A 140,000-nucleotide genomic window follows, 5' to 3' on the forward strand; every position below is an offset into this window, starting at 1 on the left:
ACTAGACTATAGATTAGACTATAGACTAGACTATAGACTAGACTATAGACTAGACTATAGACTAGACTAAGGACTAGACTATGGACTAGACTATGGACTAGACTATAGACTAGACTATAGACTAGACTATAGACTAGACTATAGACTAGACTATAGACTAGACTATAGACTAGACTATAGACTAGACTATAGACTAGACTATAGACTAGACTAGACTATAGACTAGACTATAGACTAGACTATAGACTAGACTATAGACTAGACTATAGACGACTAGAGACTATAGACTAGACTATAGACTAGACTATAGACTAGACTATAGACTAGACTATAGACTAGACTATAGACTAGACTATAGACTAGACTATAGACTAGACTATAGACTAGACTATAGACTAGACTATAGACTAGACTATAGACTAGACTATAGACTAGACTATAGACTAGACTATAGACTAGACTATAGACTAGACTATAGACTAGACTATAGACTAGACTATAGACTAGACTATAGACTAGACTATAGACTAGACTATAGACTAGACTATAGACTAGACTATAGACTAGACTATAGACTAGACTATAGACTAGACTATAGACTAGACTATAGAGACTAGACTATAGACTAGACTATAGACTAGACGATAGACTAGACTATAGACTAGACTATAGACTAGACTATAGACTAGACTATAGACTAGACTATAGACTAGACTATAGACTAGACTATAGACTAGACTATAGACTAGACTATAGACTAGACTATAGACTAGACTATAGACTAGACTATAGACTAGACTATAGACTAGACTATAGACTAACTATAGACTAGACTATAGACTAGACTATAGACTAGACTATAGACTAGACTATAGACTAGACTATAGACTAGACTATAGACTAGACTATAGACTAGACTATAGACTAGACTATAGACTAGACTATAGACTAGACTATAGACTAGACTATAGACTAGACTATAGACTAGACTATAGACTAGACTATAGACTAGACTATAGACTAGACTATAGAACTAGACTATAGACTAGACTATAGACTAGACTATAGACTAGACTATAGACTAGACTATAGACTAGACTATAGACTAACTATAGAGCTAGACTATAGACTAGACTATAGACTAGACTATAGACTAGACTATAGACTAGACTATAGACTAGACTATAGACTAGACTATAGACTAGACTATAGACTAGACTATAGACTAGACTATAGACTAGACTATAGACTAGAACTAGACTAGACTATAGACTAGACTAGACTAGACTATAGACTAGACTATAGACTAGACTATAGACTAGACTATAGACTAGACTATAGACTAGACTATAGACTAGACTAACTGAATTCTTCCAAAACTTCCTACATTATCAAAAAACTACTTTAAGTGAAGGAGCACCTATTAGGCAATCTTTTCAGTTTTTAAAATGTCATATTCCTCCGTTTTCATAATTTGACTTAATTTGTTTACAATAGTAATTTATACAAATATATGAAATAATTCTCATAATTATGTTCATATTTTGAGATTTTTTCTTAACATCACTTTTGTTTTTATACATAAAATTGAATTAATTTTTGAAAAATGGTAATGTTATAACATCAACCTCTCCCTCTCTTTCGCTCTTACCCATTTAATCAAAATTAATAAACATAATTACAATAACAAACAATGATAATTACATTAATGACGATAATAATTATGATGATATTATGAGTTTGTCTATGATTATGAGTGGTTGTTGCTGAGCATGCAACGTCAACATTAAATTTATGAATTTATGTCAACGTCACTTGTTTTAACTGAAGACAACAGCGGCTCAAACAAACAGCAACTATGTATGTGCTACTGCTGCTGCGACATTTACTATTGCTGCTTGCTGTCACATTTACACGCATAGAATATTATTATACAGTGAGAGAAATTTAATTTTTCTTGAATTCGATGTACAGCTTAATTAAATAGTTATAGTTTTACTCCATAGTTCTTTTCATATGTGGAATAAACTTTTTGTAGAAGTCTTTCCTATCACCTACAATGTGATTATGTTTAAATCGAATGTCTATAAACCCTTCGTCCTTTCTCCCATAACCTATTTTCCTAGTCCCAACAGAATGTAGGACCACCACTAAGGAGTCCATTTTACATTTCAATAAAATCGGATGAAATTTTGCACTTCACTGTAAGCAGACATACAAACATAGGCTGTAAAAGGTATATATGTATATATTTTATAAGTGGTTTAAAATTGTACTTGATGGTTAGGATGATGTTGTCGCTGATGACGATGATGATAACTATATAATGTCATATCAAATCATATTAGTAAATACACTATATAGTATTATGCTGTAGTAAGAGACAACAATGACATGATGTTAATAATGTTGACATTAATGACAAGAAAATGAATACACAAGAATCTCAAACTCTACATATTTCTGTCATATTGTGGTTTAATACTTTTTTCAATTCCTCATTAAATACACACTTTAGATTTCATTTAGTTGCGATTTAAGGCTTAAAATGTGGTTTAATTGTTTCTTATTTTTGTTGTTTGTTTTTTTTTTTTTTTTTCTTATTGGCATCAGCAAATGAGTTGTGTTAATACTACTTAAACGTTTTTGTATTTATTTTACAATATTCCTACAAATATACATATATATCTGGCTGAATGTTTGTTTATTTTGTCATTTCTGCCTATTTTGCATTTTTTTTTTACTTTAATAATCACATGAGTATGTGCCATTTTTGGCTCAAATGATGTCATTTTCCATATATTTTATGCAAGACATTTTTATTGTTTTAATTATTCGTTTTTTTACTTTCTGTTAGAATATGTATTATATACCGGGAGCTAATAGAAAGCTAAACTCATGAAGAAATTTTTAAAGAGCATATTAATTGAAAATTAACATTTTAACAAACAACTCATAGTGGTTTAGAAACGTTTTATTTAGGACATAATTCGGTATATCGTTAACTATTTGAGATAGAGTCTAGTCTTTAGTCTAGTCTATAGTCTAATCTATAGTCTAATCTATAGTCTAGTCTATAGTCTAGTCTATAGTCTAGTCTATAGTCTAGTCTATAGTCTAGTCTATAGTCTAGTCTAAAGTCTAGTCTAAAGTCTAGTCTATAGTCTAGTCTATAGTCTAGTCTATAGTCTAGTCTATAGTCTAGTCTATAGTCTAGTCTATAGTCTAGTCTATAGTCTAGTCTAAAGTCTAGTCTGTAGTCTAGTCTATAGTCTAGTCTAAAGTCTAGTCTAAAGTCTAGTCTATAGTCTAGTCTATAGTCTAGTTATAGTCTAGTCTATAGTCTAGTCTATAGTCTAGTCTATAGTCTAGTCTATAGTCTAGTCTATAGTCTAGTCTATAGTCTAGTCTATAGTCTAGTCTATAGTCTAGTCTATAGTCTAGTCTATAGTCTAGTCTATAGTCTAGTCTATAGTCTAGTCTATAGTCTAGTCTATAGTCTAGTCTATAGTCTAGTCTATAGTCTAGTCTATAGTCTAGTCTATAGTCTAGTCTATAGTCTAGTCTATAGTCTAGTCTATAGTCTAGTCTATAGTCTAGTCTATAGTCTAGTCTATAGTCTAGTCTATAGTCTAGTCTATAGTCTAGTCTATAGTCTAGTCTATAGTCTAGTCTATAGTCTAGTCTATAGTCTAGTCTATAGTCTAGTCTATAGTCTAGTCTATAGTCTAGTCTATAGTCTAGTCTATAGTCCTAGTCTATAGTCTAGTCTATTAGTCTAGTCTAGCTATAGTCTAGTCTATAGTCTAGTCTATAGTCTAGTCTATAGTCTAGTCTATAGTCTAGTCCTATAGTCTAGTCTAAAGTCTAGTCTATAGTCTAGTCTATAGTCTAGTCTAAGTCTAGTCTAAAGTCTAGTCTATACTCTAGTCTATAGTCTAGTTATAGTCTAGTCTATAGTCTAGTCTATAGTCTAGTCTATAGTCTAGTCTAAAGTCTAGTCTATAGTCTAGTCTATAGTCTAGTCTATAGTCTAGTCTATAGTCTAGTCTATAGTCTAGTCTATAGTCTAGTCTAAAGTCTAGTATATAGTCTAGTCTATAGTCTAGTCTAAAGTCTAGTCTATAGTCTAGTCTAAAGTCCAGTCTAAAGTCTAGTCTATAGTCTAGTCTATAGTCTAATCTAAAGTCTAGTCTATAGTCTAGTCTAAAGTCTAGTCTAAAGTCTAGTCTATAGTCTAGTCTATAGTCTAGTCTATAGTCTAGTCTATAGTCTAGTCTATAGTCTAGTCTAAAGTCTAGTCTATAGTCTAGTCTAAAGTCTAGTCTATAGTCTAGTCTAAAGTCTAGTCTAAAGTCTAGTCTATAGTCTAGTCTATAGTCTAGTCTATAGTCTAGTCTATAGTCTAGTCTAAAGTCTAGTCTATAGTCTAGTCTATAGTCCGAGTCTAAAGTCTAGTCTAAAGTCTAGTCTATAGTCTAGTCTATAGTCTAGTCTATAGTCTGTCTATAGTCTAGTCCTATAGTCTAGTCTATAGTCTAGTCTATAGTCTAGTCTATAGTCTAGTCTATAGTCTAGTCTATAGTCTAGTCTATAGTCTAGTCTATAGTCTAGTCTATAGTCTAGTCTATAGTCTAGTCTATAGTCTAGTCTATAGTCTAGTCTATAGTCTAGTCTAGTCTAGTCTAGTTCTATAGTCTAGTCTATAGTCTAGTCTATAGTCTAGTCTATAGTCTAGTCTATAGTCTAGTCTATAGTCTAGTCTATAGTCTAGTCTATAGTCTAGTCTATAGTCTGTCCGGGGTCGGCAAACTTTGAGTCGGAAAGAGCCAAATTTACAGTTTACAAAACATATGTTTTAAAAGAGCCACAAAATTGTTGTTTTATTAAAACTTTACAAATACTTTATGAATTCACTTCAAAAACATAAATTTTGGTTTAATTATCTACAGGACCATTCTGCAAGAAATCTTTCTTATAGATTTTTGACTACAAATACTTTTGAATTTTATGGGTCATTCGAATGCTTTTTTAAACACTCGTTATATAAAAATATAGAAGTTTATTAGAGTAGGGCGACAGTGTTATCATTTAAAGGCATTTGGAAACATATCAGGAAATGTAAAAATCACGAAAATTGATGACGCAGCTAATACAATATAAAGTAATATATTAATTTGGCGGCAATCGAGATAAATATTTTATCAACCCCAATATTAGGTCCTTATCACAAAATGACTAACGATCATAATTGACTTAACAGTAGCAATATAGCGGCGAAATTCAAAATATACAACTTTTATAAGAACAAAAATCTATCTTCCAAATTTGATTTTAACGTTCATAACTGTCTTAATAATAACAGTATTATGACAAAATTCAACACAAATATAACATAAACATAATTGACCAATCCCCTTTTAAAATGTCTACTTCGGAAAATAACTTTAACGTTCATAACTGATTTAATAATACATATTAGTATAGCGACGCAATTCGACACAAACAAGTATTATAAGAACGAAAATCTCTTTCCAAAATTTTTTAAGGATCAGTTCATTGTTGACCTTACCCCCATATAAATTTCTCTTCAGGAAATGACTTTAACGATCATTACATGCTTAATAATACCAGCATAGTGGTGAAATTCGTCCTAAACAAGTTTATAGGAACAAAAATATCTGTACCAAATTTAATAAGGATGGATTCAGAATTGACCCTACCCACCCATATAGTGTCCACTTTCGAAAACGACTAAAAATACAAGTATAGTGATGAAAATCAACACAAACAAGTAGGATCCAAAATCTCATTACCAAATTTTGTAAGGATGGGTCGGTCCATAATACACTGTAAAACGTTTCTAAAACGAGCAAAATATAAAAAATTAAGTTTTTATATTTTACAAGTTTTTAGTATTTACTCAGCAAAAACTCGGTAATGGATTGTACTTCCATAACCACTTACTTTTCAATGACTACTACTTACCGTCTGCATTACTTAGAAGTACTCTAGTAATGACTTTCTTATAATCTGATATAGAAGTACTTTATTTTCGACTTTGTCATTTTGTTTGCACATTTTATTTAATTGCGTTTTAAGAATTGTGTTTTACAAAAAATAAAACAAAATTAATTTTGATTGTGAAAACCATTATTTGATGCGCAATAAAATAGCTAAGCAGTGGTGCAGTGTGTAGAACATTTGACTAAAAAATCGAAGTCCCTGGTTCGTATTCTAGCTGGCTCTTTTTGTTATTAAAAAACAAAACAACTTACTCAACAACTGTTTTGTAAGAGAAATTGCAAGTACTTCTTTAACTTCCTATTAGTAAGCGTGCGTAGAAGTACTTGCCTCTAATGACAACACCGTGTTAAAATAATGACTTAAAATGCTAATGAAGAAGTAGTGAAAAGAGGTTTTATTAGCTTTTTAACTCACTACTTTTCAATGTAAGTTTTTCCTGGGTAACTGTGTCCAAACACTCTACATTATTTTTGTAATTATTTAATTACTATATTTTCAATTTCCAAAAAATATTTTTTAATTCGAAAAACACGAAAATTTCGGAATGTATGATCTTGTTTTACATTTTATATAATAGCACTTCGTAGGAGCGCTCATGACACCCCATCGTTTATAGGGAACTTTTCAACTAAAAATTTAAAGAATTAAACATTTTCTTACAATACTAACTTGTACATGGAACAAATTCAATAGGAGAGATAGCTTTGTATAGTTTTAGAAAATTTGGATCATAACTTGTTGTTTAAAGTTTCACAAACGACTCTAAACATTCATTTGTTAGTTGTCTCACATACAAAAGAATTAAACAAAGTTGAAATGTTGTGTATATTGTAGAAACGTTTGCGAATTGTCTTGTTAGTTTTAACAAACACTGCTCGTTAATCTATTCAGAAATATTTTAATATATGTATATATATTTTTTTATAAAATAAAAAAATTGCATATGAAACTAAAGAGCCGTAGCTCCACATCCAAAGAGCCGCATTTGGCTCGCGAGCCGTAGTTTGCCGACCCCTGGTCTAGTCTAGTAGTCTAGTCTAGTCTAGTCTATAGTCTAGTCTCTAGTCCTATAGTCCTAGTCTATAGTCCTAGTCTATAGTCTAGTCTATAAGTCTAGTCTATAGTCTAGTCTATAGTCTAGTCTATAGTCTAGTCTATAGTCTTAAGTCCTAGTCATAGTCTAGTCTATAGTCTAGTCTAATAGTCTAGTCTATAGTCCTAGTCTATAGTCTAGTTCTATAGTCTAGTCTATAGTCTAGTCTATAGTCTAGTCTAATAGTCTAGTCTATAGTCTAGTCTATAGGTCTAGTCTATAGTCCTAGTCTATAGTCTAGTCTAGAGTCTAGTCTATAGTCTAGTCTATAGTCTAGTCTAATAGTCTAGTCTATAGTCCTAGTCCTATAGTCTAGTCTATAGTCTAGTCTATAGTCTAGTCTATAGTCTAGTCTATAGTCTAGTCTATAGTCTAGTCTATAGTCTAGTCTATAGTCTAGTCTATAGTCTAGTCTATAGTCTAGTCTATAGTCTAGTCTATAGTCTAGTCTATAGTCTAGTCTATAGTCTAGTCTATAGTCTAGTCTATAGTCTAGTCTATAGTCTAGTCTATAGTCTAGTCTATAGTCTAGTCTATAGTCTAGTCTATAGTCTAGTCTATAGTCTAGTCTATAGTCTAGTCTATAGTCTAGTCTATAGTCTAGTCTATAGTCTAGTCTATAGTCTAGTCTATAGTCTAGTCTATAGTCTAGTCTATAGTCTAGTCTATAGTCTAGTCTATAGTCTAGTCTATAGTCTAGTCTATAGTCTAGTCTAAAGTCTAGTCTATAGTCTAGTCTATAGTCTAGTCTAAGTCTAGTCTAAAGTCTAGTCTAAAGTCTAGTCTATACTCTAGTCTATAGTCTAGTTATAGTCTAGTCTATAGTCTAGACTATAGTCTAGTCTATAGTCTAGTCTATAGTCTAGTCTATAGTCTAGTCTATAGTCTAGTCTAAAGTCTAGTCTATAGTCTAGTCTATAGTCTAGTCTATAGTCCTAGTCTATAGTCTAGTCTAAAGTCTAGTATATAGTCTAGTCTATAGTCTAGTCTAAAGTCTAGTCTATAGTCTAGTCTAAAGTCCAGTCTAAAGTCTACTCTATAGTCTAGTCTATAGTCTAATCTAAAGTCTAGTCTATAGTCTAGTCTAAAGTCTAGTCTATAGTCTAGTCTATAGTCTAGTCTATAGTCTAGTCTATAGTCTAGTCTATAGTCTAGTCTAAAGTCTAGTCTATAGTCTAGTCTAAAGTCTAGTCTATAGTCTAGTCTATAGTCTAGTCTATATTAGTCTAAGTCTAGTCTATAGTCTAGTCTATAGTCTAGTCTATAGTCTAGTCTAAGTCTAGTCTATAGTCTAGTCTATAGTCTAGTCTAAGTCTAGTCTATAGTCTAGTCTATAGTCTAGTCTATAGTCTAGTCTATAGTCTCAGTACTGTAGTCTAGTCTATAAGTCTAGTTAGTAAGTCTAGTCTCTAGTCTAGTCTTCGTATAGTCTCTAGTCTAGTCTATAGCTCTAGTCTATAGTCTAGTCTATAGTCTAGTCTATAGTCTAGTCTATAGTTCTAGTCTATAGTCTAGTCTATGTCTAGTCTATAGTCTAGTCTATAGTCTCGTCTATAGTCTAGTCTATAGTCTAGTCTATAGTCTAGTCTATAGTCTAGGTCTATAGTCTAGTCTCTAGTCTAGTCTATAGTCTAGTCTATAGTCTAGTCTATAGTCTAGTCTATAGCTAGTCTATAGTCTAGTCTATAGTCTAGTCTATAGTCTAGTCTATAGTCTAGTCTATAGTCTAGTCTATAGTCTAGTCTATAGTCTAGTCTATAGTCTAGTCTATAGTCTAGTCTATAGTCTAGTCTATAGTCTAGTCTATAGTCTAGTCTATAGTCTAGTCTATAGTCTAGTCTATAGTCTAGTCTATAGTCTAGTCTATTAGTCTAGTCTATAGTCTAGTCTATAGTCTAGTCTATAGTCTAGTCTATAGTCTAGTCTATAGTCTAGTCTATAGTCTGTCTATAGTCTAGTCTATAGTCTAGTCTATAGTCTAGTCTATAGTCTAGTCTATAGTCTAGTCTATAGTCTAGTCTATAGTCTAGTCTATAGTCTAGTCTATAGTCTAGTCTATAGTCTAGTCTATAGTCTAGTCTATAGTCTAGTCTATAGTCTAGTCTATAGTCTAGTCTGTAGTCTAGTCTATAGTCTAGTCTATAGTCTAGTCTATAGTCTAGTCTATAGTCTAGTCTATAGTCTAGTCTATAGTCTAGTCTATAGTCTAGTCTATAGTCTAGTCTATAGTCTAGTCTATAGTCTAGTCTATAGTCTAGTCTATAGTCTAGTCTATAGTCTAGTCTATAGTCTAGTCTATAGTCTAGTCTATAGTCTAGTCTAGTCTAGTCTATAGTCTAGTCTATAGTCTAGTCTATAGTCTAGTCTATAGTCTAGTCTATAGTCTAGTCTATAGTCTAGTCTATAGTCTAGTCTATAGTCTAGTCTATAGTCTAGTCTATAGTCTAGTCTATAGTCTAGTCTATAGTCTAGTCTATAGTCTAGTCTATAGTCTAGTCTATAGTCTAGTCTATAGTCTAGTCTATAGTCTAGTCTATAGTCTAGTCTATAGTCTAGTCTATAGTCTAGTCTATAGTCTAGTCTATAGTCTAGTCTATAGTCTAGTCTATAGTCTAGTCTATAGTCTAGTCGATAGTCTAGTCTATAGTCTAGTCTATAGTCTAGTCTATAGTCTAGTCTATAGTCTAGTCTATAGTCTAGTCTATAGTCTAGTCTATAGTCTAGTCTATAGTCTAGTCTATAGTCTAGTCTATAGTCTAGTCTGTAGTCTAGTCTATAGTCTAGTCTATGGTCTAGTCTATAGTCTAGTCTATAGTCTAGTCTATAGTCTAGTCTATAGTCTAGCCTATAGTCTAGTCTATAGTCTAGTCTATAGTCTAGTCTATAGTCTAGTCTATAGTCTAGTCTATAGTCTAGTCTGTAGTCTAGTCTATAGTCTAGTCTATACTAGTCTATAGTCCTAAGTCTATAGTCCTAGTCTATAGTCTAGTCTATAGTCTAGTCTATCTAGTCTATAGTCTAGTCTATAGTCTAGTTCTATAGTCTAGTCTATAGTCTAGTCTATAGTCTAGTCTAAGCTAGTCTATAGTCTAGTTATAGTCTAGTCTATAGTGTCTATAGTCTAGTCTAGTCTATAGTCTAGTCTATAGTCTAGTCTATAGTCTAGTCTAGTAGTCCTAGTCTATAGTCTAGTCTATAGTCTAGTCTATAGTCTAGTCTATAGTTCGTAGTCCTATAGTCTAGTCTATAGTCTAGTCTATAGTCCTAGTCTATAGTCTAGTCTATAGTCTAGTCTATAGTCTAGTCTATAGTCTAGTCTATAGTCTAGTATATGTCTAGTCTATAGTACTATAGTCTAGTCTATAGTCTAGTCTTAGTCTAGTCTAGTTCTAGTCTATAGTCTAGTCTATAGTCTAGTCTATAGTCTAGTCTATTCTATAGTCTAGTCTATAGTCTAGTCTATAGTCTAGTCTATAGTCTAGTCTATAGTCTAGTCTATAGTCTAGTCTATAGTCTAGTCTAGTCTAGTCTAGTCTAGTCTATAGTCTAGTCTAGGCTATAGTCCTAGTCTATAGTCTAGTCTATAGCCTAGTCTATAGTCTAGTCTATAGCCTAGTCTATAGTTTAGTCTATAGTCTAGTCTATAGTCTAGTCTACAGTCTAATCTAAAAAGTACTCTCTCTATTATAAGTTAGTGCTATTTCAAAATTTCAATTTCCCATGCCTGATTGAAAATGTTGATTCTACCCCACTGCGCAGTAGTGTTGATTTATATCAATAACTAATCCGTCTGATAAAGAAACTTAAACTCGCTACAGAAAAACCAGTTTTATCTAAATTTCTATTTATGATAATCCATTAAACTATCACTTTTCCAACTGGGTTAAAGTTTTAGTTTCATTCGTTTTAGTTGCTTATTTTTCCATTTTCTTTCTACTTGCATTAAATATTTTATTGATTTGTTTTTGTTCTATTGTTGCAAAGTTCTTCGTAGTTGTTTGTAAGATTTAAACAATAGATTTTTTTTTATTATATTCATAACGAATTTCCGTTTGTGAATAAATTGAAAATATGTATTAAATTTTTTGTTGTTTTTTCTATATTTTTCCCTCGTAAATGCACTACTTTGTGCAACAACAGCAAGTTGCAATTCTGTTTTTTTTTTTTTTGTTGCTTACGGTCTTTGTATTTGAAAATGGGTTTTAATTAAAAACTGTGAATAAATCTTTGTTGCACAAAAAAATGCAAGAGGGTTGTGAGAGAAGTTTTTTTTTTAAGATATTAAGTTAAATAACTTTTGCTCAACAGCCTCGTGTTTTAATATCATTTTGTGGTTAACATTACTTTTTTTCTATATTTTAAGGAGCTTTTAGCAAAATTGAAATATAACATGTTTTTTTTTATTGCCCATGTCTTGCATGTGGTTGTTGTATGCTGCACATAAAACCGAATATTATATGAATGAACTTTTCTTCTTTTTTTATGTATTTTGCAATATTTTCAATGTCTTGCGTTTTGGTTTCTTGTTTGTTGCAGGTTTGAAGAAATTTTTGGCTCAATATCCTTCCATTTTTCTTGTGGACGGCGATTACGTGCAAGTGAATTGTTATCAACATTCCAATTCGGATGATGGCAGCTACGGTGGCAGACGTGATTACATTAAAGAGGCTAAAGACTATTTTAAAAATAAATTATTGCAATATGGCGTTGGTGTCGAGGTACCAGTGCGCAGTCTATTGGGTCATAGATCACAAGCATCACCACAAGTGAGACATATATCAGGTAATGTAATATAGTTTTCAAGTAACAACTAGAATTAGTAAATAATGTTGTTTTGTTTTTGCATTTATCAACAGGCCAACACATTAAAGAGTTTACGGAATTCTTGTCGAAACATACCGATACCTTTACGGTGGTAGACGATCATGTGACCTTAGTTGGATGCGAAGATATGGAAGAATTGCCGGCTCGAGAACGTTTGCATTTGCCGCAAACCAATATCGATACTCGAGGTACACAGCAAATGTTGGATTTCTTTGCTCAGTGCATAGAGCTGAAGGGACCCATGACAGTGGATCAACTTTTCCACTTGGTCACCACCAAATTCCCCCAGGAACAATGGTTGAGAATGTTTAAGACTCCCAGCGATTTGATGACATTTTTGCGTTTGTTTTCCGATTGCTTTCACATACAAGCCAATCTAGTCACTCTTCTACAGAAACCCAAACTTAGTGATTCACACATACAACAGTCTCAAGCTAAATCCCGAGAGCAATACAATGCTATGAATAATAATCGCAATAATCAGCAAAACAATCAAGCCAACGATAAACAGGCGCAACAACAGCAGTCGCAGACAACACCCCAGCAAGTGAGTGCTGTGCAGCAGCGTTTACTCTCGCCTGCTTTGCGCAACAATAGTTCTCAACAAAATGCCAATACGAATAATAACAACAATAATATTGCTTCACCCAATTTCAAATTGAATGCTCCCGTTTCTTCGCATGTCTCGGGAAACGGTGATTTGTCACAAAATCGTTCGGAACCCAATTCGGGTTTCGACAGCTATATACCCATATCCGAAATGAAATTGGAAAATCTATGTGAACGCAACTATCCCACACCCAATCAATGCTCCTCCTATGGAGGCGGGCACAACAATCAACAACAACAGCAGCCAGCAGGTGCCAATCATACACAAAATCCACCTGCTATTACTTTGCCGCCCCAACCGCCCACAGAGCGTTTAAATAGTGCCAATCAAACTTTAAAGCAGCGTATCAACAACTTAGTCATACGCACTTTAGCCGAAAACTACGAGAAAGACAAACAATCTTTAGCCAATCAACAGGCTGGTTCTGTTGGCTACAATCCCCAAAACTCACCCCACAACAGTCCAAGTCACAATGCCAATTCTGTCGGCCATAATTCAACTAATAATTCTCCTTACACAAATACTCCTAGTCATAATTACTTCGTTGGTGATACCTGGAAAATTAAGGTTCTACAGAATACCAGTGTCATTGCCAACATTAAGCAGTCGCTGTTTGTTACGGAAGCCATGTTGAAGTTTGCCCAACAAAACCCAAATCAATCGATTGTCATTTCGCTGGATTGCGAGGGCATTAATTTGGGTGTCAAGGGTGAGATTACCTTAATAGAGATTGGCACTACACGAGGCGAAGCATTTATTTTCGATGTGCGCACTTGTCCCGAAATGATTAATGATGGCGGTCTGAAGGCCTTGCTGGAGCATGACAATGTCATTAAGGTGGTGCATGATTGTCGCAATGATGCCGTCAATTTGTATTTACAGTTTGGTATTCTATTGCGTAATGTTTTCGATACACAGGTGAGTAGTGGTTTAATATTTCTTGTAGGTTTCTGTTTAAATCTATTAATGTATGATTTTTTCTGCTTCCAGGCTGCCCATGCTATTGTTCAATATCAGGAAAATGGCAAGCAAGTGTACAAGGCCAAATACATTTCATTGAATTCATTGTGTGAACAATACAATGCTCCCATTAATCCCATCAAGGAGCAGCTAAAACAAATCTATCGTCGTGATCAAAAGTATTGGGCTAAACGTCCTTTAACTCGTGAAATGTTACTCTATGCTGCCGGAGATGTATTAGTCTTAATCAATGATCAATTATATGGCAACTTAACAAGGTTTGTTAGTTCTTCAAATACATATAAAGTGGGGTCTAGAGATTTCCAACTGGAAATTAATGTACAAATTTCTTTTTTTTCCCAATTACAGACAAATCAAACCAGAAAATTTGCAATTATTTTCTGAACTTTGTACCGAACAAATATTAATGCATATCAAACCAAATGAAGTTAAAATACGCAAAAAGCAACGTAAAATAAGTACTGAAGTATCGGATCTCAAAAATAAATTGGCCCAAACAAATAAGAGTATTGTATTGTCCAATAGGGAAATACGTTTATTAAGGTAAGTATCAAAAACCTTAAATAAAACCAAGCAGAATCCTATGCTTAGTTATAAAAACTCTTCACTTTTCTTTTATAAAGATATATGGACTTGACGGAAGATGAAAAGGAACGTTTGAAGGGCTACTATAAGGTAGCTAAGAAACTGGAGAAAATGGAATCTTCAGGACAGCAAAATAAGTAATTTTTTTTTTTGAGTTCCTCAACAATAAGAAAATTTTATAAATTTTTTGTTTTTCGTTTCTTAAATAGAGATCAAAGTGACTCTGAGGATGAGCAGGAGGTCAATGAAAATGACAATTTCCCTAGTTTGGATTCAGTGCCATCCGATAACTCTTTGACTGGCACATTTTCGCCACGTTTTAGCTCGGAACCACCCAGTTTAACTGAATCCATGCAAATGATGGATGAAATCTTATCAAATCAATCTATGGATCGTGTGGCTAAAATTGATAAATTGGAAGCAATTCTATCGGCTGTGACTTTATTGCCCAGTGATCAAGTAGGTGTATTTTATTTTTTGGATTGTTTCTTTAAATATTAATGCAATTGATTTTGTTGTTTCTAGATTATTACATCTAACTCTATGCAGGATCAATTGGGTACAACAATTGCTACCACGGATAATCTACAAATCGTTAGAGAGAAAACGAAAAAGTAAGTGAATAGTTAAGATTTGAGTAAATCCCCAAAACTGATATTTTGAACCATAATTTTGGATGTATCCCAAACATATAGTTCTTTACCTGTTAGTCCATCAAGTAAATGTATGAAATTATATTCATAGACTAGTCTATAGACTAGTTCCTAGAATAGTCTATCGACTATTCCATTGGGTTGTCAATAGAGTAGACAATATGACCTAGACTATCCCAAAGTCTGAGTAATATAATCCATAGTCTAGCATATAAAATAGTCCGTAGACTATTCAATAGACTTGCCAATATACCAGGCAATATGGAGAAGTTTATCGACTAGTCAATGAACTAATGGTCCGCAGACTAGATAAAATACTAGTCCATAGGCCAGTACATAAACTAATCAATAGACTGGTCCTTAGGCAAGTCCATAGACTGGCGCATAAACTAGTCTATAGACTAGTCTATTAACCAGTCTATTGACTAGTCTCTGAATCAGTCTTTTGAATTGTTTATTTACTAGTCTATGGATCAGTCTATTGATTAGTTTATGTACTAGTCGATGGACTAATTTACTAACTACTAGTTTATGGGCTATTCTATTCTATTATCTATGGACTAGTCTATTGAATAGTCTTTTGATTAGTCTATGAACTAGTTTATTGACTAGGTTCGCAGACAAGACAATATACTAGTTCATAGACTGGTTCACAGATCAGTCCATAAACTAGTCCACAGGCTAGTCCATAAACCAGTGCACATATTAGTCAATAAAGTAGTGCACAGACTAGTCAATAAACTAGCGCACATATTAGTCAATAAACTAATCCATAGACTAGTCAAGCTGGTCCATAGACTAGTACATAGATTAGTCAAAAGACTAGTCCATAGATTAGTCAAAAGACTAGTCAAAAGACTAGTTCATAGACTAGTCAATAGACTAGTCCATAGACTAGTCAAAAGACGGGTCCTGAGACTAGTCAATAGAATAGTACATAAACTAGTAAATAGACGAAACCATAGACTAGTCTATTGACTACTAGTGGAGTAGACAATAAACTGGTCAATAGACTAGTTACTATTTCCATGACTGGTCCATAGACTAGTCAAAAGGCTGATCTATAGACTAGTTAATGTACTGTTCAAAAGACAATAGACTAGTTCATAGACTGTTCCACAGACTAGTCCACAAATTAGTCCACAGACTAGTCCATAAACAAGTCCATAGGGTAGTCAATAAACTAAACCATATACCAGTCTATTGACCACCAGTGGTCTGTTCAATATAATAGTCAATAGACTTGTCCATAGACTAGTCAATAGTCTAGTACATGGATAAGTACATTGACTAGTAAATAGATTTGTCAATACTCTAGTACATAGACTAGTAAATATATTAATCCATAAAATAGCCCATATAATATATTGTGGCCTAACCTATAGAATAGTTTATACTAGTCAATGCACTGGTCAATAGTTGATAACATCGGTTAGTTCCATTTTAATAATTTTTTCTTAATTTCTCTCTTTAACTAAAATCGTAGCATGAAAAATTGTAACTGCCATGGTGAGGCAAGAAGTACTACTCCCACCACCAATACACGATCGGTGAATTCGGATAAGGGACAGGTGAAAATGATCGATGCAGCATCACAAACTTTAAGTACTGGAGATATTGTTATAACGAAAATCATATTTGAAGATGAACATGAAAAGGCCAAAGAAAAAGTTATGACTTCATCGCCAAAACGTAATAATTCATAAAATAATAACAGCAACAAAAAAATGGAAAAAGAGAAACTTAAATTAAAAAAAAAAATTGTAAAAAACAAGAAATTAAAAAAAAAAACTTGAACACACACACATACATTAATGATTCCTAAATATTAAAAAACAACAAAGAAAAAAATGTTTTATTTAATATTTTTATTTAAACTTTAATTTTGATATCCCTTATATTTTTTTTTCTCCCAATTTATATAATTGTATTATTTTTCCACAAGAAATTAAAAATTTATTCAAAATAATTATTCAAACAATTCTTTAACAAGCAATATATAAAAAAATATAAATTATGTGCCTAAATGTTGAACATTTATTGCTAAAATGAAAACATATTAACAACAACTTAATTAAAACAATTCCTAATATATATTTTTTTTTCTCAATAAAACAAAATTTATAAAATTATTAAACAAAAATTCCTTGATTTTATGTTAAATGTTATTTTTATTTAAAAAAAATATTAAAATTATTATTACTAATTTTTTTGGCTTTAAAAAAATAAAATTTTTATATTTTTATTGTAATTGTTTTAAAGTTTTTTTATAAACATTTCTAATAAAAAAAAGAAAATTAATTATTGTAAAGAATTATTATTATAAAAATTATTAAACAAAAAAAAGTAACTAAAATTAAAAAAAAAACTTATTATTATTCAATTATTCAGTTAATTATTATTAAATATAAAAAACTAAAAAAAAATATATAATAAAAAACTTAAATAAAAACAAACAATATTGATATTTTGGATTTCATATTTTAAGAGCAACGAACGATTATTAAAATCATTTTAATTATGATTTAATTTATATGACTAACGAGTTTCTGTTTGCAAGTGTTAAAAATTCTGCAAGAATTTTAAGTTTTATACATTTAAACAAAGAAAAATGAAAAAATTATTTTCCTAGAAATACTACGATATAAGTGAATGTTCGGGCGATTACAGTTGAACCTTATAGGCTTTTATGCTTAATCCATCAGCAGCTAATTGCTCTGACTACAAATACCAATTTATTGTTGTATTTTACAGTACTCAGTTATAAAATATTCTGGTCCCCATCCGGTACAACCAAATCTCTCACCATCATTACCTTCAAACAGATAAACACAGACAAGATTTGAATAAACATTTAATGAAAAGTGTCTCTGGTCACTATTGTCACTTACATCCAAAAGCTTAAATTAGAAATAATATTTGCCGAAAATTTAATTTACCAAAATATTTTAATTCAGAGACAGAAATTGGAAATGGGAACTTTCAGTATTTAGGACTTAAAGCTCAAACTGCTAGTTCAGTTCTAGTTTAGTTCTAGTTCAATTTAGTTCAGTTCTAGTTCAATTTAGTTGAGTTCAAGTTCAGTTCAAGTTCAGTTCTAGTTCAGTTCAAGTTCAGTTTAAGTTCAGTTCAAGTTCAGTTCAAGTTCAGTTCAAGTTCAGTTCAAGTTCAGTTCAAGTTCAGTTCAGTTCAAGTTCAGTTCAAGTTCAGTTCTAGTTCTAGTTCAGTTCTAGTTCAGTTCTAGTTCAGTTCTAGTTCAGTTCTAGTTCAGTTCTAGTTCAGTTCTAGTTCAGTTCTAGTTCAGTTCAAGTCAGTTCTAGTTCAGTTCTAGTTCAGTTCTAGTTCAGTTCTAGTTCAGTTCTAGTTCAGTTCTAGTACAGTTCTAGTTCAGTTCTAGTTCAGTTCTAGTTCAGTTCTAGTTCAGTTCTAGTTCAGTTCTAGCTCAGTTCTAGTTCAGTTCTAGTTCAGTTCTAGTTCAGTTCTAGTTCTAGTTCAGTTCTAGTTCAGTTCTAGTTCAGTTCTAGTTCAGTTCTAGTTCAGTTCTAGTTCAGTTCTAGTTCAGTTCTAGTTCAGTTCTAGTTCAGTTCTAGTTCAGTTCTAGTTCAGTTCTAGTTTAGTTCTAGTTCTGTTCTAGTTCTGTTCTAGTTCTGTTCTAGTTCTGTTCTAGTTCTGTTCTAGTTCTGTTCTAGTTTTGTTCTAGGTCTGTTCTAGTTCTGTGCTAGCTCTGTTCTAGTTCAGTTCAAGTTCTGTTCTAGTTCTGTTCTAGTTCTGTTCTAGTTCTGTTCTAGTTCTGTTCTAGTTCTGTTCTAGTTCTGTTCTAGTTCTGTTCTAGTTCTGTTCTAGTTCTGTTCTAGTTCTGTTCTAGTTCTGTTCTAGTTCTGTTCTAGTTCTGTTCTAGTTCTGTTCTAGTTCTGTTCTAGTTCTGTTCTAGTTCTGTTCTAGTTCTGTTCTAGTTCTGTTCTAGTTCTGTTCTAGTTCTGTTCTAGTTCTGTTCTAGTTCTGTTCTAGTTCTGTTCTAGTTCTGTTCTAGTTCTGTTCTAGTTCTGTTCTAGTTCTGTTCTAGTTCTGTTCTAGTTCCGTTCTAGTTCTGTTCTAGTTCTGTTCTAGTTCTGTTCTAGTTCTAGTTCTGTTCTAGTTCTGTTCTAGTTCTGTTCTAGTTCTGTTCTAGTTCTGTTCTAGTTCTGTTCTAGTTCTGTTCTAGTTCTGTTCTAGTTCTGTTCTAGTTCTGTTCTAGTTCTGTTCTAGTTCTGTTCTAGTTCTGTTCTAGTTCTAGTTCTAGTTCTAGTTCTAGTTCTGTTCTAGTTCTGTTCTAGTTCTGTTCTAGTTCTGTTCTAGTTCTGTTCTAGTTCTGTTCTAGTTCTGTTCTAGTTCTGTTCTAGTTCTGTTCTAGTTCTGTTCTAGTTCTGTTCTAGTTCTGTTCTAGTTCTGTTCTAGTTCTGTTCTAGTTCTGTTCTAGTTCTGTTCTAGTTCTAGTTCTAGTTCTAGTTCTAGTTCTGTTCTAGTTCTGTTCTAGTTCTGTTCTAGTTCTGTTCTAGTTCAGTTCTAGTTCTGTTCTAGTTCTGTTCTAGTTCTGTTCTAGTTCTGTTCTAGTTCTGTTCTAGTTCTGTTCTAGTTCTGTTCTAGTTCTGTTCTAGTTCTGTTCTAGTTCTGTTCTAGTTCTGTTCTAGTTCTGTTCTAGTTCTGTTCTAGTTCTGTTCTAGTTCTGTTCTAGTTCTGTTCTAGTTCTGTTCTAGTTCTGTTCTAGTTCTGTTCTAGTTCTGTTCTAGTTTCTAGTTCTGTTCTAGTTCTAGTTCTGTTCTAGTTCTAGTTCTGTTCTAGTTCAGTTCTAGTTCAGTTCTAGTTCAGTTCTAGTTCAGTTCTAGTTCAGTTCTAGTTCAGTTCTAGTTCAGTTCTAGTTCTAGTTCAGTTCTAGTTCAGTTCTAGTTCAGTTCTAGTTCTGTTCTAGTTCTGTTCTAGTTCTGTTCTAGTTCAGTTCTAGTTTAGTTCTAGTTCAGTTCTAGTTCAGTTCTAGTTCAGTTCTAGTTCAGTTCTAGTTCAGTTCTAGTTCAGTTCTAGTTCAGTTCTAGTTCAGTTCTAGTTCTGTTCTAGTTCAGTTCTAGTTCTGTTCTAGTTCAGTTCTAGTTTAGTTCTAGTTCAGTTCTAGTTCTGTTCTAGTTCTGTTCTAGTTCTGTTCTAGTTGAATTCTAGTTAATTTCTTGTTTATCTCTTTTAGTTATTTATCATTTCTGCCCCTGTACCTATAAGTGATATAAATTTAAAAAAAATGTCGCTCATACGCACATATTTTTTGGAGTTTTTGTCATGAAACTTTAAATAGTATTAAAAGGGACCAAATCTTGTTAGCGATCCAAATCGATACTATAGCAAAAATTTAAATATAAAATTAATTTAAAAAAAGAATAAAGTAAAAAATGTAAACACATTAAAAAGTACTATTTGAAGAAAGTACCTTTACGACACCATAAAAACTCAACATTTTTGCCATTGTGTTAAATGTACCATTAGATCTTATTAGATAATGTTATTTTCCTGTTTTTATTAACAATTCTAATAGAAAGAACGAATAAAACATATCAATGTCGGGCGAAATAATGTTCCTAGATTAACAACAAATTGTTGCGCAGACCTGCAACTTTACTTACCAAAACTTAAGTTAAATTAACAAAAACATTTTTTTTATTTATTTAAAATTTTCTCTTTATTTTCATTTTTGATAATAAATTTTTTAAAAAATATATATGTATGTATGTAATTAATAAATTTTAGCCAATGTTTAACATTGAATCGAGGAGGAAGCACAATTATAAAAAAATTGAAATTAAAAAAAATATAATAACATATATAATAATTATAAAAAAGAAGATCTATGAAAGAAATTTAAATAATTATATACAACTCAATAACAAATTTTAATAAAAAAAAAAACAAACAAAAAGTGTTAAAAAATTATTACACATTAAAAGCAAAAATTTTAATTTTAAACTTTCTTCTAATTAAAAAAATAATAGAATTTTAGATGATTTTTTCTAACATTAACAATTACAACAGTTTAAAATAAAAATTATTTAAAAAATATGTATATTTTTTGCTTTTAAAGTTATTGGCTATTTAGTTTAATGTTTTTGTTTTTATAATAATTTTGAAAATTTTTAAAAAAAGTTTAAGAAGTGTTCAGATTAGATTAATTTTAAATTTGTGATTTCAATTATTGTTTATGTAAATTTAAATTATTTTTTAAACAGCAAGTGAAAATATTTAAAAAACTTTTAAGCAATTCAAAATTGCTTGAGTTTTAAACGATACGGTGAAAAAAATAAGGGTCGGATTTCTTTGGTCGTTTAGGCAACAATTTTCCAAGAAACAAATCAACTGGTTTCAGAACTTTTAAAACTTTTAAAGACTTTCAAATTAGTAATATTTTGTTTTGAAAAATATTCCCCATTTTATATACTTGATCTCAAATATGCAAATAAAGGTAATAATATTTGGCAGTGGCAAAATTTTTGGTGGGATGCTGCTTTTTTGAGATTGTATATAAAACTCGGGATAACTTTAAATTCCAAATTCTGTGCACAATTGGTTAAGATATGAGTAAACACAATATTTTAACCATATTTTCGGTTATATCTCGAATATATATTTATTTCCTTAGACGTAATGTATACCAAATGAAAGGTCTTTCCGATATCTGACTTTTCATATACATTTTGCCAAAGTATATCTTTCCGATATCTTACTTTTCATAAACATTTTGCCAAAGTATATCTAAATATAGATCATAGCATCAGAATTAGATTCAAAATTTTAAAACAATCATGGGTTTTCTCAGAATTTTGATTATAACTTTGTTATTTATGAACCGATTTTGCTGATTTTAAATAGCAAACTACTCGACAACATGTCTGATAGAATTATATAAGATTTGGAAACCGAAGATATCTACAGCCTTCAGAAAATTTATTTCAATATGTACACAGACAGACGGACGGACGGACATGCAGATGGTCATCGCTAAGTCGACTTCGCTTCTATAAGGATTCAGAATATATATACTTTATAGAATCGCAGGATTAAATTATAAACGGAATAACAAACTTATATTTATATTGTTGGCACGAAGGAAGGCTATAGAAATAAAGAAAATGGGAACTTATTATCTCGAGAATTTTGAAAACAATTGAAAAATTTCAGAAATTTTCGTTTTCATATTTTACTCGATATTAAATCAAATTCCCAGGAAAAATTATATAAGTTCCATAACAAATTATAGAATGCATGATAGTATAGCCTGTATTCGTTCCAGTTTGGCGCTGAGACCAATGATTTTTATTTGAAATTAACACCTTAAGAACTGGTTCTAAAAAGACGGAGACGACACTTCTTCCATGAAAGGGTTTTGGAACTAGTTCTTTATGACTTTTGTTTGAATTTGTTGCCCTTAGCTACTACTTTTAGGGAAGCTTTAGAAAACTTATACAACTTCTTTAGTGCTGTTCTATAACTAGTTCTTTTTCTCGCGATTTTTGTTTCATATTGTTAAGGTTAATAGTTCCAATGAATGTATGTATATCTAGTGAAAAAAGAACTGATTCTTTGAGAACTTTTTAGATGTACTTTAGAAATACAATAATTTTACAGAGTTGTAGTTCTAGTAATGGCGTTCTCACTAATTCCATGGATGCTAGTGATGAATCTAAACTGGTTCTGCTTGCACTCGTTCGAAAACTAGTTCTAATATTACTAGTGGCAAACATTTGCTTCCTTGAAAACTCTTTAGAATCTCAAACAATCTTCCAGAGATCTAGTTTTAGAAGTAATGGCGTAAGCAGTAGTTACACGAATGCTATTAAAGAATCTAAAGAATCTGTTTGCACTCATTCTAGAACTAGTTGTTTTAGAACAAATGCCGATATGAACTAGTCCACGAATGCTATTAAAGAATCTGAAGTAGTTAAATAAATTCTAATATAAACAAGTGTAGTTGTAATGTGTGACTAGTGCCTAAGGGCTGGTTACTTGAAAACTCCTTAGAAGTACTTTAGAATCACAACAATTATCCAGAGAACGAGTTCTAGTCCCATGGATGCTATTAAAGAATCCGAAGTGGTGCACTTGTTCAAGAACAACTTTTTTTAGAACAAATTCTTATATGAGCTAGAACACCACCAGTGATTAATTAGTGCTAAAGAGCTGATTTCTTGAGAACTCCTTAGAAGTACTTTAGAATCACAACAGTCTTTCAGAGAACGAGTTCTAGAAGTCATGGTGATATAACTATGTTGTTCTATGAAAGCTATTCAAGAATCTGAAGTATGTAGTTCTGTTTGCACTCATTTTAGAACTAGTTGTTTTAAAACAAATGCCAATATGAACTAGTGTTTATTAGCGTAATCACTAGTTCCACGAATGCTATTAAAGAATCTGAAGTGGTTCTGTTTGCACACGCACTAGAACTCGTTTTGTAGAATAAATTCTAATATAAACAAGTGTAGTACTAATGTATAACTAGTGCAAAAGGGCTTGTTACTTAAAAACTCCTTAAAAGTACTTTAGAATCACAACAATTCCCAAAGAACGAGTTCTAGAAGTAATGGTGATATCATCAAAAATCTGAAGTAATTCTGTTTGCACTCATTCTAGAATTAGTCACGATATAAAAGAGAATTTGATCAAGAATGTTCCTGAATCGAAAATATTTGCTCTAAAATCGTTTGATATAAAACTTTTTGTAAATTAGAGTTTTCCATTTTCTTTATAAAATATTTTTCTACAGAAAATTTTGTTTATAATTTTTTTTCTTTTGAAAATTGCCTGCAAAAAGGTTTTCTTTATACAGATATTCTGTTCAACAGTGTGCATAATAATTATGTCCATAAGAAATTTCTGTTTCACAGGTGTTTTCTATAAACAATAGAAGTTTTTCAATAGAAAACATTATGTATAAGAGTTTTTCCTATAGTAAAGTTTTTCTATACCATTTTGTATAAATCTTTTTCTATTGAAAATTCGTCTATATAACAGTTCAACTGTAGAAAAATGTTCTATATAATTTGAAATATTTCCATATAGAAACAGTTTTTATATAGAAAAATTTGTGTATAACAGCTTTTTCTATAGTAAATTCTTTATAAACCATGTGTATAACACTTTTTATTTAAAGAATTTCAATTTTATGTAGAACAGTTTTTCCTATAGTAAATTTTTGTATACCACTTTGTATAACAGAGAAATTATAGAAGTTTATAGAAATGATTGTGTATAACACTTTTTTTATAGAAAATTTTTGTGTATAACAGTTTTACTAAAGAAAATGTTTATGTATAACAGTTTTCTCTATAATCATTTTTGTAAAACACTTTGTATTACAATTTTTCTATGAAAATTATTGTGTATAACACTTTTTCTATAAAACATATATCTGTATAACAGTTAGAATATAGAACATTTTATGTATAACAGTTTTTTTATGGTAAAATTTTGTTAATCAATTTACATAACAGCTCTTCTTTACAAATTATTGTGTATAACACTATTTCTATATTAAAAATTGCTGTATAACAGTTTCATATGAACATTTTTAAAACACATTTTCTGCGTAACAGTTATTTCTATAAAAATTGGTATAAAAGTATTTTCTATCGAACATTATTTGAAAGTATTAAAAGTTGCAAGTTAAATTCATTATGATTTAGAATCGTTTTACAGAATAAGAAGCTCTCTTGATTCGAAATTATTACAAATATAGTTTTTTGCAAAGTTTTTTTTTATATTATCACTAACTATTTAATCTATTTCTAAAAATTTTAATATTTTCTTTAAATATTAAATATGCTTTAGCAAAAAATATTTATTTTTTAATAAAAACTATCTATGTTTTGTTTTTGTATTTTTTTTTTTTATAAAAAGTTTTGATAAAAGGAGCTTTCACTAAAACTGTTTTGGTTTCTTCCTCATTTTCTTTTGTTTCTTTCTGTACTTTAACATTTGGTATTTGTTGTTATTCTTTTTCTTAATTTCTTGATAATTTAGTTCTTTTTTTTAACATTTAAAATTTCATAAAATTTTTTGATAACATTTTATAACAAAATTTTCATTACTTTTTTTTTCATTTTAATTTATATATAGTATATGTATGTATGCATTATGTATAAAGAATATATAGTATGTAAATATAAATGTTTATTACATATAATTTTTTAGTATATATATATATTTTTTTTAAATTTTATATTTATAAAAAAATTATATTATTATTTAGTTTTCCTTTAAATATTAGTTAACAATATTGTTAAAATATTATTTATTATTTTTTATAAATTGGTTGTATCTTATAAAGTTTTTTTTTTTATTTCTTGTTTTTAAAAGTTTTACAAAAAATTATTTGAAATTTATTTTTCTTCTTTTTTTTGTATTTAATGAGATCATGTCCTATAACGCATAATTTCGCGTAAAGCATATAATAATTCAGCTTGATTTCGAGCTTCCATTACCATTAAATTGACGTGTACCTGTTACAAAAAAATACAAATCATATGTTAGTTTTATTATTAAAATTATTGGAAGTGTTTAAAACTTCCTACCTTTTCACTGTCCTGCAGTTCAACCATATGTTGTCATAATCTTTAGTGGTAATTCTTTCCGGAAAACAACAGGCAGTTTTTATGAACATCTTTAAAGAGCGATCCAATAACTAGAAAATAAACGGATGTAAAGAAGAGAATTATATTTTTACTTATACATTCATATATATATGTATCGTCTAACTAACTACTACTAATAACTAACTAACTAACTAACTAACTAACTACTAACTACTAACTAACTAACTAACTAACTAACTACTACTAACTAACTACTAACTAACTACTAACTAACTAACTACCTAACTAACTAACTAACTAACTAACTAACTAACTACTACTAACTAACTACTAACTAACTAACTAACTAACTAACTAACTAACTAACTTAACTAACTAACTAACTACTACTAACTAACTACTAACTACTACTAACTAACTAACTAACTAACTACAACTACCTAACTAACTAACTACTAACTAACTAACTAACTAACTAACTACTAACTAACTAACTACTACTAACTAACTAACTAACTAACTACTAACTAACTAACTAACTAACTAACTAACTAACTAACTAAAAAAAAAAACAAAAAATAACTAACTACTAACTAACTAACTAACTACTAACTAACTAACTAACTAACTAACTAACTAACTAACTAACTAACTAACTAACTACTAACTAACTAACTAACTAACTAACTAACTAACTAACTAACTAACGAACTAACTAACTACTAACTAACTAACTAACTAACTAACTAACTACTAACTAACTAACTAACTAACTAACTAACTAACTAACTAACTACTAACTAACTAACTAACTAACTAACTAACTAACTACTAACTAACTAAACTAACTAACTAACTAACTACTAACTATACTACTAACTAACTAACTAACTAACTAACGACTAACTAACTAACTAACTAACTAACTAACTAACTAACTAACTAACTAACTACTAACTAATAACTAACTAACTAACTAACTAACTAACTAACTAACTAACTAAACTAACTAACTAACTAACTAACTAACTAACTACTAACTAACGAACTAACTAACTACACTAACTACTAACTAACTACTAACTAACTAACTAACTAACTAACAACTAACTAACTAACTAACTAAAACTAACTAACTATACTAACTAACTAACTAACTAACTAACTACTAACTAACACTAACTAACTAACTAACTAACTCAGTTTTTTTTCTATAAACAGTATTCTCCATCGATCAAATTCCGTATAATAGTTTATTTTCTATATGTAACTTTCAGTATAACAGTTTTTGTTAATAAAATATTTCTTTACAACAGTTACATTACTTTTTTATGTATAACAGTTTTTTCTACATTACTTTCTATGACCATAGAACATATAATGTATAACAGTTATTTTCTACATGCCTTTCTATACAACAGTTTTTTCTAAAGATATCTTTCTTTTTTATGAATAATATCTCATCGAGTAAATTCCGAATAAAATCTGAATAACGATTTTTTATATTTTATGTATAACAGATTTGTTCAATAAAACATTTCTATATAACAGTTTTACTATAGAAAATTATCTGTATAAAAGTTTTTTTTTATAGATAATATTTTGTATAATTGTTTTTTCTATTTTGTGTATAAAATTTTTTTAATAAAAACTTTCTGCATAATTGTTTTTTTTGATTTGTCAAAAATATTATTTTTTTCTAAATTCTGTATAACAGATTAGAAAAAACTTAATAACGGTTTTTTTGTATAACACTTTTCTTTGTTAAAAGCTTTAAGCATAACAAATATAAAAAGTTTTCTGTATAAAAGTTGTCATCTATAAAAATACATTCTGTATAACAGTTTTTTATAGAAAGTTCTCAGTTTATCTTTAGCAAATTTTGTTTATGACAGTTTTCTATTCATACATTTTCATTAGAAACGTTATTTCTATTGAAAAAGTTTGTCTATAACACTTGCACCTGATCATCCTCTATCTTCTCTTTCGCTCCCACTCACCTGATTAACTTCACCATAATCGTAATCATCATGACGTATACCATAAATACATTGAATATAATTCCAAATGGCACGACGAAACTTAGATGTATCAACATTTTTAACACCAGCCATCGTGAAATATGTCAAATTATAAGCACAACGGAATTTCTGATCCAATAAAGTGCCAACATCTTCATATAAACTAAATCACAAAACAAACGTAAACAATTTTCCGATTAATCCTCTAATTCACTTCAACCCTGAAAAAATGAAACTTACCCATTAACTAAAGAATAACCATGATCATCCCACGAATAGTCTTGTATACGAAATGTATTTGGTATATTTTCAGCACCACGTCGAGCGAAGTCTTGATACGTAAAATTGGGATCTTCTATATAGTGAGAAATAACTGGTGGTATTTCCGCGGGTGCAACAGTGGATGCGGCAGGCAATTCAGCTGTTTGCATTTCAACATTTTTAAAACGATTACTAAGTTCGGCTTCACTGCATTCGTCTTGTTTTGGGAAAGAACTTTCATGCGTTCCATTAAAGCTTCAACGGTAACACTGGGTTGAGCTGGAAATAGGGAACAAAAAAATAATTCAATTCGTTATTGATAAGAAGTAATTGAATTGCCTCAGTACTTCGTCTACAAGTTTTAAGTTAATTTATTGTTTTTCTTATTTATTCTGAATATTTCTGCCAATCTGACTATAGTACTTAAGAAACATAATCACATTCTTTCTATTTTAAGAATTTACCATTTAATTTATTTACACCATTGACAGCATTTGCTGCTGCTGCATCACCTGTAAGAGGCATGCCAACAGCACCACCTCCACTACTGTGCGATACAGTAGCTGCAGCGGCAGCTACTGCAGCATTATTATTGCAATACACTTGATGATTATGATGATCCGTTGAATTATTGTTGTTGTTATTGTTTAATGTTATTTCACTTAATACAGTCTTTTGTGGTTGTTGTTGTTGCTGTTGCAGTGGCTGCTGTGCTGATAAATTTTCCACAGCCACAAATGGCTGCTGTTGTTGCATTGCTGCTGTGCCAGTGGGTGTTTGTGGGGCTGTTAATGTTGCGGGTGGTGTTTTCAATTTGGGACTAGATAAACCATCAAGTTTTTGTGTCAAACCGCAGGAGAACACAAATGATGATAAAGAATGAAAATGCGATAAAAGTACCATGGCATGTACAACTTCCGATAGAGACCAACTGTTTTTGCCTCTCGTAAGACTCTAGAATAAAAAGATAAAAATAGTTTTTAATGAAATGAATTTAATGAATTGGCTTTTTGGCGAATAATGAATTAAAAATCCTAAATTTAAAAATATTTACCAGAGAAATTTTTATGTATAATCGTTTTATATAGGAAAATTTTTGTTAACCAGACTATAGACTAGACAAGTCTATAATCTATAGTCTAGTCTGTAATCTAGTCTATAGTTTAGTCTATAGTCTAGTCTATAGTCTAGTCTATAGTCTAGTCTATAGTCTAGTCTATAGTCTAGTCTATAGTCTAGTCTATAGTCTAGTCTATAGTCTAGTCTATAGTCTAGTCTATAGTCTAGTCTATAGTCTAGTCTATAGTCTAGTCTATAGTCTAGTCTATAGTCTAGTCTATAGTCTAGTCTATAGTCTAGTCTATAGTCTAGTCTATAGTCTAGTCTATAGTCTAGTCTATAGTCTAGTCTATAGTCTAGTCTATAGTCTAGTCTATAGTCTAGTCTATAGTCTAGTCTATAGTCTAGTCTATAGTCTAGTCTATAGTCTAGTCTAGTCTAGTCTATAGTCTAGTCTATAGTCTAGTCTATAGTCTAGTCTATAGTCTAGTCTATAGTCTAGTCTATAGTCTAGTCTATAGTCTAGTCTATAGTCTAGTCTATAGTCTAGTCTATAGTCCAGTCTATAGTCTAGTCTATAGTCTAGTCTATAGTCTAGTCTATAGTCTAGTCTATAGTCTAGTCTATAGTCTAGTCTATAGTCTAGTCTATAGTCTAGTCTATAGTCTAGTCTATAGTCTAGTCTATAGTCTAGTCTATAGTCTAGTCTATAGTCTAGTCTATAGTCTAGTCTATAGTCTAGTCTATAGTCTAGTCTATAGTCTAGTCTATAGTCTAGTCTATAGTCTAGTCTATAGTCTAGTCTATAGTCTAGTCTATAGTCTAGTCTAAAGTCTAGTCTATAGTCTAGTCTATAGTCTAGTCTATAGTCTAGTCTATAGTCTAGTCTATAGTCTAGTCTATAGTCTAGTCTATAGTCTATTCTATAGTCTATTCTATAGTCTAGTCTATAGTCTAGTCTATAGTCTAGTCTATAGTCTAGTCTATAGTCTAGTCTATAGTCTAGTCTATAGTCTAGTCTATAGTCTAGTCTATAGTCTAGTCTATAGTCTAGTCTATAGTCTAGTCTATAGTCTAGTCTATAGTCTAGTCTATAGTCTAGTCTATAGTCTAGTCTATAGTCTAGTCTATAGTCTAGTCTATAGTCTAGTCTATAGTCTAGTCTATAGTCTAGTCTATAGTCTAGTCATAGTCAGTCTATAGTCTAGTCTATAGTCTAGTCTATAGTCTAGTCTATAGTCTAGTCTATAGTCTAGTCTATAGTCTAGTCTATAGTCTAGTCTATAGTCTAGTCTATAGTCTAGTCTATAGTCTAGTCTATAGTCTAGTCTATAGTCTAGTCTATAGTCTAGTCTATAGTCTAGTCTAGTCTATAGTCTAGTCTATAGTCTAGTCTATAGTCTAGTCTATAGTCTAGTCTATAGTCTAGTCTATAGTCTAGTCTATAGTCTAGTCTATAGTCTAGTCTATAGTCTAGTCTATAGTCTAGTCTAGTCTAGTCTATAGTCTAGTCTATAGTCTAGTCTATAGTCTAGTCTATAGTCTAGTCTATAGTCTAGTTCTATAGTCTAGTCTATAGTCTAGTCTATAGTCTAGTCTATAGTTCGTTATAGTCTAGTCTAAGTCTAGTCTATAGTCTAGTCTAGTCTATAGTCTAGTCTAGTCTATAGTCTAGTCTAGTCTATAGTCTAGTCTAGTCTATAGTCTAGTCTATAGTCTAGTCTATAGTCTAGTCTATAGTCTAGTCTATAGTCTAGTCTATAGTCTAGTCTATAGTCTAGTCTATAGTCTAGTCTATAGTCTAGTCTATAGTCTAGTCTATAGTCTAGTCTATAGTCTAGTCTATAGTCTAGTCTATAGTCTAGTCTAGTTCTATGTCTAGTCTATAGTCTAGCTATAGTTCTCGTTCTAGTCCTATTCATTAGTCTTAGTCTATAGTCTAAGTCTCTAGTTCATAGTCTATCGTCTAGTCATAGTTAGTCTATAGTTATTCTATAGTCTAGTTCTAGTCTAGTCTAGTTTAGTCTTAGTCTAGTCTAGTCCTAGTCTTAAGTCTTAGTAATAGTCTATCGTCTGTTATAGGTCTAGTCTATAGTCTTAGTCTATAGACTCTTTCTATAGTCTAGTCTATAGTTTCCGTCTATCGTCCTAGTCTATAGTCTAGTCTATAAGTCTAGTCTATAGTCTAGTCTATAGTTCTAGTCTATAGTCTTAGTCTATAGTCTAGTCTCTAGTCTAGTCTATCAGTCTAGTCCTATAAGTCTAGTCTATATTCTCGTCTATAGGTCTAGTCTATAGTTCTCGTCTATAGTCTAGCTTCTAGTTAGTTATCGTCTCGTCTATAGTCTCGTCTATAGTCTAGTCTATAGTCTAGTCTATAGTCTCGTCTATAGTCTAGTCTATAGTTTTCTTAGTCTATATAGTCTATGTCTATAGTCTAGTCTATAGTCCTAGTCTATAGTCTAGTCTATAGTCTAGTCTATAGTCTAGTCTATAGTCTAGTCTATAGTCTAGTCTATAGTCTAGTCTATAGTCTAGTCTATAGTCTAGTCTATAGTCTAGTCTATAGTCTAGTCTATAGTCTAGTCTATAGTCTAGTCTATAGTCTAGTCTATAGTCAAGTCTATAGTCTAGTCTATAGTCTAGTCTAGTCTAGTCTATAGTCTAGTCTATAGTCTAGTCTATAGTCTAGTCTATAGTCTAGTCTATAGTCTAGTCTATAGTCTAGTCTATAGTCTAGTCTATAGTCGAGTCTATAGTCTAGTCTATAGTCTAGTCTATAGTCTAGTCTATAGTCTAGTCTATAGTCTAGTCTATAGTCTAGTCTATAGTCTAGTCTATAGTCTAGTCTATAGTCTAGTCTATAGTCTAGTCTATAGTCTAGTCTATAGTCTAGTCTATAGTCTAGTCTATAGTCTAGTCTATAGTCTAGTCTATAGTCTAGTCTATAGTCTAGTCTATAGTCTAGTCTATAGTCTAGTCTATAGTCTAGTCTATAGTCTAGTCTATAGTCTAGTCTATAGTCTAGTCTATAGTCTAGTCTATAGTCTAGTCTATAGTCTAGTCTATAGTCTAGTCTATAGTCTAGTCTATAGTCTAGTCTATAGTCTAGTCTATAGTCTAGTCTATAGTCTAGTCTATAGTCTAGTCTATAGTCTAGTCTATAGTCTAGTCTATAGTCTAGTCTATAGTCTAGTCTATAGTCTAGTCTATAGTCTAGTCTATAGTCTAGTCTATAGTCTAGTCTATAGTCTAGTCTATAGTCTAGTCTATAGTCTAGTCTATAGTCTAGTCTATAGTCTAGTCTATAGTCTAGTCTATAGTCTAGTTATAGTCTAGTCTATAGTCTAGTCTATAGTCTAGTCTATAGTCTAGTCTATAGTCTAGTCTATAGTCTAGTCTATAGTCTAGTCTATAGTCTAGTCTATAGTCTAGTCTATAGTCTAGTCTATAGTCTAGTCTATAGTCTAGTCTATATAGTAGTCTATAGCCTAGTCTATAGTCTAGTCTATAGTCTAGTCTATAGTCTATTCTATAGTCTTATCTATAGTCTAGTCAATATTCTAGTCTTTAGTATAGTTTATAGTCTATATTCTAGTCTATAGTCTAGAGTCACTGCATTATAAACTAATGCAGGAAATTTATATAAAAAATTTTCTCAGTAAAATTATTTTATCATTTTACTCACCTCTATATGTTCCTTACGCAACAGCCACGGACGATGGGCTAAAATTTTATTGATTTCATATATGGCACGTAATTTGGGCGGTATAAAATCGAGACCATTTAACCATTCTGGATTACCACCTTGATTTATAAATTCTTTTTCATACATTTTCACCAAATAGGGACATTGATGGCGGGCTGCAGCCTATAAAATAAACAAAAAAAATAAAACGACATAAATTAATCTTCTACTCGTGTTATTATAAATTTGATTATAAATACCAAATACAAAAAACCAACAATTTAATGTTAAAAACCTTGAGAAAATAATTGTAATTGTAATAAATGTTGATCAACATAATGCTCATCATCATTTAGGAATGCAAATGACCTAAAGATGCCATGACTGAAGATGATGAAAAAAATATATATAAAAATCGTACAAAACAAGACAACAAATCGTAAACACATAATGATGCCAACTTTTAATTTCTTTGGGTTTTTTTGGTCTTCTGAAATATTTTTTCTTAATTTTTTTTTATTTTTTATTTGTTGCATGTGATAAAGAAAATAATAGAATCTTTGACTCATTTACGCAATTAAATAATGTGTAAATTACATGATAATTTATGAGCATAGAGGCTCATTATTATACGAGAACGAGAACATTGCTCTGATGATTATGATTCTTTTATTTAGCTGGGTCTTTGGTTGGCTGAATAAAATATCAGAAAAATATATTGTAATGTTTTATAGAAAAGTATACCAAATTTATTATTTAGTACAGTGATTCATAGAAATAAATATACATTTTAAAAATCTCTTTCAATTAGACCCAAAGTTTTTCAGAAAAAACAAGGTTTGTTTCCAAAAATTATTGTATATCTGACCTCACCGATTAAACGTTCTCAATCATACAATTTTGAACTTACAATTGTGAAGAATTTAATTATGTGTATAACTGTACTGAATTCATATTATACGATAACATTACTTGAGAAAATTGTATTTTTTTTACTATTTATTGCTACTTCCCAACAAAAATTCAGTATTTTCCGGGAAATGAAATTTCAGATATGAAATGATCGTCAATGGTATGAAGCTGAGATTTTGACAAAATTTAAATTTATTGTAATTCAATCACAGCGTCAGTTACGACGTAGCATTCTCAAGCCAGTTATGAGTGTTAAAGTAGTTTTCTGAAGTGATCCTTATATAGCGGGTAGGATCAATTATGCCCCAATCCTCACATAATTTGGTGGAGACTAAACACTAGGCTATTGACTAAACTTAAGGCTAAACTATAGACTAAACTATAAACTAGACTATAGACTAGACTGTAGATAGGACTATAGACTTAACTATAGACTAGACTATAGACTAGACTATAAACAAGACTATAGACTAGACTATAAACAAGAATATAGACTAGGACTATAGACCAGACTATAGACTAGACTATAGACTAGACTATAGACTAGACTATAGACTAGACTATAGACTAGACTATAGACTAGACTATAGACTAGACTATAGACTAGACTATAGACTAGACTATAGACTATAACTATAGACTAGATACTATAGACTAGACTATAGACTAGACTATAGACTAGACTATAGACTAGACTATAGACTAGACTATAGACTAGACTATAGACTAGACTATAGACTAGACTATAGACTAGACTATAGACTAGACTATAGACTAGACTATAGACTAGACTATAGACTAGACTATAGACTAGACTATAGACTAGACTATAGACTAGACTATAGACTAGACTATAGACTAGACTATAGACTAGACTATAGACTAGACTATAGACTAGACTATAGACTAGACTATAGGACTAGACTATAGACTAGGACTATAGGACTAGACTATAGACTAGACTATAGACTAGACTATAGACTATAGACTAGACTATAGACTAGACTATAGAGCTAGACTATAGACTAGACTATAGACTAGACTATAGACTAGACTATAGGACTAGACTATAGACTAGACTATAGACTAGACTATAGACTAGACTATAGACTAGACTATAGACTAGGACTATAGACTAGACTATAGACTAGACTATAGACTAGACTATAGACAGACTATAGACTAGACTATAGACTAGACTATAGACTAGACTATATGACTAGACTATAGACTAGACTATAGCTACTAGGACTATAGACTAACTATAGACTAGACTATAGACTAGACTATAGACTAGACTATAAGGACTAGACTTTAGACTAGACTATAGACAGACTATAGACTAGACTATAGACTAGACAATAGACTAGACTATAGACTAGACAATAGACTATACTATTGACTCTAGACCTATACATTATGGAAAAATACCAGTGACACTTGCTGCTTACTGCTTGATTTCTTTATTACTTTCAATATTTACAATTTTTCATTAAATAAGGAAATATTACAAATAATAAAGAGTAGATGGTATTTATGTGTGTCTAAAATGGCAACCGTACAGAAATTTAAAAAACTAAAGTAAATAATTTATAAATTTACATAATATAAAAATAAAATTTACATAATGAGAATTTACTACATCTTAGTAGAGAATTAGATTTATTAAATATTAACTATTAATTTACATAATGTCAATTAAAACTAACATTATGTAAATTAATTATTAACATTATGTAAATCTAATTATTTAATTAACAGTTATTGATTTAAAAAATATTCAGAATTTGTTATAATCTCTCCTGAGTTTAGACAATAATTTTGCGGCAATCGTTTAAATCCATATTCTGGCTATTAATTACATTTGGTTCCATGGTTTTGCAAAAAGTCGAACTAAATATTTGCGAAAATTTAGAGGAATTATCTTCATTCGATTTAACTTGCGGCAAAGTAGACAAAAGTATACGATGATAATTTTCTATAATTTTTGCAGCTACATCAGCAGTACCCTGTTCACTATATGTTATGGGTTCTTGTATAAAGTCTTTTATTTGCTTAGGACTCAAAACCCGATTCTTGGGTAAACGTGATAATTTCCAAGCCACATAGGTCACAACATCTGCTTGCTCGGTATCGATTAAAAATATAGTATTTGGACTATATTTCACCAGATTTGGTATAAGATTCTTCATAACATTAGTATATTGTTCTAAAGTATCTTTAATTGTGGTAGCTTTGGCAGTTTCCTTGCGATTTTGTATATCTTTAGTTAAAATGATCAAATCCGAATTACTTGTATCCTGAAAGTGTTTGGTGGCCTTTATGTGAGGACTACAGGAGAGCAACAAATTTGTTTTGGTATTCTCTTTGTTTGCCTGTAAATCCATTATACAAATCTGTTGACAAAGTTCACGATCTAAGCAATTTTTCGCCATTGGTAGACTAGTTTTCTCAGAGCCCACAATGGTGATTTTCTTATTACAGCTGGCTCTTAGCGGCTGTTCGTAGCGAAAAAAGCTTTGAGCTATCGAGCTTTTAAGTTCACCAATGGTATTTTTCAAAGCGGCATTCTTGGTCCTTGTTAAGGTGGTCAGTAATTGTTGGTGGGTCACCTGATATAAAGCCGAGGTCTTACGAAACATTTTTGATAAATTTTCTTTAAAAATATGAATGAAAATAAAAAATGAAAAAAGGGCGAGAAGACAAAGCGCGAAAAAGAGGGAGACGAGGGGTGGGGGAGAAGGGGCAAGAAGGAAAAAAGGGGAGGAGGGGGAGGAGGGAAAGGGGAGGGGCGAAAAAGGGGGGAGAAAGGGGACCCAGCCGAAGGGGCCAGAGGGGAAGGACAAGGGGGGAAGCAACGGAGGGAAGCGAACGAACGAACGAAACGAACGAACGAACGAACGAACGAACGAACGAACGAACGAACGAACGACGAACGAAACGAACGAACGAACGAACGAACGAACGAACGAACGAACGAACGAACGAACGAACGAACGAACGAACGAACTAACGAACGAACGAACGAACGAACGAACGAACGAAACGAACGAACGAACGAACGAACGAAACGAACGAACGAACGAACGAACGAAAACGAACGAACGAAACGAACGAACGAACGAACGAACGAAACGAACGAACGAACGAACGAACGAAAGAACGAACGAACGAACGAACGAACGAACGAACGAACTAACGAACGAACGAACGAAAGAACGAACGAACGAACGAACGAACGAGAACGAACGAACGAACGAAACGAACGAACGAAAACGAACGAACGAACGAACGAACGAACGAACGAACGAACGAACGAACGAAGAACGAACGAACGAACGAACGAAGAACGAACGAACGAACGAACGAAACGAAGAACGAACGAAACGAACGAACGAACGAACGAACGAACGAACGAACGAACGAACGAACGAACGAAACGAACGAACGAAACGAAACGAACGAACGAAGAACGAACGAACGAACGAACGAACGAAACGAAACGAACGAACGAAACGAACGAACGAACGAACGAACGAACGAACGAACGAACGAACGAACGAACGAACGAACGAACGAACGAACGAACGAACGAACGAAACGAACGAAGAACGAACAAACGAACGAACGAACGAACGAACGAACGAACGAACGAACGAACGAACGAACGAACGAACGAACGAACTAACGAACAACGAAACGAACGAACGAACGAAGAACGAACGAACGAACGAACGAAACGAACGAACGAACGAAACGAACGAAATAACTAACTAACGAACGAACTAACGAACTAACAAACTAACTAACTAACTAACGATAACTAACTAACTAACTAACAAACTAACTAACTAACTAACAACTAACTAACTAACTAACTAACTTAATATGGGCCCCTCCCATATAAAGAAAACATTACAATAGTACAGATTTACATAAAACAGTTGGAGTTCCTAAATTTTGTGGGATCCCATTAATTTTCTATTTGAATAATTAAGATATAGGAGGCGTGGCGCCTTCTAAATGAATTAAGCACAAAAGATCATATATGTAGGAAATTATTAAAGCTAAAATCCACTAATTTTGCGCAAACAACACTGAAATCCATTTGCATAATATATTGCCGAGTAAAGAATAAGGGGCGTGGCACCTCCCATATGTATTAAATACAAAAATGCGCTTAACCACTATAGCTGGAATCCTCAAATGTTGTACGAGCATCATGTTAATATGTATGTATATACAATTAAAAATTTCCTAAATACAAATACATTTTGAAATGGTGTAGTATTTGGCTACGATTGGAAAATTCAACTAAATCGCCCCCAATATTAAAACATGAATAATGATGTTTATGTTCCTTCTGTAACGTTTTGATTATAAGACAAATATGTTCTTCGGAAGAAAACTTTTTTTTTACATTTTGCTCATTATTCGAGTGTTAATGATGACGTTGAATTTTAATGTACATAAGTCAGTGATGGGCAACATTTTGCAATAAATTGGGAAAATTTCATTAGAATAAACATTTCTAAAAGAAATCAGTCATCAAGTTCATTTGTAATCGGAACGATTTCTTTTAGCACATGAACTGATAAATTCAGATGGATGTTCAAAGGGCCGGTACAGTTGTATACAAATTATTTTGGAAAATGTTAGCGTTTTTTTCAATCAATCAGACAAAAATAACCAAATTTTTACAGTAGAATTTCGATTACTATAAAATCAAATTCTTTAAAAGATCTGTATTTTAAATAAATTAAATTATTTTAAATTTGCTTTAGAACAAATAAAAAATTTCTAATATATATGTAAATGATGTGTGTGGAATTGTTTTTATTTCAGACTTTTTTCTTTTCAAATTCTGTGACAATTTGTAGCCAAACTGTCTCAGGTTATATTTTCTTTGCGAAAAACAAATTGAACAACATCTCAAGCAACAACCAATCACTCAATTCGCCACAATCGTATCTAATGGGAAATTCAAAGCCAAATTATTTAAATTGAAATGAAATAAAAAAGTCAAATCGAAAAAAAGTACTCTATAGTAAGTGACACAGTTCAAAAGAAAATCGTACAAAAAAAATCGAATAGTAAAACCAGATGCAGATGTTGAAAATTTTCTATGAAATAAAAATAAATTAAAAGAAAGAAAAAAAACTCACACAAAATAAAAATAAAATGTTAAAAATAAAATTTATTTTCAACCACAAACTGCCTTGGACTGCCTGCCAGTCAGGCCAAGAAGCAAACAAACAACAAATAAAAAAAAATAAAACAAAATGTTGCATGCAAACGTACCAAATACTTGCGCTGCCATTCGTTCCTACTTTTAGTCAATCGTCAAGTCCGTCACTTAAATATTCAATGGTCGCTGCCGGTCGCCCGAATACTATATAAATATGTGCATTCTCACATATCGTTTAAACTAGTCAGTCAGTTAGTCAAACTTATAGACCGACAAAATCGTCATTGGTTCAGCCCAGTGGTTAGATCGCTCACTAAGTAGTATTTGGTATTTAAACCTGCACTATAAGGAGTCATTGAACTGCAACATTGTATGAAAAATAATTATTTTTTTAAAGTATAATTCACTTGTAGAATGTAGTTCGAATTTCTGTGTTTGCTTAATTATTGCTAGAGAGGAATTTAAATTTATAACAGTTTAGTTTTTCCGAAGTGTGTGGCCACATTGAGCGTAATCGAATTCTTTATACCCATAACAGGTGTAATTTTTTGGGATTAAAAATGTGGTATTGTAAATTTTATTTAATGCTAGTGGTGCCCGGTCCGCGTTGCGTGCCCTTGATTGGACATGTGGACTCTTTACGTAAATATCTATCTATATATCCCTCAAATTTAAAAAAAGTCGGTTCTAGGGTTAAAACTTAACATGATCAGTCCTTATGACCCCTTTTATATATATTTTCGAAATTTTGTCCCATAGTTTCGTAGTTCTTAAGTTTGTCGAATGAATCAGCAACAACATTCGTCTATATATCTCATACTTTTCGATTTGACCGATTTTGTTTAAAATATATTTCATTTTCCTATGCTCTTTCATCCAGGTCTTATTATGCTTTCAAACAGTGGATGAGTGTCAGATCTGAGATGTCTTCAAATTGATTACAGTTGTTCAGTTAAACTTGGGCATTTCGGTGAAATAATTTTCAATGTAGATCCCCATGACCTACGAGTTAATATTCGTGCGTCTACGATCCTCTAACTCAAATCAATTCCACTTAACTTTTTGACACTTTGTGGAAAGACAGATTTCCGTCATCTATCAGCCTTTTTGGTTTAACTTAGCCGAAAGTCGTATTTTGGGTCCCTACGACTCTTTTATATAAATAATGTGGATCTTTGTAACAGACTTGTTAGTCTAAATCTTTCATCGGTTAATATCTTAAAGAGTCTAGTACTCGTGATTACCCTAAATAATGGCGATAGAACTCCACCCTGATAAATAATTCGGATCATTGTAACAGACTTGTTAGTCTAAATCATTCGTCGGTTAATATCTTAAGGCAACTCCACTATGAAATGGATATGAACGCCAGTTTGTTCGTTATTAAAACCATGTTAAACCATTCTCAAGAATTGATCTACCAGCGAGTCATGTGCCGTCGTCATCCTGCTACCGCGAGTACTAGAGTACACGGAAGTTAGTTTCCTTTTTTTAGCGGAGGAGGAAAGCAAAAGCAGGAGAAAGTTAAAGATGATGCTCCAGAATATCATATGGAGTCATGTACAAGACACTCAAAAGAGTAAATCAGACTTATCGTTAAGCTCTTCTGAGGCAAAGTAAATGCGATCTTTCGATGAGTTGAAGACTGATATCAAGAAAAAAATGCTATCTGTTATCTTTATTAATCTCTTTTAAAGCAGAGAAAATCCGAGAGTCCGATCTCTAGATGAGTTGAACCTTGAAATATACATAAAAAGATATAGAACTCCCTGTCCTCTAAGAATCCTACTCAGAATCCTTTGAGTTAGAAAGCGTCAACTAAACGAACTCGAACTTAAGGGCGCATAAAAAAGAGATCCTACCAATGCGAAAGAGGAAGCCAAGGAGGAAATGTAATGGGGCAATCTGAAGCGCACAACAGTCCCGATAGTGGCCTAGGTGTATTTCTTCGGATTTGATGTAGTATACATCCTCCTATCAACCTAATCTAACGGGGCAATCTATGCAATGCAAAATACGAGAAGATCAGTATGGTCAGGGGGCCAACAATAGCGGATCATGCAATTGCTGCACAACAGCACATGGAGCGTGTGAGATGCGAGTTTAGAGGCGGAAGGGTAATTAACATGAAGCTGACATTATCCCAATTCGCTTCCACCCTTAAGAACTCGGTGGAAAGCATTCCTTCTTCCGGAATCTTTAGGTGTATACTGGTATTTCTAAACAGCCGAAATACTAAACTAACCGTGGAGAAATGGGAACTCTTTTACAGAAAAGAGGACCCTGCAAGCAGACTTCTTGAGATGTATTAAGTTAAAGTTTGAAAAAAAAATCCTTTTTTGCCGCCACATTCGACACGTTATAGCAGCGTACAGTAGAATTTATTCATAGAAGTGTGAAAGTCCAATCAATTGGCCTCAAAATCAAAGGTTCCTTCTTTGAGATATTCCAGTCAAAAGTTTGAAAAACTATGGAGAATTCAATGCAGCTCAAGCGATTCTGAATTAGACATAATTTCAAAATTTTATTGAATTTTAAAGTAGTTTCAGAATGAGAGTTAGGTTATGTTAATAAGGAGAATGTATATTTCAGATATATATCCGAAAAAAAATACATCTAGGGGGCCTGCTGTGCACTCGTCGATCTATGAAAAGAATTTTTGTTCAATGTTCAAAACTCTGTTTCCTTGGAATTTTCCAAAAAGTGCTCTTGAAAGATGTATTATCATGGATCACAAGATATTTGGATCTCTTATTGATGACAATCAAAAGTAAATAATTTCGGAAATTCAGCCATTTTTCTTAACCTTATTTCACCATTAAAAGTATCAAACATTTTCATAACTCCAAAGAATATTTGTGGAAAACTTTTAAAAATGTTATATTAGGATTCCTTCCCTTATTATATGCATATTTAACTAGTTTTATTTATTATTAGGCTTGTAATTCTAGACGGTCTATGCCTCTGTCTACTTACATCTAGAGCTTTTTATTCCATTTTGTTTTTTGTACACATTATAAATATATTATAAATTTTACTGCGGTTGTTGTTGTTAAAGTTTAATTATTTATTGTTGTGTTTGTTCAAAAAATGTTGCTGCAATTATTTGTTAATTAATACGTGTGAGTTGTTAAGTGCAACACTTGTTTAGTATTTTGATTTAATTAATTATCGCCATTTTTTTTTGTTTGTTTGTAGTTTTTATGACTTTTTTTTGCAAATTTAATTCCTAAAAAAGTTGTACAGTAATTGGGACAATATTTACATAGTTATTATTATTGTTTTATTAATAGTATTGTTATTTTTGTTAGAAATAATTTGCATTGTATTTATTCCATTCAACAAAAAACAAACTTTCTTTCAATATTAGATGTTAAAATTTGAGACTATAATACTTTACATTATTCTATGTAAAGGGTCGAGCATATTATGAATCTGTTTAAACATTAGATTAAGTTATGAACTCGGTTTCTAGCACTTGACGTTTAAATGCATCGATATATGGACCATATATTAACTAGCAGTTGACGATATATGGGCAATATTTATTTGTTATTGAAATCCATAATTACGATCAATTTAACTTGATCACGAATTCGTTCTGTATTGTCATAAACATAAACAATTAATTAATTTTTTTAATAAAATATTTTTTTGTAAACATTTTTATTGCAGCTGCTAGATATTTTTATTTGTTTATTTTTCGAAAATCTCATTCATATAAACAAAAAATATATATAGTATTCGCATATTTAATTAATGAATTGCAAATTTTTAAATAATTTTTATTGCTATAAAATTATTTAGTCTAAAACATTTATTGTTGTTGTTGATATAATTATGTAGCAATTTTATTTTTTAAAGTGAATATACTTAGCTAAAATATAAACAATATTTCTATTCATTCTATTTTACTAATAATTTTTTTTAAAACTATAATTTCAGTTTTTGTTCGTGACTTTGCTTTCTGAGAGTTTTGGATGGAATATGAATTGATGCGTTATGTAATTGTTCCCACTTTTAGGAGTTGGGTAGTGATGTAGTGTGCAAGAGATAACTACCCGGAAGGGAATTTGCAAAATGGGACGAGTAGCGAACTAACAACGGAACTAACGGAAACTGAACGAACGAACGAACGAACGAACGAACGAACGAACGAACTAACGAACGAACGAACGAACGAACGAACGAACCAACGAAACGAACGAAACGAACGAACGAACGAACGAACGAACGAACGAACGAACGAAGAACGAACGAACGAAACGAACGAGACGAACGAACGAACGAACGAACGAACGAACGAACGAACGAACGAACGAACGAAGAACGAACGAACGAACGAAACGAAAGAACGAACGAACGAACGAACGAAGAACGAACGAACAACGAACGAAGAACGAACGAACGAACGAACGAACGAAACGAACGAACGAACGAACGAAACGAACGAAACGAACGAACGAACGAACGAACGAAACGAACGAACGAACGAACGAACGAACGAACAACGAAGAACGAACGAACGAACGAACGAACGAACGAAACGAACGAACGAAACGAACGAACGAACGAACGAACGAACGAACGAACGAACGAACTAACAACGAAACGAACGAACAACGAACGACGAACGAACGAAACGAAAGAACGAACGAACGAACGAACGAACGAACGAACGAACGAACGAACGAACGAACGAACGAACGAACGAACGAAAGAACGAACGAACGAACGAACGAACGAACGAACCGAACAACGAACGAAACGACGAACGAACGAACGAACGAACGAACGAACGAAACGAAAGAACGAACGAAAGAACGAACGAAACGAACGAACGAACGAACGAAAGAACGAACGAACGAAACGCCGAACGAACGAACGAACGAACGAACGAAACGAACGAACCGAACAACGAACGAACGAAACGAAACGAACGAACGAAACGAACGAACGAACGAACGAACGTAACAACGAACGAACGAACTAACGAACGAAACGAACGAACGAACGAACGAAGCAACGAACGAACGAACGAACGAACGAACGAACGAACGAACGAACGAACGAACGAGAACGAACGAAACGAACGAACGAACGAACGAACGAACGAACGAACGAACGAACGAACGAACGAAACGAACGAACGAACGAACGAACGAACGAACGAACGAACGAACAACGAACGAACGAACGAACGAACGAACGAACAACGAACGAACGAACGAACAACGAACGAACGAAACGAACGAACGAACGAACGAACGAACGAACGAAGAACGAACGAACGAACGAACGAACGAACGAACGAACGAAACGAACGAACGAACGAACGAACGAAGAAACACGAACGAACTAACGAACGACGAATAACGAACGAAAGAACGAAACGAACAAAACGAACGAAGAACGAACGAACGAACGAACGAAACGAAAACGAACGAACGAACGAACGAACGAACGAACGAACTAACGAACTAACTAACGAACGAACGAAACGAACTAACGAACGAACTAACTAACGAACTAACGAACGAACTAACTAACGAAACTAACTAACTAACTAACAACGAAACTAACTAACTAACTAACTAACTAACTAACTAACTAACTAACTAACTAACTAACTAACTAACTAACTAACTAACTAACTAACTAACTAACTATCTAATCTCTTGTCATAGTAGTTCCGTTGAGAAAGAACAGGTGTCATGAGTAAGCTCAATCTAACCCCCACAAGGAAAAACCTTATATGTCGCTCAACTACACCACTGAGATGGCTCTGTTGATACGACAACAGCACCTAGGGGACGTAATTGGTAGTCCGAAACACGGATCATTTTAATAGATAAGACTTATTTCAGTCGCCACAGAGACCCACTGTGATAAGTTGAGCATGTTTTAGAGTAAACTCTAACACACTCAACCATGAAGGAAATCGTCGATAAATTAAAGAAAGGGCAGTGACGACCTTGCACCACAACTCCTCCTCCGTCTTGCTAAACCATTATTTAGCACATCATAAGTCAGCAATCACTCCATCCGTCAAATCCATCAATTACACCATCCGATCTATAGAATCAGAGTAAATATCAAAAAGCACCAGAAAAACTCCACTTCGTATACCCAATCTTTGCATTATCAGCTCAATTCCAACATTTTGTTAATCCACAGTCATGCTCTGTAGTTTGTATCGCTTCTAGCATCTTTTAACCAAGCACCCCCTTCCCGCGAATTTGGGTTTAAACCACAGCCACTACGTGGATCCCGATTGAACCTTAACCAACTGACCAGCCAGGACAAGTCCTGTGGGCAAAAAAATTTTACTACACTAATGTGTTCCGTTTGAGAGGTAATCCTACTAAGAAGTAGTGGTCCACTAGACACCCTAATGTTCAAAAGTATTTAAAATCCAGATTTCCTAAATTTGGTAAATTTGCACACTTTTTTTTTTTTAAATACATTTTTTTTATTTCTAAAAAAGGGGGACAAATTCTGGCTGGTTTTCGTGGGTGTATACTATTATAGAATTAAAACAAATAACACAGCTTACTTATTGCTAAAAGCGTTTTAAACTTATTCAAAGCACGTACAATTTTTGCTAAAATAAAAAACAATTTGTTTAATTATATGTATTTATTATAGACTATAGACTATAATAAATCAGAATATTCAATGGAAAATAATGATAATTATGAATTAAATCTTAAATTATACAGACTGACAAATTTGAGCCTGAGATCAGAGTACCTATACCTATTTTGAAATCGAACTTTTTTCACTTTTAATGAAGATAATTTTGAGGTTATGTGATCAATGTTGTAAACATTATATTAGTTTTCTTTAAAGGACTTTTTATGGTTCAAATGTGGCTTGATTTTCGTGATATAATAATTTCTGAAGGCATAAGATTACTTTAAGCAAAATTTTATATTGATATGAAACTTTATTCCGGGAAAACTTTCGTGTGGCATTAAGTTAAATCGTAGACAGACCAGTTTCAATATCAATGATTTTGAAATATTTTAACTTAATAGGAAGCAGTCATAAGTTTATTCTCCAATAAATGGAATTCATATTCATTTATTTTAATAATTAATAAATTTTAAACATTATCGCTTGTATTTATAAAAAAATCTTATTTTGCTTTTAATGTAGAGCCCTGCATGAGTAACGCTATTTGCTACACACAATGAGTGACTCATTGCTTTGCACTCAACTCATTGTTTGTTTAGAATAGCATTTACAAAGTTTTGTTATACTCAAACGTTGTGAGTACTATCAAGTGAATGTGCAACTACATTCAAATCGAGCGAGTAAACAATTTGTTTATGTTAAAACAATACAAAATAGATTGTTTGAATCGAATGAATCGATTCAAACTTTTTCTTGAATAAATGGTGAAAATTTTGAATGCTGTTAAAACTAGTTCCTGTGGCCCGAATTCGCTGAAATTTGGTAGTCTTGAGTACAATTGATGACAAGATAATATTATGTTCGAATATTCGAAATTAAGTTCGAAAATTCGAAGTTATGTTCGAAAAATTTTTTATGCTTTTAAATTATTCTTTGAGTCCAAAAAACTAAAAAAAAATTTTGAAAATTCGAACTCATGTTCGAAAAAATTTAAAGCTGATAAAACCAGTTTCCGTGGACCAAATTGGCTGAAATTTGGCAGTGATAAGTACAGTTGATGACGCTACTATATTATCTTCGACTATTCGAAATTAAGTTCGAAAATTCGAAGTAATATTCAAAAATCTGTTAATTTGTCGAACTTAAAAATTGTTTTGCTTTCACTCGATTCACTCACTGTATACTACTTGAATTGAATCACACAAACACTCTCATTACTTGTTTCGTTTGAATTGAGTATTGACTAACATTCCTTATTTTCAAATATACTATTCATTTCATTCATAAAACAATGAGTGAGTCAAACACAGTGTTTGAAAAAAATCAAATGTTTTAATTTATTATTTAAGTCACTCATGCAGGGCTCTATTTTAATGCACTCAATAGTTAAAGCACACTTTAGCCTTAAAAACCATTAATAAAATTGTGATATTCATAAACAAATAATAAACGTATATTAACTATTGTGCTGATTTATGTTTAAGTTGGCAGCACTGTACAATATGGCTGTCATTTTATGTGTTAGTGTTGCGTACAATTAGGATAAAATATTCGTTGATTCGCTTTTCTTAATTTCATATTTTTGTTTATAATAGATTTTTGACAATAAAAACAAACTTTTAAGAAAAATAAATATATATATGGCTTTAATAAATGTCTATTTATTTCTGATGTATAAATATAACATATAATTTCTAATTATTATTAAAAGTATCCGAATAACGGATATTTTGCGACAAAATATACATCACTATGACACATTTTCTTATTTTTACTTATTTTCCTTGTAATTTTTGATAAATTTTTGCAAATATTGATAAATTTCTTTGATATTTGACTAATTTTAATGCCGGCGAATATATTTTGCATTAGTATAACACTAATCAATATAATTTACATGGTTAATTACTTTATGGCATTATATTTAATCAACAAACTTTGAAAAAGCCAAAATAAATGATTTTGTCCATCATTTGGTGGACAGACGGGCACTTCCAAATTGCCTAAAAATAGTGCTGGACAATTGGAATATTGTCAAATATTCATGCATTAATCCAATAATGCCTAGATTTGAGTTTTTTCCTCAAAATATAATCGTTTAAAGATTTTCTGGGATTTTATTTACAAATTTGTAAACGTTAAAATTAGAATTTTTAGATTTTATTTTAAAAGAAACCATAATTAGTTTTCGCAATCAACCTAAAATTACCGGAAAAATCTTTATCTGAGAAAAAAATTGTTAAAAAACAAATTTATGTTGGCTTAAAGAAGGGTCGAGCCTACAATAAAATTCTTCTAATTGTCAATGGTTTATTGAAGGTGTTTTAAGCTATTTCACGTTTATAAATACGATTTTCCTGAATTTTGCCTAAAATTGTTTAATAAACCTAAAATAAGTTTTCATAAATACAGCCGTATTTCTTTAGAATTATTATTCTAAACAGACAATTATTTCTCTAGCTAGCCTATTAAAGTGTTATAAACGTTTATTATTGTATTATTTTGTAAAAAAAATATAAATATTACAATAAACTTAAACAATTTATAATTATTTATTTAATAAGTATGCCAGTAAGCAAGTAATTAATTAATTAAGGCGTCATCAAGTTTAGTCGGTTCAGTTTTTTTTTGTATTTTATTTTATAATGATGTTATTGTCGTCAACAACGTTAGTAATGATGATCATGATGATGGTGGTGATGACCTTAAACAGCCAACGCCTTCAATTAATAGTCCGAGTAGTTGAAAATATATAAATGTGAGTGCAAAATGCAGTGATAATATTTTCACAAGACAAAAAAAATTACATGCATTTAATATGCAAACAAACAAACAAACAAACAAACAAATAAATAAATATTGAACAAACAACTGAAATGTAAACAATTATTTCAAACAAAGACCTCAATTTATTACAACACGTGTAGTATTATTGCTGTTATTGTTGTTGTTGTATTCGAGGCAGGGTACAAGTAGTGAATGTATTATTGTTTACAAATAATTAGTTTTATGTCCATCACATCATCACCAGTAATCATCACCAGTAATCGACCAACCAACCCGACCACACTTTAAAATGGAAAGTGAGGGCGCAAATGATCCGTATGGTGTTTTATTATTTTGATGAAATATTGGGATCTTTTTTATTATTGGCAATACAGAATTAAAAGGCGCAGTTCTATCAGATTTTCTGCTGATCAGAAATTTGGAAAACAAAGGCCGATAAATAGTAATTTCTAAGCTGTTGGTAGGTTAACGAGACAATTGACTCATAGGACATTGGGACCATGAGCTGGTCTCCAAGGTTTCAGTAAACTCCATGGATTCTTCTACGCCCGCATTACGACAACTCCTAGATAAGTCATTAAGTGGGATATTTGGTCTACTAACGTACGTTGGCAGAATGGCTACAAACGATTGATATTACACCCGCAAAAGCATCAAGAATTCTGCGACCTAATGTCTAATTGATTTACATCAAAGAGAGGAACACCAAATATTGTGTTGATTTCCTCTTCGTGTAGGAGAGAGCAAGTTATTATCTTTATTACTCCCAGATACATCTGAATCATCTGATACCAGGGTAGCTCTATGTTCGAATGGTTTGCCATCTCATTAAGAGATACCCGACATTCCAGAACCAGTTTGGATATCGTGTAGACAGCAGATAAATATCAAATAGCAAGTCTACAAATTTGAACATTCGGATATTCTCTGATACCTCATCAAGTTTGACGCCGTTTTAAAGTCGAGCCGATTGAGTCAATTTTGCAGAGTATATATATACTGCAGAGTATATATATATAGTATGACCTCTCACTTCTCATGATCATCAAACCGCTGCTAAAATCTCTGCTCACACACTCATACAATTCTAACTGGAGATTTCTATGGAAAAGATATGACTTGTCTTTTGTCAGTATATCGGAAGACGGAGAGCTTTTTTCTTCTTTAGTTTGTTGTCAAGGTTCAGTTCCTCTTTGTCTCAGAGAATGAGAGACAAATATCTTGTGGGGCTTTGATTTGATTTGGCCGACGTGCTCACCTTCACAATATCGTACTTGCCTTTGTGTTCCTCCTCGTAAATCTATGATTGAAGATTTCTTTGGAAATGCTATGTCTGGGCTGTATTAGTATATTGTATGTCTTTTTTTCTTCAGCTTCAGCTGCTAGCTACTCGAGACATCGCGATCTATTTTTCAATATCTTTATTTAAAGTAACCTAGCCCAGGCCAAAATCGGTTATAAATTTCTTTTTTGTTTTAAGAGGTTAATAGACAATCCGATATATCCTTTGGATTGACCTGGGATTGACCTAATTTGATCTTTTGCAACATCTCCTTCAATTTTCTACTTTGAGTCCTCTGCTTTTCTTGTTGGGATTATCAGAGGATTCAGAGTCGGAACCCTCAGAGGAATTTAAAGGTTTGGAATGCTTAGAGTGTTATCTCCGAGTACATCCATGACATTCAGCTCCGTCCGCCACGGGCAACTGGTTATTTAGATCTTTAATTGTTATTTGATCTTTCCATTGATTGCTTTGTATCCGATATATCCTTCCGATTATACCAATATGATTGCTTGTTAGATCCTATATTGTTATTAGATCTTTCCATTGATTGTTTTGTTTTGTAGAGAAACATTCCCATAGTCATTTATGGTCCGCGTGAACTACATAAATCGCGAAGATGGTGGGCATTCTCTACTCCCTCCCCTTAGGAGAAATCATAAGTGGAGGAGTACAGATTATGGCGACGCACTCGGTAAGTGGTTTAAGAGGAATATTTCGTTTAAGTTTAATTGATCACAGAAAAATTTACTGATAAATCTTTTTATATATATATCACAAAATCGGTGGACCAATTAGACATAATAGTTTCAGTAGTGTTTATATAAGATTTGAATATAATAAACTTATTTTTTAAACAGATATAAATCAATTAAAAAAACAGCAAAAATACTTACAATTATGGCCAAATAATAACGATAATCATATGGCAAAGGACCATCGCCATTCATAATAAAATTTTGAGTTCTTAAAAAATGATCCAAAAAACGTGGATGATAACCGATCACCTGCGTTACTTGATCTAATTCGAGATCATCCATATTGTATTCACGAACCGAACACTGAAAGAAAAGAAAATAATTATAAAAATCTGAATAAACAGTTATATATTATAAGTTATAATTTATAAAGTATAACTCTTTCCTTTACATTACTGTACTTATAACTAAATGTTTTTTTAAGATTTAAAAAAATATAAAAACAAATGGCTGACATTACAAAACCACTAAAATCAACATGTTTTTGTATTTTCTTACATTTAAGGCCAAGTTTGGTTTATAATTTCTTTTGAAAATATATTAAATTACTTGTCATTTGTTATTGTTAATTGTAATAACTACAAAATTATAATAAGTTTAGAATAAATAGAAAAGAAAATTACATTCTAAAGTCACCACAAAGCAAAGTGCAAAAAAAAAAGTATTGTGTGTTTGAAACTTAAAACGTTTAATGGAAAAGTTATAATTTGCAGCTTACAGCTACAATTGCAGCAGCTGGCGGCAAGACACAGTATTTAATATTTCACTACCAAACCCAGCAAGTGAAAATTTTACTCTAAAGTCAGCTTGTTTTACATTATTGGTCTTACCAAAAAAAAAAAAAAAAAACACACACACAATGACAATTTAAATTCCATTTGATTGCTCAAAACAAACAAACAAAATAGCAAATAAACAATTTTAAATAAAAAAATTAAAAAAAAAAAAAACTATTTAAACAAACATACATTTTTAACCAAATAAGAAGAAAACAACTCATTTTATATGGAAGAACTTTGTACTGGTACAATAAACCGCCTGTAAAACACTGAAACGTAACAAACTATGTATGAAAAAAAAAAAAAAAAAAACCGAAACAATTATAGTCGTAACACTGTGCCCCGGGATGGGTTGTGATGTGACACGATGTGTTTGTTCATGTTTATTCAAAAATGGTCTTATGGCACACGTACGTGTTTTGTATTTCAGTTTTTTTGCGCTATTTGTCAGAAAATTAAAAAAAAAATAAACATTAATGTTTATACCACGGCGACTTGTTAAATAAAGAAAAAAATGTGTATTTGTTAATTTGTTACAACAAAATACACTTAATTGTATATAAATGAATAAATACATACTTATATATAATTATATAGATAATATACCTAAACGTATTAAATTGCAAAAACAAAGAAATTTTATCCTATTGAAGACGTGTTGAAATGGGGATATTTATCAATAAGTTAAGATATCATTATTGTCGTACTAGGTGTACGACCTTTGATTAAAATTATTAAATTTTGATTACACCATTTCTAATTGATTCCTTCTTTCAATCAATTTAAAGTTCTCTCACTTTCCATTAAAAAAACCGACCTGACTTTATCTAAGAGTCAGGAACCCTGATCTTTCTCTCCACACACTCATTAGCACAGATGAACAAAGCATAAATATCCCCCTGAAAGTTTGAGAGATATTTTTTTCATAAAAATTGCCTTCCTAATGTTAGGTCCACAAATGTCCGCTCTAGTTTCACCATCAGTTTGTGTGGTACCATTTGTGAATCAAGGTTAAGTTACGTGGGTTGCTCTAACGAGTTCACTCGGAGGCCTTGTGGCGCATTGTGATACCCTTAGATGTGTCACTTTCCATTAAAACAACCGATTTGACTTTATCTAACAGTAAGGTTGATTATTCGACTTTATGTATAAACTTGGAACCCTGATCTTTCTCTCCACACACGCATTAGCACATATGAAGAAAGCATAAATTTCCGCCTGAAAGTTTGAGAGATATTTTCTACGAATCTTAGGTCCACAAATGCCAGCTCATTGGTTTACCATCAGTTTGTGTGGTACCATCTGTGAACCAAGGTTAGGTTACATGGGTTGCTCTCTAGTTAGCGAGTTCCCTCGGAGGTCTTGTGGCGCATTGTGATACCCTTATAATTGCCATTCACTTATGTTGGGAGTTTGTACATAAAAGAGAATGGTTTCCCTCCCTAATTGAGTTAACTACGTGGTTCACGAGGTCTCCGTGAAAACCAGTCGATATCTATCTTCTATCTTCAATATATATATTCAGACTAAACGTCTGAACCGATTTTATTAAAATTTTCACAGCGTATTCCTGTATGTCTGAAATAGGTAATAAATAGGCTTTTTTGAAATTCCAAGTGTGGCCATGCCCATATTAAGAAAATATTAAATCCGCATATTTTAGAAGATAATATAACAGTTGGAGTCCTCAAATTTTGTCGGAGCAACTTTAGTGTCAATATAATTATTTAGGACAAAAAGTAGGCGGACTAGCATTAGGGGGCGTGGCACCTCCCATATAAATTAAATACAAAAAAACGTTTATCTTGGAAACTATTACAGTTAGAATCTTCAAATTTTGCACGAATAACTTTAACATCCATCTAAACATTTTGGGTAATAAATTGGCGGACTACCATGAGGGGAGCGGCACCTCCCATATTAATTAAAGACAAAAATTCGTTTATATGGAAAACTAATGGAACTAAATTCTTCAAATTTTGCACAAAGAACTTAAATATTCATCTGAACATTTAGGAGGAAAAAAAAGCGGACTTTCATCTGGGCGGTCTTGAAGCCCCCATATGAATCAAATAGAAAAATTTGTATATCTGAGAAACTATTAGAGCTAGAATCTTCAAATTTTACATGAAGAACTTTGAAATTCATGTGAACATTTAGAGCATAACGGGCGGACTTTCAATGGGGAACTTGGCACCTCCCATATGCATTAAATATAAAATTTCGTTTATCTGGGAAACTAATAGAACTTGATTTATAAAATTTTGCACAAATTAGTTTAGTATTCATCTGAACATTTTGGACTTTTATGTGGGGGCTTCAAGCTCAAATAGAAAAATTCGTATATCTGAGAAACTATTAGTTCTCATGAAGAACTTTGAAATTCATGTGAACATTTAGAACATAACGGGCGGACTTTCAATGGGTGGCTTGGCACAACATATATGAATTAAATACAAAATTTCGTGCATCTTGGAAACTCTTATATTATTAAAATTTTTTATAAATAGATAGAAACCGGCGAACTTGCAATAATTTGCTTGACATCTCTCATATGTAACATATTATAAATCTGGAAAACTATTGTAGTTATAATCTTCAAAATCGTTAAGTGGTATTTTTATTTATACATATTCCTTTTAGGGTAGCAAAGCACACTGGGTATAGCTAGTTTCTAATAAAACCCATCATATTTACTAGTGATGCATCTCTGTGACAGTCCATATCATGGGAAAGAGCTCTACCAAGATAGAGCAGTATGTGCTCCTGTAAGGTTAGGCAGTCACATAGAAGGTGTTGTACCGATTTCTCTTCTACAGTAGCTATAATGTGGCTAGCCCATACCTTCCGACATATGTGCAATCATACAGTGACCAGTAATTATACCCGTTAGAAGTCTAATCGAGTTCTTACTAAAAGACAAGAGAGTCCTAGTACTATCCTTTGTCAATGTGGCCACAGTTGTCTCGATATTCTACAAGTAGTCATATTTGACCACCTGAGTTCCGTCTCACTAAAAGCTCATTCATCTATCAATTCTGATAGGGTCACCAGGAGAGTGTGAATATCTCTTTACACAATAGTTAAGTCTAGGGACGAGGCTTTGGTTGCGCATTCATCAGATATTTCATTTCACCGGATGCCCTCATGTCCTGGAACCCATATCAATTCAACGTGATGTTGTATCAGTTATGCCAATGATTAAATACAACTGAAAAGACATTTCGACTTAATGTCGAAATGTTCTTTATTGTTCTACGAATAAATAAAGAATAAACCCTTTAAGGTAGAACCGTCTAGAGTCGTTTCAAAAAGTCTCAGAGATCTACGTCTAGTTAATGGCTCATGGAGGGTTTTTGAAGGGTTTTTTGGTTGTCCTTAGGCTCTACGCGATTTAAGCTATTTTTAAACGGCGTGCTGACGAAAACATTCATCCATATCAATCACTGTGAGTTGCAAGATCTTAGCTATGAATGACATGCAATAAATATTCAGGAGGTAATCTCCATACATAGAGATTATAAGGATCACTCCATAATTATTGTCACAAAAAAAAAACATGTTCTACGAAATGTGTACATCAACTTTCGCAACGTTCGATCACTAAATGAATGAAGTTCGCTAAACTTTCTCAAAACTTCAAAACAAAAAAGAAAACTCATTTATCATCAACGATACCGATACCACTGTGACTAACTAATAAACGCTAACATTTCTAGTTTAACAAATACTAATCATTTAATTTGGCACAAAAGAACGTGTGTCAAATTATAAATTTTTATACACAAAACATATTTGGCCAACAAACTAATTGTATGACTTGAAAAATTTTGATTTCTATCAAAAAACAACTTGTCAAGCTAACTGACAGTTTGAACATTAATCAAGCGTCATTAACAGGGTATGAGTAGTTAAAAATACTGGTAATTATGTAGATGATCAGTTGTTCTCAAATATGTAGTATATATTGTATCGGGCGATACTTAATGTCTAACAAAGTTAATAATTTAGACGTTAAAACAAATATATGAATAGATTTAGATTTAAATTTACATTGATAACTAGTAATTATTGAAAAAGGGGATTTAAATAAAATAATAAATATAAGTTAATAATAAATACAAAAAGATATTTAAACACAATTAATAGATATTAATTATATTCAGCCTACAGCATAATAGAGAGGTTTTGAATCAAGTTGTTTATTTCTGATATAAATTTATAGCAGATATTATCCAAACATTCTTTGGCTGGCGAAGTTCCAGCTTAAGTGTTGGGTCAAGGCATGGACAATTTAGACTAGTCTATAGACTAGACCATAGACTAGACTTGACTATAGACTAGACTATATACTAGACTATAGACTAGACTATATACTAGACTATAGACTAGACTATAGACTAGACTATAGACTAGACTATAGACTAGACTATAGACTAGACTATAGACTAGACTATAGACTAGACTATAGACTAGACTATAGACTAGACTATAGACTAGACTATAGACTAGACTATAGACTAGACTATAGACTAGACTATAGACTAGACTATAGACTAGACTATAGACTAGACTATAGACTAGACTATAGACTAGACTATAGACTAGACTATAGACTAGACTATAGACTAGACTATAGACTAGACTATAGACTAGACTATAGACTAGACTATAGACTAGACTATAAACTAGACTATAGACTAGACTATAGACTAGACTATAGACTAGACTATAGACTAGACTATAGACTAGACTATATACTAGACTATAGACTAGACTATAGAATAGACTATAGACTAGACTATAGACTAGACTATAGACTAGACTATAGACTAGACTAGACTATAGACTAGACTATAGACTAGACTATAGACTAGACTATAGACTAGACTATAGACTAGACTATTGACTAGACTATAGACCAGATTATAGACTAGACTAGACTATAGACTAGATTATAGACTAGACTATAGACTAGACTATAGACTAGACTATAGACTAGACTATTGACTAGACTATAGACCAGATTATAGACTAGACTATAGACTAGATTATAGACTAGACTATAGACTAGACTATAGACTAGACTATAGACTAGACTATAGACTAGACTATATACTAGACTATAGACTAGACTATATACTAGACTATAGACTAGACTATAGAATAGACTATAGACTAGACTATAGACTAGACTATAGACTAGACTATAGACTAGACTATAGACTAGACTATAGACTAGACTATAGACTAGACTATAGACTAGTCTATAGTCTAGACTATTGACTAGACTATAGACCAGATTATAGACTAGACTAGACTATAGACTAGATTATAGACTAGACTATAGACTAGACTATAGACTAGACTATAGACTAGACTATTGACTAGACTATAGACCAGATTATAGACTAGACTATAGACTAGATTATAGACTAGACTATAGACTAGACTATAGACTAGACTATAGACTAGACTATAGACTAGACTATAGACTAGACTATAGACTAGACTATAGACTAGACTATATACTAGACTATAGACTAGACTATAGAATAGACTATAGACTAGACTATAGACTAGACTATAGACTAGACTATAGACTAGACTATAGACTAGACTATAGACTAGACTATAGACTAGACTATAGACTAGACTATAGACTAGACTATAGACTAGACTATAGACTAGACTATAGACTAGACTATAGACTAGACTATAGACTAGACTATAGACTAGACTATAGACTAGACTATAGACTAGACTATAGACTAGACTATTGACTAGACTATAGACCAGATTATAGACTAGACTATAGACTAGATTATAGACTAGACTATAGACTAGATTATAGACTAGACTATAGACTAGACTATAGACTAGACTATAGACTAGATTATAGACTAGACTATAGACTAGACTAGACTATAGACTAGACTAGACTATAGACTAGACTATAGACTAGACTATAGACTAGACTATAGACTAGACTATAGACTAGACTATTGACTAGACTATAGACCAGATTATAGACTAGACTATAGACTAGATTATAGACTAGACTATAGACTAGATTATAGACTAGACTATAGACTAGACTATAGACTAGACTATAGACTAGATTATAGACTAGACTATAGACTAGACTATAGACTAGACTATAGACTAGACTATAGACTAGACTATAGACTAGACTATAGACTAGACTATAGACTAGACTATAGACTAGACTATAGACTAGACTATAGACTAGACTATAGACTAGACTATAGACTAGACTATAGACTAGACTATAGACTAGACTATAGACTAGACTATAGACTAGACTATAGACTAGACTATAGACTAGACTATAGACTAGACTATAGACTAGACTATAGACTAGACTATAGACTAGACTATAGACTAGACTATAGACTAGACCTAGACTAGACTATAGACTAGACGACAGACTAGACTGTAGACTAGACTATAGACTAGACGATAGACTAGACTATAGACTAGACGATAGACTAGACTATAGACTAGATGATAGACTAGACTATAGACTAAACTATAGACTAGAATATGGACTAGATTATAGACTAGACTATAGACTAGACTATAGACTATAGACTAGACTATAGACTAGATTATAGACTAGACTATAGACTAGACTATAGACTAGATTATAGACTAGACTATAGACCAGACTATAGACTAGACTATAGACCAGACTATAGACTAGACTATAGACTAGATTTTTGTGTGTAGGGTATTTTAATTTCATTGTAGTCCCCGATGAAACTCTATTTTTTTCTCATTTGTTTTCATTTTCGTTTTTGTCTAAATTGTTCGCGCGTGTGTCAATAAATGCTTTTTGAAACATTAATTTAAAAATAAATTTAGTTTGTTTTTTTTTCAAATGATTTTATTTAAATTTTTTTATTTTTTATTTTTTGAGAGATTTTATTTTTGCTTTTTAATTCCGCTAATTTAGTTTTAAATTTATGAGTATGTATTTAAATATAATGAACAAAAGTAAATAGCAAGTTGATTAATTAGCTTTAACTTTTTTATTTCTTTATTCAAAATTTTAGATAATTCAGTTAGATAATTTTTATAGAGGAATTAATTGTATACAGAGGTGTCAAGAAGACATAACTAATGATTAGTTAATTAAATTGGAGCAAATTAGAATGAAACTTGATTTTTTTTAATAATATTTTACCAGTTTTTTGTGTTTGACTAAATCTCTTAATCTTTATTTTTAAACAATTAAAGTTAAAAAGCTTTTTCTTTTATTCTAGATAATTTCTTTAAAAATAATGAAATGTCTTAAAGTAGTGGTAATCAAATTAGCAACTAATGAGTTTCATTTTGACAAATTCAAACCTGTAAACTGACATTGACAACTGCTGCTGCTTTTAAGTATAATAAAAACTATAAAAATAGTTTAATTAATATCTTGTAAACTAGAAATACAACTTTTTTAACTCCATAATCTATTTTTAGAAATTGTATTAAATAAACATTTATTTTATGATCTTATACTATATAGACAATATCACAGACATTTATCTTTACGCCTTATGATTTAAGTTTTTACCATAAAAACATACTCCAACGCACCACGTGACCACTAATATTGGAACATAAATCTGTATCGTTTCATTCATATAAAAACTCAATAGAGTAGGAAAGTTTGAACAGTTTGAACAAATTGTAACAGATTGAGTGTGAAAAAGATAAGTTTGATAAAAGCTTTCCTTCTTCTCCATTTCTCTGAATAATCACTATTAAGAACTTCCTAAGAACATAACTGATGAAGGACTTAGACCAGAATCCGGCTGTATTCAAGGCTCAACTAACAGAGTTGAATATTAATCCAACTTTATCACCACAAGAAATACTAAAATTCTCGCCTATACTGATTTTTGGACACGACATCAGTCAATATATTCTTGATCGAATACTTAAATGGAAATAATACATGGAAAATAGAACCAATAAAGCATATCGATGTTGAGAGCTATGTAGAAGAACCATAAGCTCAGAGTCATGGGGTCGTAGCGCAACTATAACACACACGGCCTTTATAAGAGCATAATCAGACTGATACTTACTTACGCATCTATAATCTGGAGAACTACTTTGGATAATATAGGGAGTATAAATGAAGCTATCAGTACTACGTCAACTAAAGCTTTAAAAACATTGCAGGATATCCTTCCAATCGAAACATAGTTGTATATCCTACATAGCTGGACTTACAAAAGAGAGACTCTTATCTCAAGGCGAATTGACAAAAGTTGGTTATAATGCACGTCACCAATGTATATTGGACATATTGACCGGTTATACACAAACACCAAACGTGTCCGATCTCATAAAAAAAACAAAAATTGTCAGGAATTGTGAGACATTGGTCGCATATAGAAGATCATGTTCTAGCTGAACATTGAATCAAACTTTTGCGGTTACTGTTGTTGTACTAATGGATCTAACCTGAGATATAAAAAGGTTCTTTGGATCTACATTGAAAATCTGGAACCCGATTTTCTTATCACAACTTTAGCTTTCAGGTGGAAATCTGTTTATCCAGGTCCTTATTGGACTTTAAGAAAATCATAACCGAAATGAAAGGTCTGAATAAAAACATGGTCCATGTCCACTTGTGAGCATTCTGAGCAGAAGAGAAACCTCCTCAGAATTGGACACAATTAGCGCATAAGTCTATTATACAAAGTAATGCAGGTTTGGCTGGCCAGTTGATAATGTACACAGAAGGAAAAGGAAATATACACGTCTGGTACCAAATTGACACCAAAGAGTTTATAATTTTTCAATAACATTCGTTGTCAAACTAAATTCGTCGTCGAAATCTAATTTTTATACACATCCGTTGTCTAAATGTTAACAAACGTGGTAAGCTCACTATTGGCAACGGTTTGTTTGTCAATAGTGAGCTTACCACGTTTGTTAAATGTTAACAACGGATGTGTATAAAATTTAGATTTCGACAACGAATTTTTGCAATGTTGTCAACATTACCTAGTGTTGTCGAACGTATTTGACAACGGATGGTATTAAATTACCATTATAAATTATAAACAGTTTGGTGTCAATTTGGTACCAGGCGTGTATATTTATTTTTCCCTCTGTGTAGAATATATCATGAAAACCCTGACCACAAGCATTGCATTCGTTAGGGAATACACGTTCTATGTGAGACCAGTACTTAGGTATTAAGCCTGTTACTGCATTCTGATCTTAGTTGTGCAGGAACTACTTTGGTTTTACACGGTGGGGTTTCCCAATGACCCTAACCACAAGCAGGGCATTCGTTAGGTAATGCACGTTCTATGCGAGGCCAGTGCTTAAGCATTAAGTCTGTTACTCCATTCCAAGGGAAAGCCAAAGTTGTGCCATATAGACATTGGGTAGGTTTTCCCAATGTCTATTATAGGACTTATTTTCTGTTATTTCTCTCTCATCTAGGATTATGAGAATATATAGTTTAATGTTAAAATCATATTAGGCTCTAGAGAACGGGATCGAGGCACAGAAAATTTTGCACAGATATTCTCTATAGATCAGAACTGTTCGAGAATTAAAATTTCTTTACTTGGGATAAAAATATTTAATAATTTTTGATCATAAAAATTTCATTATTTTGATATCTATAGATCCGCGAACCTATACTATATGAAGTATTGAACTTGTATCCATAATTATAACTTTTTTTATAAATTTGCACAACAATTTTTTTAAATATAAATTATTTTTTTATACTTGTTGATCATATTTTTTTAAGCTTTATTGAATAATTGTTTATGAATTAAATTTACATAATATAACGATTTTAATTTTTTTATTTTTAATTTAAACAAAGCGCCATAATTAAAACAATTTTAACATGTAGCTGTTACACTCAAAAAATTAAGACAGTAATTTTTTACTTTTAATAAAGAATATAGTATAAAATTATAATAGTTTTAATCATCTTGACAAATTGTTTATTTAATTTAACATTAAAAACATATCACGTTTTAATTTGTTTATAGGCTTTTTGTTATTAACAAACAAACAAACAAAAAACGGAAAAATACCTAACCTTTAATTTTTTATTTATTATTATTTTATTATAAACATATAAAACAAAATGCTGCCATAAAATTTTATGATTATTTTTGAAATGTGCATGGCATACGTAAATTTATTGTAAAAATAATGATAAACAAATTACAAAATTTTATATTAAACAAAGTATTACTCTTTATGCCACAGAAAAAAAATAAAAGAAAAAACATTCTCTATGGAGAAAAATAAACAAATGGCTGCAGTTTCGTAAAGTTTATGATAAATAATTTATAAAAAAAAGAAAAAAATCCATTTTACACCCATGGAAAATCATTAAAGGTCTATGACATTTCTATATGTATATAGAAAATGAAAACATATTTATATTTTTATTCAAATTTTGTCTAGTCATTGTTTTGTTGTGAAATTATAGTTGACACTAATTGACATATTTTCCTCTCTATGTTGAATTTGGAATTTAATGAAAACATTTTATACTAAAATTTTTTTAAGAAAATTTTATAAAAAATCTTGAATAGATAAATTATGTTTATAAAGTTATTTTTATTAAAAACATTTGAGGTATACTGTTGGAAAATCTTGCCTGTCATGTTTTTCATTTCGATTTTTTAAAATTAAAAAAAAAATTGGTTTTCATATATAACCGCATGAAATAGCTGCTAATTGCTTCACACGAACTGGTCCACTTATGTGTGAAAAGTGGACAGCCATCGTAACCTATAATATCTAAAGAAAAACCAAAACATACATAAACTTTTATGGGTCTTGCCTAGACTAGCCTATTGACTAGAGCATATATAGACTATACACTAAACTATAAACTAGACTATGGAACAGACTATAGGATAACTATAGACTAACCTATAGTCTAGTCTATAATTATCCTATAGTCTAGTCTACAGTCTAGTCTATAGTCTAGTCTATAGTCTAGTCTATAGTCTAGTCTATAGTCTAGTCTATAGTCTAGTCTATAGTCTAGTCTATAGTCTAGTCTATAGTCTAGTCTATAGTCTAGTCTATAGTCTAGTTTATAGTCTAGTCTATAGTCTAGTCTATAGTCTAGTTTATAGTCTAGTCTATAGTCTAGTCTAAAGTCTAGTCTATAGTCAAGTCTATAGTCTAGTCTATAGTCTAGTCTATAGTCTAGTCTATAGTCTAGTCTATAGTCTAGTCTATAGTCTAGTCTATAGTCTAGTCTATAGTCTAGTCTATAGTCTAGTCTATAGTCTAGTCTATAGTCTAGTCTATAGTCTAGTCTATAGTCTAGTCTATAGTCTAGTCTAAAGTCTAGTCTATAGTCTAGTCTATAGTCTAGTCTATAGTCTAGTCTATAGTCTAGTCCATAGTCTAGTCTATAGTCTAGTCTATAGTCTAGTCTATATTCTAGTCTATAGTCTAGTCTATAGTCTAGTCTATAGTCTAGTCTATAGTCTAGTCTATAGTCTAGTCTATAGTCTAGTCTATAGTCTAGTCTATAGTCTAGTCTATAGTCTAGTCTATAGTCTAGTCTATAGTCTAGTCTATAGTCTAGTCTATAGTCTAGTCTATAGTCTAGTCTATAGTCTAGTCTATAGTCTAGTCTATAGTCTAGTCTATAGTCTAGTCTATAGTCTAGTCTATAGTCTAGTCTATAGTCTAGTCTATAGTCTAGTCTATAGTCTAGTCTATAGTCTAGTCTATAGTCTAGTCTATAGTCTAGTCTATAGTCTAGTCTATAGTCTAGTCTATAGTCTAGTCTATAGTCTAGTCTATAGTCTAGTCTATAGTCTAGTCTATAGTCTAGTCTATAGTCTAGTCTATAGTCTAGTCTATAGTCTAGTCTATAGTCTAGTCTATAGTCTAGTCTATAGTCTAGTCTATGGTCTAGTCTATAGTCTAGTCTATAGTCTAGTCTATGGTCTAGTCTATAGTCTAGTCTATAGTCTAGTCTATAGTCTAGTCTATAGTCTAGTCTATAGTCTAGTCTATAGTCTAGTCTATAGTCTAGTCTATAGTCTAGTCTATAGTCTAGTCTATAGTCTAGTCTATAGTCTAGTCTATAGTCTAGTCTATAGTCTAGTCTATAGTCTAGTCTATAGTCTAGTCTATAGTCTAGTCTATAGTCTAGTCTATAGTCTAGTCTATAGTCTAGTCTATAGTCTAGTCTATAGTCTAGTCTATAGTCTGTCTAGTCTATAGTCTAGTCTATAGTCTAGTCTATAGTCTAGTCTATAGTCTAGTCTATAGTCTAGTCTATATTCTAGTCTATAGTCTAGTCTATAGTCTAGTCTATAGTCTAGTCTATAGTCTAGTCTATAGTCTAGTCTATAGTCTAGTCTATAGTCTAGTCTATAGTCTAGTCTATAGTCTAGTCTATAGTCTAGTCTATAGTCTAGTCTATAGTCTAGTCTATAGTCTAGTCTATAGTCTAGTCTATAGTCTAGTCTATAGTCTAGTCTATAGTCTAGTCTATAGTCTAGTCTATAGTCTAGTCTATAGTCTAGTCTATAGTCTAGTCTATAGTCTAGTCTATAGTCTAGTCTATAGTCTAGTCTATAGTCTAGTCTATAGTGGTCTATAGTCTAGTCTATGGTCTAGTCTATAGTCTAGTCTATAGTCTAGTCTATAGTCTAGTCTATAGTCTAGTCTATAGTCTAGTCTATAGTCTAGTCTATAGTCTAGTCTATAGTCTAGTCTATAGTCTAGTCTATAGTCTAGTCTATGGTCTAGTCTATAGTCTAGTCTATAGTCTAGTCTATAGTCTAGTCTATAGTCTAGTCTATAGTCTAGTCTATAGTCTAGTCTATAGTCTAGTCTATAGTCTAGTCTATAGTCTAGTCTAAAGTCTAGTCTATAGTCAAGTCTATAGTCTAGTCTATAGTCTAGTCTATAGTCTAGTCTATAGTCTAGTCTATAGTCTAGTCTATAGTCTAGTCTATAGTCTAGTCTATAGTCTAGTCTATAGTCTAGTCTATAGTCTAGTCTATAGTCTAGTCTATAGTCTAGTCTATAGTCTAGTCTATAGTCTAGTCTATAGTCTAGTCTATAGTCTAGTCTATAGTCTAGTCTATAGTCTAGTCTATAGTCTAGTCTATAGTCTAGTCTATAGTCTAGTCTATAGTCTAGTCTATAGTCTAGTCTATAGTCTAGTCTATAGTAGTCTATAGTCTAGTCTATAGTCTAGTCTATAGTCTAGTCTATAGTCTAGTCTATAGTCTAGTCTATAGTCTAGTCTATAGTCTAGTCTATAGTCTAGTCTATAGTCTAGTCTATAGTCTAGTCTATAGTCTAGTCTATAGTCTAGTCTATAGTCTAGTCGATAGTCTAGTCTATAGTCTAGTCTATAGTCTAGTCTATAGTCTAGTTATAGTCTAGTCTATAGTCTAGTCTATAGTCTAGTCTATAGTCTAGTCTATAGTCTAGTCTATAGTCTAGTCTATAGTCTAGTCTATAGTCTAGTCTATAGTCTAGTCTATAGTCCGGTTTATAGACTATGAACTAGACCATGTACTAGACTATTGGTTACATTTTCGACAGAATTATAGTTAAAAAATGTACACCTTAAAATACTAAAAATATCAATATTCAAAATATTACTGAAAAACTATAGAAAAAATTACAACAAATATTACAACTATAATACATGCAACGAGTTCAACATCTGGCATCACCTGAACAAAAAATTTAATAAAATTTGTTTTTATTTCTTTTTTTATTATTTCAACCTACATTAGCAGTTTTGTTTTTGTCAGTTTTTCGTTTTTTTTTTTATAATTATAGCATATACTTTTTCTTAGTTTATTTAAACATACTTATGTACCCATTGAAATTATGTAAATTAACTAAAAATACATAAAATAAAGCTCATGTATTTAATAACAATTTGAATTTTGAATTTTTTTGGTAGAGAAAAAAGGTAAACAATATTTTAAAAGAATATGGCCAAAACAATACTAATTGAGGTGTTTTTTTTTTTTTTTTTTTTTGAATGAAGTTGTTTTTTTATGTTTTTAAACATAAAATGTATCTATATATAGAACTCGGGTAAAAAATAGAAACATTAATGACTAAACGACTGGGTGTAACTTAAACAAATAAACAACCATAAGCCTAACAAGTAAACAATGTTTCTTGTTTTCTTGGCTGGTTGCATAAACTTTAAATAAAATTATATTTTACACAAAATAAATATTTAAGTTTTTTCTTAAGATTTTACGCCCATTTTTAATAAACAAATTAAAAGAGAAGTAATAAACATTAGTTACAGAACAACATTTTTAAAATTCTCAACTAAAACTTTTTGTCAGAATTTTTGTTTAATCTCTAGTCTAAATTATACCCTAGACTTGAGAACGTATAGACTATATATTATGCTATAGTCCAGACTACAAACTAGACTATAGACTAGACTAGACTAGACAAGACAAGACAAGACTAGACTAGACTAGACTAGACTAGACTAGACTAGACTAGACTAGACTAGACTAGACTAGACTAGACTAGACTAGACTAGACCATAGAATAGACTATAGATTAGACTAAAGAGTAGACTATTGAGTAGACTATAGAGTAGACTATAGAGTAGACCATAGACTAGACTGTAGACCAGACTATAGACTAGACTATAGACTAGACCATAGACTAGACTATAGACTAGACTATAGACTAGACCATAGACTAGACTATCGACTAGAATATAGACTAGACTATAGACTAGAATATAGACTAGACTAGACTAGACTATAGACTAGACTATAGACTAGACTATAGACTAGACTATAGACTAGACTATAGACTAGACTATAGACTAGACTATAGACTAGACTATAGACTAGACTATAGACTAGACTATAGACTAGACTATAGACTAGACTATAGACTAGACTATAGACTAGACTATAGACTAGACTATAGACTAGACGATAGACTAGACTATAGACTAGACTATAGACTAGACTATAGACTAGACGATAGACTAGACTATAGACTAGACTATAACTAGACTATAGACTAGACTATAGACTAGACTATAGACGAGACTATAGACAGACTATAGACTAGACTATAGACTAGACTATAGACTAGACTATAGACTAGACTATAGACTAGACTATAGACTAGACTATAGACTAGACTATAGACTAGACTATAGACTAGACTATAGACTAGACTATAGCTAGACTATGACTATACTATAGACTAGACTATAGACTAACTATAGACTAGACTATAGACTAGACTAGAGACTAGACTATAGACTAGACTATAGACTAGACTATAGACTAGACTATAGACTATACTATAGACTAGACTATAGACTAGACTATAGACTAGACTATAGACTAGACTATAGACTAGACTGAGTACTACTAGAGCTATAGCTAGACTTACTAGACTATAGACTAGACTATAGACTAGACTATAGACTAGACTATAGACTAGACTATAGACTAGACTATAGACTAGACTATAGACTAGACTATAGACTAGACTATGACTAGACTATAGACTAGACTATAGACTAGACTATAGACTAGACTATAGACTAGACTATAGACTAGACTATAGACTAGACTATAGACTAGACTATAGACTAGACTATAGACTAGACTATAGACTAGACTATAGACTAGACTATAGACTAGACTATAGACTAGACTATAGACTAGACTATAGACTAGACTATAGACTAGACTATAGACTAGACTATAGACTAGACTATAGACTAGACTATAGACTAGAATAGACTAGACTATAGACTAGACTATAGACTAGACTATAGACTAGACTATAGACTAGACTATAGACTAGACTATAGACTAGACTATAGACTAGACTATAACTAGACTATAGACTAGATATAGACTAGACTATAGACTAGACTATAGACTAGACTATAGACTAGACTATAGACTAGACTATAGACTAGACTATAGACTAGACTATAGACTAGACTATAGACTAGACTAGACTAGACTATAGACTAGACTATAGACTAGACTATAGACTAGACTATAGACTAGACTATAGACTAGACTATAGACTAGACTATAGACTAGACTATAGACTAGACTATAGACTAGACTATAGACTAGACTATAGACTAGACTATAGACTAGACTATAGACTAGACTATAGACTAGATATAGACTAGACTAGACTATAGACTAGACTATAGACTAGGACTATAGACTAGACTATAGACTAGACTATAGACTAGACTATAGACTAGACTATAGACTGACTATGACTAGACTATAGACTAGACTATAGACTAGACTATAGACTAGACTATAGACTAGATATAGACTAGACTATAGACTAGACTATAGACTAGACTATAGACTAGACTATAGACTAGACTATAGACTAGACTATAGACTAGACTATAGACTAGACTATAGACTAGACTATAGACTAGACTATAGACTAGACTATAGACTAGACTATAGACTAGACTATAGACTAGACTATAGACTAGACTATAGACTAGACTAAGACTAGACTATAGACTAGACTATAGACTAGACTATAGACTAGACTATAGACTAGACTATAGACTAGACTATAGACTAGACTATAGACTAGACTATAGACTAGACTATAGACTAGACTATAGACTAGACTATAGACTACTTTAAATCACGCTACAGAATATTCTATAGACTATAGTTCAGAATATATTGCAGACTATAATCTAGTCTTAAATCTGGAATATAGTCTAGCCTCTAGTCTATAGATAAGACTGTTATAGTTCTGCCTAATCTTTCGGATTTCATTTTAGTGTTCGGAAATATTTCCCATATTTGATGGTACCTTCATATTACATGAAGAATTAAAAGAATAATTGAAACATTTATATGCAAGTAATTATAATAATTAAAATTAATCATTTTATAGGTAAACAATTGAAATTACTTTGTTGTTGTTATTTTAATAATATTACTTTTATTGTTATAAATGCTTTGTATTAAAACAAAAAACATGACAGTGTAGTCTAGACATGATAAACTTAAATTAAGTAAAACAAAAGTATTGAGTCTGATTAGAATTTTTTATATTTACATATTACGAATAACAAAAAAAAAACAACAATAAAAAACAAAGTAATAAACAAATTAAGAAAAGCAATAAAATGCATTTTATTTATAGATTTTCAAACATAAATTGGTAAACAAATCAATAAATAAATTTTGTAAAATAAAACAAATAAGTGTTTGGAAAAAATTACTTAAAGTAGAGTTCAAAATAATTATGACAGTTAGCAATTGTAGAATTTAAATTGATTTCAAATGAGAATATTTCAGATGTTAAAATTGGAAAAAAAAAACAACAACAACTGCAACTAGTATGACAGTTCCATAAATTCAAATTCAAAACATGTTTGTATGCAACTGGCAAAATGCTATGGAAAACATTTTATTGAGACAAACATTCATATGTATGTAGATAAATTGTTGTACACTTTCAATAAGTTATATAAAATGACATTTTGACAGATGTCCAATAAACCTAGACATATACAATTAATCTCATTTATCTTGTAGTGTTTAAATACAACATCCGTTTTATTTTGAACAGTACTGTTTTTAGTTTACCGGCTATCAGAAACAGTCTACACTTGTAATATTCCCAACACTAAATAAATAATGACTAGAACATTGTTATAAAACCCCAGAAAATAGACTTTAATATCGAATTTCTATTGTTGCTATCTCTATAGTTATTTGCACTACTTTTTGCTAATTTTCAATTTATAGTTTATTTGCAATGCTCCCCCCGCTGAGGACACAACAGACATAACTTCTAAATAGTTAAATAAATAAATAATTTATTAAACAACAGTAATAACTCGTAACATTTATTTTTCGAACCTATTTACTCAGTATAATTGACACTTAAATAACAACTTGGAAAGTGTTGTCCCCCGAAACGTGTTTAATCATTTTTAATTATCACTTCTAATATAACGCGCCATCACCCCAAAACACCTCCCACTCTATTAACACTGTGCAGCTAGATGTTTTATAATTTGCATTTTAGCTACTGAGAAATTATGAATAATAACAGACTGTTTTCATAATCTAAAACTTGTTTAAATATTAAACTTGTAAATTGTAAAATTAATAAACACACCTTTGAAATAATATTTGTTCAATGTACGTAAATAAATTGTCAATAAAGTTCAACGCATCTGGTTAGAATTGTAGTCAGCGCTGTAGGCCACACTATTGACTAGACTAAGGTTCAGACTGTGTTCCAGACTTTATACTACAATACTATAGTCCAGACTATATATTACACTATAGCCCAAACCATAGACTGGTCTGGGCAATTGTGCAGATTACCAAACTAGACTATGAACCCGACTATATCCCGTGTATTGCCTAGACTATGACTAAAGACGAAAGACTAGACTGCTGTCCAGACTATAAAATGCACTATAGTCAGAACTACAGACCAGTCTATAGACTAGATTATAACTCAGACCAGAGATTAGATTATAGAGCACACTACAGTCTAAACTTTAGACTAGGTCGTAGTTCTGACTACAGACTTTATAGTCCACATTATAGACTATAGTCTAGACTATAGAATGGACTATATTCTATACTATAGACTAGACTATAGCCCATATTATAGACTAGACTATAGTCCAGACTATAGAATAGACTGTAGTCCAGACTATAAACTAGACTAGACTATAGTCCAGACTATAGACTAGACTATAGTCCAGACTATAGACTAGACTATAGTCCAGACTATAGACTAGACTATAGTCCAGACTATAGACTAGACTATAGTCCAGACTATAGACTACACTATAGTCCAGACTATAGACTAGACTATAGTCCAGACTATAGACTACACTATAGTCCAGACAATAGACTAGACTATAGTCCAGATTATAGACTAGACTATAGTCCAGACAATAGACTAGACTAAAGTCCAGACTATACACTAGACTATAGTCCAAACTATAGACTAGACTATAGTCCAGACTATGGACTAGACTATAGTCCAGATTATAGACTAGACTATAGTCCTGACTACACACTAGACTATAGTCCAGACTATAGAATAAAATATAGTACAGACAATAAACTAGACTACAGTCTAGACTATAGACTATAGTCCAGACTATAGAATAGACTATAGCCCAGAATATAGAATATACTATAGCCCAGAATATAGAATATACTATAGTCCAGACTGTAGAATAGACTATAGTCCAGACTATAGAATAGACTATAGTGCAGACTATAGACCAGACTATAGTCCAGACTATAGACTACACTATAGTCCAGACTATAGACCAGACTATAATCCAGACTATAATCCATACTATAGACTAGACTATAGTCCAGACTATAGACTAGACTATAGACCAGACTATAGAATAAACTATACTCCAGACTATAGAATAAACTATAGTCCAGACTATAGAATAAACTATAGTCAAGACTATAAACTAGACTATAGTCCAGACTATAGAATATACTGTAGTCCAGACTATAGAATAGTCCAGACTGTAGAATATACTATAGTTCAGACTATAGAATAGACTATAGTCCAGACTGTAGAATAGACTATAGTCCAGACTGTAGAATAGACTATAGTCCAGACTATAGTACAGACTATAGAATAGACTATAGTCCAGACTATAGTACAGACTAAAGAATAGACTATAGTCCAGACTATAGAATAGACTATAGTCCAGACTTTAGAATAAGCAATAGTCCAGACTTTAGAATAGACTATAGTCCAGACTATAGAATAGACTATAGTCCACACTATAGAATATACTATAGTCCAGACTATAGAATAGACTGTAGTCCAGACTATAGACTAGGCAATAGTTTCGACTATAGACTAGACAATAGGATAGACTATAATGCAGACTATAGACTAGACTGTAGTCTAGTGTGTAGTCCAGATTATAGACTAGACTATAGTCCAGACTATAGTCGGGACTATAGACTAGACTCTAGCCTCGACTATAGACTAGACTCTAGTCTAGTCTATAGACTAGACTTTAGTCTCCACGATAGACTAGACTCTAGTCTAGACTATAGACTAGACTTTAGTCTCCACTATAGACTGGACTTTAGTCTCCACTATAGACTAGACTTTAGTCTAGACTATAGACTAGACTTTAGTCTCCACTATAGACTAGACTTTAGTCTCCACTATAGACTAGACTCTGCAAATTATAGAATAGACTTTAGTCCAGACTATACACTAGACTCTAGTCCAGACAATATACTAGACTATAGTTTAAACTATAGACTAGACTTAGTACTGACTATAGACTAGATTTTAGTTTCGACTATAGACTCTAGTCTAGACTATAGACTACACTATAGTTCAGATTATATACTGGACTTAAGTTTATCCTGTAGAATTAGCTATTGTCCAGACTATATGCTAGACCTTTTCCCGACTATTGACTAGATTTTAGTTCCGACTATAGACTGGACTATAGTTCCGAGTATAGACTGAACTAAAGTGCTGACTATAGACTAGACTATAGTCCCGACTATAGACTAGGCTGTAATCCCGACTATAGTCCCGACTAATGACTCGTGTATAGACCCGACTTTAGTCTCGAGCATGGACTAAACTATGGTCCCGATTATAGACTAGATTATAGTACCGACTATATACTAGAGTACAGACTAGACTATAATCCCAACTGTAGTCCACTTTCTACATTACACTTAACTATGTTTCAGACTATAGGTTGGACTATATATCAGTTTGATTTATATTCTAGACTATATTTTCATCTATATTCCAGTATGTGAGGAGTAATTCAAATTATTTACACATTAGTCATATAACGATTGCAATATTTAGCCAGTTTTTATCAAAAATTCATTATCGCAAAATTAAGTCTTATGCAAAAAGAACCTATTGTCCAAGTTTGTATTTCTAACCTAATTTTTACTTGTGTTCAGTTAATATTTTGTTTATATCAAAACACGAGTCGTAGCATTTCATAGGAGTGGATCAGGGGGTGGCAAATTAGACTTTTTATAAAAAAATGAGCAATAAAGAAAACATATTATTATTTACATTATTTTGTATATTACTTATTTACTTGTGTCTGTTGTTATTGTTAAGTTTATTAGCATTTCATTATCTAAGTTTGTTATTTTTAGTTTAAAGTAGTTAATTTTATATTATTTTCTATTTAATTTATTTTAAACAGAAATCTTTGTTGTGCCATTTTTTTTAAATATAATCACAACACCAACACTACACTTTAAAGTATTAAATAAATAAAAAACTTAATAATAAATACTTTATAAAACGAGCATTTAAATAAATTTAATTGACCAACCTCAATGTTGCTAATAAATAAAAATTAAAAAAAATTAAATTAATTTACGACTATTATGGCATGACTTTTAGTCTACAAAATTGCACTGTAGCAGTTGCTATTTGCGGTAGTAGTGGGTATCAAAGCCTTTATGCGTCTTTATGTCTCAAACGATAATGTGCAAAAACAAAAAAAAAATAAAAAAATTAAAATTCTACAATTAAAATTGCTTATTTTGCTGTTTGTTCGGTATTTATTTTTATACACATATTAATAATAAAAAATAAAATAAAACAAATAAATAAATAAAAAAACAATAAACATTATTAAAATGACTACACCCATTTAACTTAGTTGGTGTTATTGCAACATTATTTGTTCTTTTTTTCTACTTTGTATTGATAAGAAAACAAAAACAGCGACCACAATACATATATTTTTTTCAGTCCTCATAATCTTTGAACTTTCCGATTTGAATAGAACTCAACTGTGTGAGCTTGTTAAGATTAATGCTTTATAAACGACATGTTTGCAAGTTTGCAGAAATATACAGTTATTGTTCAGATTATTAAGCTTTTGACAGGCAGCTGGAGTCTTTAAAGATTCTCATTCATCGCTTAGTTATGAAGATCTGTTGTAAGTGGTCTCAGTAGTTTTGCCTTTTGTAATCGAGTTAAACTAAATAAGCTTCTGACCAAATCTTTTGGCATATAGTCTATTCTATAGTCTGGACTATAGACTGACTATACTATAGACTGACTGACTATAGACTGGACAAAGTCTATTTTATAGTCTGAACTATAGTCTATTCTATAGTCTGGACTATAGTCTATTCTATAGTCTGGACTATAGTCTATTTTATAGTCTGGACTATAGTCTATTCTGTAGCCCGGACTATAGTCTATTCTACAGTATGGACTATAGTCTAGTCTACAGTCTGGACTATAGTCTTTTCTATAGACTATAGACCAGTCTATTGTCTGGACTATAGTTTGAACTATAGTTTAGACTATAGTCTGGACTATAATTTAGTCTATAGTCTGGACTATTGTTTATAGGCCAGTTTATATACCTAAATTTACAAAATGGCTCCAAGAATATAAATTAGCTATCTATGACATCACCTATGACTAAAGTATTGTCTATAGTCTGGACTATAGTATAGTCTATAGTCTGGACTATAGTATAGTCTATAGTCTGGACTATAGTATAGTCTATAGTCTGAACTATATTCTAGTCTATAGTCTGGAACATAGTTTATTCCATAGTCTGGAATATAGTTCACTCTATAGTCTGGACTAAAGTATTGTCTATAGTCTAGTCTATTGTCTAGACTATAGTCTGGACTATAGTTTAGTCTATAGTCTGGACTATAATATAGTCTACAGTCTGGACAATAGTTTAGACTATAGTCTGGACTATAGTCTATTCTATAGTCTGGACTACAGTATAGTCTAGAGTCTGGACTATAGTCTAGACTATAGTCTGGACCATATTCTAGTCCATAGTCTGGACTATATTCTAGTCTATAGTCTGGACTATATTCTAGTCTATAGTCTGGACTATAGTCTATTCTATAGTCTGGACTATTGTCTAGTCTATAGTGTGGACTATAATCTAGTCTGGATTATAGTCTAGTCCAGGATTATAGTCTAGTCTGGACTATGGTCTAGTCTGCATTATAGTCTTGTTTGGACTATTATAGTCTAGTCTGGACTATAGTTTAGTCTGAACTATAGTGTAGACTGGACCATAGACTAGTTTGGACTATGGTATAGTCTGGACTATAATCTAGTATGTACTATATTCTAGTCTGGACTATATTCTAATTTATTGTCTGAACTATAGTCCTTTGTATAGTCTGGAATATATTTGTATATATAGTTAGAACTATAGTCTAGTGAAGAGTCCAAACTATAGTATAGAATATAGTCTCGTCTATAGTCTTGACTTTTATTTATTATATAGACTGGACTATAGTCTAGTTTATAAACTGGACTATAGCCTAGTCTATAATCTGGACCATATTCTAGTCAATAGGCTGGACTATAGTCTAGTCTATAGTCTGGACTATAGTCTAGTCTATAGTCTGGACTATAGTCTAGTCTATAGTTTGGACTATAGTCTTGTCTATAGTCTGAATTATAGTCTTGACTATAGTCTAGTCTATAGTGTGGACTAATGTCTAGTCTATAGCCTGGTCTATAGTCTGAACTATAGTCTAGTCTATAGTCTGAACTATACTCTAGTCTATAGTCTGGACTATAGTCTATTCTAAAGACAAGGCTATAGTCCAGACTATAATTCCGACTATAGACAAGACTATAGTCCAGACTATAGACTAGACTATAGTGCACTATAGTCTGGACCATATTCTAGTCTATAGCCTGGACTAAGTCTGTTCTATAGTCTGGACTATAGTATAGTCTATAGTCTGGACTATAATCTAGTCTATAGTCTGGACTATATTTATATTTATATACCTAAATTTACAAAATGGCTCCAATAATATACCTAAATTTGCTACCTATGACATCACAGGGAGTTCTTTTAACACAATTTCCAGTAAATTATGGTTTTCCAAATCTTGCTTCTAAATTATTGGCATTTTTTTTTTTTTTTTTTTTTTTTTGTTAAACTTATATAAACAAAAACACAATTTTCTACTTAATGTGTCAAATTAATCATATTTTGTAAATGTTTTGTTAATTTTCTTTTAACAAAAAAACTTGTATTACTAAAATATTAAGCAGATTTTTTTACACTGTTGATAGTATTAGTGACTTAACAAGATCATAAATTATAATTGCACAAAATTTGTTGTGACAGTTAATATTGGCGACCAAAAAGAAAAACAGACAGAATTTTAACATCTTTCAATATAATTTTTTAACGTAATTTAAGACTTTTGTAATAAGTATAGGGACAAAAAAATGGAATTGAAAAAAATCACTTGTTATATATTAAATAAGTTGCAAATTAAAATAAAATTAACTTAACTATTGACAGTTTATGACAGAGTTGTATTTATTGATTTTTACATTTAATGAAAATGTAAACAATAAAATTAGTTTTAAATATGACAAATTTTAGACAGCAAATCTTTGATTGAGCTAACGGTATTAAGTCAATATTGGTTTAAAGGAAAATAACAAAAAATAAATTTACATTTTAAAGATGGCGCCAATGAAATTCTGCTTTAAATTATGTTCTCTAAGAAGTAAAATATACAGTGGCCTCTTTATCATTGTCTTATGAAATATTGCAATTAAATGCGTCATATTATTGTATATTTATAAGAATATAACAATATAATTTTTATTAATAAATAACATTAATTATTTTTTTAAAACAAATAAGAAGCAGATAAGGCCACTGAACTTTCTAAATTTATAATAAACACCAGTGGTTCTTAAATGAAATGACGGCGACGAAACTCTGTAGGAGAAAATCTATTATGTTCTATTAGTTAAAAAAAAAACAATTTAAAATATTTATGGAATTTTAAATGAATTTCTTTTTAGTAACTATTTAGTTCATTTTCATGACGAAAATGTAAACAACTTAATTATTATTTTTATGGTTTGTTTTCTGTCGATAAAAATATTTTTATACCCTACACCACTTTAGTGGGGAGGGTATATTGGATTTGTGCTGATGTTTGTAACATATAAAAATATTCGTCCTAGACCCACCTTAAAGTATACCAATCGGCTTAGAATCGTTTTCTGAGTCGATTAAGCTATGTCCGTCCGTCCGTCCGTCTGGCTGGCTGGCTGGCTGTCCATGTAAACCTTGTGCGCAAGCTACAGGTCGCAATTTTCAAGATAATTGGATGAAATTTGGCACGCATGTTTTATTTGACCCAAGGACGAAGCCTATTGAAAATGGTTAAAATCGGTCCATTATTTCACCTAGCCCCCATAGAACAGAACCCCCCGAAAAGGGCTTCTGAGCTCATAATTATGTTAAATATACAGATATATCGATAAAATACGGCATAACTAAGATTTATAGAAGTCTTGATAACCCTACCAAATTTCATAAAGATCGGGCCCCATTTGACCCTAGCTCCCATACAAAGTCCCCTTCAGAAAATTACTTGAATGTCCCAAATTAACTTATAAACACAAATATCGCGATGAAATTCAGCACAATAAAATATTATGTAAATATAAATATATTCACAAAATTTTATCGGGCTTGGTCCATATTTGCCCCTAGCCCCCATATAAAGCCTCTTTCAGAAAATTAGTTTTTCATCCATAAATTGCTTAAATGTATCGGAACAAGGGAATATTGAAGATAAATGCGATATTATGAAAAATAAATCACATTTAATATTCATAACTGGTGTAGGGTATCATATGGTCGGCCACGCCCGACTATACTTTCTTACTTGTTTTAAATTAAAATATTTTATATTTCACACTTGACGCTAAAACACAAACGTGAAATTTTCTTTAATAATTTGATGCGAATGAAAATCATAAAGAAAAATTCTAATAATTTTTGTAAAAAATGCAATTATTTAATATTTATTTTAATTTATTTATTTGTTTTTCTATGCAAAATAGTTTTATTTTTTGCTATTTCTATTTGTTGCTATTTTTAGTGTTTTGTTGTTTTTTAAGTGGCGGTTTATTTAGTTTTGCATTTTATATTAAAATTGCTTTTAATTTAAATAGTGCAAAATACATTTCCGCATTGTTGTGTTTTGCAAATTGTGTCTTTATTTTTATTTATATTTTATAGATTTATTTTGTCTATTTGTTGCTAATGCTATAACAAAATAGAAAAATTTATAGCATTTATTGGATTTTACATTTGTTGTAATACATATTATTATTTTTGTCATAATATTAAGTTTGTTAATTTGTTGCAAACAAGAATTGTTATGGAACATCAGTCTGAGATATGAATGAACACGTCTATGGACTAGTTTAATGATTATTGAATATTTTATGAACTAGTCTAATGACTATTCTATTGACTAATCTATGAACTGGTCTATTGACTTGTCTACGGACTGGTCTATTGACAAAAATAAGTACTAATCTATTGACAAATATATTGACTAGTCTATGGCCTGATCTATGGACTAGTCTACGGACTAGTCTATGCACTAATCTATGGAATAGTCTATGGACTAGTCTACGGACTAGTCTATGCACTAATCTATGGAATAGTCTATGGACTAGTCTATGGACTAGTATACGGACTAGTCTACGGACTAGTCTATGCACTAATCTATTGACAAATCTATCGACAAATCTATTAACCAGTCTATGAACTAGTCTACGGACTAGTCTACGGACTATTCTATGGACTAGTCTAAGGACTAGTCTACGGACTAATCTATTGACAAATCTATCGACAAATCTATTGACCAGTCTATGAACTAATCTATGAACTAGTCTACGGACTAATCTATTGACAAATCTATTGGCCAGTCTATGAACTAATCTATGGACTAGTGTATGGACTACTCTATGGACTAGTCTATGGACTAGTCTATTGACTAGTCTATGGACTAGTCTATGGACTAGTCTATGGACTAGTCTATGGACTAGTCTATGGACTAGTCTATGGACTAGTCTATGGACTAGTCTATGGACTAGTCTATGGACTAGTCTACGAACTAGTCTATGGACCAGTCTATGAACTAGTCTATGAACTAGTCTATGAACTAGTCTACATACTAGTCTATGAACTAGTCTATTGACTAGTTTATGGACTGGTCTATTGACTAGTCTATGGACAAGTCTATTAAATATTCTATTGACTAGTCCATACAATAGTCCATTGACTAGCCTATGGACTAGTTTATGAACTAGTCTATGAACTAGTCTATCGACTAGTCTATGGACTAGTCTATGGACTGGTCTACTGACTTGTTTATGGACTAGTCCATTTACTACTGTATTGAATAGTCTATACATTAGTCCATTGACTAGTTACGGACTGGTCTATTGACAAGAATATTTACTAATCTATTGACAAATCTATTGACTAGACTATGGACTATCAATGGACTAGACTATGGACTAGTCAATGGACTAGTTTATGGACTAGTCTACGGACTAGCCTATGGACTAGTCTACGGACTAATCTATTGACAAATCTATTAACTAGTCTATGAACTAGTCTATTGACTATTCGATTTACTAGTCTATGGACTAGTCTATTGACTAGTCTGTGGACTAGTCTATTGACTTATATATGGACTAGTCTATTAAATATTCTATTAACTAGTCCATACAATAGTACATTGCACTAGTGTATGAACTAGTCTAGTCTATGGACTGGTCTATTGGCCAAAATATGGACTAATCTATTGACTGGTCTATGAACTAGTCTATGCCCAGTCTATAGACTGGTCTATTGACTAGCATATGGACGTCTATTGACAGGTCAATGGACAGGTATATTGACTAGTCTATGGACTGGTCTATGGACTAATCTATGGACTACTCTATTGAATAGTTTATGGACTAGTCTATGGACTAATCTATTGACTAGTATATTAACTAGTCTATTGACTAGTCTATTAACTAGTCTATTGACTAGTCTATGGACTAGTCTAGTCTATCGACTAGTTTATGGACTAGTATATTGATTAGTCTAAGGACTAGTCTATTGACTAGTCTATGGAGTAGTCTATTGACTAGTCTATAGATTAGTTTATTCACTAGCCTATGAGCTAGTCAATGGATTAGCCTATTGACTATTTTAAAATCTAGTTTATTGATTAGCCTAAAGACTAGACTAGTTTATGGTCTAGTCTATGGAGTAGTCTATAGATTAGTCCATGGACTAGTCTGTAGATTAGTCTATTCACTACCCTATGAACTAGTCTATGGATTACTCCATGGACTATTATATTGATTAGTCTATGGACTAGTCTATTGCTTAGTCTAGTCTATGGAGTAGTCTATTGGCTAGTCTATAGATTAGGTTATACTCTCAGAGTAATTCTCTATTTACATTAAACACTTTAAGATGTTACTCTTATTATTACTCTTATTTAGAACATACCATACATATGTATGTACCATATGTATGTATGTATGTATGTATGTAGGTGTTTTGTATTAAAAAACAACAATAATTTTTCTTTTAATTTAATTGTTTTTTTAAGACTTTAGTTAGCAGACAATAAAACAACAACAACATAAAATTAAAGTAAACAAGTTATTGTTGTTTAACAGAGAAAAAAAAAGAGTAAAATAACCTTAAGGGTAGAAAAAAAGGGTGAGACAAATACCTATAAACATATGTACATATGTATGTAATTTGCACTTATTTATGTGAGTTTTTTTTTAACCAAGTAGGGAGAGAAAAGGGTGATAAAAATTCTTACATTTAATTTTGTTTTTTTTTTACATTATTTGTTTTCATTTTAGAACATGTTCTAAGAATATGGCTTCAATATGTTTTATGTTGTCGGAGGTTATGTATTGTTTTTTTGTGTTTCGTTTTTAATAGCATTTGTTTATGTTTAGTTGGTGTATTTTTTTCTTTTGTTTTTGTTCTATACAATTCACATTGCAATTGTGTTCTTTTAATTATTTAGAAAAATTATTTTAAAGAAATGTTTTTCATTATATTTTTTAATTTAATTTTCAATTGTTTTTTTTTTTTTTTTTTTTTTGGAATTATGAACATAATTTTGCAAAAATTTCGGCTCTTTGCCAATTTGTTTACTGTTTTAGTAGGAAAAATTTTAAATTGTTGAAAATATTTTACAATTTATTTTGACGTAGTAAATTTTTTCCATATTTTTATATTGTATGCAATTTTTAAAAATAGCTTCTTTTGTTTGCCAAATTGCTAAAGTTTTGATTTCGAATTTTTTATATTTTTAAATTTTTTGCAATTTACGTTTATTGAACTCGTTATAAAACAAAAAAAAATACTGATTATTTATAATTTTGTATAAATACTTATTAATTTTCAAGAGGAATTTATTGTTTATAGAGCAGTAAGGCAAAAATAAAACAATAATTTAATTTTTTTTAATATATAAAATTAATTTATGAAAAAAACAAACCATTAAACAAATAATTTATTTAGTTTAGCTAAAATTAAGCTAAATTATTAATTAAGGTTGGTCTCTTGAGCGAATGTGGAATATTTGTTTGTAGATAGGATGAAATGTTACACATACGCCTGCAGGGAATGATGAGTGTTTTGATTCAATTTTAAAGTTTTATAAGTTAAATTTAATCAATTTTTTTTAAGAATCTTAAATGGAATAAAACTTTCAATTTAATCATTTATAGAATGTTTCCATTTTTTCAAAGTTTGCATGAATTTTTCAACACTCTATAAGCTTAATTTATGACACTTTTATCCAGCCATTACCATATTAATTTGTCTGTACAATGTCAGTAAACAAAAATAAACATAAAGTCGTTATAACATTTAGTTATAATATTAATTAACTATTAAGATTAATTGATGAAAAGGCGACAATTGTTCATTTAAATAATATTTAAATTATTATAAAACCAAACACTACTTATTAAAGTGTCAGAAAAATATTTATAATTAATTCAGTTGTCTATGCTTCACTGCATAGATAACCAGAGATCATGTTTCAGAGTTACCAGATATTCGAAATTTAAAATAGTATTAAGTTTTCTAAAAATAGTACTCTTTTGAGATAAAATGTACTAAATTACTCTTAGGCTTTAGGATTATAGACAATTCTATTGGATAATCTATTGACTAATCAATAAGCCAGTCAATTCACTAGTCTACAGATTAGCCTATGAACTTATCTATTGACTAGTCTATGAAGTCCAGTGCATTGGCAAGTCTATGGACTCATCTATTGTTTAATCTTTTGACTACTATGTGGACTAGTCTATTGACTAGTATAAAGAATAGTCTATTGATATATATACGGTCAAGTCTGTGGATTAGTTTATTGACTGGTATATGAACTGACTAGTCTATTGAATAGCCCATTGACTATTCTATAGACTCCTCTATTGACTATTTTATAGACTCTTCTATAGACTAGTTCATTGACTATTCTATAAACTAGTCCATTGACCATTCTATAGACTAGTCCATTCTATAGACTAGTCCATTGACTATTCTGTAGACTAGTCCATAGGCTATTCTATAGACTACTTAGTACAATGACTATTCTATAAACTATTGACCATTCTATAGACTAATCCAGTTTATCGTCTAGTTCATTGGAAAGTCTATATTTTGACAAGTCTATTGACTATCGTATAGACTAGTCTATGGAGTAGTCTATGAACTAGCCCATGGATTAGTCTATTGACTAGTCTTTTGAGTAGTCTATGGGCTAGTCTATTGATTGGTCTATGGACTAGTCTATTGACTAGTCTATGAACTAGTCTATTGAGTAGTCTATGAACTTGACTATTTACTTGACCATGAAACAGTTTATGGACTGGTCTACGGCAAAGTCTATTGACTAGTCTATGGACTGGTCTATTGTCTAGTCTATGGATTGGTCTATTGACTAGTCTATGGATTAGTCTATAGGCTAATAGATTGACTAGCTAGTCTAGTTTATTGCCAAGTCTACATACGGATCATTGACTAGTGTATGTACCAATCGATTGACTAGTTTATTGCCAAGTCTATATTTTGACAAGTCTATTGACTAATCTATGGAATAGTTTATTGATTAACCTATGGAATAGTCTATTGAGTAGACAATTGTCTACTCTATGAGTAGTTTGTTGACTGGTCTATGGACAAACCTATTACCTAGTCTATAGACTAGTCTACGGACCTCTCTATTAACTAGTATATGGAATAGTCTATGAGCTAGCCTATGGACTATTCTATTGACTAGACTAATCCGTAGACTAGTCAATAGTCTACGGATTAGTCTATGGATTAGTCTAATGACTAGTCTATTGATAAGGCTATTGATTAGTCTAGGGATTTGTCTAATGACTAGTCTATTGATAAGGTTATTGATTAGTCTATGGACTAGTCTATGAACTAGTCTATTGAGTAGTCTATGAACTGGACTATTTACTAGTCTATGAACTAGCCTATGAACTGGTCTACGGCCAAGTCTATTGACTAGTCTATGGACTAGTCTAGTCTATTGACTAGTCTAGATTAGTTCATTTACTAGTCTATTGACTATAGTCTATGAAGTAGTCTATGAACTGGTTTACGGCCAAGTCTATTGACTAGTCTAGTATATGGACAGGTCTAGTCTATGGATTAGTCTATGGACTAATGGATTGACCAGTTTATTGGCAAGTCTATATATGGATCTATAGATAAGTCTATTGATTAATCTATGGATTGGCCTCTTGATTATTCTATGGAATCCACTATAATGAGTACTCTATTGACTGATCTATGAACTAGTTTATTGACTAATTTTTTGATTATTCTACGGAAAAGTATCTAGACTAATCTATGGAATAGTTAATTGATTAGTTTATGTAATGGTCTCTTGAGTAGTAGTTAACTTGATCAGTTAATGGATTGATCTATTGATCATTTTAAAGACCAGTCTATGGATTATTCTATTGACTAGTCCATTAACTTGATCATTTACCTATGGACTGGTCTTTTAACTAGTTTATGGTCCAGTCTGAGGGCTAATCTATTAACTGCTCTAAGACCTTTTCTGTTGACCAGCCAATTGACTTGTCCATAGACTAGTTTACTGATTATAATATAAACTTGTCTCTGCACTAGTCTATGGACTAATTTGCTGACTAGACTATTCTACAGACTTGTTTATGGACTAGTCGATAGACTAGCCTTTGGACTTGTCTTTCGTCTATTTCATTGTTAAGTATATGGATGGATCTATAGAATAGTCTATTTACTAGGTTGTGAACTAGCGTGTTGACTATTCTATAGACTAAAATATTAACATGATTATCGACTAGTCTATTGGCTAATAAATGGAGTACTAAGGCTCCCATTTCAAGGTACTTTTTAAAACAAGCAAATTGGTAAATATTAAACTTTTGATATCGAACATTTAACATAATTCAAGAACCGATTTACACTATATGATTTTACTAGACAATGCGCCATTTTAATAATTTACTTGCAAATTGCATTCTGTAAGACGTATTAAAATGTTTTCTTCCACCTTTACTAATTAAAAATATAAATTACAAATACACAGAAAGAAAACCTTGCTTCGACGTCTAGCTATAATTAAATTTTATTGCTAAAATTTTTATGACTGGCGCAATCGTGACAAGATTATAACATTCTATGCCAAGAATTTCTTTAAGTGCAGCATATAAATCTCAATAATTTGTAGCTATTTTCAATTCAGTTCATATAATTTTCAACTTTAACTATAAAAAAATACAAACAAAAATAATAATATTTATGTGCAAAAAAAAGTTTACAACAAAAAAAAAACATCCCCATACATCACACACACACAGCAAAAAAAAAATGTAGTAAAAACAATTTAATTATTGTTGAGCGGGTCATAAAAACAAAATTAAAATATTTTTAATAATTATGAAAACTACACAACTCAGAGAACAGTTTTGTTATTGCCATGGTTTCTTTTTTTAATTATTTTAAATAATTTTTCTAGTTAATGGCTGATTTTTTTTATGGGTCATAAAGTACCCAACCTAGGACAACATATTTTAAATTAAGTTATGCGGTTTATTATTCGAGTAATAAATAAAATTAATGCATTTTTTTAAATATTATTGGTTGATATTTTTACAATAAGTTGATTTTAGTTTTTTTGCAGTATTCATTTTTTTAATTAAATATCAATATTTTTATTTATTTTATATTGATTTCCTAACAATTGACAACAAGTCTCTGGTTAGTATTTCTAATAAATAACCTTGAATTGAAATTGCATATTTTATAATAAATAAGATAAATAACAATAATAAATAATGTAAGAAAGAAAATCATTCTTAATAACGGAGACATTAGGGCGGTAGGTAATGATGTTACGAACATAGTGGCTAGTTATTGTGAATGAATAATTCACGATAACAAACTAATCTATTTCACTATTGACTAGTCTATTGCCTAATATATTGACTAGACTATGGACTAGCCTATGGTGTATTCAATGACCTATTGACCAGTCTATTGAATACTGTATGGACTAGTCTATTGGACTAGTGTACCAACTAATCTATGGACTACTGTATAGACTAGTCAATGGACTATTCCAAAGACTAGCCTATGGTGTATTCTATGAACTAGTCTATTGACAGTTGTATGGACTATTCTATGGACTAGTCTATTAACAGGTCTATGGACTAGTCTACTAGTGTGTGGACTAGTCTATATACAAGCCTATAGACTAGTCTATAGTCTATTTACTAGAGTATGGACTAGTGTACCAACTAATCTATTGACTACTGTATGGACTAGTCTATGGTGTATTCCATGAACTATTGACTAGTCTATGGACTAGTCTATTGACAGGTATATTGGCTATTCTATGGTATAATCGATTGACAGGTCTATGGACTATTCTATGGACTATTCAATGGACTAGTCTACTGACCAGTCTATTGAATACAGTTTGGACTAGTCTTTTGATTAGCCTATGGACTAGCATATCAACTAATCTACTGACTACTGTATAGACTATTCTATGGACTAGTCTATATATGGACTAATCTATATACTATAGCCTATAGATTAGATTATAGTCTATTTCTAGAGTATGGACTAGTATACCAACTAATCTATTGACTACTGTATAGACTAGTCAATGGACTACTCTATGAACTCGCCTATCATGTAATATATGAACTATTGACTAGTCTATTGATAGTTCTATGGACTAATATATGGACTAGTCTATTGACAGGTCTATGGACTATTCTATGGTCTACTGACCAGTCTATTGAATACTGTGTGGACTAGTCTATTGACTAGCATATAGACTAGTTTATGGTCTATTAACTAGCCTATGGACTAGTGTACCAACTAATCCATTGACTACTATATGGACTAGTATATTTACTAGAGTATGGACTAGTCTATTGACAGGTCTATGGACTTTTCTATGAACTAGTCTACTGACCAGTCTATTGAATAATGTATGGACTAGTCTATTGTCTAGCCTATGGACTAGTGTACCATCTAATCTATTGACTTCTGTATAGACTATTCTATGTACTAGTCTATTAACTTGTCTATGGACTAGTATACCAACTAATCTATTAACTACTGTATGGACTAGGTTATTGACAAGAGTGTGGATTCGTCTACCAACTGATCTATTGACTACTTTATAGACTAGTCTATGGACTACTCTATGGACTAGTCTAAGGTGTATTATATGATCTATATTATATGGTCTATTGAATATTATATGGACTAGTCTATTGACTACTTTATGAACTAGTCTATGGTGTAGCCTATGATCTCTTGACCACTCTATTGAATACTGTATGGACTAGTTTATTAACTAGTCTAGTCTATGGACTAGTCTATTAACTAGTCTAGTCTATGTACTAGTCTATTAACTAGTCTATGAACTAGTCTATGACCCAGTCTATTAATTGGTCTATTAACTAGTCTATGGACTAGTTTATGGACTAGTCTATTAACGAGTCTATGGGCTAGTCTATTAACTAGTCCACCAACTATTCTATTGACTACTACATGGACTAGTCTATGGACTTTTCTATTTACTATTCTCTAAACTAGTATATTTATTGACTAGTCTAAAGATTTTGAATCTTTTAAGCTTTCCTCAATGTGATATTGCCAAGAGTATTTTAGACATTTTATAAATCTTGCCTTAATTTTGGAACACCCTTTATTATACATATGCATTCACAGCATTAAGATTAAAATAAAGTAATAAAACAAATATTGTACTTACTTCTTGACCGATTTGTCCCATATCTGCGTAACAATCAACCATTGAGTACATTGAATTAAAAATCCAGTTTCTAAAACACTAAAATATGTATATAAACACGACTTCTTAAACACCAAGCGTCCAAATCACACCAGAAAAAAATGCAATCAACGAAAAGAAAAAACGCCAAACAGCAAAAATATACAAATGTTGTTGTTGTTTTTGTTTCTGTGTTGTTGCAGTTGAGGTTGTTAATGACAATAATGTCTTATGTTGCTTGTTGTTGCCTGCAACAAAGTTAAACAAAAACACGTTTAACTTAAAATCGCTTATAGTATTTTGTTGTAAATAAAACTACAACAAAACAGTAGTAAAAAGTGCAGTTTTTTTCTGTTGTTGTAGCAGTAATTGTTGTTGTTGTAATTTATATCACTGGTTACTGTGTTTTGTTTGTTTGCTGTTAAGAAAGAATAAATAAAAGGTTGTTTTATTTTGTTTGTTGTTGTTGTTGTAGATGTGGTTGTTGTTGCAACTAAAAAACTGGGACAAATATGGAAATTTTCTCTTTTTTTGTGTGTTAGTTTTATTTAAAGATTTTTCTTCTTTTGTGTAATGTCTTGTTGTTGGTTTTTTACTGTTAAAGACAGAATTTTTATCAAAAATAACTGTTATACAAAGAATTTTCTATAGATAAACTGTTATATAGAATTTTTCAAATGAAAAAAAAATATAGAAAAACTGTTATACACAAAATTTTGTTATAGAAAAAAACTGTCATACAGAATTTTTATAGAAAACTGTTTTACAGGGAATATCCTACAGAAAAACTGTTATATTAAAAACTGTAATACAAAGTATTTTCTAAATGAAAATCTGTTATACACAAAGTTTTGAAATAAATACTGTTAAGAACAAAATATTTCTTAAGAAATAACTGTTATACAGAAAATTTTCCATGAAAAACTGTTATACACAGATATCTCTATAGAAAAAACAGTTATACACAGAATTTTCTATATTAAAATCTGTTATACACAACATTTTCAAATAACAACGTTTAAAAACAAAATATTTCTATATGAAAAACTGTTATACTCTAAAGTTTTATAGAAAAAACTGTTATACAAACAATTTTCTATAGAAAAACAGTTTTACACAGAAAAAATATAACATACAAAATTTTCTATAGAAATATTTTCTATAGAAATTGCTGTTATATACAGAAATCTCTATAGAATAAACTGTTATACAAAGAATTGTTATATAAAAAATTGCTACAGAAAAAAACTGTTATATAGAAATTTTTCTATAAAAAAACAGTTATAATAATTTTTTATAAAAAAAACTGTTATACGCAGAATTTTCAATAGAAAAACTGTTATACAAAGCATTTTATATATTAAAACTGTTATACAAAGAACTTTCTTTAGAAAAAAACTGTTATACATGAAAAATTATATGGAAAAATCTGTGATATTTTTAGAAAAAACTCCTATACACAATATTTAAAAAAAAACTGTTATACACAAAATTATTTGTATAAAAACAGTTTTACACAGAATCAGCTTTAGAAAAAACTGATATACGCAGAATTTTCCAAAAAAAAAAAACTGTTATAAACAGATTTTTAAAGAAAAAAAAGAAAAAAAACTATTATACAAAGAATTGTCTATATTAAAACTGTTATACAAAGAATTTTCTTTAGAAAAAAACTGTTATACATGAAAAATTATATGAAAAAACTGTGATATTTATAGAAAAAACTGTTATACACAATATTTTCTATAAAAAAACTGTTATACACAAAATTTTTTGTAGAAAAACTGTTTTACACAGAATCTGCTTTAGAAAAAACTGATATACGCAGAATTTTCCAAAAAAAAAAAATGTTTTACACAGGTTTTTTAAGAAAAAAATAATTATACAAAAAACTGTTATACAGAAATTTTTCTATAAAAAATTGTTATACGCAGAATTTTCTATATTCTACAAAGAATATATATATTAAAACTATAACTATATTAAAACTGTTATACACGGAAAATTCTATAGAAAAAACTGTGATACACAGTATTTTCTGTAGGACAAATTGTTATACGCGGTATTTTCTATTTTAAAAACTGTTATACACAGAATTTTTGTAGAAAAGCCAGTTATTCACTGAATTTTCTACATCAAAAGTGTTATATGCAAAATTCTCCTTAAGAAACTCTGTTATACACGAAGTTGTTTGCAGAAAAAAACTGTTATACGCAGATTTTTTTAAAGAAACAAATTACTTCTATAGAAGAAACTGTTATACAAAAACTTTTTTTATAGAAAAAAAAACTTTTATACAAATAAAAAATGTTAAAAACAAAATATTTCAATAAAAAAAATTGTTATAGACAAAATTTTCAATAAAAAAACTGTTATACTAATTTTCTTAATAGAAAAACTGTTATACAAAAATTTTCTATAGAAAAAACTTTTATACACAGAAAATTCTGCATAAAAAGCTGTGATACACAAAATTTTCTATAGAAAAACTGTTATACGCCCAATTTTCTATAGAAAAAACTGTTATACAAAATATTTTCCATAAGAAAATTGTTATACACAGAAATTTCTACAGAAAAAACTCTATAAAAAAACTGTTATATATTGTATATTATATATGAAAATTTGTTATACGCAAAATGTTCTATAGATAATAACTGTTATGCTCATAATTTTCTATATAAAAAAACTGTTATACACAAAATTTTCTGTACGAAAACTTTTATATACAAAATTTTCTGTAGAAAAAAACTGTTTTACACAATTTGTTTTTAAAAAACTTGTTATACTATAAGCTTTTATAGAAAAATCTGTCATATATAAATTTTCTAAAGAAAAAACTGTTATACACAAAATTTTCTATAGAAAAAACAGTTATATACAGAAATTTCTATGGAAAGAACTGTAGAACGCAAAAATTTTTATAAAATACTGTTATACTTTTTATATGAAAACTTTGTTAAACAAAATTTTATATAGAAAAATTATTATACACATAATTCTCTATAGAACAAAGCGTTATACAAAAATGTTTCATTTATTTAAGATGCATTTAGGTGAGGGTGGTGTTTGTTTATTTACTTTTCATTTAACAAATTTCACTTTAAGCCAAAATGTACTATTTTTCTTCTTCTTCTTCTTTTCGTAATGATGCCAAATAAACAAAGCTGTGTTTGGATTTGTTTTGGTTTATTTTGTTTTTAGTTCAGTTTTGTTTTGGTTTAAAACACTTTTGAACCGGTTTTGTTTTGGGGATCTATTATTCAACCAGTTTGTTATTGTTTTGCTTGTTTTTTTTACTATTTTGTGTTGGAGTAAGTGTTTGGAGGCATTTTTTTTTATTCTTGTTATTATTGTAGTTGTTGCTTGTTAGCTGTCAACGTCACTCTTCGTTAAATACAAAACTTAAACAAACAAACACACACTCACTTATACAACCTTGGCGACCGTGAGTCCCGTGTGCACACCACAAACAACAACAAATTTAGATTAAATGAAAAATACAACAACAAAAACTAAAATCTAGCGTTTATTTATGCCTGGGGGAATAAAAATGACAACAAACGTTTGTTTTTATTGTTGTTGCTGATATTTAGTGCTCTTTTTGTTGTTGTTGTTCTTGTTTTTATTACAAATATTATTTTGCCCCCCTTTCAACTCTTTTTCTAGTGGATTGTCTCTGCCTACCTTTTTAATCACACTCTCTTCAATTAGTGTGATAATTGTTGTTGTTGCTTTTTATTACCGCTGTTTCTTCTTCTGCTGCTGCTGTTATAATGGTTTTTTATCTTCTATTTTCAGTGTTGACAATCTCAACAATGTTGGTTTGTGATTTAAACGTTTAAATTTATAATTTTCACCTTTGATTTTCGAATTTAAATAGTAAAATTGCAATAGAAATTGTTTATTATTTTTTACTATATAAAATTTAATATTCTGTTGTATTTTTGTTGCACTATTTTTAGTGTTTATTGTATTTTTATTATTATTGTTGTTGTTGCACTTATTATTGTACTTTTTGTGCTTTTCACTTGTAATCATTGGTTGTTTTTTACAAGGAAATTTTTTGATTTTTTTGGGCGAGGAAAACAAATAAAACTCTCTTTTTTCGTGGAGAATAGGAATAAAGAAGAGTTTTGAAGTTTGTTTTTAATCCTTTAAATCCAGTACAGCAGTTTTTATTCTTTCTTCTGGGTACAGAGTTGAGTTGAGGACGTATGGAAATTAAGTTTTCAAAAAATTTTCAATAACGGATCTCTGTAAAATAAAGGAAAAAACAATAATTACAAATTGTTATACAAAATAAAATCTTATCGTGAAAATTTCTATATATAAAACTCAGAAGAAGAAAAAACTATTATACTCAGAATTTATTATAAAAATAATTGTTATACAGAAAATTGCTATAGAAAAAACCGTTATACAGAAATTGTTTTTATAAAAATATCTGTTATAATAATTAAAAAAACAGTTATACGCAGAATTTTCTATAGGAAAACTGTTATATCAAGCATTTTCTATATTAAAACTGTTATATAAAGTATTTTCTTTAGAATAAAACTGTTATACACGGAAAATTTTGTGGAAAAAACTGTGATATTTGTAGAAAAACTGTTTTACACATAATCTGCTTTAGAAAAAACTTATATACGCAGAATTTTCCAAAAAAAGAACTGTTATACACAGATTTTTTAAGAATAAAAATGCTATAGAAAAAACTGTAATACAGAAATTTTTCTATAATAAACTGTTATACGTAGAATTTTCTACAGGAAAACTATTATTTTGTACACAAACCAATTATACACAGAATTTTCTACATCAAAAGTGTTATACACAAAATTCTCTTTAGGAATATCTGTTAAACACGAAATTGTTTGCAGATAAAACTGTTATACGCAAAATTTTCTACATCAAATTGTTATGTACTGAATTTTCTATAGAAATAACGGAATTATTTGTATTAAAACTGTTATATACAATTTTTTTCTACAAAAAAACTGTTATACCGAAAATTTTTGTAGTAAAACTATAGAAAAACTGTTATACACAAATTTTTCTATAAAAATAAACTGTTATACCAAAAAATTTTGTAGTAAAACTATAAAAAAACTGTTATACACAAAATTATTTGTAGAAAAATCTAATGTACAATTTTTTTTATAAGAAAACTGTTACACAAAGAATTTTCTACATCAAAGCTGTTATACGCAGAATTCTCTTTAGGAAAAACTGTTATACATGAAATTGTTTGCAGAAAAAACTGTTATACGCAAAATTTTCTATATCAAGTAGTGTAGTGTTATGTATAGAAGGAACTGTTATACACGGATTCAATTGTATTAAAACTCTTATACACAATGTTTTCTATAAAAAGAACTGTTAAATTGAATAAAAACTCGTAGTAAAACTATAGAAAAACTGTTATACATTGAATGTTCCACAGAAAGAACTCTTATACACATAATTATTTGTATTAAAACTGTTATACACAATTTTTTTCTATAAAAAAAAACTGTTATACCCAGAATTTTTTATAGTAAAGCCATAGAAAAACTATTATACACAGAATTTTCTATATCGAAACTGTTATATACTGTATTTACTATAGAATGGATTGTTAAACACGGAATCATTTGTATTAAAACTGTTATATAAAATGTTTTCTATAAAAAAAATGTTATACCTAGAATTTTTTGTAGTTAAACTGTATAAAAACTGTTATGCACTAAATTTTCTTTAGTAAAAACAGTTATAAAAATAATTTTTTTATAAAAAAACTGTTATACAGAGAAGTTTTTATAGAAAAGTTGGATATATAGAGTATTTTTTATAGAGAAAACTCTTATACACAGATTATATATAGTTTTTCTATAGATTTTTAATATAAAGCTATAGAAAATCTATTATACACAGAATTTTCTTTAAAAAAACTGTTATACACGAAATTGTTTCTAGAAACAACTGTTATACTCAAAATTTTCTATATCAAAACTGTTATATACTGAATTTTCTATAGAAAGGACTGTTATACATGGAATTATTTGTATTAAAACTGGTATATAAAATTATTTTTGTAAAAAAACTGTTATACGAAAAATTTTTTGTAGTAAAACTGTAAAAAAACTGTTATACATAAAATTTTCTTTAAAAAAAACTGTTATAAAATTGTTATAAAAAGAAATTTTTTATAGAAACTATTTTAAGCTTTTTTTTCTACAGAAAAAACTGTTATGCAGAGAATTTTTATAGAGAAAACTCTTATACACAAATTATATGTAGTTCTTCTATAGTATTCTACAGCAAAAAACTGTTATACAGAGAATTTTTATAGAGAAAAGTCTTATACACAGATTATATGTAGTTCTTCTATAGTATTCTAAAGTATAACTGTAGAAAAACTATTATACACAGCATTTTCTTTAGAAAAAACTGTTATACACGGAATTGTTTGCAGAAAAAACTGTTATATGTAAAATTTTCTATATCAAAACTGCAGTAAATACTGATTTTTCTATAGAAAAAAATTCTTTAAAAAAATATTATACTAAGAATCTTTTGTAGTAAAACTGTAAAAAAAACTCTTATAAACAAATTTTTCTTTAGAAAAAAACTGTTATAGAACTGTTATACAAAGATTTTATGTTATGAAAACTATTCTAAGCAATTTTTTCTACAGAAAAAACTGTTATACCGAGAATTTTTAATCGAAAAAACTGTTATAAAGATATTTTTTTTTGTAGAAAAAAACTGTTATACATAGATTTTTCTCTAAAATAACTATCGCAACCAGAATATTTTTTACAGAAATAATTTCCTCTAAAATAACTGTCATAACCATAATTTTTCATAGAATAGTGTTAAATACTAAATCTGTCAATAGAAACAACGTTAATGCATAATATTCTCTATAGAAAAAACTGTTATACGTAACATTTTCTTTAGAACAACTTTTATACGAAGAATTTTCTTATACACAAAGTTCTCTAAAGAAAAACTGTTATACATAAAATTTTTGTAGAAAAAATATTTTATAGCAAAACTGTTATACACAAAATATTGTAAAGAAAACAAAATCTCAAAATTTTTACAAAAAAAATTTAAATGATTTTCAAATAAGTCACTTCTCCATCCCTGTTATAAATTATTATGAATTTTTTTTGCTGTTGCTGTTGTAAAAATTCTTATCACATTTTAAAAATCAAACAATAGTTTTTTTGTTGTTGTCGCTATATAATGATTATAGATGACATATATACACAAAAAAAAAAAAAACCTATTCCAACAGCCCCTTGAAGTCAGTCAACCAGCCAGCCATTTAGTCAGCCGCTAATTTATTCCACACTTAGCAACTATTAACTACTAATACTTAGTTAAACTATTAATATATGTAATTATTATTGATATAGTATCTGTGAGTTTTGCCAGTATTATTTTATTAATAAATTATTAAGATTATTATTTGTTTTTGTTTAATAATCAGACCCTCAAACGTTGTATTAATATGTAGGGTATTGATTTAATAAATGATTTATTGTCTAATGAAATAAATCTACAAAAATTTTAATTGAAACATAGAAATACTCCAAAGAATATGAAAATGTGAAAATATTTGTTAAAAATTTTAAAATTTTGATTTTTATGTTTGATCTATAATTTTGAAAATCTTTTTTCAAGTTTCCCACTTTACTCTTAATCGTCTAATACTGAAATAATTTGTTCTGTTCTTTTGTTTAATAATTTAATATAAATATTTTTTAAATAAATATGCAATGCTATGTTTTTGTTTTATTTTTGTAAATATTTTTCTAGCTTTTTTTTTTTTTTGTCTTTTATAATGAACATCTGTTTTCATTGCAAATTGTCAGTCAATCGTTCGTTTTTAGTCAACAATTGACCCAAAACATTATAAATTTCATTTTCTGGGGTTTTTTTTTATATTCTATACAAAGAAAAATGTGTCAATTATTATTAAAAACAATAGCAAATAAAACTGAAAATAAAACATTTAAATTGTTTAAACAATGATAGTGTTTGTTAAAAAAAAAACGAGGAATTGAAATAAATTTTAATATTTAGAACAAAGAAAAAACTAAGTTTCAAATATTTAGAGTCGAGACAACTAAAAAATGGCAACTTTTTAATAGCTTTAACTACAAAATTTTGTTACATTAAACAAACAAGTTGTTGAGAGTAACAACATTATACTTAAATAAACCATTTTCTATGTTTAATTATTACAAATTGTTATTGTTTATTAATTAAATTTAAAAAAATATCACTAAATAACTGTCTCTGTAATCTAACAGCCATTTGAAAAACAAACAACAACAAACTACCGTTAACATCGAAGGGCAGGCATATTTACCTGCTATTTGCTGCAGCTGTTTTCAAAATTCATAATAACATCCGATAAAACTAATTATTTAACTATGGCTAGACAAAATAATAGAATTTGATAATTTTTTTTAACAAAAAAATAAAACGAAACCTTTTAAAGTCACGTTCGCCATAGCACGCCCTTTACAAAAAGTAATTGTTTCTGTGTGATTTAGTGCTGCTGCCGTCGAACATAATAATTTGTTCATAGAAATAAATAAATAAATACAATATTTTTTTTTGTAAAATAAACAAAATATTTAAAAGAAATATAAAAAAAAGAAAAAACTACCAAAATTACCAAAAGAAGGGCTTAAATTACTTTATTAAGACTGGGCTGTTGAAAAAGCAGCAATCAAGTTATAAAAAAAATATAAACGAGGGTCGTTAACAAATTATTTTAAAAGTAAAGAGTTTTTGCACTCAAAATTGTCCTTGCTTTTTAGTGATGGTACCAAAAAAAAAACTATTTATGAGACTAGTATCCAAACTATAGACCATACTATATTTGGGAATATATACTAGACTATTGTTCAAACTAAGTATAGAATAGACTATAGTCCACACTTTATGCTAGACTTTTTTACAGACTACACTGCAGTTCAGAGTGTAGACTAGACAATAGTCCAGTCTATAGACTAGTTTATAATCGATACTATAGATTACACTATAGTCCAGAGTATAGACTAGACAATAGTCCAGTCTATAGACTAGTTTATAATCCAGGCTACAGATTAGACTACAGTCCAGACTGTAGAGTACTCTATGTCCAGACTATAGTAAAGACTATACACTAGTCAATAGTTCAGACTATAGATTAGACAACTGACTAAACTAGGTATAATCCAGACTATAGACTACTAGACTGTAGAATATAAACATGACTATATCAAGACTATAGTCCAGACTATAGACTAATCAATAGTCCAGGTTATAGACTAGACTATAACTCAAACTAGACTATAGACTAGACTATAGTTCAAACTATAGACTAGACTATAGTCCAGATTATAGGCTAGACTGTATTTTAAACTATAAGGTAGAATATAGTTCAAACTATAAACTAAACTTTAGCCCAACATATAGACTAGATTGTAGTCCAGACTATAGACTAAACTATAGTCCAGATTATAGACTAAACTTTAGGCCAGACTATAGAATTGACTGTAGTCCAGACTATAGACCAGACTATAGACCAGACTATAGACGAGACTATAGACTAGATTATAGTCCAGAATATAGACTAGATTATAGTCCAGACTATAGACTAGATTATAGTCCTGACTGTAGACAGCTTATAGACTAGACTGCAGTCCAGACTATAGACTAAACTATAGTTCAAACTATATACTAAACTATAGACTAGACTGTTGTTCAAACTAGAGACTAGACTATAGTTCAAACTATACACTAGACTATCGTTCAAACTATAGACCAGACTAAAGTTCCAACTATAGACTAGACTATAGTTCAAACTATGGAATAGACTATAGTCCAGACTATATATTAGACTATAGTCCAGACTACAGGGATGCTATAGGCTAAACTAATGTCCAGACTATAGACCACACTATAGTTGAAACTATAGACTAGACTATAGTTCAGACTATATATTAGACTAAAGTCCAGACTACAGGCAGACTATAGGCTAAACTAATGTCCAGACTATAGACCACACTATAGTTCAAACTATAGACTAGACTATAGTCCGGACTAGACTATATACTTGACTATAGAATAGACAATAGTCCATACTATAGACTAGACTGTAATTCAGGCAGTAGGCTGGATTATAGCACAGACTATAGAATAGACTATATTAAGACTATAGTCCAGACCGATCAATAGTTCAGATTAGACTATAGTCCAGATTACAGACTAGATTATTATCTATTAATTATAGTTCAAACGATAGACTAGACTATATTTCAAACTATAGACTAGACTATACTGTAGTTCAAATTATACACTAGACTATAGTCTAACTATAGACTATACTATAGTTCAATGTATAGACTAGACTATAGTTCAAACTATAGACTAGACTAAACTATAGTTCAAACTATAGACTAGACTAGACTATAGTTCAAACTATAGACTAGACTATAGTTCAAACTATCCTATCTAGTCCAGACTAGAATATATAATTGACTATAGACTAGACAATAGTCCAGACTATAGACTACACTATATCAAGACTATAGTCCATACTGTAGACTAGCCAATAGTCCAGGTTATATGTTACACTATAGACTAGACTGTAGTTGATATAATAGACTTGATTATAGCCCAGACTATAGACTAATCTATACAAAAGCTATACTCCAGAACGGTCCTGATTAGACTATAGTCCAGGTCACAGACTAGATTATTATCCAGATGATATACTAGTTCAAACTATGGACTTGATTGAAGTCCGCACTATACCCCTGAATATGGACCAGATTGTAGACAAGACGGTAGTCTAGACTATAGACTTAAATAAAGTCTAAACTATAGACTAGACTATAGTCTACTGTATAGTCCAGGCTATAGACTTGACTGTAGTCTAGTGTATAGTCCAGGCTATAGACTAGACTATAGTCTAGTGAATAGTCGAGGCTATAGACTAGACTATAGTCTAGTGTATAGTCGAGGCTATAGACTAGACTATAGTCTAGTGTATAGACGAGGCTATAGACTAGACTATAGACTAGTGTATAGACGAGGCTATAGACTAGACTAGCCTCGTCTATACACTAGACTATAGTCTAGTGTATAGACGAGGCTATAGACTAGACTATAGTCTAGTGTATAGACGAGGCTATAGACTAGACTATAGTCTAGTGTATAGTAGACTAGACTATAGTCTAGTGTATAGTCCAGGCTATAGACTAGACTATAGTCTAGTGTTTAGTCCTAGCTATAGAATAGACTATAGTCTAGTGTATAGTCCAGACTATAGAATAGACTATAGTCTAGTGTATAGTCCATATTCTAGACTAGATAATAGTCCAGACTATAATTCATAATATAGACTATTATCTAGACTATAGATTATAATTTAGTCCACACTTAAGACCATACTATAATCTAGACATCAGTCCTGACTATAGTCGAAATTATAGCCAAGACCACACTAAAGCGCAGACTAAATTTATTGAACTATAGTCCTGACTATATAATTCACTTATGTAATTCCGTAACCACCCTCGTATAAATAAATCCCTTTTAACATTCAAATAAATCAGAACCCCAACATTTATTATCATTGAAGGGCTTAATTATGAATAAAATGATTTCATATTTTTGTGTTTATTTTCAGCTATTTTTTATGCCAAACCACTTTAATAATACAATAGAATATAGTTCAAACTATAAACTAAACTTTAGCCCAACATATAGACTAGATTGTAGTCCAGACTATAGACTAAACTATAGTCCAGATTATAGACTAAACTTTAGGCCAGACTATAGAATTGACTGTAGTCCAGACTATAGACCAGACTATAGACCAGACTATAGACGAGACTATAGACTAGATTATAGTCCAGAATATAGACTAGATTATAGTCCAGACTATAGACTAGATTATAGTCCTGACTGTAGACAGCTTATAGACTAGACTGCAGTCCAGACTATAGACTAAACTATAGTTCAAACTATATACTAAACTATAGACTAGACTGTTGTTCAAACTAGAGACTAGACTATAGTTCAAACTATACACTAGACTATCGTTCAAACTATAGACCAGACTAAAGTTCCAACTATAGACTAGACTATAGTTCAAACTATGGAATAGACTATAGTCCAGACTATATATTAGACTATAGTCCAGACTACAGGGATGCTATAGGCTAAACTAATGTCCAGACTATAGACCACACTATAGTTGAAACTATAGACTAGACTATAGTTCAGACTATATATTAGACTAAAGTCCAGACTACAGGCAGACTATAGGCTAAACTAATGTCCAGACTATAGACCACACTATAGTTCAAACTATAGACTAGACTATAGTCCGGACTAGACTATATACTTGACTATAGAATAGACAATAGTCCATACTATAGACTAGACTGTAATTCAGGCAGTAGGCTGGATTATAGCACAGACTATAGAATAGACTATATTAAGACTATAGTCCAGACCGATCAATAGTTCAGATTAGACTATAGTCCAGATTACAGACTAGATTATTATCTATTAATTATAGTTCAAACGATAGACTAGACTATACTGTAGTTCAAATTATACACTAGACTATAGTCTAACTATAGACTATACTATAGTTCAATGTATAGACTAGACTATAGTTCAAACTATAGACTAGACTAAACTATAGTTCAAACTATAGACTAGACTAGACTATAGTTCAAACTATAGACTAGACTATAGTTCAAACTATCCTATCTAGTCCAGACTAGAATATATAATTGACTATAGACTAGACAATAGTCCAGACTATAGACTACACTATATCAAGACTATAGTCCATACTGTAGACTAGCCAATAGTCCAGGTTATATGTTACACTATAGACTAGACTGTAGTTGATATAATAGACTTGATTATAGCCCAGACTATAGACTAATCTATACAAAAGCTATACTCCAGAACGGTCCTGATTAGACTATAGTCCAGGTCACAGACTAGATTATTATCCAGATGATATACTAGTTCAAACTATGGACTTGATTGAAGTCCGCACTATACCCCTGAATATGGACCAGATTGTAGACAAGACGGTAGTCCAGACTATAGACTTAAATAAAGTCTAAACTATAGACTAGACTATAGTCTACTGTATAGTCCAGGCTATAGACTTGACTGTAGTCTAGTGTATAGTCCAGTCTATAGACTAGACTATAGTCTAGTGAATAGTCGAGGCTATAGACTAGACTATAGTCTAGTGTATAGTCGAGGCTATAGACTAGACTATAGTCTAGTGTATAGACGAGGCTATAGACTAGACTATAGACTAGTGTATAGACGAGGCTATAGACTAGACTAGCCTCGTCTATACACTAGACTATAGTCTAGTGTATAGACGAGGCTATAGACTAGACTATAGTCTAGTGTATAGACGAGGCTATAGACTAGACTATAGTCTAGTGTATAGTAGACTAGACTATAGTCTAGTGTATAGTCCAGGCTATAGACTAGACTATAGTCTAGTGTTTAGTCCTAGCTATAGAATAGACTATAGTCTAGTGTATAGTCCAGACTATAGAATAGACTATAGTCTAGTGTATAGTCCATATTCTAGACTAGATAATAGTCCAGACTATAATTCATAATATAGACTATTATCTAGACTATAGATTATAATTTAGTCCACACTTAAGACCATACTATAATCTAGACATCAGTCCTGACTATAGTCGAAATTATAGCCAAGACCACACTAAAGCGCAGACTAAATTTATTGAACTATAGTCCTGACTATATAATTCACTTATGTAATTCCGTAACCACCCTCGTTTAAATAAATCCCTTTTAACATTCAAATAAATCAGAACCCCAACATTTATTATCATTGAAGGGCTTAATTATGAATAAAATGATTTCATATTTTTGTGTTTATTTTCAGCTATTTTTTATGCCAAACCACTTTAATAATACAATAACAACAAAAAAACTCATAAAAATCAAGGTTAAAATATAGTTTGGAGTAGGGCCCCATTTGAACTCATAAAAAAAAACGTTGAAAAAATAAAAAATATATATATTAATTAAGAAACAATAACAGAAAACTATAAACACATACATAAATACATACATACAATATATATGTATGTATAAGAGAAAATTGAACCGAAAAGTAGTTTTAATAAATTTATTAGTTTTATTTAAATTTTCATGAAAACAAAAATGAAAAAATAACACAGAAGAAAGGCAATGAAATCAAAGAGAATTTAATAAAATTTTACGAGCATTTAACATAATAATTTTAAACATAATTATTTAAATGGTTTTTTTGAAAGAAAATAAATATGAACACAAAACAACATATTGAAAGCTTTAATAATTTGATTTTATGTAAAAGTGTCAAGTGAATAGGGGACTAAAAGCCATTTTTAAGAATAGTTAATAAAAGTTAAGTTTTTGTAAAATTTGTAGGCCCTTTTTTATTTAAAATTTATTGTTGTTTTGTTTGCTTAAATCTAAATTATATAAATAAATTTATTTGATTGTGTCAATCATTAAAATGTAAACAACATTTTTTAGTCCATTCTATTTTGTTTTTCATTCAAATCCAATTTAAATTTAAATTTTTTAAAAGTTTTAAAAAAACATAAATTGGTTTCTTATAACACGTATGACAGCAGTTTCTTCAAATTGAGTAAATTGATACGACACTATTTATACAGTCAACGACAATAAAAAAGAATAACTTGCAATTCATAGAGAATATTCTGGAAAAGGTGCATATGTACCCAAGTTTATACTTTAGCTTTAAACTTTAGAATCTTAAATGACAATTGATTAGTTTACCTGTGTTATATTAAGTAAACAATTGAAAACTCTTTACATTATATATGAAGTATATGTCAAATGAACATGTAATCAGCCAAGTAATTGGAGACAATTATTGTCTAGAAAACTTCTATAGTTAAAGAGACGTCTATTTAAATATCTTCAAAATATACAGGGTGCTAAAGCCGAATCGATTAAATGTATTCATTTCATAAAATAACAAAACGCCCATTTATTACAAAACTGAAATAACTCGAAATTCGAGAGATTGGGAATTGGGTTTATATAGTTTATTCGAAATTGTCTAGTATTTTCGGTGTAAGAGAGGGATTTTTTATTGTACGCGTTAAAATTTATCAAAGATGCTTTCAATAACGTAGAAACAGTGACTCTTAAACTATCCTTTGATCATTTCCCAATTGACGGGGCGTCCCTGACTTCATTAACCATATACTAAGGAATAACAAATAAGCTTTGAGATGTACGATATAATAAAGTGGGATTTTGATCATCATTACTGTGGGTAACCAAGATTAATAGCCTATTAGGGCCTTAACCGATGAAGGATTTAGACTATGTGTATGTTTCACAGATGATGTTGTAATACCTCTAGGGATTCTAATTATTTATACATGTGGGCCGAAGAATATGCCCTGAATACGGCTTATTAGTGATTGGGGATGAAGCAGAGTATGCTGCAGGAGTTGGAATGCGTAATAAATCAAATCTGTTTTGCGTGGTGACGAACCACATCCTGCCCGTGGTATCTCCGCAAAGAATAGCGGATCTACAGTGGACGCTCGAAAACATCCGTAATTCTCGGTTTTCGAACCACATCCTGCAAGTGGCATCTCTGTACAATAGGCAAAGAATAGCAGGTCTAGAGTGGATGCTTGAAAACACCCGTAATTCTTGGTTGTAATCCGTACCGTGACCATGATGATGAATGGCACTACGTCAGTGTGTCCTTTAATGGTGGCATCGGGACCATCATACTGTTCGGTTGTTTTTGTTGCCTATCTATGGTAAAATTCTCCGCTCTATTATTTAGCCTTCCGCATTGTTGGATTTATGTCCCAACGGACAAAGAGGATGCATTACTGGCGTCTGCACCCAATACGCAAGCAGCAACGTCTGATGTCCCGACAGCCACAACACAGGCACTCAGTAAAGATCCAAGGCCTAAACAATGTGGAGTTTCGCGTAAACGCTTCTAACTTTATATTGAGAATGACATGACAGAGGTTCGTATTGAGTTACGAGGAATCCATATTCCTAGGAAAAGAGGCAGATGCGATGGATTTACACTGGAAAACCCTAACCCTCCTAAAAAAACATACAGGCCATACTGCAACTGGCAGTATAGTCACAAGCACTGTCGTCATGGCCCTCCTACACAGATGTCGTCGAGAAAAACATTAAACACCAAAGAACACAAGAGGTCCCCATGGACCTAAAACCATCAAGAATGGCTCCTCGGAATCAGTTGCTCCGATGGACATCGACGAATCTTCTGCGTTAGTGGATTTAAGTCTCAACTCTCTCGAAGCTAACGTCCCAATGGACGAAGAGATTGCATTACTGGCGTCTGCGCCCAATACGCAAGCGTCAAAGTCTGATGCTCCAACAGCCACAGCACAGGCACTCATTAAAGACCCAAGGCTAAAACAATGTGGAGCTGCGCGTAAACGCTTATAACTTTACATTGATAATGCCATGAGAGAGAGGTTCGTACTGCGTTACTAGCAATCCATATTACTAGGAAAATAAGCAGACCTGATGGATATATTCTGGAAAAGCCTAACCCTCCTAAAAAAAACTTACAGGCCCTAATGCAACTGGCACCTCAGTGGCCACAAGCACTGTCGTCGTGGCAACTAAACCACAACCGTACTCCTACAAAGATGTAGTCAAGATTATCAGGCTAGGGATCATTCCAACCGGAATCCCAACTGAAATATGGTCTGACGAGAAGTTGAAGCTCATTCAAGCGCCATATATAAAATTGTGGAACTCAAATTGAAATATGACCCTATATTTCTAAAGTTACAGTAGACAACCTTTGGAGATTTGTTTTGTTGACATTTTCTTCTGCATTACCTCTTTCGTGAGGTAGTTGATCAATTTCTATGTTAGATATATTCACCCCTATCGCCAATAGAAGTGAAATTTTTGTTCCCTTGAAATTTTCATTCCCCTCGAAGGGAAAACTGCTATCGTGAACTTGTTGCGAACAATTCATTCACAATAGTTGATTTTATATACAACATCTGTTCAATGTTTACAAAATTCCATCAACAAATTTCACAACAGGGAGAAATTTTTCACGTCAAAAAAGTTAGTGAACGAAAAATGTGAAAAGGGAATATATACCCCGTGAAATGTTGATTCGCGATAGCGGTAATTAATTTTAGGTTTTGGCGAACCTCTAACATCTAAATCTGATTTAATTTTCCAAATCTCAAGACTTGTTTAAAAGTTATTTAAGGAATATATAATAAAATGTCATAAGACATTAAAAAACGGTTTTCATACAACGATATTTTTGGACTTATGATAGTCTTGCAGTAAACATATAAAGTACAAATTCCCTTTAAACACCCTGTATTGAGATATGATTATCAGCAACATTGTATATATATTTTGTTGACACTACTCTCTTCTTTTCAATTTTCTCTTCTACATTTGGTTTGTTGTTATTGTATAAATATTATTGTTAATGGCATTTGTATGCATTGTATATGCATGCATGCATGTCTGTACATGTTTATTAATATTTAGCATTGTTAAACTGACAGACAGGCAAAGTCTGTCTGTTGCTGAACAAAAATATCAAAGATAATTGAAATGACACGTAGTATTACTGTCAAAACTGTTGTTAGTTGTTGTTGCGTTGTTATTGTTATGGTTATTGTGACAATTGTTAAGTAATATGATTTAAATATTGTTGTTAGAGTTGTTGTCTAAGTAATAAAAAAACAGCAGCAATAACTGCAACAACAACAACAACAAACATTATAAAATGTTTTACACAGAAGATATTAAATAGATTTTTATTTTTGTAATTCTAATCTTTTTGTTTTTATTTACATTACAGCAAGCAGAACAAGAAGAAGAAGAAGAAAACATGTTGTTTTTTATGAATTTTACTTAAAAATAATAAGTAAACAAAGTGATGAAACTATAAAGTAAACTAAAGTGGGTTTTATATTTATTTGAAATTTATTGTTTTTGTTTTAAACATAAACGTAGGTTGCTTAAACTCTACAACAAAACAAAAACGTAGTTTAAACTAGAACAAAGAATTTTACAAATCTAAACTACGTTTTGTAAACATTTTCTTTAATTTTGTTCGAAATGTATGAATTTATTGTATGTAAATAATATAACGAACATTTAATGTGAATGAATAAATATTATATTTGTTTCATTTAAGATAATCTGTCTGAGTGACTTAACAATGGAAACTTTTTCAAATTCTGCGTTTTTTTTTTTTTTTTTTTGTTATTTTTTTTTTTTGTCTAAGATAATGAAAAATGGCGACTAATATACGACATACTTCACCACATACAGTGTATGATAATTTAATGGAAACTTTTTGAAAATGTTATTCTTGGCATATGACTAAATGCATTTTCAATTGAAATCAGATTTTTTTTATGTTAAATGTTTCATATTTTTTATATAAATTTATTTCAACAAGAAAACAAGTAATCTTGTTAATTTATAAAAACACTTGAAGAGTTTTGAAATTTTTTTAAACAAAAATTTTAAGTGGATTTTTTTTGGGTTAAAGTATTTAATTACTTCCTTAATGTAAAAGGGGAATTATCTACATATTTTAGATAAAATGTCATCAGAAATACTCTTTTAATTATATTAAGGATTTAAAAACATTAAGGAAGTTTCCCCAATTTAAAAGTTAAGTTATGTTGAAAGTAGGATGCAGCTAACATGAAGAAACTGCCCTAGAAAGCTTTAACCCGATAGCAGTGCGCTCCTTTACATGGAAAATATTAGTGGGAAGAATATTTTATAGTGCTCTGATATTCAGAAACTATTTTCCGGACATAGTGACAAAATGGCAAAGAAAGTGTTCCAGGGTTTAAATGTCCTCTTCAAATGATCGACATTCGTCTGACTTATAGACTAGACTATAGACTAGACTATAGACTAGACTATAGACTAGACTATAGACTAGACTATAGACTAGACTATAGACTAGACTATAGACTAGACTATAGACTAGACTATAGACTAGACTATAGACTAGACTATAGACTAGACTATAGACTAGACTATAGACTAGACTATAGACTAGACTATAGACTAGACTATAGACTAGACTATAGACTAGACTATAGACTAGACTATAGACTAGACTATAGACTAGACTATAGACTAGACTATAGACTAGACTATAGACTAGACTATAGACTAGACTATAGACTAGACTATAGACTAGACTATAGACTAGACTATAGACTAGAGACTAGACTATAGACTAGACTATAGACTAGACTATAGACTAGACTATAGACTAGACTAGAGACTAGACTATAGACTAGACTATAGACTAGACTATAGACTAGAATATAGACCAGACTATAGACTAGACTATAGACTAGACTATAGACTAGACTATAGACTAGACTATATACTACTATAGACTAGACTGTAGACTAGACTATATACTAGACTATAGACTAGACTGTAGACTAGACTATAGACTAGACTATAGACTAGACTATAGACTAGACTATAGACTAGACTATAGACTAGACTATAGACTAGACTATAGACTAGACTATAGACTAGACTATAGACTAGACTATAGACTAGACTATAGACTAGACTATAGACTAGACTATAGACTAGACTATAGACTAGACTATAGACTAGACTATAGACTAGACTATAGACTAGACTATAGACTAGACTATAGACTAGACTATAGACTAGACTATAGACTAGACTATAGACTAGACTATAGACTAGACTATAGACTAGACTATAGACTAGACTATAGACTAGACTATAGACTAGACTATAGACTATAGACTAGACTATAGACTAGACTATAGACTAGACTATAGACTAGACTATAGACTAGACTATAGACTAGACTATAGACTAGACTATAGACTAGACTATAGACTAGACTATAGACTAGACTATAGACTAGACTATAGACTAGACTATAGACTAGACTATAGACTAGACTATAGACTAGACTATAGACTAGACTATAGACTAGACTATAGACTAGACTATAGACTAGACCTATAGACTAGACTATAGACTAGACTATAGACTAGACTATAGACTAGACTATAGACTAGACTATAGACTAGACTATAGACTAGACTATAGACTAGACTATAGACTAGACTATAGACTAGACTATAGACTAGACTATAGACTAGACTATAGACTAGACTATAGACTAGACTATAGACTAGACTATAGACTAGACTATAGACTAGACTATAGACTAGACTATAGACTAGACTATAGACTAGACTATACTAGACTAGACTAGACTAGACTAGACTAGACTAGACTAGACTAGACTAGACTATAGACTAGACTATAGACTAGACTAATAGACTAGACTAGACTAGACTATAGACTAGACTATAGACTAGACTATAGACTAGACTATAGACTAGACTATAGACTAGACTATAGACTAGACTATAGACTAGACTATAGACTAGACTATAGACTAGACTATAGACTAGACTATAGACTAGACTATAGACTAGACTATAGACTAGACTATAGACTAGACTATAGACTAGACTATAGACTAGACTATAGACTAGACTATAGACTAGACTATAGACTAGACTATAGACTAGACTATAGACTAGACTATAGACTAGACTATAGACTAGACTATAGACTAGACTATAGACTAGACTATAGACTAGACTATAGACTAGACTATAGACTAGACTATAGACTAGACTATAGACTAGACTATAGACTAGACTATAGACTAGACTATAGACTAGACTATAGACTAGATTAGACTATAGACTAGACTATAGACTAGACTATAGACTAGACTATAGACTAGACTATAGACTAGACTATAGACTAGACCTATAGACTAGACTATAGACTAGACTATAGACTAGACTATAGACTAGACTATAGACTAGACTATAGACTAGACTATAGACTAGACTATAGACTAAGACTATAGACTAGACTATAGACTAGACTATAGACTAGATTATAGACTAAACTATATACTAGACTATATACTAGACTACAGACTAGACTATAGTCTACGTGACAACGGATGTTATTGAAAAATTTGTGTCAATTTGGTACCAGGGCGTGTATATTTTATATTTCCCTCTTTGTAGACTATAGACTAGACTATAGAAATAATCGATATTCGATATTTTGAAATAATCGCGAGAACAATTGGAGTTTTCGAGATAATTTATAATTGTAAGCTTCATCTAGTGAATGATCCCTTAAAATTTGTCACCTCAGATCTATTTTATAATTTTTTATACCCTCCAAAAATCCGAAAATCACTTAAACGCATATATTTCATTGAATTCTAAAGCTATTGGGATAAAATTCGCCTTGAATATATTTTGTGTACGTACAATTCATTTTATAAATTTTTTACTGGTCGGTCCATTATTGGTCATAACTCCCATATAAGGTCCACTTACGAAAATCACTTAAAAGCACATATTTCATTATCAAATAAAGCTATCTTGATAAAATTCGACACAAACATGTTTTGTCCAAATAGGAATCACTCTGCGAAATGTTTCCCGAATAGGCCCATAATTGGTCATAGTTCCCACATAAAGCCCACTTCCGAAAATCACTTCTGAGAGTCACTTAAACACACATATTTCATTGTCAAATAAAGTTAATTTGAGAAAATTCGACACAAATATGTTTTGTCTTTACATAAATCACTCTACGAAATTTTTTGTGGATAGGCATATAAAACATTGTACCAAACATTTCTGGATCGGTCCATATTTGGTAATAGATCCACTTCAAAAAATCCCTTAAACGCACATATTTAATTATCAAATAAAGATATCTTGATAAAATATGATTTGTGCACATATGAATCACCCTGCGAAATTTTTCCGGATAGGCCCTTAATTGCTCATAGCACCTATATAAAGTCCACTTCCTAAAGTCACCTAAACGCACATATTTCATTGATTAATAAAGCTATTGGAGTAAAATTAGACTTGATCTTTTTCTGCATAAAAATCATTATACGAAATTGTTTCCTAATCAGCCCATAATTGGTCACAACTCCCATATTCTGTGTATAGATACATCATTATATTAAAATGTTTTCGAACTGGCGTATTAATATACATTTTTCTGGACCTAATCAAAATTAGTTCGACAAAAATTTTGGCAAGTTATCTAAAAATTAGATAGTTAGATGGGTTTCAATAAAAAGTAGATTGCTGGTGGAGGGTATTTAAGATTCGGCATAGCCGAATATAGCACTCTAACTTGTTTTTCTATAGAATCTAAAAGTAGATCACAAGCCAAATTTACAGCGATAATTCGTGCCAGAAATCAATGAATTACTCTGGCCGTTATAGCATCACGAGAGCACCTTTATTTATAAAAACTGGTAAATCATCTGAATCTTGTCATTTCTTCGAGATATCGTAACCTAAAGTTACAAAGTATAAGTTCAAAATTCGATATTGATCTTAGTTTACTATAAAACTTTAATGAGCGAAGGAAGAAGATATAACAAATTTTAAACCTTAAATCTCGAAGAAGGAAGAAGATATAATAGATGATAAACCTTAATTTAAAAGCCAATTGATTGCACTTTTAGGAGTTGTAAACGATTTTATATATAAAGGTGTCTTATAACATTTTTTACAATTTTTAGGACATGATATCTCAAAAACTCTTTAATATTCATAATGATCAGTGGGTATTACTATTAAACACTTCAATACTGTACAATTTAAATTTTATATATTTTTTAAAACTTTTAATTTTTTGAGTGGGTGATCTTTTCAGACCAAAACAAATCGAAATTTATAAAATAAATAAAATAAAATCATTTTATAATTGCTCTCAATCAGGATTTACATATATCAATATTTTTTGCTTAATTTTAAATTTATATTGTGATTTTTATTTAAATTCAGAAATTTGTATATAAGTTTTGATAAAATTGAAAATTCTACTTTATTTGATTACAAATTCAATTGCTTGTAGGAATTTCGTCATTAACTTTCGCATAATTTAATATGTATTTCATTTTACAATTTTTAATAAATTTTATGATTTATTTTCAGCATAAAATTTTGAAATTTTTTTAAGAAATTTTACAAAATTTTATTTAGGTTAAAGGATATTTTTTGAATAATTTTGGTTACACATTCTATTTTTATCAACAACACTTCCTTGTTCACATATTTTTCTACATTTCTTAAAAAACAAATACATACTCACACATAAATTTTTATTTTAAAGAAAATTCAAATATTTTTTTACATTGAAAATAGCAAAAGATTCTTTTTATATTATTTTAATCGTAACACTTGAGATTTTATTATTTTTTCTAGTATCAAACACTTCTAGACAAATACGCGCCGAAATATATTTCGTCTTTTTTATATTTTTCAATTTGACCAACAATTGCGTTTAGAACCGCCGACAGTTTTTGAAAAACTGAACCGATCTGAACGATGTGAGCGTTCAGAATGAATATGGGCCGTTTGTAATAAAGAACAAAAAACAGAAAACAAAAACAAAAGAAAAAGAAAAACAAAACAAGAAGAAGAACAAGACAAAATTAAAAGAAAAACACAAAGTTCCCACACTGATTAGGAGGCACGGAGCACAAAATAGCAGCACTTCAGCCACCGTATGCCAAACAACAAAAACAATACGAATCATGTTTGTTAGCTGCACTAAAATACAAAAACTACAACAACAGCAACAACAAATAGAAATAATAAATGCAATACAAAAGAAAAAACAATAATAACAACAACAAATTAACAAACTCTGAGCCAAAATGACGACAAAGACTACAAAAAAAGAAAAGAAAACTCAAAATCACATAAAATTTTCAAAAATAAAAACATTCAAAACCATTTTAAAAAACAACAACAGCCGGTATAAGATGCATTCAAAGGCAAAACAACAAAACAAAACTTAAAATGAAAACACATTATTATTTATAGTGTTATAATATAAATTTAGGAAATTTTTTAATAAAGAATTCTTATTGTTGTTGCCATTTGCTGCAGATCTTTCGTCAGCAACACCCAAAAACACAAACAACTACACTTGCATGCAGGTTTTTTATAAAAGAATCCAAAAGATTTGTTTGTTGTTCTTTTTGTTGAATTTGTTTTAATGTTAAATAGTTGTGGTTTTTAAATGCTGCAAAGCGACTATAAAAAGCGCTGCAATGGCAGTTTAAACTTAGTTCAACTCTACCTATCTATCTATTCTATCTATCTATCTCTATCTATCGATCTATCTATCTATCTATCTTCTATCTATCTATCTAATCTAGCTATCTATCTATCTATCTAAGCTATCATCTATCTATTCTATCTAGCTCATATCTAATCTATCCTATCTATCTATCTATCTATCTATCTATCTATCTATCTATCTAGCTATCTCTATCTATCTATCTATCTATCTATCTATCTATCTATCTATCTATCTATCTATCTATCTATCTATCTATCTATCTATCTATCTATCATATCTATCTATCTATCTATCTTATCTATCTATCTTATCTATCTATCTATCTATCTATCTATCTATCTATCTATCTATCTATCTATCTATCTATCTATCTATCTATCTATCTATCTATCTATCTATCTATCTATCTATCTATCTATCTATCTATCTATCTATCGATCTATCTATCTATCTATCTATCTATCTATCTATCTATCATCTATCTATCTATCATATACTATCTTCTACTATCTATCTATCGATCTATTATCTATCTATCTAGCTATATATCTAATCTATCCGAATCTGTCTATCTAATCTATCTAGCGATCGATCGATCTATCTAATCTAATCTATCTAATGCTATCGATCTATCTATCTATCTATCTATCTATCTAGCATCTATCTATCGATCTATCTATCCTATATATCTAATCTATCTATCTATACTAGCTATCTACTATCTATCTATTATCTATCTCTCTATCTATCTATCTATCTATCTATCTATCTATCTATCTATCTATCTAATCTATCTCATCTATCTATCTATCTATCTATCTATCTATCTATCTATCTATCTATCTATAACAAAATGTTTAATTTTCACACGTAGGGTATTGAAAATTTAAATAAAATTGAAATATTTGACGCAAATGTTCAAACGACAACTAATGTGGTGGGTACTCTTTAAAACCAACTCACACAACTATTTAAGACAAAAAATAAAATATATATATTTTTTCTTTTTATGCATTTTGTTGAAAAACAACAGCAGAGAAAAAATAAAATAAATAAACTGATGCAATTTTTAACATTTAATTACCATACACATATAAATATACATAAATATTTTTTTTCGTTAATTTTTTTTTTTTTTTGCAAAACATTTTAAGTATTAAACGCAAATAAATGTGTACAAGTAATTTAATTTTTTTATTTATTTTTTATAAAAATAATGCGAGTACAAGTATTGCAGCAATAAAAAAAAATTAAGAAAAAAATTACAATTTGTATAAAAAAAACAAAACAATCTGGTTTGTTGGCAGCAGATGCTAAATGTTGTCACTAAAAAATATACAATTTTATTTATTTATTTTTTTATTTAAAAAAAGGCATGAGAATGTGTGTTTTTTGTAAATGAATACAATTTAGAAAAAAACAAAATAGTTTTGCCTGTTGCAATCGCACATCTGTGCCGCTAATGTTGCTGACAAAATGTTGATGATCATCATCATCATGATCATGATGAGTTTTAAAAGTTTACATTACATATTTTTATAATTATAATAAATGTTTAAATATTTTTTTATATTATTTAAGTTTTTAAAAAACATTTCAAATAAATTGTGTTTTAAAAATAAAATTAAGGCTAATGAACGTTAGCAATTAATAATGCTCTAGAATTAGGGTTATTTTGGTTTAAAAATAAATTCTTAAAATATATTCAAGTCTATAGTCTAGTCTATAGTCTAGTCTATAGTCTAGTCTATAGTCTAGTCTATAGTCTAGTCTATAGTCTAGTCTATAGTCTAGTCTATAGTCTAGTCTATAGTCTAGTCTATAGTCTAGTCTATAGTCTAGTCTATAGTCTAGTCTATAGTCTAGTCTATAGTCTAGTCTATAGTTTAGTCTATAGTATAGTCTAGTCTATAGTCTAGTCTATAGTCTAGTCTATAGTCTAGTCTATAGTCTAGTCTATAGTCTAGTCTATAGTCTAGTCTATAGTCTAGTCTATAGTCTAGTCTATAGTCTAGTCTATAGTCTAGTCTATAGTCTAGTCTATAGTCTAGTCTATAGTCTAGTCTATAGTCTAGTCTATAGTCTAGTCTATAGTCTAGTCTATAGTCTAGTCTATAGTCTAGTCTATAGTCTAGTCTATAGTCTAGTCTATAGTCTAGTCTATAGTCTAGTCTATAGTCTAGTCTATAGTCTAGTCTATAGTCTATAGTCTAGTCTATAGTCTAGTCTATAGTCTCGTCTAGTCTATAGTCTAGTCTATAGTCTAGTCTATAGTCTAGTCTATAGTCTAGTCTATAGTCTAGTCTATATTCTAGTCTATTATCTAGTCTATAGTCTAGTCTATAGTCTAGTCTATGTCTAGTCTATAGTCTAGTCTATAGTCTAGTCTATAGTCTAGTCTATAGTCTAGTCTATAGTCTAGTCTATAGTCTAGTCTATAGGTCTAGTCTATAGTCTAGTCTATAGTCTAGTCTATAGTCTAGTCTATAGTCTAGTCTATAGTCTAGTCTATAGTCTAGTCTATAGTCTAGTCTATAGTCTAGTCTATAGTCTAGTCTATAGTCTAGTCTATAGTCTAGTCTATAGTAGTCTATAGTCTAGTCTATAGTCTAGTCTATAGTCTAGTCTATAGTCTAGTCTATAGTCTAGTCTATAGTCTAGTCTATAGTCTAGTCTATAGTCTAGTCTATAGTCTAGTCTATAGTCTAGTCTATAGTCTAGTCTATAGTCTAGTCTATAGTCTAGTCTATAGTCTAGTCTATAGTCTAGTCTATAGTCTAGTCTATAGTCTAGTCTATAGTCTAGTCTATAGTCTAGTCTATAGTCTAGTCTATAGTCTAGTCTATAGTCTAGTCTATAGTCTAGTCTATAGTCTAGTCTATAGTCTAGTCTATAGTCTAGTCTATAGTCTAGTCTATAGTCTAGTCTATAGTCTAGTCTATAGTCTAGTCTATAGTCTAGTCTATTGTCTAGTCTATTAGTCTAGTCTAGTCTATAGTCTAGTCTATAGTCTAGTCTATAGTCTCGTCTATAGTCTAGTCTATAGTCTAGTCTCTAGTCTAGTCTATAGTCTAGTCTATAGTCTAGTCTATAGTCTAGTCTATAGTCTAGTCTATAGGCTAGTCTATAGTCTAGTATATATATATAGTCTATAGTCTAGTCTATATATATAGTCTACAGTCTAGTCTATAGTCCAGTCTATATATACAGTCTATAGTCTAGTCTATAGTCTAGTCTATAGTCTAGTCTATAGTCTAGTCTATAGTCTAGTCTATAGTCTAGTCTATAGTCTAGTCAATATCTAGTCTATAGTCTAGTCTATAGTCTAGTCTATAGTCTAGTCTATAGTCTAGTCTATAGTCTAGTCTATAGTCTAGTCTATAGTCTAGTCTATAGTCTAGTCTATAGTCTCGTCTATAGTCTAGTCTATAGTCTCGTCTAAAGTCTAGTCTATAGTCTCGTCTATAGTCTAGTCTATAGTCTAGTCTATAGTCTAGTCTATAGTCTAGTCTATAGTCTAGTCTATAGTCTAGTCTATAGTCTAGTCTATAGTCTAGTCTATAGTCTAGTCTATAGTCTAGTCTATAGTCTAGTCTATAGTCTAGTCTATAGTCTAGTCTATAGTCTAGTCTATAGTCTAGTCTATTATCTAGTCTATAGTCTAGTCTATAGTCTAGTCTATTATCTAGTCTATAGTCTAGTATATAGTCTAGTATATAGTCTCGTCTGAAAAATATTATAACAAAAAGTGTTCTTGTAATTTTGAAACACACCTTATAGTATAGTCTAGTCTATAGTCTAGTTTATAGTGGGGTCTATTTTATAGTGGAGTCTGTAGCCTATTCTTTAGTGTAGTCTATAGTATAGCCTGTAGTATAGTCTATAGTCTAGTCTATAGTCTAGTATATAGTCTCGTCTGAAAAATATTATAACAAAAAGTGTTCTTATAATTCTGAAACACACCTTATAGTATAGTCTAGTCTATAGTCTAGTTTATAGTGGGGTCTATTTTATAGTGGAGTCTGTAGCCTATTCTTTAGTCTAGTCTATAGTATAGCCTGTAATATAGTCTATAGTCTAGTCTATAGTCTAGTATATAGTCTAGTGTATAGTCTAGCTTATATTCTAGTCTATAGTCTATTTTATAGCATAGTCTATCTTATAGTCTAGTTTTATTTTGAAAGATGTCTTTTAAATTCTCCATGAATGATTTCTTTTTTCATACAGAACAAAATTTCATTATTTTTGTAAAAATATTCTATAAATTTTTTATTAAAAATTTAAAAATAATAAATATACAAAAAATTGATTCGATCTTTTAATGCTGAATGCAAATTAGTTTGACACTAGACTGTCGCCTTGAATTAAAAAAAAGATGTCTTCTTGTAAGAGAATAAAATCAAAACAAACATAATAATAAATTCAATAAATTTGTGTTCTTTTCTTCTTTTGTACCCATTAATTTAAGCAAATTTGTGCGGTTTTTATTTTGTTTATTTAATATTATATCTACCGTTTATGACAAATTGCAAGAGTCATCAAACCAAATCATCAAAAACAAACCAACCAACAATAAGACAACAAAAAAAAGCAAAAACAACAAGTGTTCATTTGACAAGAGACATGGTGTGAAAGCCCCTACAAGATGACAGGAGATGCTGTCAGAGTGGGTATGTTCAGTGTATGAAAAAATGAAATATTTGTTTATTTTCTGCACTTATGAAAATAGATCAATTTGGATCTTTATTTAGAGGGATTTGTATATAAAGTCATTACATTTTTACATCACCACACAATCAAGTGGGATTTTAAAAGGTTTATTTTAACTGTGGTATGTTCAGTGAGTGTCAGTGGAATGCGTTTTGTTTTAAAATAATATTAGTTTTTCCTAATACAACAAAATTTTGCTTGCATTAATTAATCTAAAACCAGATATAGGGTGTATGTTCTTTTTTTCACCCCAATTGATAAATCTTTAAAATACCATATTGTAGTATTCAAAAAAAATTCCACTCTACTGCACTTTTGTATTAATCATACTTGTTTTTCTTTATATTTTCTTATTTTTTTGCTAAATTTCAAACTTTTTTAGATCACACAAAAACAGTGTGATATTTTGCCATTGCTTCTTCTATATGACAAAATCTCAACAGACAATTTGTCGCTTTTTTGATAAAAAAAATAAGAAAAAACATGCAAATTTGTTTTTGGTTCGTTTTGTCACGTAAACGAATAAAAAAACATATTGCAATAAATAAGAGGTCATTAAAAGATAGTGAACGATTTTGTTTAACAAAAAAAATAATGATTTATTTAATAAATTGCTGATAAAATTTTTAAAAACAAAATACTAAAAAAAAAGAAAAAATTTACAGACAAAAACCAATCAATTATGAGTGTGATCGATTTTTTCTTATAAAAAATATATGTTTTTTGTGTAAGTTGTTTTTGTTATTTTGTTAAATTGTTTAAAACAATGTATTTTATTATTTTTCGTTTAATGCATTAACACATGTTTTTTTTAAATGCAATTAATAATTATTTATAATTTTTTGATGGAGTGAATGAACCGATTATTATTTGTATTTATTGTAATCAAATAAAAATATAATAAACAAGTAGAAGTTTTTCTATGGGGGTTGAGTGATAAGTTTAGGGCAGGTAAAGAAGTTCTCCCCACATTTCTGCGTTTTATGGCTTCTATTTTGACTCTAATTTGCTGAATAGCTCAATAAATCTATCTATCTAGGTTCAGTTAGAAAGATGCTACTCCACTCGGAGACCGAGTTTCAATGTCATTTCCTTTATAGGACTATGGAATGAAAATTAAAGAAGAAATGAAGGAAAGAGAAAAATATAAAGAGTAACCACACTGAGGTACAAGGAATTTAAACTTGTTTCTGAAACTAATGCAAGGGTTGCATCCTGCAATATCTCCCAGTTCATCGTTGATGCATTTCTAGTTCCTCAAAGTTCTCGCATAACCTGCAGAAGTATAGAATAGTGGTTTACCACTTACCGACCAAAGCTCTAATAGAACATTGATAATTTCCACATTCCAGAAATGATGACATCTATCTATCTCTATCAATCTCTATCTACATCAATCTTTCATCTCTATGTCTAGAACACCATTTCCACAGCCAGGACGGAACGACATCGATCTATCTCTATCAATCGATCTATCTCGATCAAGCGGCGGAGCGAGCAAGAGCGAGCAAGCGCGAGCCAGCGACAGCAAGGGGCGAGCGCGAGGGGCGCGAGCGACAGCAAGCGGGCGAGCGCGAGAAAGCGAGCGAGCGAGAAGGCGAGCGAGCGAGCGCGAGAGAGCGAGCAAGCGGGGCGAGCGCGAGCGAGCGAGAGCGCGAGCGAGCGAGCGAGCGAGCGAGCGAGCGAGCGAGCGAGCGAGCGAGCGAGCGAGCGAGCGAGCGAGCGAGCGAGCGAGCGAGCGAGCGAGCGAGCGAGCGAGCGAGCGAGCGAGCGAGCGAGCGAGCGAGCGAGCGAGCGAGCGAGCGAGCGAGCGAGCGAGAGCGAGCGAGCGAGCGAGCGAGCGAGCGAGCGAGCGAGCGAGCGAGCGAGCGAGCGAGCGAGCGAGCGAGCGAGCGAGCGAGCGAGCGAGCGAGCGAGCGAGCGAGCGAGCGAGCGAGCGAGCGAGAGAGAGAGCGAGCGAGCGAGCGAGCGAGCGAGCGAGCGAGCGAGCGAGCGAGCGAGCGAGAGAGCGAGCGAGCGAGCGAGCGAGCGAGCGAGCGAGCGAGCGAGCGAGCGAGCGAGCGAGCGAGCGAGCGAGCGAGCGAGCGAGAGAGCGAGCGAGCGAGCGAGCGAGAGCGAGCGAGCGAGCGAGCGAGCGAGCGAGCGAGCGAGCGAGCGAGCGAGCGAGCGAGCGAGCGAGAGCGAGCGAGCGAGCGAGCGAGCGAGCGAGCGAGCGAGCGAGCGAGCGAGCGAGCGAGCGAGCGAGCGAGCGAGCGAGCGAGCGAGCGAGCGAGCGAGCGAGCGAGCGAGCGAGCGAGCGAGCGAGCGAGCGAGCGAGAGCGAGCGAGGAGCGAGCGAGCGAGCGAGCGAGCGAGCGAGCGAGCGAGCGAGCGAGCGAGCGAGCGAGCGAGCGAGCGAGCGAGCGAGCGAGCGAGCGAGCGAGCGAGCGAGCGAGCGAGCGAGCGAGCGAGAGAGAGCGAGCGAGCGAGCGAGCGAGCGAGCGAGCGAGCGAGCGAGCGAGCGGAGCGAGCGAGCGAGCGAGCGAGCGAGCGAGCGAGCGAGCGAGCGAGCGAGCGAGCGAGCGAGCGAGCGAGCGAGCGAGCGAGCGAGCGAGCGAGAGCGAGCGAGCGAGCGAGCGAGCGAGCGAGCGAGCGAGCGAGCGAGCGAGAGAGCGAGCGAGCGAGCGAGCGAGCGAGCGAGCGAGCGAGCGAGCGAGCGAGCGAGCGAGCGAGCGAGCGAGCGAGCGAGCGAGCGAGCGAGCGAGCGAGCGAGCGAGCGAGCGAGCGAGCGAGCGAGCGAGGCGAGCGAGCGAGCGAGCGAGCGAGCGAGCGAGCGAGCGAGCGAGCGAGCGAGCGAGCGAGCGAGCGAGCGAGCGAGAGAGCGAGCGGCGAGCGAGCGAGCGAGCGAGCGAGCGAGCGAGCGAGCGAGCGAGCGAGCGAGCGAGCGAGCGAGCGAGCGAGCGAGCGAGCGAGCGAGCGAGCGAGCGAGCGAGCGAGCGAGCGAGCGAGCGAGCGAGCGAGCTAAGCGAGCGAGCGAGAGAGCGAGCGAGCGAGCGAGCGAGCGAGCGAGCGAGCGAGCGAGCGAGCGAGCGAGCGATCGAGCGAGCGAGCGAGCGAGCGAGCGAGCGGAGCGAGCGAGCGAGCGAGCGAGCGAGCGAGCGAAGCGGAGCGAGCGAGCGAGCGAGCGAGCGAGCGAGCAGCTAGCGAGCGAGCGAGCGAGCGAGCGAGGCGCGAGCGAGCGAGCGAGCGAGGCGAGCGAGCGAGCGAGAGCGAGCGAAGCGAGCGAGCGAGCGAGCGAGAGCGAGCGAGCGAGCGAGCGAGCGAGCGAGCGAGCGAGCGAGCGAGCGAGCGAGCGAGCGAGCGAGCGAGAGAGAGAGCGAGCGAGCGAGCGAGCGAGCGAGCGAGCGAGAGAGCGAGCGAGCGAGCGAGCGAGCGAGCGAGCGAGCGAGCGAGCGAGCGAGCGAGCGAGCGAGCGAGAGAGCGAGCGAGCGAGCGAGCGAGCGAGCGAGCGAGCGAGCGAGCGAGCGAGCGAGCGAGCGAGCGAGCGAGCGAGCGAGCGAGCGAGCGAGCGAGCGAGCGAGCGAGCGAGCGAGCGAGCGAGCGAGCGAGCGAGCGAGCGAGCGAGCGAGCGAGAGAGCGAGCGAGCGAGCGAGCGAGCGAGCGAGCGAGCGAGCGAGCGAGCGAGCGAGCGAGCGAGCGAGCGAGCGAGCGAGCGAGCGAGCGAGAGCGAGCGAGCGAGCGAGCGAGCGAGCGAGCGAGCGAGCGAGCGAGCGAGGAGCGAGCGAGCGAGCGAGCGAGCGAGCGAGCGAGCGAGCGAGCGAGCGAGCGAGCGAGCGAGCGAGCGAGCGAGCGAGCGAGCGAGCGAGCGAGCGAGCGAGCGAGCGAGCGAGCGAGCGAGCGAGCGAGCGAGCGAGCGAGCGAGCGAGCGAGCGAGCGAGCGAGCGAGAGAGCGAGCGAGCGAGCGAGCGAGCGAGCGAGCGAGCGAGCGAGCGAGCGAGCGAGAGAGCGAGCGAGCGAGCGAGCGAGCGAGCGAGCAGCAGCGAGCGAGCTAGCGAGCGAGCGAGCGAGCGCGAGCGAGCGAGCGAGCGAGCGAGCGAGCGAGCTAGAGCGACCTAGCTATCGATCGATCTATCTATATCTATCTATCTATCTATCTATCTACTATCTATCTATCTATACCTATCTACCTATCTATCTATCTACAGACCTGCGAGATACTTTGTTTATTTTTTGAAACAACCCATTTGTTGATTAAATCTTTATTTCCTCAAACTAAATATAAATTTATAAAATATGTTATATTTAGTATTCCAAATTCAAGAAAATAATCATGTGATAAAACCTATTACTAATTTTATTTATATGCACATGATTTTTATTATTATATTTTTTTTTTTGTTCTTTGTCAAATTTCTAAAATGATGTAAGTTTTTGCATAAAACTACTCATACATCTCGATTAAAAATAAAACGCATTTATAAAGTATTTGAAAAATGTATATTATTCACACTTGTTTGGCACAACAAAAATCGTGTAAATAAAGTAAATTTCAAAACTAGAACCAAATAAAATGAAAAACAAACAACAGAAATGCACATCTCGTGAGTAAAATGTTAAAATTAGATTTTGAATAAATAGTCAAAACAAAAACTATAGAACGTTGATCTTTTTTGTTAGGTTGTTTTTTGCAATTTGTCTCTATGAATAAATATTTAATTGCGTAAGTTTTAGGTAATTTTCTTAATTATTGTCATATAGGTCATACATTTGTGTCATTTTATTTAATATTTTGTTTAACAAAAACACTACAAGTGTCATCACTAAATAAACTGTCAACATTACAGTTTGATTACAATTACCACCACAACTACTAACGACAATACTTAATTTTAATTCTTTTAAATAAAGGGGATTTAAAACTGTCACTCTGTGCTAAATATCTATCTATTTTTTTTCCTCTATAATTTTGAACAGATGCGTTTTCAAATCGTATCAACTATTCGCATTACAAAAACAAACATACATATGAGTGAACATGGTCGTTCGTCGTCATGTGTGTAATTGTAATACGCGCTTTCCAATTTATTTATCACATACTGATTTTAATTAAATTTAATTAATTGACTTCAATTAGTTACTTGACAGCTGTTTATTTGTGATGATAAAAAGGCAAACAACAAAATGAAATAAAAATAAAAAAAACAATAAACTAAACATATTTATTTCGTTCATTTAAATAAATTTGTTAAATTATTCATTTTAAATAGATATTTAAAATTAATATTAATTGACAAGTGAAATTATGAAAAATTTTGTACATTTATCTTTTAGCACTAAAATGCCAATTGTTGTTGATTTGTTTTTTGAAAATTTTGCTAGAAAAATAAGATTTAAAAAAGATTTTAACAAACAATTAGCAAACATTGTATTACTAAATGCACGTGTTACAATTTTAAACTTATTTGCCAAAACCTTTTTTTCTCGAATAAGTTTTTAAAAAAAAAAATCTGTAAAATTTCGGCTGTTATTGTGAAAATGCATTAACATTTAAATATAAATTAGAAAAACTGTAGTATATCTGTTATAAATAGGGTTTTATATTTTAGAAAACCTAGGAGAGAATATAGTCGATTGGTATCGACTTGAAAACAGATGATTCGAATCGACAAGAATAAAATCGATTAGAATCGACTTAAATAGAGCTGATGGGAAGCTACTATAATGGAGTGAATTGCAATCGCCTAGAAGAGAGAACTGGAATGAATCTACTGGAATCTACTACTGGATAAGACTGGTATCGACTAGAATAGAGATTACTGAAATACACTAGAACAGAGTCGATTTCAATCGACTAGAATAGAGTTGATTAGAATCGTCTAGAAAAGAGTCGATTAGAATCGACAAGAATAGATTCGTTTACAATCAACTAGCGTCGATTAGAATATAGAGTCGATTACAATCGTTAAGAATAGAGACGATTACAATAGAATAGAGTCGATTGGAATCGATAACAATCGTCTAAAATAAAGTCGATTATAATGCAAACGTCTAGAATAGAGTCGATTGGAATTAACTAGAATAGAGTCGATTGGAATCGACTAGAATAGAGTCGATGGGAATCGACTATAGAATAGAGTCGATGGGAATCGACTATAGAAAAGAGTAGATGGGAATCGACTATAGAAAAGAGTAGATGGGAATCGACTACAGAATATAGTCGATGGGAATCGACTATAGAATAGATTCGATGGGAATCGACTATAGGAAAGGATCGACGTGAATCGACTATAGAATAGAGTCGATAGAAATCGACTATAGAATAGAGTAGATGGTAATCGACAATAGAATAGAGTCGATGAGAGTTGACTATAGAACATAGTCGATAGGAATCGACTATAGAATAGAGTCGATGGGAATCGACTATAGAATAGTGTCGACTGCAGATAAAAGTCAATGGTAATCGACCATATAATAGATTCGATGGAATCGACTAGAATACAGTCGATGGAATCTTATCTTAGAGTCCATCCATAATCTTAGATTAGAGTCCATTGTAATCGACTAAATGAGAGTCAATTGTAATCGACTGTATGAGGGTCGATTGTGTCGACTATATTATAATCGAATAGAACAGAGTTTATTAGAATCTACCACAATAGAGTTCATTGGAATAGATGTCAATAGATTCGAATAGTTCAAACGAAAAGTCGACTTTTTGCATTTAGTTAAAAGTCGACATTTCGACTTTTTTCATTTACTTAAAAGTCGACTTTTAGTATTTTATAAATAGTCGACTTTTTGACTTTCCGACTTTTCGACTTTTTTCATAGACGATAGTCGAGTTATCAAGTTTTTGGAACAAAATATCGACATTTTTAGAACAAAATAGTTGACTTCGACTTTTCGACTTTTTTCGACAAAAAGTCGATTGTTCGATTATTCGAAAGTCGATTTATAGAACCCCAATAGAATAAAGTCAACTGGATAATGTTCTAAAATAGATTCTATTCTAAAACAGAGTCGCTATAATTAACAATAAATACACTATATGGACTAAAGTGCAAACCACAAAAATAAATAATGACATTCTCAATGTTTACATCATCAACTTCATCAATTTAAAGATGCCAAACCATCTTTATGGAGTTACAACAACACTATGTAATTGGACACACTTTGTAAACTGACAGAATTAAAACATCAACAATTATTATTGAAATTTTTGACACTCTTGACAGTTTATTTGACACATAAACATTTTTCATAAATTTTGTTGTTTAAAAGCGAGTGTTTAGACAAGAAAAAACTATTTAGAAAAATAGAACAAAGGCAAAGAAAATATTTTGTAAATGGGCCACATTAAAATAAACATTAATTTTAGATCGATAAACAAAATGAATTAATAATAAACAAGAATAAATATTACAAAATATGTAAAATATTTATTACATCACATTACAATAGTTTTAAAAAATAGCCTTAAACATTAATGTTTAAAACAAATAAACACTGCATTTAATTAAATTGTATATTAAATGTATCAAGTGTTTGTATTTCTTTAATTTTCCCCCCTTTTTACATCTTTTTTTATGGTTTAATCGCCAGCACCACACTTGAACATTTTCAAGAGGCGGGTTGTATTTGTTGTGTAATTTAATTGAATTAATTATTGACAGAAAGACCACACATGGTTTTATTTAATTTTATTACATTTTAAAAAAAATAAAGAAACAAAATGTTTATAAATTAAATAATACATATTTTGTATTGTTTTAATTCTTGTTACTACATATTTGCGCTGTAGAGAGCAAATGTCAAATGTTGTTGTGTTGACAACATTGCAATAAATTTTACACATTTTAAATACAGTTTATTATTAATTATATTAAAAATCTTAATATTAATAACCAAAATAACAAAGTTCTTAATATAATTTTATTAAATATTTGTTTATGTATGCAAAAGTGTTGCCAAAATAAAATTCCCATTATTTTGTTATTATTGATCTTTTTGAAGGTTAAATTTTATGATTTATTATTAGGTTCATAAAAAGGTGTAAATGCTTTCATTTAAACAAAATTAATTGATATCCTATTAATTTCGTTAATATTTATGTTTTCTTTTTTATTTGTTGTCATTTTTGTTTACTATTTGTTTACTTTCATGTTGATGCGTCTATCGTTGTTTACGTATTTTATTATTGAGCCCTATTCGGCAATGATGTGGCAGTTTTTTTTTATTGTTGGAATAATAATAATTTATTTAATTTTATGATTAATTAGTTAAACATGCAAAAAAATATGGAAAATAACTAGAGTAGATGGGTAACAACTAGAATAGAGACGACTGAAATTGATTAGAATAAACTCCAATGGAATTGACTAGAAAAGTCGACTGAAAACGTCGATTCTATTGGAATCGACTTCAAGAAAGTCATTTGGAATTGACTAGAATGGAATCCAGCAGAACTGGAATAGACTAGAATATAGTTGACTAAAACAAATAGGTTTAGCATAAATTCGATGGTATCGACAATAATATATATGACTAGAATCGGAATATAATAGAATCGACAGGATATGATTAGAATAGAGTGGACTGGCATTGACTAGAATAGAGTCTAATGAAATAGACCAGAATAGGAAGACTAGAATATAATAGAGACGAGTGGAATCCTTTAGAATAAAGTAGACTAGAATCGATTAGAATAGAGTCGAATGTAATCGACTAGAATAGGGTTGATTAGAATCTGCCAAAATAGAGTAGGCTGAAATCGACTAGAATAGAATTGGCTGAAAGAAAGCCGACTGGAATCGATTAAAAACTACTAGAATAGATGCCACTGTATTCCCTTTGAAGTCTATTGGAATAGACTAGGAAATTGGATTGGAATGGATTAGAATAGAGTTGAATGTAATCGACTAGAATATAATAGATTGAAATAGACCAGAATAGACTTGGCTAGAAGAAAGACGACTGAAATCGATTAGAATCTACTAGAATAGAGTCGACTGAATTCGTTTTGAAAAGAATCTATTGGAAAAGAATAGAGACGATTCGAATAGAGTCGATTAGAATCGAATAGTATAGAGCTGACAAAAATAATTAATGACAGTCGATCGGAAACTATTAGAATAAATAGAAGAGAGCCGACTAGAATCTACAAGAAGAAAGTCGACGATAACTAATTAGAATAGTGTTGATTGAATTGTTTACTATAGAGTCGATTTGAATCAACTTGAACTGGGACAACAGGATCGATTAAAACCGAATAGAAGTTAGGCGACTAGAAACTATAAAAAGAAAGTCTACGGGAATCAAGTGGATTGGAATCGACAGAGCAGAATCGACTATAATTGTGTCGACAGGAATCGAATCGAACAGAGACGATTGGAATCGACTAGAACACAGTCGATTGTAATCGACTAGACAAGAATCGACTAGAAACTACAAAAAGAACGTCGACGGGAATCAATTAGAATAGTATAGAATCGATTATAATCGACTAGAATCAAATATAACACAGTCGATGGAAATGGACTGGAGTAAAGACCATTCGAAAGAACTATAATAGAGCTGATTATAAATGATACAATAAAGAAGAAAAAGAAAATAGACCCGAAGAGAGACAATTGGATTTTGAATGGAAAAAATTGATTAAGATTGACTAGGAAAAGGTCGACTGAAATCGAATAGAAGATAGCCAATTGACAACGACTAGAAGAGATTAGATTGTAATAATAATCTTATTCGATTAAAATCAATTAAAATGAATAGTTGATATCGGCCAAATAGAAAATATCGGCTGTAATAACAAATAATGTCGTGTGGAAATGATGACAATAGAGTTAATTCAAATCTACTAGAATCAAGCCGATTGGATCAAAAACCAAAATTAAAGTCGATTGGAATAGGGCTCATCCTTAATACTATATATTTTACGTCATAGGAGTAAGTATAATCATATATACAAATACAATTAATAAAATTAATATTGATACATACCTATTAAACGTTATCAGTAGATTGACAGCTGATTATGATGATATTTTTCTCACTTTCCTGCCAATTAATAAAAATCTGCAATTAAAAAGAAAACTAAATATAAATTTAAAGTAAATTTTCTGTTATAAATATTATCTTAAACATAAATATTCTATTTATAATTGTTAGCACTTATCTACTTATTCTTTACTTAACAAATTCTGTTAAATTAATTTAAGCATTTATTTCAATTGTTTTGCTTGTTTGGCCACACAATCTTATCTTAAAGAAGAATAAAACTAACTAAAGCAGTTGGCAACACGTAAACAGAAGCAAAAACAAAACAACATAAAAAGCAACAAATTGAATTAACTCCAAGAAAATCTGTTGATTTTCGTAAAAAAAGCGCAAATATTTAGCCGCTACAAATAAATTTCCCCAGAAAAAAACAATTTTATATTAAAACTTAATATATTTTTATTTTATAGCAAGGTCGATATTTATCGTAACTAATCTTTAAACCAAAAAAAAAAATATCATAACACCAAACAGCAACAACTACAAACAAGCAATTGATAAAAACAATATTTGAACGTTGACAACAATAATGATGGATTTATTTTGGCAATAAATGAAAATATTGATAATTTTATTCAGATAGACAGTGAGTTCACTAAATATATAGAGTGTTATAAAAATTTATATGATTCATATAGAAAAATCAATGAAAATATTATGAAACTAAGAACTTTATTTATTTTGAATTTATATTTACATCTTCAGCTATAAGAAAGTTAGGTATAAGTCAAAAATTGTAATTGCAAAAGCAGTTAATGTTCTAATTTATATTTCTTAACTTTTTTGGTACTTTTTGCCAAAGCCAAAGAGAATCCCAACAAGAACTAATAGCATACAATTAATATGTAAATTAACATCTATGCTAAATTTCGATTTTATTTTATGGGCCGTTAGTAAAATAGCGCTGCAAATCTGGATTTCAAAATTGATTTTAATGTTATCAAAACATTTGCCTTTTTTAACAAAATCAATAATATTTAGAGGTGTGTAAAGAAAATTGAGCAACACGTGTTTTTTAAAGGCCCAATAAATCAATGTAAAAAAGAGAAAAATTAGCGAAAGTGCAACATTTTTTAATGTTGACGGTGTAATTTGTTTTATGACTTACATATGTTTGATTTCACACAAGAAGATGCTTAAGAGAATTAATTTATTATTGCTTTATAATAATTTTATCAATTAAAAACGAATAAAAAAAAATATCGACTGATTCCAATTGATACTTATGTATGTATCAAATGATGTTTATTAAAACTACTCTGGCAACTCCAATCGACTCCATTCTAATGGACTCTTATCAATCCGGTATTATCAATTCTATTCTATTCTCGTCGATTCAAATTTACTCTTTTCTCTTGTAGATTACAATCTATTCTAATCGATTCCACGTGATTCTATTCCAATTCCAACCGACTCTATTCTAGTCGATTCCAATCGACTCTATTCTAGACGATTCCTATCAACTCTATTCTAATCGATTCCAATCGACTCTATTCTAATCGATTCCAATCGACTCTAATCTAATCGATTACAATCGACTCTATTTTAGTCGATTCCAATCGACGATATTCTAGTCGATTCTAATCGTTTCTATTCTAGTCGATTCCAATCGACTCTATTCTAGTCGATTCCAATTGTTTCTATTCTAGTCGATTAAAATCGACTCTATTCTAAACGATTCCAAACGACTCTATTCTAGTCGATTCCAATCTACTCTATTCTAGTCGATTCCAAAAGACTCTATTCTAGTCAATTCCAATCGACTCTATTCTATGTGATTCCAATCGACTCTATTCTAGTCGATTCTAGTCTATTCCAATCGACACTATTCTAGTCGATTCCAATCGGCTCTATTCTAGTCGATTCAAATCGACTATAGTGTGTAGATTCCAATCGACTCTATTCTAGTCGATTCCAATGAACTCTATTCTAGTCGATTACAATCGACACTATTCTAGTCGATTCCAATCGACACTATTCTAGTCGATTCCAATAGACAATATACTAGTCAATTCCAATCGACTCTATTCTAAACGATTTCAATCGACTCTATTCTAATGGATGCCAATCGACTCTATTCCAATGAACTCTATTCTAGTCGATTTCAATCGGTACTATTCTAGCCGATTCCAAATCCATTCGATTACAATGGACTATTTTAGTCGATTCTAGCAGAATCTATTCCATTTCTGTTCTAATCGATTACAATCGACTCTCTCTTTTAGTGCACCGGAATCAACTTGTCTTTAGACCATTCCAATCGACTCTATTATAATCTAGTCCAATCAATTCTAATCCAGTAGATTACAATTGACTCTAACGACTCCGTTTTCGTCGATTAGGATCGTCTCTATTGTAGACGATATTAGTGTATCGCAATCAACTTTGCTGTAGTCTACCCTAGTTAACTTTACCAGTCCTTTCCAATCTTTATATTCTTGTCGATTCCAATAGATTCACATCGTTTCTATTCGACTCTCTTCTAGTGTATCGCAATCAACTCTAGTCCATTCCAACCGATTATATTCTGGTCGATTCCAATCGATTCTAATTTAGACGCTTCCAAACGACTCTGTTATAAACGATGACAATCGATTCCATTAAACAGTATTCTAGTCGTTTTCAATCGACTCTATTTTCGTCGATTTTATCAATTAACTCTTTTAAATCACTGCTTTACACTTGCATGCATGTTGTCTTCGTACTCTTATTTAATGTTTCTTTTTCGACGAAACAAAAAAAGAACTGCATAGTAACAGTATTTTTTTGTTAAATATTGTTGTTCATTTTGTTAGCAATAATACCGTTTTCTCATTACATGCACAAAAAGTTAAATACATTTATAAACTTACACACTGCATACATCCATACATAGTATGTATGTTTTCATACATTTATATGCAATATTTTTTATTGTTATTTTTTTATTATTGTTTTTCGATTTTTTTTAAGTTAGCAACAACAGGTTATTATGCAGACTCTTATTCATACATATGCATGGAGATTAGGGTGGTGCTGGCAAAAAAAAATAAGCAATAAAAAAGTCCAACTAGAATCGAGATGAATAGAGTCGATTGGAATGGACTAGAACAGAGAACAGGGAAATCAATTAGAATAGAGGCAATCGGAACAGATTGATATAAAGTCGATTGAAATCGACTAGAATGAAGTCGTTTAAAAACGAGTCAATTAGAATTGTCAAAAATAGAGTTAATTGGGTATCACATAGGCAAGAGTCAAATGGGAATCAGCTGGAATAGAGTTTTTTGGGATGTATTGCAGTATAGAAGAATGGAATCGTCTAGAATAAGGTCATTTGTTAGACAAAAATAGAGTCGATTGCAGTCAACTAGAACAGAGTCGATTAGAATCGAATAGAACAGATTTGATTGGAATCGACAAGAATAGCTTCCATTGAAATCATCAAGGATATTATTGATTGGTATCAACTAGAATATAATCGATTGAAAACGACTAGAATATACTGGATTGAAATCGACCAGAAAAGAATTGATTACCAAAAAGTCAATTGTTATCGACTATAAAAAAGTCGATTGCAATCGAATAGAATAGAGTCGATTTGAATGGACTAAGTATAAAGTTGATTGGAATCGATTGGAATCAACCAGAATGGTGTCGATTGGACTACGATAAGTTAGAAAAGAAATAATTGATATCGTCTAGAATAGAGTTGATTGGATTCGTTTAAGATAATGTCGATTGCAATCGACTAGAAGGAATCGTATAAATTAAAGTTGATTGGAATCGATAAGGCAACACTCAATTGAATTCGACTAGAATGGAATCGACTGGAACCGACTTGAGTCGTATTAATCTACTCAATTGTTTGTGTCTTTCTCTTAATCTAACTGTTAGTTTTGCCATTAGGTTAAAGTCAATTCAATTGATTATAAATTCATTGTCTAATCTAATGTTAACACAAGCGAATACATTCTCTACATAAAAATAAACGTCGCTAACCGATTACGTTTATCAGTTAGAATCATTAAATCATTCTCTTTTTTTACTTTTTCATACAACCACCTTAATTATCAGTTAAATCTGTTTTTATATATCTCCGTTTATTTAATGCCACAAGACTTAAAATACTTCTCGCTCCCTCCAAAATACAAATACGAAAATGCATGCATGCCACCCATTCCAGTTTAGTGTTTGTTTTCATACACACTTGTTACATTTTCCAAGCAAAATTGAAAATTGTGGAGCACAAGTCATCGTCATCATCATCATCACTATCAACATCAGCGACTAGAGAAGGGGAAATTTATTTTGTATTGTTTTCAAATGCACATGTGAAAATTATATACAATTTAAAGCAACAATAAAAAATATATACCTAAATTATTTAGCTAGTTGTTGCCAGGGCCTTTTGATAATTTTCATTTTATGTACCGAGAGTTAATTTAAGTGGCAATTTAATAAAAATCTAATAGATTACAAACAAAGGGGTTCGATGGGTTTCTGCCAAAGGCTGCTAACTTTTAAACAACTAAATGTTGTTTAAACCTTTACACAAAGTTTTTTCTCTATGTGTAAAGCCAAAACTATATTTTGTTTTCTTGCAATTTTTCCTATTGCCTACGATGTCCAAAAGACAAGAAACTGAAAAAAAACAGAAACAATACTAGTACTCGCCGCTGTTTTTCTCATAGTACCAGTATTTGTGCAACATTTTGTTTAAGGTTCAACAAGTTCAGTCACCTCAATTTGTTACTTTTTGTTTGTTCATTCATTCATTTCTGTTCATATATGAATACATTGTATGCACATTTTCTGTCAGTCAGTCAGTCACTCATTCAGTCATACTTTCTACAAACATTTTGTTTGTTTTATTTTGCCATTTTATTTAGTTTTTCTTTTTTATAAGTTCCACATAATTATATTTGGTTTGAGGTAAAGGTGTCGTTTCAATTCGTTTCTCTTTCTTGTCAATATTATTAAAGGAATGAATAGTAATTGATTGCATATTCTTAATATAATATGCAGATATTAAAATATAAACAAAACATAGTTTTTGAATACTGAATAAATTATGCAATATTTGAAAATTTTTGCAAAAGTAATAGTGTCCATTGGTATCGAAAAATAGTATCGTTTGGAATCGACTAAATAGAGATAATCAATTGGATTCAACTAGAATTTTTGGGAATTAAAATCGTGTACAATACAATCGTTCGAAATCGACAAGAATTTATTTGGTTCTCTAAAACATCGAATGGAAACAACTAGAATGTCCGTTGGAAACGACTACAATCAACTAAAAAATAATTATTTGGAACCGACTAGAATGGAGGCGATTGAAATTAAAGAGCACATAGTCGGTGGGTATGAAGGAACTCAAAGTAGATGGGAATCGACTAGAATTAGAATAGGGTCGATTGAATTGATTAGAATCGACTAGAATAGAGTCGATTGGAATCGGCTAAAATAGATTCGAATGGAATCGGCCAGAATAGAGTCGATTGGAATCGACTAAAATAGCGTCGATTGGAATCGACTAGAATGAAGTCGATTGGAATCGACTAGAATAAAGTCGATTGGAATCGACTAGAATAAAGTCGATTGGAATCGACTAGAATAAAGTCGATTGGTATCGACTAGAATAAAGTTGATTGGTATCGACTATAATAGAGTCGAATGGAATCGACTAGAATAGAGTCGATTGGAATCGACCAGAATACAGACCATTGGAATCGACTAGAATAGAGTCGATTGAAATCGACTAGAATAGGGTCGATTGAATTGATTAGAATCGACTAGAATAGAGACGATTGGAATCGACTAGAATAGAGTCGTTTGGAATCAATTAGAGTTGGCTAGAATAAAGTCGATTAGAATCGGCTAGAATAGAGTCGATTGGAATCGACTAGAATACAATCGATTGGATTCGACCTGAATCGACTGGAATAGAGTAGATTGGAATCGACTGGAATAGAGTCGATTGGAATCGACGGGAATAGAGTCGATTGGAATCGACGGGAATAGAGTCGATTGGAATCGACTGGAAGTCGATTGGAATAGAGTCGATTGTAATCGACTGGAATAGAGTCGATTGTAATCGACTGAAATAGAGACCATTGGAATTGACCAGGATAGATTCGATTGGAATCCACTAGGATTGAGTCGATTGGAATCGACCAGCTTAAAGACGATTGGAATCGACCAGGAGAGATTTGATTGGAATCGACTAGAACAGAGCCTAGAATAGAATCGACTAGAATAGAGTCGATTGGAATCGACTAGAGTGCCGATTTTAGCGGACTAGAACAAAGTCAATTGGAACCCACGTCGATTCGATTGAAATCAATCAAAAAGGAGTCGGTTAGAATCGTCATAAATAGTGTCGGTTGAAATCGACAACAATTTAGACGTTTAGTAGACTAGAGTAAAATCGAATGGAATCGAATAGAATAAAGTCGTTTGTATTCGATTAGAATAAAGTTCTGTTGAAATCGAATAAAATTGAGTCGATCGGAATCGATTAGAAGCGATTATAATTAATGTTTATTGGAAATGACTAGAATAGAGTTGATTATCGATTGAGATCGCATAGAATAGAGTTGATTGATTTGAATTGACTAGAAACAACATAATTGGAATCAAATTTAATTGACTAGAAACGACATGATAGGAAACCAAATAGAATAAAGTCCATTGGAATCAACTAGAATGGAATCGATTGAAATCGACTAGAATAACCACTATGGGAATTGCTAGAACAACGTGAATAGAAATATATACATATAATTGAGTCGATTAATATATGGCTAATTAAAAATGTAATAATTTATGCATTTTCATAGAATCAAAAGTTAAACTTTATAATATTTATTAAGACCAGTATGTGACTATTTACGTTTTATTATTTTGTTTTTATTATTATTGTTATTATTTTACAACTGTAAACTTTGTTTACTTAGCAACAAATGGCATATAAACATAATTCTACAAAACACCAAAAGTACAGTTAAGAACGAATAAATAGAATCAAACATTTGAAAACTTTGCTAAAAATATAACTGTGTGGCAACTCAAAGAAAACCTAAAGTGGCCACTCCGGTTATTAGTGGCAATATTGCCATAAGTTGTAAAAAGCAACAGCAATATCTCTCTCAAGGGTAATTTATCAGCTTAAACAAGACTGAATATTACGTAGAAATTTTACAATTATTTAAAATGTAAAGAACCTGTAACACTATAATTTTATTCACAACTGTATGCTCTATTTAATTTATTCGTTTTTCAGTACAGGGAGACTTTGCAAAAAAACAACAATACAATTCTGATTCAATACAAAATAAACTAAAAAATAAAAAATCTAATCCGTTTAATGTTAACCAAGGTCAAGTGAAGAAATTTTTTTTTTATACTTAATTAAAATAAAACCAACAAATATCAAATAAGAGAATTTAATTAAAAGTACAAACACAATTACAGTGTATGACAATTTAAAGAAATCTTTAGGAAATTATGTTTTAGTATAAAGTTAAAAATTATTTCGATGTTTTTAATTTATAATTTATGACAAAAACAAAACATTATTTTGAAAAAAAAATTAAATTAAATTAATTAACATTTGCCATTTTAGGTAGGATTACACCTTCACAAAATATAGTTTCGTTCGGAAACCTATAAAAGGTTAAACCAGTATTTCGTTTACTACTTTTATAATTACATTTAAATAAAATATTATTTTGTTAAAAGTTACTTTTTAAAATTGCAAGTTTTCAATGTATAAATTATATAACTATCATTAATCTTAATTTCTGATTCTGAGTTATAAAAAAAAATGTTTAAACTAAAGCTTTATTATGAAAATCCTACAAGTATCAAGGACCAGGGTTGCCGAGTTGTTTATAAACCATTAATTTATATTAGATGACAGGGAGTGTGAGGTTTAATTTCAATATTTTGTAATTAAAAAAAATTGTTTGTAAATTTTGAATTTTAAGTTAAAAAATTTTGTGAAATTTATTTATTTTTTTTTTTTTTTTTTGAAAATTAGAACATAGAACACTTCACTGCCCGCTATCTAGAAGTGCGAGACATATTTTATATATTAATATAAATTTGTCAACACTTTTTTATTAAAATTTATTAGTATGTACTAATATACTTTAAGAAAATCTAGATTTTTTCTATAATCAAAACATATCTCAAATGCTATGCTCTCTATATATATTATTTATTTGCTTAAATTTATTTTAATTTATTTTTTACTAAATTTGTTGTTTACTGTTCATGTTATGTGTTTGAAAGAATTGAAATTAAAATATTTCAAACTGTGATGTATCCGCAAATTTCACTTCGATTCTGTCAGTTTGTTATAACAACAGAAGATATAAGGTGACCAGATTTGTTGAACTTGAAAAATTATAATACGATGATTTAATTTAATAATACGAACGGTTGCAGATATCGGAACAAAGGGGAAAAAACTTTAAAAATTCAGACTTTTATTATAAATATAGCTGATATTAAAAAATTGCGACCCTTCGAAGCTATCTAAAAAACTAGAAATCTTGGAATATGTCTTGATCTAAAAGAGATATTCTACACATGTATGAGTATTTTTTACAGATCTTTTCAAGGACTATTATATTTAAAATTTCAGAACTGTACTAAAACTCATTTATAAATAAACTAATTGATATAGAACATCCGAGATACCGAATTCTTTCCAAAGAAAACAAGAACATAACTAATCTTTAACTCCTTTAGAATAGATTTGGAATTGATTCAGAATTGAACTGAGACTGATATAAACTAAATTAGAACTCATCAAGAATTGATTTTGGACTGAACTGAATTGAGGCTAATATAGAACCAAGCTAGAATTAATCTAGAATAGTTCTAGAATCGATTTTGAACAAACCTTGAATTGATCTCGAATAAATTTAGAACTAAACTAAATAGGCTCTAGAACTGAGACTGATCTATCACTAATCTATATATATATCCCGAGATACCGAATTATTTCCAAATAAAAACTGGACCATAATTTATTTCGATCTGGAATTAATTCAGAATTGAAACTAAAACTCATCAAGAATTGATTTAGGACTGAACTGAAACAGCTGTAGAACTCAACTAGAATAGAATTGAGACTGATATAGAAATTTTCTAGAATCGATTTCGAACTAATATTGGTTTAAACTGATCTCAAATTAATTTAGAACTCATATAGAACTAGACTAGAACTGAGACTGATCTGGAACTGAAATTGAATTGATCTATCAGTACTGATCAAAACAAGAACTGATGTGTATGTATAGAACTGAACTGAAACAGCTCTAGAACTAAATTAGGACTGATATAATAAGACCAAACTAAAATGATCTAGAACTAGAACAGAAATAGATATAGAACAGAACAGAAAATGACCAATAACTGAACTAGAAGTGATCTAAAATGCACTAACTAATATAGAACTAAAATAGGATTTGTATAATTAGACTAAACTAAAATGTTCTAGAATTGGTCTAGAATTGACTTCAAGTGATTGGACTGGAACTAAACTAGTACTAAAATAGGACTCATATAATAAGACCGAACTAAAATGATCTAGAACTGGACTAGAACTAGAATTGATTTAGATTTAACTTAGAGCTGAACTAAAACAGTTATAGAACTGAACAGAAAATCATATAGAACTGAACGAGAAGTGATCTAAACTGGACTGGAACTCACTCAGATCTAAAACAGAACTATAACATAACTAAACTAGAACTGCTGTATAATTGATATAGAACTGAAGCAATACAACTCTATGATCTAGTTATATACGTTTTAGATCTGTACTAGAATTGATTAAGAACTGAAATAGCTCTAAAACTAATCAGAAACTGAGCTGCGACTGATCTATAAATCATCAAAATAGAATTATAACTAAACTGGAACTAAATTTTAACTGAACTAATTTTGAACTAAAATTTAAATGAGCGTGATCTAGAAACTGTGCCTAAAACTTATCTAGAATTGATTTAGAACCGAACATAAAAAACTCTAGAATTGATCTAGATCTGAAATTGCTCTGATTTAGAACTACATTAGAACTCATTTAGAATATTTAGACAATTATGAAAGACCTACATAAGGCCCACTTCTTGTCGTAGGATTTAGGTGTAGGATAACAAATAGTCGACCCCATGCGACTTATAATTGTTGATAATTTTTATTTTCTTTAAACGAAGACGAAAACAACAACAAATATATTCCAAAACAAAAAAAAAATGGTACATATTCAACAGGCTTGACAAGACTGCTAAAGAAGAATTGACTAAATGACAGATAGAGCGACAGACAAACACACCTCTGATCTATTTTGACAAGAAGTTTTGTTTTTGTTTTTATGTATATTTATTTTTGGTTGTTGTATTTATTACGGTTATTGTTGTTTTCATAAATGTTGTCTCTGATATTTATACAACAAAAACAAGCAAAAAAACATATAAGCCGGTACATAAATTGATATAATTTATTTGGGTAATTTAAAATTTAAATTTTTTTTCGGGATTTGTTGTTGAAGACAGTCCAGCAATGATGGCTTTTCAAAATATTAATAGATTTCAGCTAAATTTAGAAATTTCTACAAAATTTTCTTTAATAAAAGAGATGTTTATAATATTTTTTTGTTTATCATTTTACACATTTTTTGATAAAATATATATTTGTTTATTAAAACTGAGTGCTTATCTTTATTTTAAAAATAAAATTTCCACATTTTTTTTTTCGTTTTTTGGGTTTTAAAAAATTGTTTACCAAAATAAATAACTGAAAAAAATAATAAAATATTCCATCACCTTTGAAAAAAAATCCCAACAGCAACAATGAAAACTGTTTTTTTTTTCTTTTTGGTTTATATTATTTATTTTAATAAATTGTTTTTCTCTCTCTTTTACACTGGTTTTTTGGCACCTTTTTTTGTTTTAGGCTTTTTATTTAATAAAATTTTTGGTAAACAAATAATAAATATACATTCACAACACATTCATTTTTGTAGAAAACAAAAACAAACACTTTAAACAAAAACAAGATTAAATTATTATTTATTTTCTTATTATTTCCATATTTTAACAACGCGGATCTAATTTTATATTTTATTTCATTTCATATTTCATCAGATTTTTTTTCGGTTTCCAAAATTTCAATTAAATTATAAATTTTAATAATTTTTTTTCCAGCTTTAATAAAAATAAATAATATTATACAAATAACAACAACTTCCTACATACAATTGTTGTTATTGCTTTTAACTAAATTAGAATTTTATTATTTATTTTTTTTTTTTATAAATAAATAAATTATATTAAAAAAATACAATGAAAATAAAAAATTTTCAAAATAAAAAACAAAAAAACGCAAACGTAACGCACATACAACACGTTCTATAAACGACCGTAACCAAACTTCAACTAAAATGTTGTTGTCTATATAATTTTTTTTTTAGTTTGTTTTCTTATTTTTTCATACAGGCCTCTCCATACACAGCACCAGCAGCAACAACAACAACTGTAATCAAAATAATAATAAAAAATATAAAAAAACAACAACAGTCAAGTCTGTTCAGTTCAACTCAACTCAGTGTTGTTCGTTCAATATGAGTGAGTGTATGTGTGTGTTTGTTGTTATTATTGTTTTGGTTTGTATTGTTGTTGGTGTTTCTTCAATCTTTGTTGCTACTTAATATGTATATTAGGATGGCTCCCTAAAGTTAAATGTTCTAAAATGAAAGGTTAGTTTGCACCAGGTCGCTCACTGTAATTTGACGAATTTCGAATTCGGACATCAGACCGATACCTCTGATGGCACTTTGTGCCAGAACTAGGGTTCTATAAATCGACTTTCGAATAATCGAACAATCGACTTTTTGTCGAAAAAAGTCGAAGTCGACTATTTTGTTCCAAAAAAGTCGATAACTCGACTATGGTCTGTGAAAAAAGTCGAAAAGTCGACTTTGTTAATAAAAGTCGAAAAAAGTCTGAAAGTCGAAAAGTCGATAAGTCGAAAAAAGTCGAATAAAGTCGAAAAAAGTCGAAGAAAGTCGAAAAAAGTCGAAAAGTCGTAAAAAGTCGAAAAGTCGGAAAAAGTCGAAAAAAGTCGGAAAAAGTCGAAAACTCGAAAATTGTAGAAACAAGTCAAAAATAGTCGAAAATCTTAAAAAAAAGTGGAAAAAAAGTCAAAAACTCTAAAATAGTCGGAAAAACTCGAAAAAAGTCAAAAAATAGTCGAAAAAAAGTCGAAAGAAGTCGAAAATAGTCAAAAAGTCGAGAAAAGTCGAAAACTCGAAAATTGTAGAAACAAGTCAAAAATAGTCGAAAATCTTAAAAAAAGTGGAAAAAAAAGTCAGAAACTCTAAAATAGTCGGAAAAACTCGAAAAAAGTCAAAAAATAGTCGAAAAAAGTCGAAAGAAGTCGAAAATAGTCAAAAAGTCGAAAAGTCGGAAAAAGTCGAAAGAAGCTGAAAAGTCGAAAAAATTCGAAAAGTCGGAAAAAGTCGACTGTTTATAAAATACTTATAGTCGAAAAGTCTAAAAGTCGACTTTTAATTAAATGAAAAAAGTCGGAAAATCGACTTTTCATAAAATGCAAAAAGTCGAGAAGTCGAAAAGTCGACTTTTAACTAAATGTTTGTAGTTTGATGTTATTGCAATCCTAAGATATTTTCGGTTTCATGATACTATAACTGGAAGAGTTTTAAACACAGGTCTACCTTTGAGCCCCACTGGACCCCACCCAAACAATTTTAAATAAACTCGTTACGATATCTCCTCTATCTCCGAAATACTGTATTCTTTACAAATAAAAACAAGACCATAACTAATCTCGAACGCCTCTAGAATTAAACTGAGACTGATACAAACTAAATAAGAACTCATCAAGAATTGATTTAGGACTGAACTGAAACAACAACATAACTCAGCTAGAATTGAATTGAGGCTGATATAGAACTAAACTTCAATTGAGCTAGAACTTATTTAAAACTAAAGTAGTTATTGATCTTGAAGTGTCCTAAAATTAATTAAATTAGAACTGAACCCAATATGATATATTGTCGTTAGAACCGACCGATATTGGCACTCAGTGCCAGAACCTTTATTTGGCAATTCCCATATATAGGCCGTTTCTAGTTTCTAGATTATGTTAAATAATCTTAGCCAATATATCTATTTGCAAGCAGAAAAAAGGAAATCCCAGATACTGCTATCACTTGAACATACCCAGCGGGGTTTTTATTAACCTGGTGTTATTGAAATTTCGAGATTAAAAGATATCCGCTGCCATGAAACCATAACAGGGGAAGTTTTAACACACGTCTGACCAGAATTCCTCATATGGTACCACGATTGAGTGATGAGGGCTCTTCAGTAATCCCCGAATTCCGGCTAACAAATATGTATCTAGGTAGAATCAAAAGATGTCAGTGTTAAACTTATCTAGAAATGGTCTAGATCTAGGAATAAATAAGAATTGAACTGAAACTACTTTAAAATTTAATATGAATTGATGTAGATCTACTGAACTGATCTTGAAGTGATAATTATACTGATCTTGAGTAACACTGAACTGAAACAGCTCTAAAACTGAACTGAGACTGATATATAACTAAACTAGAATTGATCTAGATGTGAACTTGAAATTGACCGTAACTGATCTGTAATTTCTTTAGAACTAAACTTTAAAAGCTCTAGAACCAATCCAAAACAGAAATAAACAGAACTAGAACTGATATATACCTGAACTTGAATTGATATAAATGTGAACTTGAAAATGACCATAACTGATCTAGAATTTCTTTAGAACTAAACTTTAAAACCTCTAAAACCAATCCAGAATTGTGTGTAGAACTCATGTAGAGCCGATATACAAATGTTTTGAAACACAAATCGCCACCGGTCGAGAAATCTTCCGGTTCGTCATGAACCGGTTAGTGTGACAGGCTACTTGAAATAGCACACGTGTGTTCTTCTAATCCCTTTGTGATAACCCGAAAGATAAACAAGAAGAGAACGAGAGAGAAGAGATAAAGTAAAATTTTGAAGATAAGAGTTAAAGAAAGGGATAAGAGTGAAAGGGGATATGAATCAAAAAATTACATGAACACAATTCGTTTTAATCTGTTGTGCTAATGGCAGATCACTCTGACCGAGATCGCCAAAGAATTGATGTAGAAATTAAAGACGAATATTTCCTAGTGCTGGGCAGTTGCAAAGTCATTATTCTTCTTAGCACTTTTTTCTTCTCTAAAAGGGAACCCATCCTAATTTCTCATATTCAAAGTACTAAGCTGTGTTGTGCAGTTGTGTTTTGTTATTCGCTTTTAGTACAAGTAGAAGACGAGTGCATGATATAAATTCACTTGAAAACATTAGAAAACACTTCATCAAAAATCTGCATAAACTATGGCTTATGCTATGTTATTTAAAGATGATAACCCTATCATGCCGAATTTCCTATATTTTCTCGATTAAAAAGGAGTCAAAAGCTGTTGTTTCATACTTTATAAGTCGGTATAAAATAGGTGTTTAATCCTACTTCGAGATATCTTATTTTAAAGTTTGCCTTTATTTTACAGAAACAAATCTCATCTTCTATAAAGTTCAATCATCACACCATTGATGGTTGAACTTCGCAGAAAAAGAAGTAAGAAAATAAAAAATTGAAATTCTTAAAATTTGTAAATTCTTTTCAGATAATCCTCGTAGCGGTCTGATATTATGAAAAATATAATGCTTTTCTATGTGTATGTGATATTGTTGTTGTTCATTTGACTGTTTAAATGCGAGTGAGCTCTCTGCATCATTGACAACAAACCATGATAACGATACAATCACAACATAGACGTAGAGCATATTTAACTATGCCATGGAATTGTGGGATT

General features: G+C 31.3%; 2 protein-coding genes across 2 annotated transcripts; one reads left to right on the top strand and one right to left on the bottom strand.

Moving 5' to 3' along the window:
- Positions 1 to 11,521: 11,521 nt before the first annotated feature.
- LOC119609745 lies at positions 11,522 to 16,578 on the top strand. The gene is made up of 8 exons (XM_037964649.1): positions 11,522 to 11,902; positions 11,977 to 13,472; positions 13,545 to 13,792; positions 13,884 to 14,078; positions 14,159 to 14,257; positions 14,330 to 14,579; positions 14,646 to 14,734; positions 16,260 to 16,578. Exons 1-8 carry the CDS (start codon positions 11,530 to 11,532, stop codon positions 16,477 to 16,479), a joined length of 2,970 nt encoding a protein of 989 aa, XP_037820577.1. The 5' UTR covers positions 11,522 to 11,529; the 3' UTR covers positions 16,480 to 16,578.
- Positions 16,579 to 25,109: 8,531 nt separating this feature from the next.
- On the bottom strand, positions 25,110 to 109,608 carry LOC119609746 (sestrin homolog). Its single transcript, XM_037964650.1, is given in 12 exon segments — positions 25,110 to 25,281; positions 25,354 to 25,379; positions 25,382 to 25,463; positions 27,375 to 27,558; positions 27,636 to 27,882; positions 27,885 to 27,935; positions 28,121 to 28,610; positions 32,404 to 32,586; positions 50,108 to 50,272; positions 86,001 to 86,266; positions 89,706 to 90,275; positions 109,350 to 109,608. Coding segments are annotated over 10 exon segments (1,566 nt in total). The 5' UTR covers positions 86,052 to 86,266; positions 89,706 to 90,275; positions 109,350 to 109,608; the 3' UTR covers positions 25,110 to 25,194.
- Positions 109,609 to 140,000: the final 30,392 nt, after the last annotated feature.

The sequence above is a fragment of the Lucilia sericata genome, unplaced genomic scaffold (genome assembly GCF_015586225.1).
Source record: "Lucilia sericata isolate MDLA Ls3-8-SP2 unplaced genomic scaffold, ASM1558622v1 Contig001053F_arrow, whole genome shotgun sequence".
NCBI classification, from domain to species: domain Eukaryota; kingdom Metazoa; phylum Arthropoda; class Insecta; order Diptera; family Calliphoridae; genus Lucilia; species Lucilia sericata.

Bases quoted from the DNA above. Each gene is read 5' to 3' on its own strand.
- LOC119609745 (XM_037964649.1), top strand. From the start codon at position 11,530: ATGTCTTGCATGTGGTTGTTGTATGCTGCACATAAAACCGAATATTAT. The intron at 14,580-14,645 runs GTAGGTGTATTT...TGTTGTTTCTAG, and splicing joins CTTTATTGCCCAGTGATCAA to ATTATTACATCTAACTCTAT. The intron at 14,735-16,259 runs GTAAGTGAATAG...CTAAAATCGTAG, and splicing joins GTTAGAGAGAAAACGAAAAA to CATGAAAAATTGTAACTGCC.